The sequence below is a fragment of the Anguilla anguilla genome, chromosome 17 (assembly GCF_013347855.1).
Source record: "Anguilla anguilla isolate fAngAng1 chromosome 17, fAngAng1.pri, whole genome shotgun sequence".
NCBI classification, from domain to species: Eukaryota; Metazoa; Chordata; class Actinopteri; order Anguilliformes; family Anguillidae; genus Anguilla; species Anguilla anguilla.
The window spans coordinates 28,490,562-28,633,243 of record NC_049217.1 but is presented as its reverse complement, the minus strand read 5'-3'; the positions used below and the strand labels follow the sequence as shown (position 1 = coordinate 28,633,243).

The 142,682-nt window shown below is 46.1% G+C and overlaps 6 protein-coding genes and 2 long non-coding RNA genes across 12 annotated transcripts; 3 read left to right on the top strand and 5 right to left on the bottom strand.

The window, feature by feature from the left end:
* Positions 1–13,899: 13,899 nt before the first annotated feature.
* LOC118217362 (netrin-1-like) lies at positions 13,900–59,907 on the bottom strand. 5 transcript variants are annotated; one of them, XM_035399300.1, is made up of 7 exons: positions 59,623–59,907; positions 58,215–59,259; positions 33,323–33,511; positions 26,915–27,064; positions 24,423–24,476; positions 20,298–20,372; positions 13,900–14,231 (listed from the first exon to the last, which is right to left on the bottom strand). In XM_035399300.1, the coding sequence occupies exons 2-7, from the start codon at positions 59,227–59,229 to the stop codon at positions 13,903–13,905; spliced, it is 1,812 nt and encodes a 603-aa protein (XP_035255191.1). In that variant the 5' UTR covers positions 59,230–59,259; positions 59,623–59,907; the 3' UTR covers positions 13,900–13,902. The 5 variants fall into 5 exon arrangements, with proteins under 5 accessions (XP_035255191.1, XP_035255195.1, XP_035255194.1 ...); XM_035399304.1 differs by having other exon boundaries at positions 58,215–59,254; XM_035399303.1 differs by having other exon boundaries at positions 59,652–59,907.
* LOC118217363 lies at positions 53,630–60,085 on the top strand. Its single transcript, XR_004763165.1, has 4 exons — positions 53,630–54,015; positions 55,257–55,358; positions 58,694–58,794; positions 59,903–60,085. It is a non-coding gene; the product is annotated as an uncharacterized LOC118217363 (long non-coding RNA).
* Positions 60,086–65,849: 5,764 nt separating this feature from the next.
* Positions 65,850–72,941, top strand: scpep1 (serine carboxypeptidase 1). The gene is made up of 13 exons (XM_035396992.1): positions 65,850–66,014; positions 66,658–66,797; positions 67,214–67,303; positions 67,533–67,688; positions 67,819–67,893; positions 68,515–68,587; positions 69,059–69,096; positions 69,335–69,463; positions 70,099–70,183; positions 70,739–70,852; positions 71,194–71,331; positions 71,594–71,757; positions 72,533–72,941. Exons 1-13 carry the CDS (start codon positions 65,960–65,962, stop codon positions 72,593–72,595), a joined length of 1,320 nt encoding a protein of 439 aa, XP_035252883.1. The 5' UTR covers positions 65,850–65,959; the 3' UTR covers positions 72,596–72,941.
* A 3,050-nt stretch (positions 72,942–75,991) lies between these two features.
* Positions 75,992–118,836, top strand: LOC118216554. Its single transcript, XR_004763030.1, has 3 exons — positions 75,992–76,421; positions 83,387–83,521; positions 118,816–118,836. It is a non-coding gene; the product is annotated as an uncharacterized LOC118216554 (long non-coding RNA).
* Positions 81,346–85,881, bottom strand: LOC118216553 (meteorin-like protein). Its single transcript, XM_035397830.1, has 4 exons — positions 85,544–85,881; positions 84,450–84,847; positions 82,837–82,896; positions 81,346–81,673 (listed from the first exon to the last, which is right to left on the bottom strand). The coding sequence occupies exons 1-4, from the start codon at positions 85,636–85,638 to the stop codon at positions 81,354–81,356; spliced, it is 873 nt and encodes a 290-aa protein (XP_035253721.1). The 5' UTR covers positions 85,639–85,881; the 3' UTR covers positions 81,346–81,353.
* On the bottom strand, positions 89,490–99,967 carry dgke (diacylglycerol kinase, epsilon). Its single transcript, XM_035397825.1, has 11 exons — positions 98,974–99,967; positions 96,902–97,061; positions 94,970–95,089; positions 93,591–93,734; positions 92,846–93,003; positions 92,502–92,553; positions 92,217–92,330; positions 91,671–91,742; positions 91,393–91,520; positions 90,750–90,861; positions 89,490–90,041 (listed from the first exon to the last, which is right to left on the bottom strand). The coding sequence occupies exons 1-11, from the start codon at positions 99,423–99,425 to the stop codon at positions 89,832–89,834; spliced, it is 1,722 nt and encodes a 573-aa protein (XP_035253716.1). The 5' UTR covers positions 99,426–99,967; the 3' UTR covers positions 89,490–89,831.
* On the bottom strand, positions 105,769–108,892 carry cbx8a (chromobox homolog 8a (Pc class homolog, Drosophila)). The gene is made up of 5 exons (XM_035397827.1): positions 108,712–108,892; positions 108,539–108,582; positions 108,118–108,183; positions 107,918–107,984; positions 105,769–107,373 (listed from the first exon to the last, which is right to left on the bottom strand). The coding sequence occupies exons 1-5, from the start codon at positions 108,778–108,780 to the stop codon at positions 106,537–106,539; spliced, it is 1,083 nt and encodes a 360-aa protein (XP_035253718.1). The 5' UTR covers positions 108,781–108,892; the 3' UTR covers positions 105,769–106,536.
* A 4,532-nt stretch (positions 118,837–123,368) lies between the features above and the next one.
* LOC118216551 (E3 SUMO-protein ligase CBX4-like) lies at positions 123,369–134,641 on the bottom strand. The gene is made up of 5 exons (XM_035397826.1): positions 134,309–134,641; positions 134,117–134,160; positions 133,231–133,296; positions 126,360–126,426; positions 123,369–125,398 (listed from the first exon to the last, which is right to left on the bottom strand). Exons 1-5 carry the CDS (start codon positions 134,375–134,377, stop codon positions 123,938–123,940), a joined length of 1,707 nt encoding a protein of 568 aa, XP_035253717.1. The 5' UTR covers positions 134,378–134,641; the 3' UTR covers positions 123,369–123,937.
* Between the last annotated feature and the right edge of the window lie 8,041 nt (positions 134,642–142,682).

The window sequence follows — 142,682 nt, the reverse complement described above, 5'->3', positions numbered from 1 at the left end:
GCAGTTCGTTTGACGGCAAGAACGTCAAACACTTTCAGCGTCACCCAAAGATTACAGGAAAGCTGTGAGAATTTGGGGTGCGCTCTGTTTTGGACAAAATGGGCTCCTCGCCCTCCCTACCCCCCCACCCCATCCAACCCCCCCCCCCCCCCAAATCGGTCCACAAAAAACCGCGTGCCTGTGGAAGGTTTCCCGGACAAGCCGAGCAGCAAGCCTCCTTTAGAATATTTGGGATGGGGGGATGGAGGGGGGGGGGGACGGACTCTTAATCTTGACTCTTTACCCCAGTACGGTGTTTTTCTGGCTTGGCAGTGCCCGTGGTGAGAACAGGGTGTGAGAGAGAGGAGGGTGCTAGACCCCGGGAGGCGGGTGGGGGGGGATGTTGGGGGTTTGTGGGAGCCGAGAGGCTGCCTGGGCTGGGCCCCTCGCTCCTTGTTTGCCCAGTAAACTCAGGCCTGTTTTGCCTGGGAAATGCCCCCGGCGTCGGGCGGCCAGAACCGTGGTAACCGGCAGAAAGCTGGGGGCCCGCGGGCCTGTCAGGTTGGGGGAAACCAGATGAAGGTCAGCTGGTACAATGGTTAATTCCATTTCCTCGTCCCCATGACGCCCGGGCTGGAGGGGGGCGGGGTTTATTTGAAGATCCCAGACGTCAAGTCGCAGTGCGCATTGTCCCGGGTCATGTGTATGTCTGTCCAGTGCCAACACTCGAAGATATTAATGCATTCTGGGGCAGGGCTGGGGGGGTTTCAATGGGCCAGGCAAATTAACCCCCCCCCCCCACCCCCCTCCACTCCACCTCTGTTTTTTCTGTTTCCTTCCATTCATCCTTTCATTCCCTCTCTCTGCCTCTCTCTCTGGCTCTCTGTTGCTCTCTATCTCTCTCTGCCGGTCTCTCTCTCTCTCTCACTCATTCTCTCTATCCCTCTCTCTCTCGCTTTCTCTCTCCTGCTCTATCTCTCTGTCTTTTTCTCACTCCCTCTCCCTCTCTTCTTCTCTCACTCTCTTGCTCTCTCTCGCTCTCCCTCTCTGACTCACTGTGTGACACTTAAATGGCCTTTGTCTTTCGGACAGGAAAAGCTGAAAATTGCATCAGGCTGAAAATCTTTCAGGTGGACATTTTTTTCAGGTCCGTCTGAATTTAATGTCTTTATGTCTTTATGCAGGGCAATTGCCTCCAGCTTCAAGGTTGCAGAATATTTTGGACAGAGCTAGTGCCATGTGAAAACTGTATCAAGCGTTGACATTTTATGAATACAATAAGCACTTAACAAGAACACGGTTTATTAACTGAAAACACATAACTTACCAAACCAATTTTATAATTTTTTTAAAGACAAATATAACCCCTTGATGCAAGAGCACTTCACATTTAAATTTTAGGCGGATAGAAAGACATCACTGTACAAAACCATACACAGATTAAGAGAAACACTGACAGACAGAGAAATGAACAGACAGCTACATGCAAGCTTATAATCCCCTGAGGGGAAATATTTCATTTAATTCATAAATGAGTGGGGGGGGGGGGGTATTTACAATAGTAATAACTGTCAGTCTGCCATGACAGACAGGCAAGGCCAGAAAACAGAGCTGATGGCCACTGCGCCAGTGAGCACGATACTGACAGCTACGAAAATGCTGAAAACGCGGCGAAAGCAATAACAAGTCGCAGAAGGCCTCCCCAGAAAAACAAAAAAAAACAAAAAACAAAACAAAAAAAAAATAAAGAAACGCATTTCCTCTCGGCCAGGAATTTAAATCCAAGTGAAGTGTTCATGAGATAAAAGCAGGGGGGTGTGTGGGGGGGGGGGGGGGGGGGGGGGGAGCTCAAGCAGCACCTCTGTGCTTCTGGAGAGCTGGGGGTGGGGGGGAACAATCTGAGGCACTCCAGCGCGGTTTCACATGCCGCACAAGAGAGCGATTCTGTTTTCCCCTCGCAGTTAAGCCGAGAGCCCTGGCCTTCACACCGCCAGCCAGCCAGCCAGCCAGGAGCGGGAGAACCCAGGGAGAGAGAGAGAGGCGAGAAGTGCGTGAATGAGTGAGAGGCGGAAAAGAAAGAAAGAGGGGATAGAAAGAGGGACGTGGAGAGGGGTTAGTGTCAGAACGCGGGTGTTATTCACTGGGGGTTAATGGAATGTGTGTGTGTGGGTGTGAGTGTGTATGTGTGTGTGTGTGTGTGTGTGTGAGTATGTGAGTGTGTGAGCATGTGAGTATGTGTATGTGCGTGTGTGTGTGTGAGAGAGAGTGTGTGAGTGTGTGTGAGAGAGAGTGTGTGAGTGTGTGTGTGTGTGTATGTACGTGTATGTGTGTGTGTGTGAGTGGTGGGTTGGAGCTCTTGGACGGCATCTATAGGGGTTTTTTTTGTGAAGCAATGAGCTCTCACTCTGCTAGCTTAAATTGAGCCCATCGCATCTATTTAGACTTCATTAAGGAACTTCAGCCTTTGTTTCACAGAATCTGAAAATGTACAGAGCCCCAGTTCTCCTGTGAATGAGGGGTGAGCAGGGAGGAGGAAGAACGGGCGGGTGGTGTATGGGAGTTTTTGGGGTGTTTTTGAGGGGGGGGTGGGTGGGGGGACTGCAAGGCACAGACACGCAGGTTGTCTTTGTGCTTTGTGTCCAAACTGAAGGTGGGGACGAGTGGAGCCGAGGTGTTGCCAGGGGTCCCGGGCCCCGGGAGGAAGGGGCTGACGCCCGATCGTGCCAAGCCGCCAACAGCGTCAGTCCGCCAACCGTGCAGAGGAGCCGCCAACCGCGCAGAGGAGCGGAGAGGCCGTGTGACTGCCGGAAAGTGAGCTTCCCATCTGCATGAGGGGCATACGGGCGCCCTGCTTTGTGCCAGTCCCTGTGACCCAACAGTGACCCAACTGTGACCCGACCGTGACCCGACCGTCACCCAACCATGACCCAGCTGTGATGCAGTTGCGATGCAACAGTGACCCAACCGTGACCCAACCACGACCCAGTTGTGATGCTGTTGTGATGCAACAGTGGCCCAACCATGACCCAATCGTCACCCAACCATGACCCAACTGTGATCCAACCATGACCCAACCTTAGTCCACACTGGTGAGAAGGGTATACTGTACATTTCATCTGAAACTGTGAGGGAGTGCTTTGAGTTAATAAGAATGGTTTATTATAGAGTTTTTAACATTGTAAATCATCTTTTCTCATGTATAAACACGTTGAGCACCACATCTGAAAGTATGCTTGATAAATGTACCGTTATTCATCTTCATGATAGGGTTTATTTTAACTCACTTGTTGGTTATTAACTGTATTGTTCTAACGCGCTGCATCTGTGCCTTGTTCTGATGCAACATCCCAGCATGCACTACTGCGCTTACGTACCTCCGACACTTGTTTTCCGAAAGAGAATGTGTGGCGATGATGGACCTCAGGAGCAAGTTAAAGGGTTAAACTGCCCCTGTTTTCGACTGGGTGCCCCAGAGCAAACAAGCTATCGTGTGAGACTTTAAAAATTCAGTGTTGGGGAGAGGACCGGGAGAGCGGGGTGGGTGGGGGGGGGGGGGGTGGAGGAGGGCGCGTTTTTTGCAGATGGATGCGAGAGACTCATGGGGTGGGGGGGGGGGCGTGAGGATAAGTAGATGTTAAAAGAAAGGGGCTCGATTGCATATACTTTACGGCAGGAAAGAAAGCCTTTGAATTCGGACGGACAAAGCCCGGCTTAGACAAACCCATTTTAATGGACCTTAAGCCCGGCCCGACCCGAAATTGAAAGTCGAGGCAGTCTTTAAAAAGTTAAATGAAGTCCCTTTCACCAAGTCATTTGCCCGGCGGGAGAGGAGAAGAGGGTCCTCTGGCGGGCAGATTAGTCCGGTGGTGCAAGGGGCCCCCAAACACCAAAGGCCCCAGGACGGGTGGCCCCGAGTTCCCAGGGTTTAATCGTCCCATCTAGCCCTCCCCTATTAATCTACTTAGCCCACAGCGGGCCACTCCTGAGCCCTGAAACCCCCCACCCCCCACCCCCATACCCCCCCCCCCCCCAGGTGGCTTGCATCTCAAGTAGCTTCCCGAATTGTCTGGAGTCCTTGACAGAGGCAGGGGGTGCCCCATGAGTTAATTGTGGCATGCGATGGTAATGATTTCCATGTTCTGGGACGGGGCTAATGGGGGGCGGGGGGTTTATGGCGAAAATAACTTCCATTTTATTCCCGCTGCGAGTTTTGGAACGGACTCGTCAAATGCCAAGCTGGCCGTTATTACAAAATGGGGTTTGGTCAGGGGAAGGCCAGTGTTTCTTGTTAATCCCAGTAAATTTTGAATTTTCGGTGTGAATGAAAGTCAGTCAAGATCTACGACTGCATGGCTGTATATTTGCATTTTGTATACTGGTAGCACAGTGGAAAAAAGTGGAAGCATACACAAGTACAGCAGTAAACTTCAAAACGCTCACGTGCATCGTTTTTATGGAGGAGAATTAAAGGGCCAAATTTGACAATTCTTTGTTCACTATAATTTTCATTTTTATTTCCCTGAGCAGATGTTTATTCAATAGTGAAGCTGAGTTTAGACTGGGTTGTCCTCTGGTCATCCCTGTAAAATGAATTAACGAGACTGCTACTTCACATTAGCTTATTTTAGCTTTGCGCGCTAAAGATTATGGAAAGACTATGAAAGATGACAGGATTCCAAACTGGCTATTTATTTTTTGGCGGGGATTTGTAAATCTTAAGTTTGTCTTACGTTTGTTTTCATCCCGTTTAAACGACGTCCTCTTTTTCACCATTTCCAAATGACAGATAACATTAAACAGCTGTGCACCCTTGCTAAAGTCAAATATAGGCTACAGTGAGATGTGTTGTTTAACAAGAGATCCTGTAAATTAATTAGCATTAAGGGACGGATAACTCACGGATAAAAAAAGACAACTGCCGGATGTTGGCTCTACTTACTAGCATTAGTAGGTTTATAAAAATATCCGTTAGCCAGTTAAGTCAGATGAGTTGTTGTTAATCCCTCTAATTTTACATAGCTCCCCAAAACAAATTCCAAGCGGGGTCTCACCGTTACCCACAGGCCGCTAAAAGATTTGATTTAGTCCGAAAGAGTTCTGGGACTCTGAATTACATTTCCCTTGATGCATTGCTCTGATACGGAGTCCAATCACGGCAAATGCGGACGATCATTTAAAACCCTACCGACAAGCAGCTCGTAACGTCTATTTTGGGTATATTTCAAACAGTGATGTCTCATAAAATCGACATAACTGATAGCATATAACAGTTATGTCATTGTTGCCGCGTGAGTGCGATTGAATTCCCCCTCGTATTTTCGCACAAGGTGAGAAAATCAGTCACACCTAACAGCGCTGAGATGGGCTTAACACATTTGCGTGCAAAATGAATGTCACGGGAAATGTTTAAAATGGGTGAAGCTGCCAGAACAATGTGTGTGGAAGGAATGCCGTGTTTCAGCAGGTATGTGGAGTGAAACGACGGAAAGTACGTGACATGTTATTAACAGTATTTAGCTGTATCTCACAGAACAGTTAAAGATGAATATCGATTGAATCCAGGTTAATGTGAAAATAAAATTCAGTGATATATTCCTAAGGTTTAGAGAAAATAACATTTATTATTAGAATGGGGCCAGGAGCTTTTTTAGGAGAAAATTGTCCCGCGGCTCTGTATCGTGATTACAAACTTGTAAAAAGGTGGCTAATCGCATTAGCCTTAAACTTGACCTTTCTGCAAAGGTCAGCAGAACCCTTTGTGACAGTGGGGTTCTGAAAGTAGGAGGAGCTGGGTAGGAGGGGCGGGGCTTTATGCTTGTGCCTCCTCTTCTGGTATTCCTTTCTTTCGGGTTTTCTTTCTTTATTTTTCTTTCTTTCTTTTCTGTTGTGTTTTATGAGGAAGCAGCTGAAAGGGTGAATAGGCTTCCAGAAGCCTGGGCTATGGAGAGTAACTCACAGAACAGGGAGAGCTGAAGGTGCTGTCTGAATGAGCTGGATTCTTCATGGCAAGCGATAGAGACTGTTCACAGCTGTCACCGATACAGTGAAGACTTCATGCTGTTAAAAAGTAGGAGGACAGCAGGCCTTTAAAAAGACAAAGAATAATGGATACAATAAACATAAAACATAGTTTTCACACATATACCCACACATGGCGAGCATTTTTGGGCTGGATGGCCTGTTCTTATCATCGTGCTATGTTGTGTTATGTTACATGTACATTTGGACACTAGCATATACAGAGAAACACACAAGCCAAAACACACATGCACACAAGCGGACGTACATACACTCACAGCCACACACTCGCACCCACACACCCACACACACGCACGCGCACACATGCACACACACACACACACCCTCCACTGCCAGGAAGAAAGCCACAGGCTCCTGGACCAGGGGGTGTGCTGCTTGGTGCGTACCTCTGAAATGGCACCACTGACGCCAGGAGAGAAAAACAGATTCGGCCATTGTTCTCCTGCTTCATGTTTGCGGTCAGGAAAAACAAGTGAAGTCCGCGTTTATTGAACTGGAGCAGGATTTTGTATTTTGTTTACTGGTTTTTGTTTGTTTGCAGCCCTCCCCTCCCCTCCTCCCCCCCCCCCCCCCCCCCCCCCCCCGTAGAGGCATTTTTGGGGAATACCGGAGTCACTGGGCTCCTTGGCGCTGCTCTGGTCCGAAGTATAAAATTTAACGAGAGCGGAGTTTCACCGGGGGGCCCCCTTTTTGAAACGCGAGCCTTTTTTTTTCCAATCGATGTGTTTGCCTTGGAGGATGTTTTCAAATTTCCTCTTCCACTCCTGATGGCTTGTCACAGTTCGGGGGGGGGGGGGATTAAAAGTTATACGCAAAAAGTTTTTTTTTTTTCCTCCTTTGGCAACTCTGATGTGGGAAAAGGGACAAAATCAACAGCCACATTAATGGCCAGTAGGCTACTGTGGGAGCCCGGCCCCTCCACATCACTTGTGAGTGTCAGCCCCCTAATCCCCCCTCCCCCCACATCCCCCCCCCCCCCCAGTCCCCCTTTATTTGTTTTAGCCTTCGTCCACAGCCCTTTAATCCCCTCTGTTACTGTCTTCCTGTTTCGGGAATGCTGGTCAAAATCGTGGTGCAGCTAATTAACGTCCTGGTGGTCGGAATGTGGCCTGGTACTGGTGCTGGTGGACGGGAGACTGGGGACGGGGGACGGGGTTTGCATTTTGTGGACACATGTAGACTGTGGTGAAGACATAGGGGAAATACAGACACTCCCACACTCCTGAAACTCACAAATTTGACACTTTGTAAATAAATAGATGACAAGTGCTTTTGCAGGCTGTTCAGTCTACTGGTTAAGTCACATAGGTAGGTGAAATATGACAGTATATTAACTTGATATTGAGATATAATGCACTGATGCTTTATGAAATAATAAAAGTTATTTTCTTAGGCCGTGCGCCACAGTTATTAACACAGTTTCTCTTCCTGTCATCTTTTTATCGCCACCCTCGCTTACTGCCAACTTTAGCCCTCGGTTTTCGGCTGGCAGTATAGCGTGGAAGCGGCGTGTTTATAAACAAACGACAGTGAAGGTGTTTAGCTGGACGTGCCAAAGCTCTTGCAGTCTGTGCAGAAAGATTTATGGTTGATAATTTCACTCGGCGAGCAACATTCGCAAATATTTACGCCCTGGTTGTCGTGGCTTATTGTCCGTCTTGGACCCTCTCTGTGTTTATTGCGCAAAGTTGGCGGTGAAGACTGACGACGATGATGCGTGCGCAACTAAGTAACTTACAGTTTGGTGCAAACGGAAGTGGTTCTAATGGCTGTGATTTCCGGTACATCGATACATCTCGCTCTCGCTGGATGTTAAATCAAATTCCCCGCCCTCTCTGCAGCTTTTCTCTGAATCCCAGAACCGTGACAACCATTGACCTTTGCGATGACTCAGCTTGCTTGCTTGTTCAGAAATTCCCGGACACATCATCGCGTGCGTAGCTGGTGTTCACGTTATCAAATTCTGTTTTGTCCTCCCTCTTTGAACTCCAGCAGCGACCTCCAGCAGCCAGGTGATTGAGATCAGTTATAATATTATGCAAGTCACAGCACCATGGCAACGGAGGCAGATCAGCTGTGGGTTTCTAAGGAAGCCCTTGTCAGCCACTTGGCTTAAAGAGACAGTTGAAAAATATCTAAAAGAGATAGCTGAAAGATTTAGCAAAAAAAGCTAAAAGAAATGGTTAAAAGTGATAGCTTGGTCCTGTTGAGCTAAAGACCAAGGTTGCCTGCTAAGGGAACCAATCAGATTCATTGTAGCTTCAGGGAGCGAATTCTGGATGCACAGCGAAGTTACTGAACTCCACTCTGTTTACACCGGTCTTCTCCTTCTGCATGGTGTGGCTGATGAGAGAGCATGTACTCCATGGACAAGACAAATGGCCGACTCCTGCTTTCATTCTCAACAGGGGGGTCATGCGGAGTGTTCGTGTCTTAGGTAATACAGAACATCCCTTAGCCACAGTATCATACTTCATTAGTTAAATTCTTCATAAACATTCATAAGGTGCATCAAATTGGAATGTTTCGACGGAAAACATTGGGAGGCGGAATGTTCGACATTAGGAACATGGGGCACAGGCATCTGGTGGGTCGACAGAATCTGTGGCACCGAACGTGAGAGAGGGTGCTGTGGAGGGCTTTTCGTGCGGTAATGTACAGTGTGCGTGTGTGTGTGTGTGTAGGCGGGTAGAAGGTACTGAACCCGAAGCACCGGGTCCTGTCAAAAACACGCTTGCTAAGACGTAAAGTCTGCGCTCTGTGCGAAATGGAAGCCGCAGCAACGCCCTCACTTCCTGCGGCCTGACGGATGAAGCTACGCAGGGCTGGCCTCGGTTTGGCACCTGGGACCGCAGGGGCGCCTCCGGCGCAAAGCCAGGCTCCTTCTGGAAGCCCTGTTAGCGGCTTAGCGCTAAACTAGGCCAGCCCGTTAATCAGCGTCACCGCTTCAACTCACTTGAACCGATGTCACGCGTGTTCAATTTAACGCTGTGTATTTTTACGTTGGTGATGTCTGGCAATGGAATGTGATTGTCTCATCTTTTTTTTTTCCAGTGTGGGTTAGCTCATGCAATACCTGCATTTTTAATGGTTGTCATCAGTCCATAAGTGCAAAGCAAATTCCCTTTCCAAGGGCCATAAAGTCTTCTATTCTATTCTATTCAGCTCTAGCAGGCCATTAGGGTTCCTGATTAATATCTATTATGAATATTTTAGCCCTTTGAAGAGTAGGTTTTTTTGGAATGCTTTTTAAAAAAAAAAAAAAATTATTATTTCAAAGAGAACAAGTCCGCACCCATGTGTTTACATGAGTTTATTTATAACTGTATTTTCCGTTTAGTTCTACCAAATTGCCGTTCAGTAGTTACAGATTCCTTCTGATTTACTTTTTTTCATTCACAGCCATCTAACAACAAAAAAACAAACCAAAAGAAGACAAAAAATAACAGAAGTAGAAAAAAAAAACAAAGACACAAATATAATCCACATTGTTTCACGTAACGTTAAATATATTCATATATAATAACCACAATATATTAGTATGTATTATAGAGCAACATTGCACACTTTTTTTGCAATGGCCACAGCTTAACATAATTTAGAATTCCTAGCGTGGACAAAAACATGTACATGTACTGGCAGGTGTGCAGAGAAAATCAGATTAATAAGGAATCACCCTCACTTTTCTGGGAATACTGATTTAGAATTTACATTGTGGCTACTAGAAACTCAAATGTAGATTTAAGAATATATCTGACAAACATTTTTAAATTTACACTTAAAATCTGTATTTATTGACACAAAGAAACAAAACAATAAAATGCAGAAAGACATCAGTAAAAAGCATCTAGTTTATCTTCTCTTATTACATAAAATATGAATCTCGGAATATAAAGGATATGGATTTGAATGTCGGAAAAACCGTGATGTAGCATTTACATAAAACAATACGTTTTAAATTAAACCCCTGGGACATTTGGTTGTTCTGTTGGACCTGACTGAATAGCACTTTTTTTCTCTTTGTGTAATGTTGTCCTTTGTAGAAAGTGTGTGAAACTGATGCTCTTTCGGTCATGTGACAGTGAAACGGCTTGTGATTGGAGCAAGAGAGAGAGGTGCTGAGGAAGGAGGTATGCCTGGGGATGTGATGCTAAGCAGAAGATTTTTGCAGACTTGTGCGTGTGTTTCTCTGTCTGTCTTCATTTCTCTGTCTGTCTTCATAAGTTTGTATACCTGCCTGTGTGTGCGTGTACGTGTGTCTTGTAGTTTATGTGTTTGTGACTATGCATGCATGCGTGTTTGAAGATGTGTTTTAGGGTGAGTGTGTATGTGTCTGTGTGTAGGTAGGCATGAGTGACTGTGTGTATGTGTGAGTGACTGTGTGCGAGTGCATGTGAGTGTGCGTGAGTGTGTATGTGTGTGTGCTGAGTGTGTGACTGTACGTGTGACTGCGTATGTTAATGCGTGAGTGTGTGTATGCGTGAGTGTGTGTGTGTGTGTGCTCGTGGGTGCGTGTGTGTGCGTGAGTTTGTATGTGTGCGCTTGTGAGTGTATGTGTGCATGCCTGTGTGCGTGCGTGTGTGTGTATGTGTGTGTGTGTGACCTGCAATCCCACCTAGCCCAGCACTCTCTCTCTCAGCTCAAGTGCTCCACAGCTCACTTAGCTCACCGTACAAAAACACTTCCTATAATCACTTCTTTCTTATCTACAATACTCACAAGTCTAGTTAATAGTATCGTCTAAAATGCCCTAGTCCATATTTTAAATAAAAAATGCTAACTATATAAATATAGTCTTGGAAATACCTGCAACTCCCATTTAATGAGTACTGAAAATGCACATCAGTTATGCTATTTGATTCATTTCGCTGCTTTATAAAACTTTAAGGTTAATATGGAATTTAAGAGTAAGACTACTAAAATATATGCATATTATCGGACCAGGTGTGCTCTCCACACTTAGAAGGCAGACCATATCCCGTCTCTAATGGTTAGTTTACATCGTATCTCAAAGAGAAAGGTTTTTTTTTTTTTTCAAAGCTATTTTACAGGCACATTATTTCTCGGTTGCATATCACGGACAAGTAATTGGTTTGTGACAACAAATTCTTCAGACAAATTTTTTTTCCCCCCAAAGCTTTTAAATCTGGAAGGAGCATGTGGGCTTGCACACGTGATTGGCAGGTTTCAGAACAGCTTAATCGGAGCAAGCGAGATCACACTGATTCGAAGAAACAAAAAAAAAAAGGGACTGGGAGTGATTTTCTTTACATTAGAAGTGACACCGATTCCAGTTAAGGCAGAGGTCGCTTTGATTGCGTTCTTCTTTGTTTTTAAGTGTAGCTGACAACACAAGGCGGGAAAAATGAACTGTTTTTGCCCACACATACACAACACACTCCGGCCTCCTCTGCTGTGGAAGCTGGGCCTTTCATAACCCGACGATGGGAACTGCTGCCAAAAACCTTTTCCTTTAGCCATTTTCTGTAATATTCACTTTCAGCAAACAAACACTTTTAAGTTCAGGCTGAAATGACTGATGCTGGTTTTTACAGAAATGACAGTAGTTTGGCTGGCCTGCATTGAAGTGGTCCAAAGCAGATTGGTGTTGATTGCTGGTATCAGAGATCCCCCATAGGATTCATAGAGCTCCCCCTATGACTCATAGAGCTCCCCAAATGACTCATAGAGCTCCCCAAATGACTCATAGAGCTCCCCATATGATTCATAGAGCTCCTCATATGATTCATAGAGCTCCACCATATGACTCACAGAGCTCCCCATATGACTCATAGAGCTTTTTTGTAAAAAAAAAAAACATTAATAACAATAATACATATGAAGAAATGACAATATGGAAAGTTACTGATGATTGTTCTTTGTCAGTTTTGCAAGGTCCAAAGGGTTGAGTGTCCAGGAGATGGTGAGAGTTGCTCCCAGTGAGCAGACCAGTTGACAAATTAGTTTTCCGACAGAACGACGCAGTCTTTACAGCGAAGTAGGGTTACGGCTCTTCCGGGAAAGAAAGCAACATTTAATCTGTGATTTTGTGTACATTTATGCTCCTGCCACCTATGATGAACTTTAAAAAAAAAAAAAAGAACAATTATTCCTAAAAAACTGTTTACAGTACTGAGTGGATTTACTTGCAACAGATTTACAGAAACAAAGCACTGTACCTTAATCAAAGTCTCATTGTCCGTGGTGGGAAAAGCTGCACTGTTCCTCCAAACATTCTCCTGGTCTTAAGCTTAGCAACAGGCCGGAATGATTATGAAAACAGCAGTATCGCGAGCGTGCCGTGACAAAAACGGGCATCTTGACCGCTGTACACTCTTTGCTACAGTCTGTCAAAATGAGGCCTATAGCTTACATCATGTGGTATCAAAGGCAGTTCAATCCACACAAGCGGTGGCTTTCCATTCACCCTCAAACAGGACATTCTCAAAAATATGACCTTATAGCTTATTTTCAACTTAATACGAACATGTGAATATTGATGAAAACAGTCCATTCTGCCAGTCTAGGCTAGTCACTGAGTTATACGACCTAGAGCAGGGGTCTCAAACTCCAGTCCTGGAGGGCCTAACTCTCTGCTGGTTGTTGTGATTTCCTTTCAATTCAGCAGCCAATGAGGGCCTGGGAAACAAGGTGTGGAGAATCTTTAAGCCAATCAGTGACCTAAATTAAGCGCTTAAGTGGAGGAACACATCAATGATGAGCAGCCACAGCAGCCCTCCAGGATTTGAGTTTGACCCCTGATCTAGAGCAGTGTTTCTCAGCCCTGGTCCTACTGTTTTTGCTGGGTTTTTTTAAATCAAAGCTAATCTCTAATCCTGTCAGTTTGTGGAACCTCTTTCAATTGTCATGATTTCCAATTTATTATGAACAGCAATGTAAATGAAAGCATGAGTTGGTCTGACCTATTAAAGTTCCTGAGATATGAATATGAGACAAGACATTTATTTTTTTTTAACGGCAAACTTAGCCATGAATGGCATAATGTGGCTTTAAGAGGTTGAAACTGTCCTTCAGTAGACTAATAAAAAGTCCAATTAAGAGCAGTTAGCTCCTAATTAAGAACAATTAGCAGCTCATTGCAATGCAGGGCTTGTTACTATGGTTGGAACAGAAACCAGGGTTGAGAAACACTGGGCTAAAGCACACAGGACGATCAAGCCTGAGCTTCACACACTCTCTGCCGTCTGCTGTTCCATGACTCTTTGGGTGAAATAAAACAAAACTGAATATCAATTATTTAGAGTCAATTATATTTCTCACAGCAGTTCTATGTAAAGGCTAACTGACACATTTGTTTTTGCGTTATGAACATACCGAAACTACAACAAAAGCCTTTTTAGTGTTTACACTCTTCTGTTTACATGGTTGCATGTGAGCTGACGAATATTAGTCACACATTCTACCCGCTAAGTTGAGAAACCTTTATACATTAGATATAGAACAATTTTGAAATATGAACATGATACAGTAGCCTGTTTTTCTTCAAAAACAAACAAACCAACAAAAAACTACAACAGCATGTTCTATAGCCAGATCTGAAATATTAACCATAATGAATAAAATACAAATGACTTCATATACTTGTAATATTAGGTGCAAACTCAGCAAATCCACAAAAAAAAGGAATCTTGAAGAAATAATTGACAACAAAACTGCAAATCTCCTTCACAAAAGTTCTTTGAATAAAAAAAAAAAAAAAAAGAAGAACATTCTAATATTTCTCTCAGTGCTTCCACTCAAAGCAGCGGAACACAGTCTGTCTCTTTCCTCCGCTCTCTCCTTCCATCTCTCTCTTTCTCCCCCTCTTCTCACCTCCGTCTCTTCGTTCCACGCCCCCCATGCCCCCCGCCCCGCCCCCTCTTTTTAGGCCTTCTTGCACTTTCCCTTCTTCTCGCGCTGCTGGAACTTCCGGAGCCGGCGGGCCCACGTGTCCCGCCACTGGATGACCAGGCTGCCCTTGTGCGCCACCACGCCGCTCTGCTCCGGCGAGTCGTCCTCGTTGCCCAGCAGCAGGTACTTCCTGCCCGGCTTGATCTTGGGGCACCTGCAGGCCACGTCCTTGGCGTGGACCCACAGCAGCTGGTCGCCGCGCCGGATGCGGCTCTCGCCCTGCTTGTAGACGGAGATGACGTTCGCCGTGAACTTCCACCACTCGCCCGCCCGGTCCCCCTTCAGGATGTGCACCTGCACCGCTGTGGGCCAGCGAGAGAGAGAGAGAGAGACCTTTGACCTTTACTGCAACCAATCAGAAGATCAGCAAGGTCTATACATGCACATACTTAAAAGCTAAATAAAAACTAAATGAACTAGACAAACAAAATCAAAAAAGAAAAGAATAATTGACTATTCCAGACATCGCATGTACCCTTAAAGCAAACGCATGAACTCCCCCATCACCAACATAGATTGCATCCCCAACACACCAGGTTCTCTTCTAAAATATATTTTTAAAGTTCAGTGTTCAAGAAGGATATAACATGAGCAACTCTCAGTCCATCTTGACCTGGGATTGATGCATATTTGAAATAACTTAACTCTTTAGATGCCAGTAAAATATTGAATGCATGGCTGCAGATTCTCCAGAAGGATTTTCAACAAGACATGCTCCTGACCAAAATGTACAATTGTATATACAAGAGTCTGGAGGTAGGTCAGTGAGAGCAGAGGGTTCTTCTGTCAATAATCTGCAGTTAATTTTTGCTATTATCTAAAGGGTTAAAGCATTTAGAATAATTATTTGACCCAGGTCTAAACCAGGTTTAAATGTGGTAGAAAATGTTCCTTAGTGAAACCGAACCATTGGCAGTGGTTCACCTGCCCCCGCCCCCCCCAACCCGCTGTGAATTGTGTCAGAGGAGCAGCGTTTCAGCCAAGGTAGGTTTCGTTGGAATATAGGCCCATTTATCCCTCGCCTTAGACCGTCTCCAGAGCTGCTGACCTGCGCCATCTTTATTGCTGTCGCGTTCCTTCCCCCACTGTTGACCTTTGACCCCGAACTTATTGTTTAGGCCAACGGTTGCCATGGCGTCCTCGGTTGGTACCGGGGCTTCTGTGCACAGCCGAAAGAGCAGTCGCTGCATGTAAAACTCGCTAATGTTTGACTGCGGTCGCGGTTTCCGTAGAAACGATTGAAAAAGCGAAGACGGAGAGAAAAGGGCTCGGGGGGGATGAGGGGTAGGGGGTGGACGAAGGGGGGGGGGGGGGGGGTGTTGTCCTGCGCCAAACATTGGATTCCTTTATTTTCATTACAAACGAGAGAGAAAACGGCGAAGAGAGATTTCAAATAAAGGAACCGGCCAACAACCGGAGGGAGGAATAGCATGAGTGATTACATCTGAGGTTAAGAGCTATAAAACCTTCGGCGAGGCGAGCCATGTGAACGCGGCTCCGCAGCCCGCCGGCGGCCATTTTACGATCCGTCAGACGAGGTTTCTGCGGTCACAGGACAATAAAAATACCCCGGTCCCCCGCCAGCGGATTCCAGCGGGCAAATATTGACGCTTCCACAGAGACCATTTACACACAGTCACAGAGACCATTTACACACAGTCACAGAGACCATTTACAAACAGTCACAGAGACCATTTACACACAGTCACAGAGACCACTTACACACAGTCACAGAGACCATTTACACACAGTCACAGAGACCACTTACACACAGTCACAGAGACCACTTACACACAGTCACAGAGACCACTTACACACAGACACAGAGACCATTTACACACAGTCACAGAGACCATACACACACAGTCACAGAGACCATTTACACACAGCCACAGAGACCATTTACACACAGCCACAGAGACCATTTACACACAGCCACAGAGACCATTTACACACAGCCACAGAGACCATTTACACACAGCCACAGAGACCATTTACACACAGCCACAGAGACCATTTACACACAGACACAGAGACCACTTACACACAGCCACATAGACCATTTACACACAGTCACCAAGACCATTTAGACCATTGACACACAGTCACAGAGACCATTTAGACCATTTACACACAGACACAGAGACCATTTACATGCACACAGTCACAGAGACCATTTACACACAGCCACAGAGGCCTTACGGGCTGCAGTTCAGGTCCAAACAATAGCACAGCCTCTGCACACTTCCGAACTATCTCAGGACTCCATGAACGCCATGGAAACGTCTGGCACAATGCCTGACCCCCCAGCCCCCATCCACCCCCCACCCCCCACCCCAAATCTACTTAATTCTCAATCCTGCCAGCCAGGGAAATGATGACATTTCATCATCTTGGTAGAATTGCTATTGTTTTAGCAATATCAAAAGTAAACTACATTTTTTTACTGCCTGCCCCCGCCCCAGGGAAGGGCCAACGGGTGCTTTCTGAGGGCTGTCAATTGCGCAGATATAGGTTTGTGAAACACACAGAGAACGCCGGGTGGCTGTGGGCCCGGGGGCCGGGGGGGCCGGGGGGGGGCCGGGGTCGGAACGATGTGAGCAAATTGCCTGCAATTACAGAAGAAAAGAAGCCCAGTTGGAATCACCGCAGCCCCCCTCATAGGGCGGCCATTCATGTCGAGAGCGTCTTTGGGCCAAAGGCAACTTGTTCGCCAAAAGAAAGAGAAGTTTTCTGTGTGAGTGGGGCGGGGGGGGGGGGGGGGGGTGCGGGCGGGGGTGAGAGGGCAAGGATTGTGGTGGTATTTATATTTTTCCAGACATAGAGAACGTTCCAGAAAGATCAGGATACTCTCTGACCCCATCTTGGATGTGGCTTCCGTTGGCGGACAAAAGCGTTTGCTCTGGGAACTGGATCCAGGACCAGAGTCCGCTCTCCCGATATACACTTCCCTTTCCAAAACGCCTCCTTTGAGTACCGCTCACTCCTTTAATGCACTGAACATCAACCCCCCCCCACCCCCCACCCCCCACCCCCCGAGTCCAGAGTTAATCAGAGCTCTATTGTTGGAATAAAAAAAAGGAGCAATAATTAATTGAGGAGGTTGGGAGAGGCGGGGCTGGCCTTGATGTGAGGCTCCGCCCACGTGCCCGATACACACGCCTGATTAGGCAGAGGCAGAACCGTGGTGTAGACACGCCCACGGCGCTCAGGCGTACGCAGATGAAGGGGAACCGCCACCTGCGGCCACCCCCGCTCTGAAGTCTCGGCCACGCCCAGCTCACCAGCCCCTCCTGGTCCCCCCCCCCCCCAGTCGCCAGTCCCCAACCCGCCACATGCGTGGCTAAATTGGGTGGGAAACAGGAGGGAAAAGGGAAGGAAAAAGGAGGGAAATGAGAGGGAAAAGGGAAGGAAAAAGGAGGAAAATGAGAGGGAAAAGGAGGGAAATGAGAGGGAAAAGGAGGGAAATGAGAGGGAAAAGGGAGAGAAATGAGAGGGAAAGGGAGGGAAAAGGAGGGAAACGGGAGGGAAAAGGAGGGAATGAGAGGGAAAAGGGAGGGAACTGGCTGCGAATAGTGTGCTGAGGCCTGGAAACCTAACGGATAAAGCGCTCTGCAGCGGCGGGTGTGGTGGGGGGGGGGGCGGAAAAGACGGGAGCAAAAGGAAGCGGAGGAGCGCCAAGGCTCCCGCTGTGGCGGCTGGTGCTCGGGGGCCTGACCCGCGCGCGGCTGGGGGGGGCGGGTCATAATGGAATCGCAACGCGTGTAATTACGGCTTTCAGGGTCCTGCCCCACTGGGCGGAACGCCCTGCCTGGACCGCCCTCCGCTTCCCCCGTCGGCCACCAGCAGGTGGCGCTCTACACACCAGCACTGTGTGATACCCCCCCCCCTCCCCCCCATGTTTTGATTCGTTGTGGTGGTCTGGCCCGCTGTGGGGCATCAGGGCACAATCTCCCGCTTTCTGCTCACCGTTTCCGTAGCAACACACTGGGGGGGGGGGGGGCAAGAGAGAGAGCCCAGAGAGCAAAAAACGGAATCCAGACAGACAGTATGGGACTATGGGATAAAAAAGTGCGAAATACGTGTAAAAGAAGAACCAGGAGTGACTGCAACAGCAGGGGGACTGGACTGGTCCCAAACACAGAACCACCACCCTCCACACGTCTAACCCCCAACGAACAACACCCCCACCTCCCCTCCAAATGCCTGCCACCCCAAAAAAAAATCTCTCCCCTGTCCTACATTCTGTGACACGCCTCCTGCCGTGTGTGATGTGAACGTCTGCAGAAGCAGGAGATGAGTCGTTGCTCCACCCCCACCTGCCAACCCCTGGCCGGGGCTGCCATAGCAACAGGTCAAATATCACCGCTGTTTGAGTAAAGCAGCGCTCCATTGGGGGGAACCAACATCCGTGTTGCCCCCGTCGTTGCCATGTGACCTCATCCCCGCAACCCCATTTCACTTCCAAGTCGACCTATTTTTACACAAAATTACATTGCAGGCTGTTTCTCTTTATCCAGAGCAACTAAGAGAACTTTTAGCAATTTAACCAGTATATATATCTTTACAGCTGGAACTGAAGCTATTCCGCTTAAGTGCCTTTGTCCAAGGATACAACAGCAGTGTCCTACCTGGGAATCGAACCTGCAACCGTTACAGGTTACAAGCGCAGTACCCAGTATACTACACTGCCCCCATATTTCTCTCCTCACTGGGTAAAAAAACCCATCACCACCACAGACCAACCCAGAAAGGATCGGCTAGCTGCTAACAGATCCTTCTTGAATAAATACGCTGTAATGGGAGCTCACTGGGCCATGGAACCAACTCTCTGGGGGCTACGGGGAGGTAGGAAGTAATAGACTGTAGCGCCAGTCATGTCAAGCAGAGAAATGTGCGCGATGTGCACCCGGGGAACGCGCGGGCTTGCGCCCGTGGCCAGTGACCCATCGCAAAGCAAAACACAGGCCTGCGTGCCGAAACTCTAATTGATTTTTTTTTTTTTTTTGTACTTCCAGCAAAGATTGAATTTGAAAATTTTCTAAGAAAGGGGGCGAAAAGAGCACATTCCAGGCAATTAGAGGTACGTGACCCATGAACTGTCCAGGAAGAGCAATAAACCTGTATTCACGGAAGACTGAAGACCACTGAGAAAAAGAAAGAAAAAAAAACCTGTGTAATATTTTCATATGGGTAGCGTTTTGCTACGCTAACACTAACAACAGAGTGACCATTTCAGAATGCACATAAATTAAATCAGACAATATTTATAGGCATACTGGAAAGTATTCACTGTAAAAATAAATTTCAGACTACTGAAATTAAATCTGCTTCTTGTAGAGTAGGGACTGTGTCCAACCAAATTCTGCACTTGTACCAACGCATCATCGATAACAAATTCTAAAATAATTATTTAAAAATGACACCTTTAATGAATTTATTTAAATCTCCTGTTTAATTTTCACAGAAAGTACTGCACAATATGAGCTCTCACTCTGATGCCCTAACAATGGCAGGGATAGTATTTGTTATTATTTTGCTTCCCAAAACTTGGCTAAAGCAGCTGAGTTATGAAGTGCATTCAAAGTAGATTTGGCTGACAGGCTTAATCTTTTAATACATAACTGTTATTTCCACAGAGATGCACTTGGTGGAAGGAGCTAGCTGACAGTTTGATGTCTTAATTGCAGGCTATTCCAACCCCACTGCTGTTGTAATCCTTGTGATATATCACCAACACAATGCTGCGAAATGAGAAATTTTATCAATGGAATAAATTAAACATTTTTTCATTTATAAAATTCATTTCACAAAGATTGCTGATCTGATCTTAGCCTGTCTCGCTCTCTCTTTCTCTCTCTTTCTCTCTCTCTCTCTCTCTCTCATTTCGTGCTGCAGGGACAAAGGTTCAGACCCCGATCTCCTGATCATGGTAGGAAAGAATGCTTTGTCCAGGGATGGTTTCTGAAAAGCCTGGGGGTTGGGTTAGGGTTGGGGGGTTAGCCAGCCTTTGGTTGGGACCCTGTGGACCTGGGGTGCTAACGGCGAGGATGATGAAGGAAAGGAAGGATTGCGGAAGCACCGGCTAAAAGAGAAAATCATCCCTTGATGAGGCCTTCTGCCCTATGTCACGCCAGCCCCGCCCTTCATCCTCTTATGACGCTCGGGCGGCCTGCTGTTCCCTCCGTCCGCGCGGTCCTCCTGAGCCCCCGTCCGACGGCCACTCTTTCAGCCCGGGCTGCTTAGGCGCTTCGATTTGATTGGACGGTCTAGAGTAAGCCCTCGGCACAATAGCTCAGGAGCTGCGGGTTGAGCGGGGACGCGACAAGCGACCAATCGCGCGCTCCGGGTCAGAGGAGGCCACTCACCGTAGTCTTTCTTGCAGTATCTCTTCATGTTGATCTTCAGCTTTCCTTTGGAGGCTTTGCAGTAGGACTCACAGTCTGCAGAGAGAGAGAGAGAGAGAGATGGAGAGGAGGAGAGAGAGGGAGGGAGGGAGAGAGAGACAGAAAGAGAGGGAGTGAGAGAGAGGAGGGAGTGAAAGAGCAAGGGAGAGAGTGAGAGAGAGAAACAGAGAGCGAGGGAGAGATAGAGTGAGGGAGGGAGAGCGGGAGAGGGAGGGAGAGAGAGAGAGTGGGGAGGGGAGAGAGGTTAGCGTGCGCTATATCACTGCCTGAGGACGTGAGGTAAAAGTGAAGAGGAGTTCTCAGCCGACGCACCGCACCGCTCTAGAGCTTAAAAAAACTCCACCCTACCCGAGACCTGCCGACCTCCTTGGGCCGAATGTGACACCTAACAGGGCTTGTGTAGCGCCATCTTCTGTAGGGAGGGTGCAAACAAAAGCAATCTGCCCCCTAGACATACCCCCTCTAGTGTGGGACCTGTCGGTGTGGCTATTGTGCCACCCAGGTCTTTAAGGACTCCCAGAACACTTCCCCCCCCCCCCTCCCCCTCTCTCCCACCCCCCCATTTTAGGCCTATACAGCCACTGCTTGTCATGTCACCGCAAGCTCCTCCACCCACACCCCAACTGCAACCCCGGGCCATACAATTCTTTGGCATTTATGATGTCACAGTTTGGGGGGAAAGGGGTCAATTTGGCGTACAAAAGGAAGGTCAAGGAAGGGGAGCGAGGGCGGCGGAATTGGGGGGGGGGGGGGGGGGGGGGGCCTGGGGTGGGGAGTGAAATTAGCAGCCAATGAAAAATTTAGCGAGGCCATTCAGCGTCCGCTCTACCCCAGTCGAGTATAATAAGCTGCTCCCATTGGCCATGTCTGCGGCCTCTAAAGGCCTCCAATCAGAGAGTGGCGGCCACATCAGCGGCGGGAAAGCTCACAAATTTATGAGGAGTCACCCCCAGCCTCTAAATCTGTCCCCCGAACAGGCACCCCATGGCTCTGCATGCGGGCGAGGCCCAGCCTGTGGGGGCAGTTTATCGGTGAGCTCTGAATCAAAGCAAATCAAATCGATTTTATTTGTATAGGGCTTTTTTTTTTTTTTTTTACAGAAAACTGTCACAAAGACGCTTTACGGAGTAACAGAAACCAGCCCGGAACCCCCCAAATAGCAAGCAATGAGGCACACCTTATCCCATGGAGTAACCCCTTGTTACATGAACTTGGAGGCAAGAGAGGGAGAGGGAGAGAGAGAGAGAGAGAGAGAGACAGAGAGAGAGAAAGGTGTGATAACATTAGACGGATGAGAGGAATGGAAAGGTATGGAGAGAGGAGAGATGGAGAGTAAGGGACAGGGAGAAAGGCATGGGGAAAGAGTGAGAGATAGCGAGAGAGAGAGAGAGAAAACGAGAGAAAGGGGGAGGGGCATTTTAGGCAGTCTGAATATGAACAAAGTTCATTGTTTTGCCCAGTCCTCAATCTATGCCCGTTCTTTATTTTCCTTTATATCCCGTGTGAATGAGGTTGCCTGGGCAACGACGGAATGAGAAAAAATGTCCCCTTCCCCCCCACCCCAAAAAAAGGGGGTTTGGGGTGATTGGGGAAATGGGAAAGGGGGGAGGAGGAGGAGGAGGTACAGGCAACATTTCCAGCGAACACAGATCAGGGCTCGAAAGGGCGGAGAGGGGGAAAGGAGGGAGAAATCCAAAAGTAAATGAAAGTGACTGGTCCATATCGGCCCCGCCCGATTTCCATGTAAATGAGCAGCGAGGGAAAAGGACATTTTTGTTTTCCGACCTGAGGGGCTGGTTCCACGCCGTCACGACACCTCGCTTTGATAGCTCTCCGTCCCCCCGTCCCCTGTACCCCCAAACTGACGGACCTCCGTGACAGCAGCCCCAGCAGTGCCCGAGGGCACCCCGAAATACTCCACTGAGGGCCGTGCGGTACCCCCGTGGCGCGGACAAGCGTCTCCTTTGTGTCCGCTCCCGGGTTAAGGGAAGTGGGCTATTCGTTCACCCCAGACCACACTGGGCTTGCCCAGTTTCAGGGGATACTGTCTGGGCACCGAGCTCCAAACACTACGTACCTGCGCGCGCGTGTGTCCGTGTCCGTGTTTGTGTGTGTGTGTGTGTGTGCGCGTGTGTGTGTGCGCGTGTGTGTGTGTGTGTGTGTGTGTGTGTGTGCGTGTGCGTGTGCGTGTGTGTGTGCGTGTGCACGTGCGCGTGTGTGTTTGTATGTGTGTGTGTGCGCGCGCGTGTGTGTGTGTGTGCGTGTGTGTTTGTATGTGTGTGTGTGTGTGCGTGTTTGTGTGAGTGTACTCGTGTGTGTGTGTACGTGCGTGCATCTGTTCATGTGTGTGTGTGTGTGTTACATGCCTAAATGTGCATATGTATGTGTGTATGTGCCAATATGTAGGTGTGTGTGTGTGTACGCGCGTGTTACATGCTTAAATGTGCATATGTATGTGTGTATGTGCCAATATGTAGGTGTATGTGTGTTGGTGTGTATAACATGAGTCCTGTGCTTGCTATTTTAATCTGACATGCCTGTACAGTGTACACTACTGGATGCCAAAACATGACCGACTAGATTTGGTTCAGGGTTTTGCTATAGCGTGCTACAGAGGGGTAAAGCTTCAACTTATTTGAGGACTCTCTGGAGGGTTGTGAGATATTGTACAAAGCTAATAAAATTACTGTACACATTCCCACTAGCATAATAAACACAGCACTAGTGCGCATATAGGCCTAAGTGAAAAACATTTAAATTGTATATTTGAACAGTACATTAACTTTAATTGGCCAGTACTGGAAGCAGAGAAACAGACTACCACAAGTGTTTAAAAAGTGCACTTGACCTGCAGGAATTGCTAAAAAGTTGTAAAAAGTCGTAGTTGTTTCACACTGCAGGGCAATACTACCTGAAAACTACAGCTGCTGCTGCTGCTACTACTACAACTACTACTACTAATAATAATAATAATACTAATCCTGCTACTACTAATCCACAATTTCTGAACACTTTGAAATATGGATATCGTTTTTAACGGACGATTCCCAATTTGCGTTATTTTTATTATTCACTTTTTTTTTTTTTCGTTCTTTCACTGCGTTATTTGAAAAGCCTTCCTCCCGCGGAGTGGCGGGGGGGGGGGAGCTCGCGCTGATGACAAATTCATTTCCTTTCTCCGCACCTGCCGCACAGCTGTTCGCCTCGCGGAGCGAGCTCGTCTCGCGCTTAGCTGACTTTCCTTTGGTCGCCGTCCAGGCGCTACAGTACATTAGACCGAGCGGGTGACGGGGGGAGGCCGGATACTTCAAGCGTTCGCAATTAGTTGGCCTATAGGGTGAGATCATATTATTTTCAAATAACAATCTATGCTCAGCTGGGCTATAACGGTCTATAAATGCTGTAATGTATTTGCTAAACTGCATGCCTGGGTGGTCCGTCCAGTGTGTCTTGTATGGATAACAAGTCGGCTAATAGCAGTGCAGTTCATCTGTCTCGACCTGTCAATCTATGCAAAGACCAACACCAGGTACAATATCCTAAGTACAATACGTATATATTATTGGGGGCAAAAAAACATGCTTTTGTCCGGGTATATCCCTAGATTCAATTATTTTAACCAGGAACCAGATATAATATCCTAGAACACCCACAGTACAACATCCAGTGCTAAATCAACGCTTACAGAGTACATATGGTCCTACTCTGATCTAGAGTTGGACCACATGCACTCTGTTAGAGTTGAAGGAACACTGGACATTTTACTGTACAGGGGGATGCTCCAATTCCTCCAAAGTCATCCCTTGAATAGAGAAAATGTTATTCAATGTTTTTCAGGAGTCAGGCACTATTTAAGCAAATGATGATTGCATAAAGACTATTTTATTTGGCTAGAGATTTTGAGCCATATACTTTTTATATTTCTGTATTTGGACAAGATATCCATCTTTTAAAAGTTCTGCAAGAAGTGAATATCTTCACTTCTGCAGTGACTGCCCTTTATTTAGCCAAATCAGTCAACCCGATTTACTGTGCTGAACGTTGTGTTGCACGTTGACAGGTGAGAGTGCAGTGTTCCGTGCTCACCTGTCGGTTCCTCCGTGCTGCTCATGCTGGTTGTCGGGGGGGCAACAGGAATCTCTGCGTTCCAGGAGGAAAAATGGCAAAAGGCACAGACAGTTAAAATAAGCATCACAGCTGCATTGAAAATCACAAAGCTAAATCAAGGCTGTGAGCTGCATACATAAAGGATTAGCACTTTTGTTTGAAATTCGGTCAGTTTGGCCATAAACATGCAAGGCAAGCATTTAAAGTTTATTTAATATATGGCATTTTATGTTACCATGCTCCTGAATTTTGAGGTGTATAAGGGAAGAGAGCTAGCTCACTTAGTGGTGATGTATAAGTTTTTTTAATGCAGGTGGATAATATCTGTATCAATGAACCTTCCACACATTTTTGTAACAGCAGGTTTGCATTGGTGCAAGTGAAAAAAAATGCACCAATGCAAAAAAAAAGAGATTTGTTTGCAAGGACTTCAACTCTTTCAGTCCCCTGGTCTGCAACTGCAGTTGCGGTGGCAGGAAGTTGTCATCGAAGGAGGTGACACAAACAGGAAGCTCCTCCTGCCTCCAGAGGAGGGAACAGTAAAAATATAATAACAAAAACACCTTGTACATTGTCGGCTGAGAAACTCACAAGACAAGTGCAAGACAGCGGATTGGTCACATTAGGAAAGAAGGAAGTGAGAAAAGGCTTGTGAAGTGAAGACCAGCAGCCGGGCCATGCAAACTACAGGGGTGTGTTCAGGTTTGATTAAGCCATTAAATTGAACATTTGGTCTGGGTTTTATATTTTAAGAAGCCTATAATAAGTCATTTGGGAAATAAATATTTGAAAGGTGTGTCTGTGATTGGAAAAATATTAAATGGATTTCTCAAAATATTTAGTAAATTAATGTTACTTAGTAAGTAATTGGTACACATTTCATTTTGGTGAAATAAAATATTACAATATGGACTGTTTTATGATAATTTTTCAGGTTTTTAAGCTGGAAGGAAAGTTTTTTCCAGTCTTTGGTAACGTAAATTCTTTCCTGTGCTATTTTATAACTTTAGTTTGGTGTATTAGTGATAATTTCTGTTGGAATGAACAGGACCGAAAATATCTGTTAGGATTCAAATATGCAGTTTCTTTGTGGGGCTTGGCTCTATGGTGATCTGCACTGAAAGGTATTAAGAGTTCCTCTTTGTAACATCACAGTGCTAGTTGGCTACACTGGCGGAAGGCGGGTTTCCATTTTGTCTTAACGAGTTGACTGGATTCAATCAAAACAGTCAAATGATCTCAAGAGGTCAACTTCTATTCAATCAAAAAAAAAAAACTTACTGATCTGGTGCATACAGTCAGTACAGATTTATTGAAAGCAGCTTATTCCTTTAAATATATCTTTGGACTGCATGCTTTAAATTTAAAATAAAACTTAAAATGTCGTACAGATGCTGTAGTTGGTGTTAAAACACACAACCACGCCCTCCAGTATGGAAGCCACATATGCACCTTGATGTTGGTGCAGAACCCTACCAGTACCCCGGAGAAACGACTCCGTTTCCTGTCAAACTGAAATTGGCAGACAGGCTCTGTTGCTGCATTATTTCATATTAAGCTATTAAAGGTATAACGTGATATCTTGCACTTACAGGAGAAAAGTAAACGTTTTCAGTTGAGTCAATGAGACCACTTTCGTGTCCTGGTTTCACCCTTTGAGTTTGTTACTTTCCAGAAAAATAAAATATCAAGGAAATGTGATTCCTGTGTGTTGTACAGCCTTGATTTATCCTCTTGAATCTCGGCCAAGGCTGAACAGAAAGGTTTCAATTTTATGGCCGATCGGTTGAGCTTCCAAACACAATTTAAATGCGAAAGGCATTTGTTGAAAAATATGCCGCTTGTAATTGAAAGAAATGTCCAATGACGACGGTGAATGGCATTGTATTCATACGTTTATCATTGATATCTCTATGGAGGATGCCAGGTGCCTTTGAGATAAAGCCAGGCCACAATTCAGACCGGCGCCATTTTGGGCTCCTGCCGTTTTATCTCTCACGGGGCTGAAATCTGCGGCCTTTCGATACCGCCAACAAATAAATCCCTGACCGCTGGCCAGAGGCCGAGTCCGCTCGGCCCTTTCCCTGGGAGTCCGAACGCCAGGCCGCTGCGATTTCGAAACGATTTCGATGATCCGCGTCTCTTGTCGGTTTTAAATCGCTCGTCGGAGAAAACCAATAACGGTCAAAAATAGGGGAGAAAGGAACGGCCAGCTCCAAGATGTTTAATAATATGTAATAAGTGGGTGGCAGCTAAGGCAGTGGATAGATGGGTTTTGATGGGCTGCTGGAGCCCCTGAGCAGTGCTGAAAGTACAGCTAACGGGCTAATAGCTAAGGGCTAATAGGCTATGGGCTAACGGGCTAACGGCTATGAGCTAATGGTTAAGGGCTAATGGCTAAGGGCTGATGGGCTTATGGGCTAATGGGCTAATGGCTAATAGGGTGGGGTTGCAGCGGCTGGTGCACGTACTTATGCAGGGAGCAATGGGGGACCGGCTCTGCTGGTAGCCCTTAGCACAGCGGTTGCATGTGATGCCAGTCACGCCGTCCTTACAGGGACACTGGCCCGTGGTCTGGTTGCAGGTTTTGCCCGCAGCGCCCACGGGATGGCAGTCACAAGCTGTGAGGAACAGAGAAGAGAAGAGGTGAGAGAAAAGGAGTGCGCACACACACACATATATACACACACACACACACACACTATACACACACACACACACATATATACACACACACACACACACACACATATATACACACACTATACACACTCACACACATGCACACGCATATACACACACACACTATACACACACATACACACTCACACATATATACACACACTATACACACTCACACACATGCACACGCATATACACACACACACACACACACACTATACACACTCACACACATGCACATACGCACGCACACACACATATATACACACACTATACACACACATACACACACACACACATGCACACGCATATACACACACGCACTATTCACACTCACACACATGCACACACACTATACACACACACACACACACATATACACACACTATTCACACTCACACACACACATATATACACACACTATACACACTCACACACATGCACACACACACACACACACACATATATACACACACTATACACACTCACACACATGCACAAGAATATACACACACACACACATATATACACACAGTATTCACACTCACACACTATACACACTCACACACATACACACTATACACACATGCACACGTATATACATACACACACACACACACACTATACACACACACACGCACAAGCACACACACATGCACACACGGAAAGCACAAGCAGCACAAGTAAACAGTAACTGGTGTAGAGGTGTGGGCACAAGTAAATAGTGGTGATTTGCAGAGCGCAGGTAAACAGTAACACAGGTGCAGCAGTGACAGCACAGGTAGACAGTAACAGGTGTAGAGGTGTGCGCACAGGTAAACAGTGACACAGTGAGTGCCTTGGACAGGACAGGTGCGAAGCCGAGAGTGGAACAGGACCTGTAGCACTTCCTATCCACTGACTCTGGATCAGTCAAGCACCATGGCAAAAGCACCTCCACACAGTCAGCATAGTCTCAATCCACAGACTCTGGATCAGTCGAGCATAAACACCATGGCAGAGGGGTCTCCAGTCTCTCTACACAGTCAGTGCGTTCTCCCCAGCCAGCTGTGTCCTCCTGTCACTGTCCTCTTTTAGCATATTAGTAATTTACAGATACTGACGTTCAGCATTAAGCAACAAGGTCTACCAAACATGTTGATGCGATTGTATAAGGGGAAAAGCATTGCAGTACACTTTTAAGAGATATACATCCAGTGAGTTTCTTCCCCTTCGCGCTGAAAAAGACGGTTTTGGATGGGCGTTGGACATTTTTTTTTTTTTTCGTTTTTACATGCCCTGCGCTGATTGGTTAACTGGCCGGAAATTACACGGCGCCGTTCCCATTTTCTACCGCTCCGGAAAAGCGAAAAGCAAACGGACGTCCGTTACGTCAACAGGTGGGCTACACCAATTGAACTGCGTAAGAACGTATACTGTTGGGTACGCCGCATATGTCTGAGCCGGAGTCGTTTCTCCAAATATAAAGACATGGAGGAACTGTCCAAATGGTGAGCTTTTTAAAGTATCTAATCGCAAACTATAAGTTAGCTACCTACCGTATACTTAGCTAGAGAAGTATAAAGCCAACCTGCAGCTTTCGTCCAAGCTCTTGCTATTGTTGCCGGAACCTGGAAAGATGACAATTCCCTGATACAACACATTTAATGTGGCCGGTGTTGCTAGTTTTGTTTTAAAATCTTGCTGGCTCGTTCGCTCGTAAGTGTACTATGCAGTCGAAGATTGTAAATCATAAGAAGGTAGACGTTGCCTCATTCTTTGCAGAGGCTGACCAAGCCAGGGCGTAACTATGCAAATTACGTAATTTTAAATGATTGGCTGTTTTCACGTAAGCCGAAACTGGGGCTAATTCCGAACGGACCTTTTGCCATTGTGATGTTTGTTGTTATACAACGGCAAAAAAAAAAAAAAAAATGCGAAGTTGAACTGAGTTCACATTTTACCGACACACAAGTCTCTTCTCTATTATATCTCGCTCTTCACTAAATAAGCCTGCATTTATTTTACCTTTATTTAACCAGGTACCCCAGTACTGACATTTATTTTACCTTTATTTAACCAGGTACCCCAGTACTGACATTTATTTTACCCTTATTTAACCAGGGACCTCAGTGCTGTATTTTGCCAATACCTCCCTATTGCATATTGTTTCTACAGAGCTGAGTAAATATGCATTGGCATTCAGACTTTCAGAAAAAATCTATTGGCTCCACAAGTTGTCTCTGTCAGGCAACAGTCCAGTTCTGGTAAACCGGTTTAGGACTTCCATCTCCTGCAGGAGCTAGCTCTGTTTCGTGTCACCCGTCATGGCCTGTTTTCACCTCACAAACAGTTTATTCAGTTTAAAAGTCTGGTCTCACACGGATGGCTTGCATCCCTATTTTTGAACTGGGAGACCTGTGTCATGCACCAAATTCTTTCTCACTTGGGCCATTGCGTATACAGCCGCATCAGTTGGAAGAACTATGTATCTGTTTGCATTTGCACCTACTATTTTTATTGGGGTTTGCACGTTAAATCCAGCATGTGTTTTAATGCGGCACAGCGTGGCCCCAGAACATCGCACTAGTTACCAGCAGACCCCCTCTTTCAACAGAAATGGTACAGTCCAACTCTGAGCCTAACTCCTGTGTGTGGAATGGAACACTGGCGTCCCATAGGCCTTTAAGGTGTGAGATCACAAATATGCGATCAGAATGTTCTAAACTGAACATTCTAATGCTGATGATGTAACAGTCACTGCCGGTAAGTGAAAGCAACAGGATTCTAGAACACTGGCTTACAATTTTAGAAGAAGAAGAAAAAAAAAACCTGCTGTTGGAAGGGTTAAACAGGCTGTTCAGCTTTTAGGCACAAAGCGGGGAGCAGCAGGGCTGGACCAGGCTGTCTCTGTCAGGCTTATTAAATGAACAGTCTGGGAGTTGACGACAATAATATCAGATTTTACCCTTGATAAGTGAGGTATCTTTTTTCCTTTTTAAACCTTTGGATGCCGGCCTCTGGAGGAGACCGTTTGGCTGTGCGTCGAGCGCTCAAAACTCCTGGGAGAGGGCGTCTGGGTGTCGATAACGGGGCTAAGCTGCTCAGGCCCAACCTGAGATGTAAAGGACATTTAGCCGGAGAACTCCTCGAATAAAGCTCCCCATTAATACGAGTACGGAACACGTTTCAGAGAAGTCTGCTTTGGCCATTTTTTGTCAGGAAGATTGCGCTTTAAACGTGAGATTTTACTTGCGCTGCCAAAGATTAACCATAAAACGCGTGTTTGAAGTTCAAACCATGCTCCCCCCCCCACCACCCAGCACCAGCAGATTAATTTGTTGGTTTCTGGAAGCATTCCAGCACTGGCAAGTGTGTGCTGTGGTTGCGGTCAGCGTGTAGCAAAATCACTTTTACAAAAATTTTTTTTTTTTTAAGGGCTTTGTAAATGTAGCATTCTGTGAGTGGCTTTTTATTATTTTTTATTTTCACTTTTCATTATATGAAACTATCATTTTTTGTCTGTTACCGTGGTGTGGTTGGTTTTTTCATGTCTGTTTTAAAAAAACAAAAAAAAAACAACACTTGTTAACAGACTTATTAAAACACATACTGATACTAAAAAATAAAAACAAAAACAGCGTGGTCACTTAAAAAAGCAGTGACTTTAAACCCCCAAACCAGACTGGTGAAAGGTGCATTAGAAGTGTCTTGCTCAAGGGCAAGCTGGTAGCCTGTGGGGGGTGGGAGGGGTTTGGGGGGGGGGGGGGGCAATGCAGCGGCAACCAGAGAAAAATCACCCAGGCCACCCTGGCCACGTTTGCCCCACAGCGGATGAAGAATGAGGCTGCAAATCGCTGCAATGAATCCGCACACATTCCACACAGCCGCTGGCTATGCTGCTGCTTCTGCACAAATGGAAGGATTTTCCCGACGTTTTTGTTTCTTTTTTTGCGGGTGGTTGGGGGGGGGGGGGGGGGGTCGGGGGGCGGGGTTCATTCCAAGAATAACTGCACTGGTAATGATATTTCTGTGTTTGATTTTCACGTCCAAAAGACACACGCAGACGGCTGGTGCAGCCGGCGCAGTAAATGCGTTGAATAATGCGACGGAGCGCTGGGTTTGTCGCTCGAGGAGAGCGCGGCGATCGGGTTGGGTTACAGCGTGGTGATCGGGTTGGGTTACAGCGTGGTGATCTGGTTGGGTTACATGGCAGCGATCGGGTTGGGTTACCGTGTGGCGATCGGGTTGGGTTACAGCGTGGCGATCGGGTTGGGTTACAGCGTGGTGATCTGGTTGGGTTACATGGCAGCGATCGGGTTGGGTTACCGCGTGGCGATCGGGTTGGGTTACAGCGTGACGATCGGGTTGGGTTACCGCGTGGCGATCGGGTTGGGTTACAGCGTGACGATCGGGTTGGGTTACAGCGTGGCGATCAGGTTGGGTTACAGCGTGGCGATCGGGTTGGGTTACCGCGTGGCGATCGGGTTGGGTTACAGCGTGACGATCGGGTTGGGTTACAGCGTGGCGATCAGGTTGGGTTACAGCGTGGCGATCGGGTTGGGTTACTGAACGGCGATCGGGTTGGGTTATAGCACGGCTATCGGGTTGGGTTATAGTGTGTACAGTTGAATTATGAAAGTCAGAAGTCATTAGAAATTTTGAAGGGGCGGGGGGGGGGGGAACCCTGGAGAACGAGGGTGGGGAGGGGTGCCTGGAACATTTCGGCCTTCCCGCAGAATGGTTCATAAAGTTCTGGAAATGTGTGTGCTTAATTCATTAAACGGAGCGGGAGAGCCACTGCACAGAGAACTTCCCCCGCCTTTGTGCCCCCCCCCCTTCCCCCTTCCCCCCCCCTCCCTCATCTGTTCTGCAAATATAGTTTATAAAAATGTTTAAACTGGCATCGGAGAGGGGGTGGTGGTTCATGTCATTTGTCACCGTTCAGTAATGGCAACAGGTTCCTTATTGTAGCGCTGCTTTTGGATGGAATTGAGCAGTCCAGTAAACTTTGGATAGTGTTTGTTTGTAATTACATTTGGCTTTAAGACTCCTGGCAACCTTCAGGGGGGCGGGGGGGGGCGCTGACTGCTGGTTGGTGATCAGACGTGTTTATACTTTAATTTCGGCCTGTGTGACGCAGTTTGAAACGAGACCCGGAGATGAACGGAGGGTGAAAATGCTATTATTTTTTATTATTTTCCAAAAAGCCTGATTGCCGACTGGCTCTGATTTGTGCGGGTGAACAGTCCAGGTAAACTCGTAGCTGTGGGCGCACAGTGGCCGGCAGTGGAGGGTAATGGGTAAGAAACCTGAAGGTCGCGCAGGTTCGATTCTCGGGTATGACACTGCCGTTGTACCCTTGAGCAAGGTACTTAACCTGCATTGCTTCAGTATGTATCCAGCTGTATAAATGAATGCAATGCTAATGCTATGTAGAATGTTGTGTGAGTCGCTCTGGATAAGAGCGTCTGCTAAATGCCTGTAATGTAATGTAATGTGATGTAATGCACACAGCGTTGGAGTCCAGGGCTTTTAAAGAGTGAAAAGCCTGAAGTCAACCTGAATGCCTGTCCTCGCATGTCAAGATAGAGATGGAGTTAAGCTAGTGATGTCACTGAACGTGCTCCTCTCTGCTGGTCTTGCTTTGTAGTGCTTCAGGGAGCGATTTGGTGGGATTTTACAGTCAGCGATTCGGGTGTAGAGATCACAGGCAGTGATTTGGCATTGAGATCACAGAGATTTTAGGTGTAGAAATCACAGAGGTAGCGATAACAGCACTGATTTGGGTGGAGAGATCACAGAGAGAAATTTGGGCACAGATAGTGTTTTGAGTTCAGGTGACAGGCAGTGATTTGAATCAAAAGATCACAGACGGTGATTTTTGGTTTAGAAATCACAACACACTGATTTCAGAGGTAGCGATAACAGCACTGATTTGGGTGGAGAGATCACAGAGTGCAATTTTGGCACAGACGGTGCTCACAGATGGTGATTTGAGTGGAGGTGACAGGCAGTGATTTGGATTGAGAGATCACAGGCGACAGTGGTTTGGTTCACAGCTAGGAATTTTGGGTGCAGAATCACAGTGATTTCTGTAGCACAGACTGACAGGTTTGGGCGTAGCGCCTGCAGGCGGCGTGGGGTTGGCGGTCGGCCGGTACCCTGCAGCCGGTGCGCGGGTGGTTTGAGCGGGGCTGTTGGCGGGCGGGCCGTACCTCTGCAGGCCTTGCGGTGGGAGATGGGCTTGGTCAGGTCCCTGTAGAAGCCCTCCTTGCAGTAGTGGCAGTGGCGCCCGGCGGTGTTGTGGCGGCAGTTGAGGCAGACGCCGCCGCTCTTCCTGCCGGACAGCTTGTACAGCTCCATGTTGAAGCGGCAGCGCCGGGCGTGCAGGTTGCAGTTACACGCTGCGTGGACAGACGGGACAGACGGACACACAGACAGACAGACAGGTAAGCACAGCTGTTTAACTGCATTTGAAAATTAATTCTTTGGAGCCATCCATGCAAACATTCTATAAACCAGGATTGGTGGTTTAGGGGGGATGGGGGGAGCCTATCCCAGCATGCATTGGGGAGAGAGGCAGGAACACACCCTGGACAGGTCGCCAATCTATCACAGGGCTCACACAACATTCACTCACACACTCATGCCTAGGGGCAATTTAGACTCTCCAACCTTGAACTGCATGTCTTTGGACTGTGGGAGGAAACCGGAGCAACTGTCGGAAACCCGTGGGGACACAGGAGAACATGCAAACTCCACACAGAAAGGCCCTCAGTCCTGATTCAAACTTACTTCTTTCTAGCTGTGATGTAACAGTGCTATTCACTGCACCTGAATTTCCTGAAATTCCTTTTCTCCTAATTAGGAATGTCCAGGTGTATGGTCTCGCTGCTGCAACCTCTTCCGTGAGTTTGGGAGAGATCGCGGGCAAACTGCTTAACCTCCTTACACCCTGCAGTCCCGCCAGCTGACCCTCACAGTCAGGGTGCACTCAACGCACAGAGGGTCCAGACAGACTGCGGGGTCCTGCTTGATCTTTATGTTGAATAACCCAAAATTTTAGTTAACTTTTGAGCTGTTGTAATCATTTTCAAAACACATTCACGGGGAGGGATACAACTCGCATCGTTTCTATTTCGGACACCTTGCATAAAACCTGAGCGATTCTATTAATACCTGCCAAGATTCCAGTGAAAGCTCAGCCAGGCCCGTGGCCTGGTTCTCCCGCCTGATATCTGAAGCGGTTTGGAGACGTGAGGACAGGGTGGAGGAACGCCCGCGTCAGGGGGCACCGACTGCCCGCTATCGCCCGGGCTGTTCCCAGCACCCATCTCCCTCCCGCACACATTACACTACATTACAGGCATTTAGCAGACGCTCTTGTCCAGAGCGACTTACACAACTTTTTTTGCATTGTATCCAATTGTACAGCTGGAGATATACTGAAGCAATGCAGGTTAAGTACCTTCTTATACAGCCTACCGGGGAATCGAACCTGTGACCTTTAGGTTACAAGACCAACTCCTCACCCATTATACGACACTGCCGCCCACATTAGCCTCGTTAGCTTGCCTAATCAGTGCGCTAATTACCCCTGGCGGCGGCCTGGGTGCCAATAAGCTCCACTCAAACCGGTCCGCCTGGGACGTCCGTTTCTAAGCCTGTCGCGCATTCATTTCACTGCTCCCTGTAGGCAGCAACCGGTGATCCTCATCCACAGACCTGGACTGTCGCCATAGCATTCCGCCCATATATGCTACAAGTCCGGCAGGTGCTCCTATGCAGAATATCATGCCCATATCCCCGAAAGCCAGGTAAGAAAAATGCTGCCTGAAGCATTTCACATTAGCAGTCAGATTCCGATGTGTACAGTACTCGCACTGTGAAAAGACATCGTAAAAACGCATTGCTGCAGGAACAGAGAGTTTGGCTTGGGGAGCCACCATTACGGTTGAAATGCAGACGACAGTAGCCTGAAAGGTGTGGCACGGTGAGGTGTGAAGATTAGGCCTCTTCATCCGTGTGATGAAGGTCAAGCCACAGCCTTGACCCCCACCCCCCCCCCCCCCCCAACCTCGCTGGGGCTTTCACCATCCCCCCCCGGCACCCAGTCCACACAATACCCTGAGGAATCCGAGCCTCGCGCCCGCGACACGCCGAGTATCAGCGGAGAGCGTTCCGAGTGTTCCGGAGTGTTCCGTGGCTGGAAAAGGGGGTGGGGAAGTTCCACTCGGGGGGGGGGACAGGACGGGACGCGCACGGTCCACTGTAACTCCGCCGTGAGGCCCTTCTCCGGTTATTCTGGGAATGAGTGTGAGAGAGTGTGTGTGTGTGTCCCTGTATGTTTTGTGTGCACATGCATGTGCGTGAGAGTGTATGTCCATGTCTGTTATGCCTGTGAGTGTGAGTGTGTATGTGTGTGTGTGTGAGACAGAGAGAGAGAGTGTGAGTGTGTGTGTGTGTATTTTTAAATCGGGTCAAACAGGTTTAATCATAAAGGGCTGATTAGCCTGCTGAGTGGAGAGCCAGGCTGAGGGGCTTGTGTTCTGCTCAGGACCCTACAGTCCAGGTTAAATTAATTTCACAGCAGAACGGCCACATCTGCCCACCAGAAGCAGCGTATTTAACCGACACGCACTGCTGCCAGGCACTCATCCGTACAGTAGGTCTGACTGGTTTTCACACTGCAGGTGGCACACAGTACTACAGGGCGGCTAGCGCTAGTGCTGCTTTGTGATTGGAGGAGATCCAGTTGCGCCTCATTGGGAGGAATCGTGAGGAGTCGCCGCTGAGCTCCTGAGGGAGGCGCGGACGGGGGGTTACCGAAGGTCCTCGCCAGCTTCCACCTCTCCGCCCCAGACGTTTTTCTGAGTTTTCCCAACAATAAATACTTCAGTTACGCGTTTCGAGACCAGCTGTTGCTTTGCAGAGAGGGACAACACAAGGCCCTCGGTTCAGCCACTTGGGTTATTTATCATTTCACTCGTATCTGGAATGCTTTTGATAGTTTCAGAAAATATGAACTTTAAAAATTGGTATTTATGCAGAGCCTCCACCCCCACAGCCCCCCCCCCCACCCCCCCACCCCCTTATCTGAAGATCTAAATTGGATTTTCTCCGTGTTGTTTCACTGAAAACCATCACCTCAGCATGACGTGAACCACCTGAAAGATTAGAGAGTGTACAGGAAAGAAACGCAGTGTGGGTTGTGTGTGTCTTTGATCACGCTAACCGGAGTGGACAAAGCCAAGAAAACGACTTTTTTTTAAATTAATTTTGACAGGGGTAATGGCGTGTATGATGCCGGTTTAATACAGCACACGGTGCAGGCGGTGGCTTTAACCAGCCCAGCTGGAGGGCAGCGCACACAGCTTTGCACTGAGGCAGAAACCCGCATCGTCAACTTCAGTGCCTCAGTGTCGTCTCCTCGGTCAGCCAGTCCCCACCCAGCAAGCTCTCAGAAATCGATCCCAACGAAGGTGTACGACCGTTATTTAAACGTAATTCTCAGCCTAAAACCTCGTCAGGCATAAAGCCGTTTATTGTATATTCATAAGTGTAACACGCATCTTTTATAATTAATGTAATGTAGCCTTATGACCGTTATGAATGCAACTTCTTTAATCTTAGTCATTGTAAGCGGCAAACAGAGGGACTTATTTCATCCTTGCTTTAAATTCAGAACCTTGTGCATTGGATGAGAGTTTATTTCTATTAAACTTAAAAAAGAAAATGAGGCTTGTGAGAAAGATGGACAAGGGAGTTAGGGAACTGAGCAAACCTATCTTGAAAGTACTTCCGCAATGCTAGCTTTGGATGTGCAAGTGGCCAAGGTTAGAGAAGCTCGGAATCCTTTAGCTTACTGTGTTCTGGAACTGCTTGGAGAGAGAGAGAGAGATGGAACTGAGTGGATCTCTAACAGACAGACTCACCGAGAGATATTATCAGGCCAGTTTAACCGTTTTAACATTTCCAATTAGCGATAGCTAACTGGCTGGGATAATTGGCTTCACCAAGAATGAATGTTTCCTGTGCTAAAGCCGCGTGCCCTGCAAGAAACACAAGGTCAAAGGTCAAAGGTCAAAGCAACACTAATCCATCAATTAACCTGGACTTAACCCTTCAAGCTCTTATTCCTTAGCATATATGTGCCAATCACTTGAAAAGCATCCACTGAGACGGGGCCAGAAAGATAATTGTTAAATGTGTACATCCATCCATTATCTATACCTGCTTATCCTGAGCAGGGTCACGGGGGGTGCTGGAGTCTATCCCAGCATGCATTGGGCGAGAGGCAGGAATACACCCTGGAGAGGCCGCCAATCTATCGCAGGTGTACAGCGTGTACAATTAAATGTTAAATCCTTCCATCCTTTGTACACTACAGAGATGATCATCTTGCCAGCAGAGTGATGAATCAATGAGAGACCTCTGAAATTGTCTTTTTAATTAATACATTAACAGATCAATAGTCATTTTTCAGTGCAGTGCTCAGACACACAGACACGCACACGCAAAGGAAATGAACAGAAGGCCGTGAATTCATAATGAATAAATTAACCCGACGCGTGAGTTTGCCCACCGCCCGTAACGCTCTTAAACTAGAGCTTTTTTTGGGGGGATTTTTTTAAACAGCTGCGATGAAAAGCGCTACTGGTTTCTGTAAAAGCGTACGATGGTGGAATGTAAGCGGCAAAAGTTCCTTAAAACACCGCGAGAGAGAGGGTCCCGGGACCCGATTTTAGGCCGTAGTGGAACGTGCAGGTCCCCCCGGTGTAGTGCTGGGGAAACGGGACTGTGTGTGTGTGTGTGTGTGAGGGAGACACGTGGCTTCCACACGCACGTGTGTGTGTGTGTGTGTGTGAGGGAGTACACGTGGCTTCCACACGCACGTGTGTGTGTGTGTGTGAGGGAGACGCGTGGCTTCCACACGCACGTGTGTGTGTGTGTGAGGGAGACACGTGGCTTCCACACGCACGTGTGTGTGTGTGTGTGTGTGTGAGGGAGACGTGTGGCTTTCACACTGGCGGAAATGTTTTCTCGTGCGTATTGCATTTCTTGTTCTCTGGCCTGTGTCTCCCACCTGCCCCCTGTGTGTGTGTGTGCGCGTGCGCGTTTGTGTGTGTGTGCGTGTGGGTGTGTATGTGAGGGGGTGTGTGTGTGTGTGTCTATGAATCAGACTGCGCCACATTCCCCTGTAACAGCGCTAACCGCCCCCCCAGCAGCTAACAGCTGCCCCGTGTCCCAATTAGGGGCTTTTTGCTATGTTAGCAGCCCTGGCGCTACATTTAGCAACAACAAAGGCCTCTTAATGACCCCCCATTACCCGCGCTAACGCGGTTTTAATGGCTGCGGCGGCCCCCAACACCGTCCCGTGTGGCAGGGGGCGGGCGACCACGCCTTCCTCACACCCCCGCCCCCCGCCCCCCCCCCTTTCAGTGGTGCCGGGTCACAATACGCGGCACGTTTTTAACGAGCGGGAGTCCTGTGATCTCCGGCGGATTTATTAGACGGAGTAGTCTGTGCGTTTGTGTGGTCCAATGAGCTGTTCCCAATAAAAACTTACGAGCGGTTGCCAGGGCAACTTTGCATGAACTAAATGTTGACTCGAGGGGGGGGGGAGGGGGGGGTCGGGACGCAGCGGAGAGAAACACCCGCGGACAAAAGCCTGGCTACTTTTGTATTGGGAACTGGCGCTTGGAAAATCTCCACGGAGACTGGATTGATGATGTGGGCGGGGCCTTTTTCTGGCTCTTCCCTTCCAAAGAACTGAGTGCTAATTGGCTGAGTGACAGCACTCGTCCCCGTGGTCATTGTCACTGCCAATCAGCATTGATTTGTTGCTGAAAAGATAACAGTTTCTGGCACATCCATTCTCCCTGTAAGAAGGCTAATTTATTTTTTATTTTTTTGTAGAACTTGGATTATTCGTGCCCCAGAGCAGTTGTACAAACTCATGTTCTCTTCCGTACAAAAGTCACGTCTCATAACTCATACATGAACCTTGAACGGTTGTGGCAAATTCTGTTTCAGCTGTGATCCTGAACAAAAAAAAAACTCTACAAGGGACACAAAACACAAAGGGTAATGTATGATTGTGCAATCAATTGCTGCTGTAACTTCCCCTGAGCTCTGGTTCTGAAGCCAATGATAATATGTTCTCTTTTACAAATGATACCCAGGTCTTTACAGTGTGACCACCACCCCTGTTCTGGTCTTTTTTTTTGTTGTCATTTTGGGAAAACTACAGAAGTTGTGAGGTGACGAAAAGTACGAAAACGAAAAGACGAAAAGTATCTGGGAGGATGTGTGATGGATCTCCCAGGTAATTCAGATGATCTCATGTTATGTGACCTATTGAGGTTTGTGCCTTTCTCTAAAATTTGATGACCATTGGCTTCTTTCCCTTTTCTGGAGATCTGTGACAGACGTTCTTACACAATTGCAGCCGGGATATTAGCCGGAATACATCACGAGTTCCCAGACTTATCCAACTCAGGGCTCCCCGAAAATGACTCCCTCCCCCTGTGGCCGTGGACCCCTAACTCAATAGCAGGTCCATTTTTCACTCTTTTATCAAACCCCTAAAACAGGCTGCGATGCCAGCGGTATTTAACGTGTGGGCATGAAATAATGCCTTGAATCATCATGACATTATATCTTAGGTCTGTGTGAGACATTTATTTTTTTTAATTTGCAAGTTTTTTAAAATACTTCTCCCAATTTTTGAGCAATCGCACCAATCAGCAACATTCTTTGCAAACCAACAAACTTCCACTACTGACGCGGGACAGCAGGGAGTAACTGGCGGTACTGGTGGTAGAGGTAAGGGGTGCAGTCCGCAGGATTTTCAATGTCTCATCACCCACCAGTGACCTGCTCCGGTCGACTGCGGTACCTGCAGTCAGCCCAAGTTGCTTATGATGTATTCTCAGTTTGGTGGAGTCAATTTGTGCAGAAGCCTGGCCCTGAATGGTCATTTCACCACGGCGTGTATTTTCTGTGAGCTGGGAATAACTTGGCAGGAAGGGGTCGGGCGGAGTGAGTTGGGCGACTACAGCCGCTGAAAGTTCAGTGACACGGAGAGCGACGGGAAGTTGGTCCTCCGCCTCTAATGAGCCTCTGGGAAAAGTTGCCGCGTCCCTGCGACACACTACTCAGACCCACTACGTGTGCATGCTCAGAGATGCAGAAGCCTGCTCGCACTGCGCACGCGCTCTAACACGGGCGAGAAACCGCGCGATTGCCCCGATCGCGGTTTCACCACAAGGTTTAAATTTGAAACTTGCCGCAGGCTGGAAGCCGGAGTCCGGCGACAGGCCTATCGGCGTTCGGAATTCCTGCGTTTTCCTGGTGTCCCCAAGCTCTCCGGAATCTTCTGTTTATTTCTCAACCTGTCGAGATGGGGTTTCTGGGGGGGGGGGGGGGGGGGGTCGTGGACCAAAACAAACTTTGGGAAGCCATTAAAAGAGGTCACAGCTCTGGTTTTAACGAGGCTGAGCCAGGCCCATCCATCACAGGCCTGATTGGAATTTACTTTAACAGACACCGCTGTCTCGCTGCACTTGTTTGGCTTACGGCACTAATTTATTTTATCTCCATGGATACCGAGCGCGAACGCTCGACGGCAAACAGCTGATCTTTTTTTCTTTCGTGTCATTTCTTCTCTGCGGGGGTTCAAACGTTGACGCAATGTCGCCTTGGCCTTTTCGAACCTCGTCTATCAGCGCGATAGAGGCGTTGCGTTCGGCCGTGTCTGTTGGAAACTACTGTTTCCACGTGGGGGGGGGCAGGGGGGGTCCATGCGCGGCAGGGGCAATCCCGTAGCAGGGTTCCCAAGTGCTATTCTTACTGTATTGTTTTTTCTAATTCCGCTCTTTGTCCGCGTTTGTTATTGGGGCAGTTAGCTCATTTCCCACCGTGCCGCTGTGGAAACCCCTCATCCCCCCCCTTGTCCCCCTCCATGGAAAGCAGATATAGTATCTCAACCCTTGCTGTCCTGCGGAAACAGTGTTCACTATCTGACTAAATAAACCAGCAGAGGGCCTATGTCCCACCCCCCTCAGCCTGGGGGGGGGGGACATCCCATGCCAGGAGAGGTCTCTCACACCCCAGGTGATTTCCCACCCCCCACCCCCAGCGATGGAGCCCCACCCAGATGGTAGAAGAGTCCCCTGACCCGCTGCCCTAACCCAGCGGTAATGCCCCAGATTCCGGGCGCGTTTCGGGTGGGTTTTTCCGTTTCGGGGTGTTCCAGGTCTTCGGGAGCTGTGGCGCATGGGAAGTGCGGATGAGGCGTCAATGAACGCTTTGGAAAACATGAGAGGAATGTTTTTACGGAATGTCTCTGGATCGTTATGGAATACTGTGGGACATTGTTATGGATATCGAGCTGCGCTGCAGAGACTGGGCAGTACCCCCCCCCCCCCCAGATGGCCAGGGGTGTATTTACATTTTGGGGGGAGGACAAGGGTGTCACCCGTCCCCTAGGTCTGCACTCCTCCCTCTTCCCCCTTTCATTTATGTTTCCCCATATCCCGTAAGCAGCCTTTTCCTTATTTTTCCCCAGTATCCCATAAGTGGTCCCTTATCCTGGGAAAACCAGCATTCACCGGAGCGTTGCCCCCGCCGTGTGTAGTTCATGTCCCATTGGGGACAGGCTGTCCCCTCTGTGTGTAGTTCATGTCCCATTGGGGACAGGCTGTCCCCTCTGTGTGTAGTTCATGTCCCGTTGGAGACAGGCTGTGAAGAATCCCCCCTCCGCGGCCCCCCAAGGGAGCATTCCCCCCTCCCCCCCGCGGCCCCCCAAGGGAGTATCCCCCCCCAAAATATTCGTCTTCAGCGGCAACAACCGAGTTACCCCCCGGTCGTTAGCGCTGCGAGCCGTTTGTTTGCACTACCCTGCAGGCGTTCCCCGATAAACGGCTTTAATTGGGAAGATAGGAGGAGAATCGCTGCACGTCTCCGCGGATACACGCCACAGCTGCTGGGAATCTTAGCTCACCATTCCCGCTCGCTCGGCTCGTATCTTCACCGCTAGTCCCTCAGCGATGAAGGACCCATGGGTACAGTGCGCAGTGACACCAGGTCATTGTTTCAACGAGGAATTAAATGTTACTAAAGGTTATTCTGTCCCGTAAGGCCTCTTATTTTCGTACAAGCGTCCACAGCTCTATCTGTGGCTATTTGCAACTTGCTTCTCTGCTCCTGTGACCAATGTCTCTTTCTGACAGGAGACGTGGTTTGATTAGTGTGCAGAAGATTCAGGTTTCTCATAAGGGGGACTAATCAAGCTCTTATCAGGTCTCCGTGGGTTATATTACCCCTGAAATGCGCAACTAGGCTTCCTGTGATGTCACCATCAACATATGTTCCCTGTAATGTCACTGTCAGTACATGCATTGTGCTCCCTGTGATGTCACAATCAGAACAAATATTTCACTTGCTGTGATCTCTCTCTCTCTCTCTCTCTCTCTCTCTCTCTTTCTCTCCCCCTCCCCCCTCTCTCCCTCTCTCTCTCGGTTATCAGCCGTTTCACCCCAACAAGTACAACTCAACACCTCAAATAGATTCCTAAACATTTTTTTCTGCTTCGCATGCACTGTAAAGTGACTTCAGGTGCACTGTTATTGGTGGACCACAATTAGCAGTGTGTGCACAGTTGACAAAGCCACAGAAATTTGGTGTTAATGTGCGTTTTCTTTATTTATGTATATTTACATTTTTTTTTCGAGGGCTTGACAGATTCAGTGTATTGCAATGCAGTGGACACGTCCTGCGGTCTTTGTGCATCGCTGTACTGATGTGTGACATGCAGTACGAGCTCGCTAGCCTATAGGCCACCCACGTACTGTAACAGCTGTCCGGTCTGAGTGAGACCAGCCTCTCTCTCTCTCTCTCTCTCTCTCTCTCTCTCTCTCTCTCTCTCTCTCTCTCTCTCTCTCTCTCTCTCTCTCTCTCTCTCTCTCTCTCTCTCTCTCTCTCACTCTCCAGCTCCTCTCTCTCCCTCCTCTCTCTCTCTCTCTCCCTCCCCTCTCTCTCTCTCTCTCTCTCTCTCTCCCTCTCCCTCTCTCCCCCGATGAAGCCCGAGGCCTCGGACGATGATACTTAATTGCCAATTTGCCTCTCGTTCCAGGGGAATTAATTTGGCCTTTCGTTCACACGACTATCTGTTATTGTTCCGTTCCTTTGATTCGCCCGTGGGCCCCAGGCCACGTCGCAGCGGGGGGGGATGGGGGGGGGCGGCGGCTTTTCGCGAAGCGAAGCCCCGTGCCAAACGAGTTTTTACAAGCTGCTATCTGCCGCTCGGAGTTCAGAGACGCGTGCCGCCGTGCGGCGTACCGGCCGATGAAACGTAATAACTATCTGCGCAGCGGCGGCGGCTCTGGAATTGTGGCTAATCTGGGGGCCATCGCGCGCAATTACACACGGCCATTAATTATTCAGGCTACGGCTAACAACTGGCACTACCCCCGAGGGCACTGGATGCGCCCACGCTCCCTCTCTAGGTGGTCCTGTTGCCATGGAGGCGATTTTAGCTCGGGGAAGTTCTACCAAGGCGCGTGCGCCAACGGTCTGTGTCGGCTCTTTATTGATGTTGTAGTTGATTTTTTAAACAAAAAAAATGCTTTTCCACCCCGATACATTAACGAAAATAAATAATCCGTTACACAAATGGCAAGTTTTTTTTTCTTCGTTTATTTTTTTATGGTTGTCAGATTTTAATTAAATAGCCGGTTACACTATTGATGCGTATCTCATCCTCAACGCTTTGTCTCGCGCAACGACTGACATAAGATTCCAGTGTTGAAATGAATTCGCCTCCTCGATTACTGCACACACAACAAATGGCAGATTTAGCGTTACCGTAAACACGCTCATTAGCGGCCGGTCTCTGTATTGGTGCTGTCTACTTTTCGATCCGAAACATTTCCTCACTCCACGGTACTACGGCAGCCACAAAGAGTTACACATTTATGCGCTCGGAAGCGTTTAAGTCAGGTGGCCCCAAGTGCAGTATTGATCGTTTTATAATAACTCACCAATAATTTAAGGAACTAAAACTACTCCACCCTGATTTATTTTCGATGTGAATACATCAAACTTGTTTTTCTTTACGAGGCATTAGACCTCCACTTCAAGTGGGGTTTTCCCTCTTCTCCCTCCATTTTACACAGGGTTTTGGGGAAGGAAGGAGCTGTCGAGGAGGAGGATAAGTACCACAATGCATTTTTTCGGGCTTGACATGTCCTTACACTGTCAGAAAAAATGGGTACAGTAGGGGTCCGTTTTTGTTCTCTGAGGTACAGTGTTACCTCGCTGGGTCATATTTGTTCCTTAGAATGCACATCTAAAAGGGCAAAGGGTGCAGTCTGGGTACCTTTGAGTGTACGGACCCAGTGACAAGCCACTGTACTCCTATTGGTACAATGTTTGCACACTTTCTGATTTCATTTAGAGCTATACATCCGCGGTAAAAAAAAGTAATTTCACTGCAGAGAAAGCCAGAATTTTAAGCTTGGAACTTCTCCAGCAATTCAATTTAACTCTTGTTTTCTCAGTATAATGAACAGAAGAAAAAAAAATCTTTAGAAGATTGCATTCTGGACTATCAACCTGTCCAGCTGCTTGGGCCTTATTTGTCAGGCTAAGATTCCACAGAAGATGGGATAGAATTTCTGTATTTTTTATTATTATTTTTTTTTTGCTGGGGGTTTTTTTTAAAGACATTTTTTCCCCTGCATGATGTTTGGATATGTGATAGGATCTTTGTATGCACGTTGCCTTGAGAGCTTGTCGGTAGATGGTAGATGTTACTGATGAATAATTCAGTATGAATGGTACCTTGTAGTGTCCGGTGGGAGCTTTCATCTATGTGCACGTCGGGCCTTGTTTTTCTGAATGGGAGATGGAAACTGTTGAGGTTTAGTTTACTTTGGCAGGTGGGACCACATGGGGGTTCGCCATCCTGAGTGACCTCATGTTAACCGTAGAGGAGGAAGTCTGCAGTGTCACGCCATGTTTCCTGTGTGTGTGTGTGTGGTTGTGTGTGTGTGTGTGGTTGTATACGTGTACATGCAGATGTGCGTCTGCTGTTCTGCTGTGTCTGTTGCACACACACACACACCCTTTATTTTGCTCATCTCGCATCTCCTTAAATCGGCCTCTCGGGTGTGCAGACGTGTCACTGCACCACCAAGCCAAGTTTCAGCCATGAAAACACAGTAACAACAAAATAAATTAAGACCTCAGTCGATTCATTCGGAAGGCATGTTCCCTGCCCAAGCCACTCTGCAGACGACGAGCCGCTCTGTGTTCTAAACGTACTCCTGGAACATGCCGGAAACGGGTACGAAAAAGGGCACAAAAAGCCTTGACAATTCGATATAGCGCACGCAGGAATGAAAGCACAGGATGGAGTGTAGCACAGTGGGTAAGGAACTGGGCTTGTAACCGAAAGGTCGCAGGTTCGATTCCCGGGTAGGACACTGCCGTTGTACCCTTGAGCAAGGTACTTAACCTGCATTGCTTCAGTATGTATCCAGCTGTATAAATGGATACAATGTAAAAAATGCCATGTAAAAGTTGTGTAAGTCGCTCTGGATAAGAGCGTCTGCTAAATGCCTGTAATGTAATGTAATGAAAGCCTTCAAGGCCAGCCAAGAGAGGGTGCCATCTGACTACTGCTGCTGCTGCTGCTGCTGCTGCTGCTGCTGGTGCTTTTCCTCGCTGCCACAGAATGCTGAATCGCTTCCAGAGCTTCTAATGGATTCTGGGTTCAAAGAAGAATATTCTGCTGGCAGCCGTGAAGTTATTTAGTTCCGAGCGCCCTCCGTTGCCCCCTTGGTTTAACTGGGATGACACCTGCTACTTTATTGGAAACATGTGCTTTGTCTGGTTTAGACTGAGACTGAGGGCTACACAGTGGTTTAGATTTAGACTGAGGACTACACTGTGGTTTACACTGAGACTGAGGACTACACAGAGGTTTAGATTTAGACTGAGGACTACACAGAGGTTTAGATTTAGACTGAGGGCTACACTGTGGTTTAGATTTAGACTGAGGGCTACACAGAGGTTTAGATTTAGACTGAGGGCTACACTGTGGTTTAGATTTAGACTGAGGGCTACACAGAGGTTTAGGTTTAGACTGAGGGCTACACTGTGGTTTAGATTTAGACTGAGGGCTACACAGAGGTTTAGGTTTAGACTGAGGGCTACACTGTGGTTTAGATTTAGACTGAGGACTACACATAGGTTTAGATTTAGACTGAGGGCTACACTGTGGTTTAGATTTAGACTGAGGGCTCAATAGATCTACCCCCCGGCTTAAGAATTGTGCTAATTTGCAAATCCAGGTGACTGAAACAAAATACTGGGGAGGAATTTTACTTTGTGAACCTGGATTTTCCACCTGTGCCTCAGTGCCACCTGTCCAATGTTCTACAAACCAGCCCACTGGCAGCAAGACCAATCACCAACTGCCCTAGGGATGCACAGTAATATCTGGGTAATCAGTACTGGCCAATCATAGCTCAGAAAAAACATGTCAGTATCAGCCTATAAAGTAAGATGGCCAATAGGACTTGCCAATATGATGAGGTAACATACATGCACTGCAGAGGTGCACCACTGGTCTGTGTAAATTAATACCCAATCATAGTCATCCAAACATTTTTTTAAACTTTTTATTTATCATTTTTACCAGCCGAACCTACAAGAAAAGTTGTACAGAGACTGAGGAGCTCTCCAGGCCGCTTAAAAGTAAGCAAATTTTAATATTTTATTACAGAAATAACATTGGTACATTTTTCCTTCATAAGCTGAGGTCTGGAAGCATGCACTTCTTCCATGAATGAGGGGGATGGTTGCAGTTTTCATTTTGTGCTATAAAATGTGAAGCAGGGAGGTTATCGGCCATCCGCCAAAATGGCGGAATATCAGTTATTGATATTGGCCGCAGATTTTCCATAGTGTGCGCCCCCGCCCCCACTCCTAACAGCTGACCCTTGTGTTTGCTGCTTTGCTTCAAGCTGTGTGATATCAAGCTGCTGATTTCTTTTTTTTCCCCCCCGCTGGTTTGGAGAAACACTGGCAGGTCAGCAGCTGTGCTGACAGCAGGCCGCTAGCGATCCACTAGCGAGCCGCTAACTGGGCCCGTCAGGCCACACAACAGCAAGACGCTAGCGAGCCGCTAACTGGGCCCGTCAGGCCACACAACAGCAGGCCGCTAGCGAGCCGCTAACTGGGCCCGTCAGGCCACACAACAGCAGCCCACTAGCGAGCCACTAGCGAGCCGCTAACTGGGCCCGTCAGGCCACACAACAGCAAGACGCTAGCGAGCCGCTAACTGGGCCCGTCAGGCCACACAACAGCAGGCCGCTAGCGAGCCGCTAACTGGGCCCGTCAGGCCACACAACAGCAGCCCACTAGCGAGCCACTAGCGAGCCGCTAACTGGGCCCGTCAGGCCACACAACAGCAGCCCGCTAGCGAGGCGCTAACTGGGCCCGTCAGGCCACACAACAGCAGGCCACTAGCGAGCCGCTAACTGGGCCCATCAGGCCACACAACAGCAGGACGCTAGCGAGCCGCTAACTGGGCCCATCAGGCCACACAACAGCAGGCCGGTAGCGAGCCGCTAACTGGGCCCGTCAGGCCACACAGCAGCAGGCTGCTATCGAGCCGCTAACTGGGCCCGTCAGGCCACACAACAGCAGCCCGCTAGCGAGCCGCTAACTGGGCCCAACAGGCCACACAACAGCAGGACGCTAACGAGCCGCTAACTGGGCCCGTCAGGCCACACAACGGCAGCCCGCTAGCGATCCGGTAGCGAGCCGCTAACTGGGCCCAACAGGCCACACAACAGCAGGACGCTAACGAGCCGCTAACTGGGCCCGTCAGGCCACACAACAGCAGCCCGCTAGCGAGCCGCTAACTGGGCCCGTCAGGCCACACAACTGCAGGCCACTAGCGATCCGCTAACAAGCCGCTAATGGGGCCCATCAGGCCACACAACAGCAGGCTGCTAGCGAGCCGCTAACTGGGCCCGTCAGGCCACACAACAGCAGCCCGCTAGCGAGCCGCTAACTGGGCCCAACAGGCCACACAACTGCAGGCCACTAGCGAGCCGCTAACTGGGCCCATCAGGCCACACAACAGCAGGACGCTAGCGAGCCGCTAACTGGGCCCATCAGGCCACACAACAGCAGGCCGGTAGCGAGCCGCTAACTGGGCCCGTCAGGCCACACAGCAGCAGGCTGCTATCGAGCCGCTAACTGGGCCCGTCAGGCCACACAACAGCAGCCCGCTAGCGAGCCGCTAACTGGGCCCAACAGGCCACACAACAGCAGGACGCTAACGAGCCGCTAACTGGGCCCGTCAGGCCACACAACGGCAGCCCGCTAGCGATCCGGTAGCGAGCCGCTAACTGGGCCCAACAGGCCACACAACAGCAGGACGCTAACGAGCCGCTAACTGGGCCCGTCAGGCCACACAACAGCAGCCCGCTAGCGAGCCGCTAACTGGGCCCGTCAGGCCACACAACTGCAGGCCACTAGCGATCCGCTAACAAGCCGCTAATGGGGCCCATCAGGCCACACAACAGCAGGCTGCTAGCGAGCCGCTAACTGGGCCCGTCAGGCCACACAACAGCAGCCCGCTAGCGAGCCGCTAACTGGGCCCAACAGGCCACACAACTCTGTACGGTCCCGAGGCCCGAGCTGGAAGCCATGGGAGGAAACGAGTCCTAAACAAGCACAAAATGGAGGATTTTCCTTAAGAAATAAAAAAAGGGACCTCCTCAAAATTGCATCGCCCACAACAATTTTGAGCATTTTTTTTTCTTGTATCCCCTAAAGCTGAAACAAAGGCTTAACTCCTAAGCCCCTGCAGGTCATGTCTGCATTGAATTATGATTCTAAACATTGCCAGCAAACAAAACAATAACCACACACAAAAAAACAATCTCATGCCCAGGGGTTGGGTTTTTCTTTTTGGGTGGGGGTGGGGGGAGCAGTGGTCTGGATATACCACAAGAGTTTGGGTTTGGATGGTAAAAATTCTCCAAACAGTTTCATGACTTTTTGTCACTGAACACCCCCACCCCCGCCCAACCGCACCCCGTCTTCCCAATTACCCGTCCCATTGCGATTACACATAACTGCAAGTTCTGAGGAATCCAGAGAAGCAATGCCATGTGGGCACATTGACTACCACTACCCTTCTCAGTTTCTGTTATTGGAGCAGCTGATAGAGTTCAGTAACACAGTTTCTGGTGGTGGTTCTACTGTCTGTTATATTAATCGCACTGCTTGCCTAGCTGTCAGCTGGCACTGGCACTGGCACTGGCACTGGCACTGGCACTGGCTGCTGGCACTGCCACCGGCTCCGGACCTCTTCAGACCCCGGGGTGTTGGCATTACCTGCTGTTTATGACACACCGCCATTTTTTCCCCGTCCTCCGTGTCAGTCTGTCACACTCTTTAAACGTTCGACTTTCATTTTCTAAATGCGTAAATAAACGTATCGATGCCTTGAATGAGGCTGTTCAGATGCATCTGTTGACAGATCTCATGTACCCATGGATTTCTTGGCTTTTCCCAACGCCCCAAGGACACATCGTACTATGTGTCTGAAAGTGGCCGTTACTTAAAATAAAACCAAACATTATGCAAAAAAAAAAAAAGAATTCATAGCAAAATAAAGCTAATACAACTCAACACTGGCCAGGACGAAAGTGGCCAATGAGTGAAGAGTTTCCACATCCCGGGCTGGATTTCTTGATTGCCAAGTATGACTCGCTGTGGCATACATTTTGATACAAGTCCCACGCTGTATGTACTGAGCCCCCCCCCCCCCCCCCCATCCATGACACAGCAGTTAAGAACAAACATCATAAGCATGCCATAGCCAGCACCAAGATCATTGACCCTTTAAGGTGTGAGATCACAAATATGTGATCAGAATGTCCTAATGCCAATGTAACGATACCTACTGGTAACTGGAATGCAACAGGGTTCTAGAACACCGACTCAGAAGGTTGAAAAAAGAATTCCAAAATCCCAGCTCTTCGAAGGTTTTAAAGACAATAACGATAAAGAAGATCAAAGACTAGAAAAGAATGAACAGGAAAATGCTGCATGCGAAGCATTGTCGTTTGTTTGGACGGGGGCCTTGGTTGCAGTTGTTTAAGTGAAGGAAAAATAGGCCGTGACTTCACGTTTTAATGTATTCGCTGCAAAGTCACATGGGCCAGAATCAAACCTAAATAATCTGCAGATGGCCAGGGGACCGAGCCCAGCTGTGTCCAGCAGCATTCAGTTTGAGTTTTCTGCAGGAACAGATGTAATGGGCCCAGGCACAGATCTGTAGCGCTCATAGACTGGCCTCAGCAGGACTTTTCTGGGCAGCCTCTGACAGCAGATCCAGGCAGAGCCAGGTCTGTACCCATTCAAAAACTGACAGCTTCTCTGTGATTCAGCTTTTTACAGTCACCTTATCGGTAATGCCTCTGTTCTCAGATGGGTGTGCGATCAAGGATGGAACTCAGCTCTCTAATTTGGAGTTGAAGACAAAGGCCGTGAAACAAAGCCTACCGAAACAATCATCCACCTTTTGAACTCCTTCCAAAATGGAAGTTCTACATATGGAAATAAAAAAGTTCCAAATAATGCATGGAACAAATGAATATTTCCTTCTTTCTTTATTTTCAATTTAAACACTAAAATTGGTTTATATGAGTCCACAAGCGATGGAAAGTACACAGCAAGAGTGAAATACGCATCAGAGCTGATGTACTGCTAATCATTTTGCTGTGAATACCGTATGCAAATGCTGAAAACGTTACGTTTGAACATCAAATGGGTGGTTTCATACAGGCATTGCTGTGAGCTGTATACTTAACGTTCACTTTCTTCGCAGTCCCAGCTTGTCAAATGTAGGTTATGAACTTATGAACCATCCTATCTGCAGCATGACCGTTGTACAATTAACCCTTTAACGCGTAAGATCACAAACGTGTGGTTGGAATATTCGTAACTGAACATTCTAATGCTGATGTAACAATCACTACTGGTGACTGAAATCCATGGAGTTCTTGGAACACTGACTTGGGGGGAAAAAGAAAAACATTACAAAAAACCTACTCTTCAACGGGTTAAGATTTTGGTGGTGGACGTGTGTCTCTGGACCGAGCCTAGCGTCTCTGCTCTGCTGCGGCTGCCAAACAGTTTCCCAGGGTTTACAAAACAGCGCTGATAAGCCCGCCTGAGAAATGTCCACTGTGTGGGACGCCCCCCCCCCCCCATGCAAGGCTGCACCCCGCATGAAACCACAGACACGTTCCATTACTCCTCTTCCAACCCTTCCATCCCTCCTTCCTCTCCCTCCCTCCCTCCCTCCTCTCCTTCAGCGCGCGAGATGGTTAGCACCTGACTTTGAGGGTGAGGGAATCTGCTTCGCGACGCCTCGGGTTTGGCGAGCGGCGTGGGCGTTCGACGTTACCCAGAACCCCCTGACGACGTCTCCGGCAGTTCCAGTGACGGAGGCAAGAACATCAAATGACATAAACGTTACCGTCGGCGCAGGGCGGGGGACTGGGCCAACGCCACCGGCCTGCTTCTGTACCAGTGCTGTGCTCTGTGCGTTCAAGTATTCTGTGCCCTGTGTTCAGTATACTTTGCCCGGTGTTCAAGTTTTCACCCTGTACCTGTGCATTGTGTCCCTGTGTTCAGTGCTCTGTACCCTGTGCTCTGTGTTCTGTGTCCTGTGCACTTTAACCTGTGCTCTGTGTCCCTGTGTTCCAGTACTGTGTGTCCTGTGCTCTGTACCCTGTGCTCTGTGTCCTGTGCTCTAACCTGTATCCCTGTGTACAGTGCTCTGTGTCCTCTGCACTTTAATCTGTGCTCTGTGTCCCTGTGTTCAGTACTCTGTGTCCTGTGCTCTGTGTCCTGTACCCTGTGTCATGGTGGAACCTGGGTCTTCCCAGTGTTTAGTTGCCCTGTGAAGGGGGGGGGGGGGAATCGACCAAAATCCAGAAATATAACTGATAGCAAACACCACGTTAACTTGAACGCAGAGCCGTTTCGGGGCTAAGCTAGTTCCTTGACCCTGCATACGCGCCTCTCCTTCTCTGCTATTTCTGGAAGGGTCAGCGTTGGACTGGACGGGAGTCAGAGGGGGGCAAGCTGGGCCGTGAGTTGTGCTTCTGCTGGGAGGGAAACTTGTCGCGTCGCGGGAGAAATTACTCCTCTCTGTTTGCGGATCCCCAGCAGCTCCTCTGCCAGTCCGGGCCTCGCCGTAGCGCCGTGTTACCCGGGCCGGGGGGGGGGGGGGGGGGGGGTGGAGTCCCGAATCCAGGAAGCCGTGATTAACGGTGACGTTTTAACGCCCTCCGTGGTAATTGGCCGAATCTCGCGGACCTGGCCCCCTCCGCCTGCCCCGGAGCGAGCTCGCGGAATGCCTGCAGGCTGACACGCCATCGGTGTAGTTTTTTTAGTCACAAGTGGAAAGATTTAGTGAGCGCAATATTTTTAGGAAAAATTCGACTTTTAAAACTGTGCTCTTTAACGATGTTCGTCCGACCCTGCACCCCAGCCAGACCTCACAGGTTCTGCTACCTACTTTTCACTCCTCACCTCCTCTCCCCCACTCCACCCACTACCACCCATCTCCTACCCGGAAGTGTGTGGAGGAAAGGAGGGGAGGAGACGAGTTTGACACTGGTTCGCCAATACAGCTCTGTGCACTTTGCTCATCTCCTCCAACATCGGGACCCTGGAGGGAGGGAGGGAGGGAGGGAGGGAGGGAGGGAGGGAGGGAGGGGCGCTCGGATTGGTTTCCGGGTCACGGAGGAGGAGACGAGGTTGGTAGTGGGGGAAAGGGGGATACATTTTTCGAGAATTGGGATGCACTCTGGGTGTCCAGCCCCTCCCCCCTGTGTACCTGGCCCCCTCCCCCTTTGTGCCTGCACTTCCAGGTCACGTCTCCCATCTGTTCTGCCCCCTGGTGGTGGAATGCACTTCCAACCGCCGTCAGAATAACTGCACGTGTTCCAGCGCAGAGGAGACCCATGTCACCTTCACCCTGCACCACGGCTCCCCTGAGCCTCTTCAGCTGTCCTCTTTCTACCTTTTAGGCTTTCCTTTTGGGGTAATGCTGCAGGCACAGCTGTGTAAAGGTAGGCCAGGTGGTATGTACTCTTGTTTACAATACTAATTCTTGATTTGTTCGGTTAACTTTCCACCTACTGATAATAAACAGGTCTCTGCACTTAGTGCTGCTGAGACCAACGCTGGTGATCTGCCCTTTTATAAGGTGCTCTGGATAGGAGAATCCGCTAAATCTCTGGATAAGAGGATCTTCTAAAGCATTGCAATGTAATGTAATGGTCCTATATTTCAGTGGTAACCAGCCCTGTTCCTGGAGATCTACCATCCTGTAGGATTTCATTTCAACCCTAATTGGCCATACCCGATTCTACTAATTAGCAGCACAACAAGATCTCTAGCTGTTGAATGAGGTGTGCTTTGTTAGGGTTGGAATAACACCCTACAGGTCTGTAGATCTCTAGAAAGATGGGTGGTTATCTCTGCTCTATTTCCTCTGTGCCTTCAGTCAAAATTTGACTTAAACTTTGCGTTGCAGCCTGTCTTGAAAAACTGGGCGTCGATACCCAAGTTCCCTCAGCATGTAAACAACAGAGGAGTGTGATGCTCTTGCGCATTCCCGATTTTCTCCAGCTGTCCTCCACCCAGATACCCCGACAGCAAGGAACTCTGGGACTCATTTGCTCCGACTCCGTATCGAAGTGAGACCGGATCTTCCCGGTCAGATCCGGCCTGGAGTCGCTTGCTAACTGGTTAAACAGTGGGGCTTGGGCCACGCACCGAAGGAAGTCTGCAAGAGGTGAGTGCACATTGCCGCTCCATCTGCAGCAAAGCCACACAAGGATTCGGTGGCGATTGGCAGCAGAGAACCTCCCCAGCCCCCCCCCCCCCACCATCCCAAGACACAAAAAATGCCAAAGGGCAACCCCACACAGAAATGTCAGACGGCCCCCTTTTTCTCCCGCCTCCCCAAAAGCCCCCGCGCGCACTCGCTCTGTCTTTCATTTCCATGTCTTGTCCGACCACAACGACATCGCTGACAAAAAAAAAAAAACGAGGAAGGAATGCGCTGCGAAAAAAAAGGGCGGCCTCGCTGACAGCATGATGAATGCGACAAGCGACCGTCCTTTATCCCCGGCGGAGAAAACACACGCACTGCCGGTCCGCCCAAAGCGCCGCGCGCATTGCCCTCCAAGGGGAACGATTCACCCCCGCCGGTTCTCGGCGGAACATGACATCAGTGTCGGGACTTGTGTCTTTTCTTTCACCAGCATGCGCGCGCCATTGTCTCGCGGACAAACGCGGTGACAAGAGGGAGAGAGCGAACAGAGACCTCCGTGTTTATCGGATGAAAGAAAGCAACGTCGCCAAGACAGTTTTGCTTGTTTCGTGGACACAAAAAAAACCGAGTCTCAAAAGCGAAACAAACTGGGTTTAGTAAGAGCATCGGGGGTAAAATGAGAAGACAAGGCCATGACACAGAGTGTTATGTTGTCAGTGTGTGTTCTGTGGGATGCTTCTGACTCACAGCTTCCAGTTTTTTTTTTCTCGTCATGTGTGGGGTCCCTTCCAGAAGTCTTAAGATTAATTGGTCTAGTTTCGGGAGTCTTAAACTCTCCAAGCCTGCAAACCCCACTTGATGAGTGATTGCATTTCCTACGATCCAATCCCTAGTAAAATTATATTCTAACACTTGTTATACGGAATAATGAAACTATAATAATAATAATAATAATAATAATAACAACAGTAGCATGTAGGCTGGACCAGTCAGTAGTTTGATTTGCGTAGTTATAAGAATATATGCAGAAGGAGCATAGCATGTGTTGTTCGTTTATTAATTTATTTATTTATTCACTTGTTTGTCATGACCCACCACCGGGTGTCTCTCTTGGTGTTAATGGTATCTCTACAGTAAACTGTCCAGTGTTAGTTCAACTCTGCACCAGAGTGGGGCCAAATAATATGTGTTTGAGTTGAATTAACACTGGACATTTTACTGTGTAAATTTGTCATTTTGTGCTCTTTTATTTCCCGCAGTGACGGTCCAGGATGCAGTCTTGTCTTTGACCCAGTGTCTGCAAGATTCAGATCCAAACTCTGGGGTCCAGCTCCCAAAATGAGGGTCTAGGACCCCTGCAGGTCAGCAAGGGCCTCCCATGAGAATTAAAAAAAAATGTAAAAAATATGTTCCTCATTGTAAGATAAGTTTCATAGTTTACATCATTTTGGAATTGTATTAACAATAAAGCGCATCCACGAGTCAGTATATCCATAACAAAAGTTCAATAATTGTTTGAAACTATTCGCCGTTAATAGCTACCGTTTGGAACCTATTATAGCCAATGAAGAGGGTCAACGCTTCAACATTTTATAAGATGACGGTGCTGGTCATTTTAGAGGAACTTGAGTTTAATAGTTTGAAAACTATCCTCCTGCTCTGTAGGATAGTGCACTTATATAAAATGGGATGGTTGGATTATATTGCAACTTTCGTCTCCTCAGAAATATTTCTCTATATAACATTCTTTGAAATGTGGTCACAGCTAGTAAGGACAGACATTTCTGAACGTTTCCATCGTTCCGCGTGCATGCGTCGAACCTCCCGTGCCACCCAAATGGACAAACCCCGCGAGTGAAAAAGCTTTCAAAAACACACCGGTAAGTGTCAGGTACGCTAAAACCTGTCATGAACGTCAGTCAAATATTACATGGTTTCTGGTGCTGCAAAGAAAATACCTACATGGCCACGTCACGTTTCCCATCACTCAATTAAATTGTAATCTGCTACGAATTTTCCTATGAAAGGAGAGCTTGGATTTATTTGATGTAGTTTAAATGCGAAACCCCAAAATGTCTTAAAACAGCTTTCTGGGTGAACTCGGGGGCACCAGAGACACAATATTTATTCTTCCTCTTGGAAAGCCTCAACGGCGCAGTTACTGCCATAAATAGCAACTGCCACTGAATTAAGCATGCAATACGCACGAAGGAAAGACTGAAGCCTGGTTTTCTCGTTATTTTATGGGCCTATTCTGATTAAATTTCAACGCTTAATAACTCAAAAAATTTTACAATATGAGAAATGGAATCCGCTTGTTTTTGCTGTACATTGAAAGAAAGCGAGTGCAGAATTGTGATCATTTTAACTCTGAAAAATAAAAAATGTTCAGGGGCTCCTTCACTTATTGTTAGAGCATAAATTGCAATGGGAAAGAGTTCCCCATTGATGATTTTCTTATCGTTCAGCAAAATAAACATATTTTTCATATTACAGTAACTATAACAACACTAATAGTAGGCTTGTAGCAGTGCTATTAATACTAAGTTGTCTTCATCCTAATAATACTCATAGAAACAAGTCATTTAACATCATTAAAACCATTGTAACAAGTTTTGGTGTTTGTTTCTGTTTTCATGCAACCGTATAAGATACAGCGTTTTCCACATGGCTGACCTTGATCAATAATAATAATATATTTAGAGCAGTGCTTAAATATTGCTGACGTTATTTTAATCTACACTGGTAAAAAGCTGGCATTCTACCTCCCTTTATTTAGTAGTCGCCGCCGATTCGCAGTCGGTTAAGTGGTTGAAAGCACTACACACGTGTGATTGAATCGCCTCCATTATCATCCGTTAGGTTGCTTAAAGTAATGTTAATTTTTCACCGAATGCAATACTCTTGTTGATGACTATGTGCTTTGGAATGAATGTTGCGCGGCAATTTTTTTTGAAATACCTTATTCATACATCTTTATGTTGTCAATCACATCACAATGTTCGATTTCAATCATACATTGCTTTTTTAATTTAAAAAATCGGACTCTTTGTGACTGTATTTCAAATTCATATTCATAATTTAATCGTCTGATGTTATATGATGATATATGGCCGGGATTAACAGGTTTAATTCAAGTTATTAAATACAATAAATCTGCTTATAGTGTTCACACCGCACGTGTTTTGTATTGGGAAACAGACAGCGGGCATTAGTAATCCCGTTGTCTTTTTATATTTACAAACATATGCATTTAATAGAGGAATGCACCTGTTTTGTTTGTGCATAACCTAAGCCTATTTAAAGCCTAGTATAGCCAGTTCTGACCAATTAAATGACTTACATTCTTCAAACGCGGCTTGTTTATTCTTGGTGATGGTTCTTTTTTTAAAGCATATTTTTAAGCATTAATTATATCTGCTATAAACTGAGAGATGTTGGACCTAAGTCTACCAGCAAATGTTTTATTCATATTTATTTCATATTTTGGTCATCTTAAATAAGCCCTCCATCTGCGGACGAGATATTTGTTTCCGTATTATATTTCTTACATGGGCACATCAGTTCACCACATAAACATTTCGCGTTGTTCAACGGCAATTGCGTATGTCTCGAACATTTTGCGAAGCCCATTTTGAAGACGCACCAAAGGCACGGGCTCCGCACCAACTGCCAGTTTAAAACAAATGTTATTTTACAAAATTGTCAGAATGGAACAACTATCTCTATAGTGGTGTGTACAGAGCAGAGACTACTCATTGACAGCAATTGAGGTTATGAAGTTATTTTAATTGATTATTGTTTCTTTATTTTCATTTGTCGGTTAATTTGGCTATAGGCACTGTGAACATTTGTGAGTGACCATGAACATTTATTCAAATGAACGTTTCATGTGGAGCGTTATTACCCCCGAAGAAGTTTTGGAATTCTCTACGAAATGTTATGAAACTACCACACAGGCACATAACCACATAATGAAGGGAAATTTCTGCGTCCAACACTGAAGCAATTATACATTTAGATCATATTACTTGGAGCAAACCTGACCTCCGTCGTGCGCGGGATGTATTTGCGACGCTAGAGCTGGAAAAACCTCCTCTCTCGCGCGTGGTGTGTTTGTTTTTGTTAGAGTGGCTTGTGAGTATTTGCCAATAACTACAGCAAAGAAAATTGAAATCAGAACTGCGGTTCATACAAATAAAAGTGAACGCACTTACCGACACATTCGTTCGCTTCTCTGGCGGTTGCGCGTTGCCAAGGTCGGTCGTAATGAAACGGTTTACATCTGTCGCACTCCGGTCCGGCGGTGTTGTGCTTGCACTCGCAGACCACATTTCCGTCTCGGTCCTTCACGCACCGCGAAGCGTGGCCGTTGCACTTGCACCGGCCGCCGACCTGCAGGTCCGACACGGCGTAGTAATACGAGTCCCGGGCCAACTCCGAGTCGTCCTCGTTCTCGTCCCCGAAGGTGTGCAGTCGGCTGAAGGCCACCTTGATGTCTGTGGCCGTCACCCAGTCTTGAAGCACGGGTGAGTTGTCGAAGTCGTGCGCTGACGGTCTACCATCCAACGTGCTGAACGCGATAAGGCCCCCAGAGAGAGGATGCATGTCCGTGTGGGAATCGGTGCAGATGGCTTCTTGCTCGTTCTGCTTTGTGATCGTAGCTTTGTTTTGTTTGTTGTACATCTTTTTGCAGTGCGTTGAATAGAACTGAAAGGGCACCCATGACTTGCCGTAGTCCATCGACTTGTAGATGGCCATGGATTCCGGTCGCGGCGAGCAGAACTGAAGGCTCACGTAGGTGACTTCGAATTTTTTTCCTAAAGACAACGTCAAAGTGACGTTCTGCGGGTACTGTATGTAATTTTCTGACTGCCAGCACGTGAGGTTATGGGGGTTGTTTAGATCTGTCAGATACGCCGGCGGGTGCGACTTCTTCGGGTCTCCGGCGTCGCAGATGTGGCAGTTCCTGTTTCTCTCTTCTCCGCTCTCGGTCACGACGCAGTACCGCGCGGCCGGTTTCCCACAGGTGCTCGTCACGCGCACTTCCTTGCCGAACGCGGAGTTCACGAAATCGGGAATGCATCTTCTCGGGTTACCGGTCTCGTCATAGCACGGGTCGGGCGGAGAGGTCTGCGCCGCGAACATGCTCATCCCGTAACCACCAAATGCTCCGTGTGCCATTGAGCAGGCAGCCACCAACGTGAGCCAAGCCTCAAAAATCGTCAACATTGTAATCCTTGCTCTCCGGTGTCTCCTGCGCTGAAATATACAACCGTGAAAGGGGGACATGCTTTACATATTTTATATTTAAAAAAAAAAAAAAAACAATCTCAGTGAAGTGCATCGCATTGAATTAACAAAACAGAAGACAAGAGGACCTTAAGAAGCAACACCTGTAATTATGCTTATGTCTGAAATAATAGAGTTATCCACAATCAAACACGTGTCGATAGAGTTTTAACAATGACATACACATACAGACACTGAAATTATGCAATTATATCTGATAACAATATACCGATGCTTGTCATTATCCTTAACGTGGTTTGCAAAAGTTACACAAACCCTTGATCTTTAACACGTTATCGCCATGCGTAAAGTATGCGAATTGAAACTTCTTACGAGGTAAAGAAATCTCCAGGACACTGTACCTCGGAATAACAGCTCAGCTTGGCAGTGAGAGTACACTTTTTAAAATTATGCTGAAGCCTATAACGCTCACTCCTTCTGTTTTGCGCGAATAACGCAAGCTCGTTTTTTCGTAGTTCTTTCTTTCTTTTTAATTCTCTTGTTTCTTGGAACCTAGAGGCAAAAATTCTACAGAAGACCCGAAGTTTCTCTGTCCCGGTCTCAAACTCAGTGCCCCCCTTGTCTCTTTCTCCCTCTCTTTCTATGTGTCTAGGACTCTCACTATCTGTATTGACGAGCCAGCGGAGCCTCGACGGTGCCTGAGGTCACCTAGCGGGGTAACGTTCAGCGCGCGAAAGGAGCGAACAGCGACACCCACTGGTAGGTAACCAATGTGCAAGATGGGAGCGCGAAGCTGACGTGAGATTCCGCAAGGGACAGCGGATCTGTAATGGACCTTCTTTAACCGAATTTCTCCACGGTGAGGCCGGCTTTACATCAAGTTGATGTGTGACTTTAGTGACTTTATTCTTCCTAACAACCCTAAACACAATGCAACGATTTGTATTTTCATCCAGGAAGGTTATATTAAAAGCACACGATTTGTGTCAAAGCAGGACTTTTAATTGAACACGCGAGTGTATCATCTTAAGTGCTTACAATTAATTGCAATTATGTACGTATTATGTACGTATACAATATGCTTATCAACCATTTGATGCGTTTCATTATTATGGCTTTCCATGCGTTTTGTATGCACTGTGTGACATCTTTCAATTACGTCATGCATTGTCCAAGACTTTGCAGTCGGCTACCACACTAAGCCTCTAGCATATTTGCTAATATTAATTTTATTCGTTAAGATGCAGTGTACGCCTGTGCATGAACACCAAAATGCATTGGGATCATGTATTTTAATTTTGCATTCCATCAATAATACATTCAATAAGTCTGACCACATTGCTGAGTTATTTATTTATTTATAAAACTTTCCTAGGAAAACCACTATGAGAAACGGCTATTTAATATAGAGGAAATTATTGTATATATGTATGTAGGCCTATAAATGTCAGTGATGTACAACTGAACAGTTGCGTAATATGGGTTGTGGCATATTTTATGTGTGATGCTGCGTTTCTTTTTTAAATAGTAGGCTACTGCTAAATATACTTTAGCCACCCATGAATGTGATATGTTCTGTCAATTCCAATTTGCTGTTAATTTTCAGCCACTTAAATCGCAAATCGATGAGTTAGGCCATGTTCTACACACTTTAAATTCTTAAAATTTGAGGTAGCAAGCGTCCTTCCATGTTGTCTTTAAAGTTTTCATGGTGTCTACACATTTATATGTCTACGAATGCGTTCATTATAGTTCTTATATGTTCGACAAGACATGTCATCTTTGTTATTCAGTCTCCGTTCACTTAATATGAACAAATTACGTTTTGATTGTGAAAATAAATCCGGGTTGGAGGGTTATGTCGCTGTTTTAATGAGCGCGCGCTCGAGTCTCTTTTTAAATGGCGACTGTCCTCTCATTGCTGTCCTGTCGTAGACCATTCCTCCAGAAAGGCGAACTGGGCCTCACTTCATTAAGTGGGCCTGCTCCAACACTAGAACTATGGGCTTAATTTGTCGACCATGCCTCGCAACCCGATTTTTAAAAGCACTAAAAAAACAGCCATATAACTTGATGTTTATAACTATGTTCGTTAGACAACTTTTTTGTGTTTTGCGACGGAGGAGCCCCCCTGTTAAGGGCCCTGCAGTGTATTTGTGGGCACACCAAGCGACAGGTTGAGCCTTTTTAAATCCTTCTTTTCACCAAATCCGTCACACTCGAGGCCCCGAGAAGCGAGGCTCTATGCAAATACTCCCCCCGCTGAATGTCGCTGGAAAACAGGCGAAGTGAAAGGTCCGCCATAAATTGAATTAGATCTTGATTAATCTGTTCCAGGCCCTAGTCTCTCAGCGGGGCGTCTCTGGCACTGCGAGCCGCTCTCTGCGTCGGGCATTGGGCAGCCGGGGTGTCGACTGCCCGCGCTCTGCCCGCTCTCCCCAACCAATGTTCCCTCATTGACAGCGTCGTAATGAGGGAATTGTTAACCGTTAACCGTGAAATATCCCACCCCTCCCCTCCCCCCCAAATCCTTTTCCAATTGATTTTCACAATCCATTTAATTAGAAGAGTGAAAGGTCAGCGGTAACGATACCAATTACGCGCACCAGTTCGAATGAAAGAGCAAACCCCAGCGCGCGCGCAACGGGACAGGTTCAGATTAAGGGGTTTTTTACTAAAGTCTCGTTTTATGAAGACCAATTAAAGCCAAGGAGAATGATGTCCGTTGCGTAAAACATGTTCCAAAATTAGAGAAGTAATCCTAACCCCCCAGGTTAACAAAAAACTAAATATACCAGAACACTCTTTGTGCCATTGTAAAAAGATATATCTTGGGCCCCCTGGTGGTTGCATGATGTCATACATGGTAATGTTCAGGACTGCGATGAGGAAAATGCCCACCCCATCCAGAGCAAATAAATAAATTTACGACTGTGGGTGTGATCTGCAAACAATTAAGCGTAATGTTGTCTATATATTGTTTATTGTTATAAAGTATAATGAGAAACGGGGTCGTTTCAAGTACATGCGAGCCTCTGACGTTTCAGGTTTTTATTTACCCCTACCTAATTAAATGCATATTAGCGAAGAATGTCGACGTGAAGACAGTTGAAATGGTAAAATGTATTGCAGCCACCAGACTGTAATGTAGATTATAGGCTATTGACACTTTAAATGTTTTCTTTTGTTAATGCATATACCGGTTTATTCGTTTGTTCTGTTGAACAAAAACGAAAGATTAAAATACCATTGTAAAGTCATTGTTGACGACTTAGTAACCTCAAGCCCCGTATTAGAACCCACTGATCCGGATAGTCAGTTCAGTTTCATGTTTTCAGTTGGTCTACATACATTGCGAGAGCCAATTACAGAGTTTGTGACATTTTTGTAAAATATATATATATTTTTTTTTTTAATAAAATTTTTTGAAAATTAAGAAGTTATCAATATGTGAAAGCATTGTGTTGCGTCTTGTTGCTGTACAAACGATGTATAACACCTGAAAGTAGGCTACTTTTCAAACTGGTAAATATAAAAGTAACACAAACCAGTAGGTCTACAATAAGAGATTTAAAAGTTCTATAACGCCGGATAGGCTAAAAAAAAATAGGCCTATCTGTATAAATCTAAGATCTAGACTGATTGCCATGCAGCCAATTGAATCACGTAGCTGATGTTTGCGGGAGAATAAAATATTGTAAGAGTGTGAACTCTAAAACGACGTAGCTTTTCTAAGTTGGCCTATTAAGGCAAATTGTGTACGAACGATATATTCCTTTCTGTGTTTCTTATACCGATTTTAATTGAGTTATTTTCTTTCGTTGGTTTGAATCGATATGAAGTTGCAGAAATGTTCTGTAGTCAGTGACTGGACTGGGCCATTGATGTCAAGCGGAATGGGAAATCCGCCTTTTTATTCATTTTATAGTCATCAGTTTATAATTTCGCAAGATGGTCAGTTATTTTGGAATAGCGGCTAAAATGGCATTGTCTTGCTATCGGTAATCTTTTCGTTTCTTTCCAGTTAGAAAAAGAGATGAACGCAGGTGCGGTGCAGGTCGTGGGGGCTCCTCTGAACCAAGGCAATTAGACCGTCACTTAGGGGATTAGGGAGAGGGAACCAACAAAGATGGTGATATCCGGAATTAAATCTTCTTCTTGCGTACAGACCTACCTTTAGCAATCAGTGAGTATGCATAGGTGAATAGTACAGTTCCTCACATTAAAATGCTAAATTTCCCCCCAAAAAATTGAACAATAAAAAACGAAATATATGCGAATTTTTAACTCTCAGCTACATTATTTGTTTGGGGATTGAAATGATGTAGAGACTAAATGTTTTTAAAAATTTTAAATTTAATCTCGACGGCATTGTTAACGGGGAACTTAACATTATCACAAGAATAATTAAAGTGCTAACAGTAAAAGTGGAAATGGCCTGACTGCAATAGATTATTATTATTATTATTCTTATTATTATTATTATTATTATTATTATTCCCTTTAAAAACTTAAATATCAGCTATATTTAGAAAACGCACTCAAATCTGCTGGCTTGTTTTTAGTTATGTCCTGGTGTGGTAAAAATGCCTGGTATTTTATAGGCTACGCTTTTGTTTTCGTGTGAAAGGTTGACATTTACAAGAATGTACATTTTTATTTATTAAAAAAAAAAAACGAACAAAAAAATAAATAAAATAATACTGCTGTGTAGGGATTGGACCAACTTGCCATGGTTACTGAGCAATTTTCTAATTTTGTGTTAGGTGTTAGATTAGCACCTATATTGTATGGCAAATCCTGTAGTTATATATGTGAAAACAGTTGGTCTTCATTTTGCACAAACGTAGGCCTGCATAGCATTACATTAGTTACTATTACATTTAACAGACGCTGTTTTCGAAAGCAACTTAAATTTACAGCATCTTTTAACTGACTTACAAATTCAAATCAATCAATCAAAACTTTATTTCGGACTCAAGGTCCAAATTAATACATGCCTCCGCACATTTACATATACAATAATGTCATTAGTTTGCATTACAGTCTGGCATTGACATATCATTTTAACTGCTTCGTGGACTTCACAGTAGTGCATAGCAATAAAATATATCAGTCCATCAAATTATAAGAGTAAAGAACAGCAGTATTAATTTGGAACTCTCAAGTTAAAATCGTTCATCCGGGTTGCATAATTCTCAACTGTTTATGTGAAAACTAACACTCTAGAGCCATCTCGTGGTGGTGAAGTATATTACAGTAGACAGCTTTTCCTGTCAGACAGTTGCATGCCCAATTGTTTTTGTTAGACAGAATTAGATGATATTACATTGAATTTACTTTTAAATTTACTTTTTGAATTTACGCTAATCCAGAGTAAGTTTTAAAAATGAAGAACATCAGTGTTTCTCTTTTAATACTGAATATCTGTAAAGGCCCATTTATAAGCAATGCTTTGGACGTGCATTGTAAAATGTTAATTGTTAAATTAGATATGGTCCCAGTTGGACTCGTGAACTCTGTTAGAGTTGAATTAACACTGGACATCTTACTCTGTAGCTGAACAAAACAACTGTTCATATTGTAAATCAAATGGAAATACACAAGTAAACCATGACTCAAGTAAACCTATCCACCACTAAACCTAACCGTACACAGCTATACCCAAGAATGGTACTACAAAACACATTTAAAAATAACAAAAAGGGGATAGCCAAAGACGGTCAGTGGGTCATGGCTTAATCTGAAGAGGTAGGTTTTCTGTCTTCAGGGAAAACAGGCAAGGTCTCTGCTGTCCTGATCGCTGTAGGAAACTCAGTTCACCACCAGGGGGCCAAAGCAGACAGGAGACATAAGTGCAGGTGTTCAGCAGGATGAGGGGGGCGGTGCCCAGAGGTTGCAGAACAGAGCGTACTAGTTGACGTGTAGTGTAGGGTCCGATTATCTTTTGAAGATAAAACGGAATTGTTTTAATTCGATGTGAGTCGGTGTCAGTAACCAGTCATTATGAAAATGAATATAGAATAAGAACGTTTTTTTTTTTGCTTAATTTTATGTATGAATACGACAGCAGAGCATTCATGTCACATGATGACACTGTAAGTGTAATGGTTGTTAGAGTAGGCTGTGCTTGACGTGTTCAGCAATACTTAAGCATTTATCAAATGCAACAGAAACTGTAATGTGTTGATGTATAACTTTGTGCGTCCAGTAGGATAGTACATCGAGTTCATTTAAGAACACTCCATGTTGTACATTTATAATAATAATAATAATAATGATAATGCTTTATATTATTATTGTTGTTGTTATTACGTTGTTGTTGTTGTTGTTGACAGACAATTTCACAAAAAACAATTAGTACAAGGACTCTTAAAACGATGTGTTAGCTTACTGTAGCCTATAACACAACGCGGTATCTTTTCTCTGATATTGTCTCTTTTGTTATTAAAATACATTAAAATATTCATTTATTGATCATTACTGACAGTAAAATGTTAATCTAAGTTTGGCGAGAGGACACCACAGTTTTGTGGAGGGCACCCTCGACAATATAATGTCGTCCCAGTTGTCCCATTAGTCCCCCTAGTCGGGACTTTCCTCATACATCGATCTTCCGGTTTAATGTTGGGTCAGCTGATTGGAAAGTCATGTGACTGGATCAAGCCGTGTGCGCAGCGCGAACGATCTTGCTTATTGTTCCTGAAATATGGAGCCTTTAAACATAGTCACGGGACTGTTGCTTTTCATTGTTATCGCTCCAGGTAAGCAAACGTTTTATTGGATTTTCTAACCACGTTTAAACTGTGTGTCGACCTATGTCTCGGCGCTATAAGTTATACATTTGTCCACAATAACCCGCAAAACTGCAGTAAAGCTGGTTAGTTTCATATTTCACATCTTCGTAAATAGCGGGTGGTGGACTGCAAGCAAAATGAAACGTGCACCTGTCTGAGCTGTGTTGTGGCAGAAATATTAAAGTACCATTTGCCAGATTGTTTTGTTTTTACATATGTCAGAAACCGAAAGCAGCGGCAGCTTCAGTTATCTCTTTTTACACCTTGAATTTCAGGGCATGAAATTGAACACTGGACTTAGCAAAGTAGTTGGCGATAGAACGGAAAAGCGGGGAGGTGTATAGACTTTATTGTTAGAAGAGTTCGTACGGCTAACGTAGTCTCTGTCCAACTGGAGTTAGGGAAGTTAGTCTGCTAATAGTTGCTAGCCACGTAGCTAGTCGTTGTGTGTGTGTGAGTGAGTGATGCTAAACTGCTGAACAATATTTACCTGTCTGGAGAAAATACATTATCAGTAGTTTTCGTGGTTTGTTTTTCGGTTTAATTTTGAAGGGAGACGTGATTATTATTATTTTTTTTACAACGCAAAAATCTCGACGTCTTTCTGTAGGTTCTCCGGGCACAGTGCCAGCTGCAGAGTCATGGGGGTATGTGGATGTCCGCGAGGGGGCGCACATGTTCTGGTGGCTGTACCCCGCCAACGACGCGACGAGGAGCTACAAGGAGCTGCCACTCGTGATGTGGCTGCAGGTGAACGACCCAGGACCATTTAATGCTGACATGCTGGGGAAAAAAAAAAACATATCCCGGGCTGGTTGAAAATTAATTTCCTAACTTACTATACTTGAAAGAATAACTTGCACTGCCTAGCACACTGTGACTTTATGTATAGTCATTTATTGATTTTACAATTGTTTTCCTCTGGGTATCTCCCTACACTACCTCTCATCTTCAGATAATGGAGGATTCAGCGCTATATCGAACATAGAACGGAAATTGCCCTTTTAATTTTTTCCAGATAGATAGATTCTTAATGTCTGAATGACTTTTGTCTTGAAACATCTAGGTTGATATGTGACAAATCTATACACTGATGTGCTTGTTAAGAGTGGGTCTCTGACTGCACTTTGATGTATCCCCCCCCCCCCCCCCCCCCCCCCCCCCAGGGTGGGCCCGGAGGATCCAGCTGCGGTTTTGGGAACTTTGAGGAGATCGGACCCCTGGACAGAGATTTGGCCCCCAGAAAAACATCCTGGGTAAATTTATGCATTAAAAAAAAAAATCAGAATTTCTATGCGTTTGAGTAATTTATAGCCTGCATTTCCTGTCGTCCTTTATTGAACCAAGCTTGCCTTTTCTGCATTTAGGACCTGAGCCCGGGAGTGGAAGGGCACACATGGTTTGCGATTAGGAGGGAGTAGGATGTGACCGGTATATCGGAAAAATACTGTTTGAAAATAGCGCCTCTTTTTGTGCGCTCTTCAGGTCAACGCTGCCAGCGTGCTGTTCGTGGACAACCCCGTGGGCACGGGCTACAGCTACACGGACACGGCAGACGCGCTGACCAAGGACGTCGCCATGATCGCGGCGGACATGATGGTCCTGCTGAAAAGCTTCTTCGCGGAAAAGGCGGAATTCCAGGTACGGCAGCGCGAAACGTTGCGCTTACCGCTGGGCCGTTAGCATTATGTTCCCCGTGGCCCGTGTATACCGTTATAGCCCGCGCATGCGTGTCGCGGTTAAAACTTGCCGTTTCATCCCTTTTTTACAGAGCATTCCCTTTTACATATTCTCTGAGTCCTACGGAGGGAAAATGGCCGCGGCTATTGGGCTGGAGCTGACCAAGGTAAAGCCATATGCACCGGACACTCTGGAGGGAGTTAAAGTGACCCGGTCTAATGGGAGGCAGAAAGGACCACTTGCTTAATTTACCGTCACCTCATGGGGGCGATGTACGCATGATTCAGAAGGAAGGCGCCCCCCCCCCCCCCCCCCCCCCCGCCAAAATCTAAAAACAGAAGCGTTGCAAAGTCACATGTTTGCAAGGGTCTGACAAATGCTTCTGCTTCTATGACATGACGCTGATTGGCTCTCTACTTCCTTAAATATGTCCCTGGGGGATCTCTACCAGCAGCATTAAAAAAAAAAAAAAAAACCTAATGGCATTTCTACAAGTCAGCACTTGTACTTGGCGTGATTTTTAGAAGTAAGTCAATAGCTGTAGGCTGCTGTATACTTATTGTGACTCAGGGGTAAATTGAATTGAACTGAAAATTTTCATCTGCTTCACAAACGTTGTTTTATAAAAATCAAGGACAAAAAATAAAACCTGAAACGAAAAAAATACTGCTCAAGGTTAAAAAATATGTGAAACCTAATTATGGCTGCATGTTTGATTAGTGGATGGTGGGGAGAGGAAGCTCTGTTGGGTTGGGTGTGATTTTAATGTGCTTTGTTTTTGCACCAGGCCATTGAACAGAGGGCAGTTAAATGCAACTTTGCTGGGGTTGCCCTGGGAGACTCCTGGATTTCCCCCATGGGTCAGTGTTCACACTCAGCTCACCTGTAACGCATAACCTGTGTCCCATGCAGACCTGGGGCAAATACGTATTTGTTTTTTGATTCAAATACTTTTCTACGCTTTACTGATCTTGTCTGTTGTATTGGAACCAATGAAATACTCTCAAAAAGTGTGAAACCCCACCTTCTGGTCATGTTGGCGGGATCAATTACACCAGGCAAGATCAATAGAGCACAGAAAAGCGTTTGAAGCCGAAACAAATACGTATTTGACCCAGGTCTGGTCCCATGACTGAAACCAGCCACTCACTGCTCACCACACCAGCTGTCACCCGTAGCCCATCGGTACTGTACGTCACTCTGGATAAACGCTTCTGCCTGATGTGATGCAGTTCCCTCCTGGCACTGCGTGATGCCTGCTGTGACTGCAGACCACAGTGTGTTTTATTTATTTATTTATTTATTTTCACCCTCCACCTTTCCCTCCGCAGACTCTGTGCTCACCTGGGGTCCGTACCTGTACAGCACAGTAAGTGTTAACCCTTCACCCCCCCCCCCCCCCGCCAGCCACTCTGTGGCAGGGGGCCAAAACTCCTCAGCTGATTAAACACTTTTCGTTATTACCATAGATGTCATTTCCTGTGGCAGAGTAACAGTTGGTACACTCTGTACTGCACAGCCTAGCCTCGTGTAAAGCCTGATTGTCGGTTGAGTCCAGTTCCTGTGCGTTCCCCGCTCACCGCGGCGTCTCCGCCTGTGGTTTCCAGTCCCTGCTGGACGACCTGGGCCTGCTGGAGGTGAGCAAGGCCGCCAGGGCAGTGCAGGATGCCGTGGACCAGGGCCAGTTCCAGAAGGCCACGGAGCTGTGGTCCGTGACCGAGACCGTGGTGGAGCAGGTCAGCCCGCCGGCGGCCCGCGTACAGCACCCCTCTTTTCTTCTTCTCGTCCAGGTTTCGGGCGTTCGTTAGCTCCTGCTTGGCATCCTACTGAACCTCTGTACATCCCCACCCCCACCCCCCCACCCCTTTTATCAAAGTCATCTTATTCTGCTCTTTTTTTTTTTTGGTTTTCGGTTTGAAGTTGTTCTTGATGTTTTTTTTTTTGGTTCTTCCAAAGCTGATCGTAGTCTCTCTGTCAGTGCAAGTGAATTTCCCTGTCAAATTGAGTTTTTTGTTCAAATTGAGCTGGTCAGGTCCCTTCCATTAGTCTGAGCTGGAGTCGCTAAGCAGGCATGTATAAACCACTATCCCCACTTAACTGTCACACGCACATGGAAAAAAAAGTCAAATCTGTCAAATCTGACGACATTTGCATTTTCTTGAGCACACAGAGAGTAATTTACACAAATCACATGACAGAGGTCCTAAAAGCAGATGACATCAGATTTTTTCTGACAGCAAGTCGTCTGTCTCCGCCCCCCCCCCCCCCCCACCTGTCTGAGCTGAATCCAGTTTAGGTTATGGAACTATAGCCAGAGGTGAGCAACCTGTGCTTGTTCAAAAACTGTCTTTCCGTCTGTCTGTCTCCACAGAACACCAATGGAGTCAATTTCTATAACATCCTCACCTCAGACCCTGACGAGAGGGTCAAGCAGACGGCAGCGTCTGGATATTTGGGTAAAAGACATTTTTTCTGGAAGATTCTCTAAGGCATGTGTCAACAGGAATGTGAATACTCATTTTTTAAATCAGAGTTCAGTGCAGACCTTGACCGATTCAGTAGGTTAAGGTTATATCATGCTCTGTAGGGTGTGTCTGTAATGCTCTGTAGGGTGTGTCTGTAATGCTCTGTAGGGTGTGTGTGTAATGCTCAGTAGGGTGTGTGTGTAATGCTCAGTAGGGTGTGTGTGTGTAATGCTCAGTAGGGTGTGTGTGTAATGCTCAGTAGGGTCTGTGTGTAATGCTCAGTAGGGTGTGTGTGTAATGCTCAGTAGGGTGTGTGTGTAATGCTCAGTAGGGTGTGTGTGTAATGCTCAGTAGGGTCTGTGTGTAATGCTCAGTAGGGCGTGTGTGTAATGCTCAGTAGGGCGTGTGTAATGCTCAGTAGGGTGCGTGTGTAATGCTCAGTAGGGTGTGTGTGTAATGCTCAGTAGGGTGTGTGTGTAATGCTCAGTAGGGTGTGTGTGTAATGCTCAGTAGGGTGTGTGTGTAATGCTCAGTCTGTTTCTACAGACGCATTGAAGCGCCGTCACGTCCAGCCTCTGCACAGACCTTCCCTCAGCCAGCTGATGAACGGACCAATCCGGAAGAAGCTGGGCGTCATCCCCCAGAATGTGACCTGGGGAGGTAATCTGGTGACCGCCCACCCCACAACCCACCCCACTCCACCCTGCCCCATCCCACTCCGCCCTACCCCACCCCACTCTTCCTTGCCCCACCTCTCCCACGCCACGTCCCCCCTCGCCCTGCCCCTGTAGGACAGGCTAACCATGTGTCATTTCCTGTAGGACAGGCTAACCATGTTTAATTTCCTGTCGGACAGGCTAACCATGTGTCATTTCCTGTAGGACAGGCTAACCATGTGTAATTTCCTGTCGGACAGGCTAACCCTGTGTCATCTCCTGTAGGACAGGCTAACCCTGTGTCATCTCCTGTAGGACAGGCTAACCCTGTGTCATTTTGTGTAGGCCAGGCTGGTGACGTCTTCACAAGCATGGAAGGTGACTTCATGAAGCCCGTGGTGGACATTGTGGACCAGCTGCTGGCGGCAGGCGTCAACGTCACGGTCTACAACGGACAGCTGGACTTAATCGTGGACACCATTGGTAGTGTACATTTTGCGCTGTTAATCTTGTGCCACCAGGCAACTGAATTTGAATTTAGTAAATGTAAATTTGCATTTCGTAATTTGAAATTGTATATGACGTTTTGAAATTGAATTTGATTACAATTTCAGTGTAATCAAATTCAATCTCAAAGTTTGAATTTGTAGTTAAGGTTTTAAGACTGAATTCTGTGATTTGTGTTTGTGGCATGTGTGTGTGTGTGTGTGTGTGTGTGTGTGTGTGTGTGTGTGTGTGTGGACAGGCCAGGAGCTGTGGGTGAAGAAGCTGAATTGGCCCGGGCTCCCCGACTTCACCCAGCAGAGATGGACGGCGCTGGTGGACCCCGCGGCCCCCGACCAAACCGGCGCCTTCTTCAAGGCCTACAAGAACTTCGCCTTCTACTGGATCCTGAAGGCTGGCCATATGGTAGGACGCCTCTTACAGACCGCCTTTCAGGTTCAGGCATGCAGTTGCACCTGTCCATCGGACATGCAGCACAACACTGGGAACCGGCTTTCTAATGCGGGAACAAAGCTTGCTAATGTTCAGTTCAGTCCACTTCAAATCATGCGGTCATCTGTCTTCATGAAGGACTTGATTGCGCAGCAGTGACCCCTGCTGGTCGGTCAGGCACTCGCAAGTCCACATGTACATGCAGTGTTCTCCTCTGGCTTATGTCTGCGAAAGCCCAGCTGGTGAACTGCACCGTGATAGGAAGCGGTGGTTGGCGTTGTGTTCCTAGAGTGTGTGCACATGTTAGTCTGCATTCTCCCACAGATTTAAGGCCAGGGGTTGCAGCAATTAGTGATTTTATTATATATGTATAATGTGTGCAAGTGCGAGTGTGAGTGTATGCATGTGTGTGTGTGCGCACGTGCGTGCATGAGTGAGTGCATGTGCGTGTGCATGTGAGCGCCTTGCGCGCGTGCTTGCTGTAGAACAGTAGCACTCCCTTTGGGAGGCTGCAGGGGGCGCAGGATCTCCTAATAACTCAGCATTTAATTGGTCAATTACAGCAGCTTGATTGCACAGTAAATGCACCTCCGCTGGGTTTCCTGGGTCTGCATCGGCTGCTGATTTTTAGGCTGAAAGGAAGGAAAGGCAGCCCCCACTCTGCAGCTCTCAAAAAGTCTCAGCATGAATGTGACTGGTGTATGTAGGGGCCCCCTGCGCGTACCCATAATGCCTCTGGCTCTTTCAGATACCGTCCGATCAGGGGGCCATGGCCCTGAAAATGCTGCGGATGGTGACACAGCAGGAGTGACCCCCCCCTTCTACCCCCCCCCCCCCCCCCCCAACAACAAAGATGCCATCTGGAATGGCCTCCGAACAATTGAAGACAATCACCTCAGCTGCTCAAATCACCAAATATCACCAGATATCACCAAATATCACCAGATATCACCAAATATCACCAATATCAAGCATCTTGCAATGTGCATGGCTCTCTGTCACTCCTGTTTTATTTTATTTTAATGTGTTTTTTAATAATTAGGGATTTTAATGTTTTTTTTTAATAATAATTGAAAATTTTTATTTTTGACTATTGTTGCCATGTTTTAGCAAATCTGTCCTTGCACTATGAATAATAAAAAGGGTTTTTTTCTATATTAGTGTATGGTGTTGTGGTGTTGTTGAACTCTTCTACACAGGCAGGTGAAGTCAGTGTGGATGACTGTATATTACAGTATATGCTATTATCCAGACCGACTTACACAACATTTTACATTTATACAGTAAATCTGTATGGTAAGTTCATGAATTTATATCATTGAAATTTTAAGGAATGCTCAAACACATCTGCTTACAGCATGCACAGGTGGTCATGTAGCTCTTGTTGGAGTGCGGTCTTTGTCATAATTCATCCAAGTTTAAGTTCACATCAAACTTAACACATGCATTAAAAAAAGATTAGTCATGAAAACCATCCCTTTGTCAAAGGCACAGGAAAGTGAATTGTAAAAAAAAGTAAACTTTACATCACAATGAATTGAAAAAAAATGTAATTCATATATCTAGAGGTGAAACAGGCGTTCCTTTCTTTTACCCATACTGCCCCTCTCCCGTGTAGTAATGTTAAACAAGCCGAATTTTCTAAATGTGTCTGATTGAATCATCAATGGCAGGTGAATGCCACACATCAGCCACACTGGAAGACTGGATGTTCAGTACGAAATGTTTATGGTCACCACAAAATGAGCACCAAGAAACCGTAGTGCAAATGACTAATTTGGGCGCTGGAAAACATGACCAGCCTTTTACACAAATAAACCACAGACTGGGCCAACTATGCTAATGATGTATCTGTGCTAACTTCAGAAACGCCACCTTCTTTAAACTTCATTTAGAACTGCAGCAGAGAGTTCTCAGTGTATGTTTGAAGAACAGAATTATCGCACGCAGAGAGCCTTACGAGATTATAACGGATTGTGACATAGACCTACACTATGGGGGTAATGACATACACAAAGTTGCAGGTTATTGGGGTATTTTTTACAGATTATCACAGTATATTAAGCAGAAGAATATAAAAATGTAGGCTTTGTTTTTCACCTTGACTCTAATGTGCCAGAAATTGTTGCAATGTTTATGTCCTATGCACCACAAGGGGACCAAATTGCAGATCCAAGCATAGATTTTCACCAGGAGGAGAGTGGTCGATTTGTGCAGACATTATTTTGCTCCACTTCCTCTGCTGTTGGCAGGAAAATATATTCCTGATGTTTTCTGAAGACAAATCAGAGTAAATGGTGAATAATAAACTGTAAGGAAATAGCCAAACTGCAAATTTCTCGTGAGTCTGCTGGACGCGGCTTCCGACAACACAGTACTCCAAGGGCAAAATCCTGAATTTCAATCCAGTTACTGCTTGAAATTTGAGACTACAATTCACAGTTCATGCGTCCGTAATCCATCCCTGCCAGGTGGACTGGTCACAAATATTGCAAAATTTTCACTTTCATTTGCAAAGCCTTTAAACTTACAAATCCACGAGTTTTTACACCTTGTTGAACAAGGGAGCAGATGCGTTTAATTCCGTTTTTGTTGCCATTAAATGTGCTGGCAAATGATGAGTGGGGGAAACGGACCTATATATTCTTGATTTAGAAAAGCTTTGGAGTTGTGGCCTGACGCATACGATGTTGTGTGTTGCACTTTTTGACGTTAGCGTACGAAACGGGCCACTGCGCATTTTCAGACTGTTAGAACTTGCTCATTCAGGCTCAATTTGCGCTGGTTTCGCCGGGTCAACAAAAGCAGTGCAGAATAGCATCCGTGTGAATTCACAAGCAGGTGTGGAGACCGGCTGTGTTCTTTCCGCGCCAGGCAAATCTTCTCAGTTCATTATCCTCCTGAATTGGTTGGGCAAAAAAAAAAAACAGTCCCATCTTTTTTTCCCCTCCCTAAAATTAAATTATTTTAAAAAGAAGCGAGGATTTGGAGAGAATGGGGACGTTTTGAAAACGGGAGGCTGTTATGTATGTGGCATCTGAGCTCTTGTGTCTCTCTGGATCGTTTCTCATATTTACGCGGTGAAAGGAGAGGCTAGCCTACGTTGCGAGTCTCACGCTGTTCCACATTGTGGAGCGCGCTACACACGCACAGCAGTGTTCTACATGGGAAAGCGCTACAGGCGCCGCTTAAACCAATTACCCCCCAATGTCTGCGGACTCCCGCCGGCACTCGAGGGGTACCGGCCTCTATTGGGATTCCCGGTCCGTTTTCTGAGAACCCGCTGGCCCGAGGCCGGAGGGGGTGGGGACGGGGGGTAGAAGGGGGACGGGACGGGGGTGTTGGAACAACAGTCTATCTTCTGTCGCAGACCGTGGAAACCCTGCTGAAATTTTCTGCTAAAGACCAGCTGGGATTCTAAGATGGTTAAAGTTCTGTTTTCTTCGACACTTCTAGCTGGTCTGTGGCTGGCCAAATCTGAGCAAACTAAGCTGATTAACCTGGTAGAGTGAATAGCTGACTATATAGACTGCTCAGCTGGTTGACCAGCTAAACGTGTCGGAAACACATCTTAAACTTGGGATTTTCAGCAGAGAACACACGTTTACGCCGCATTTTGACTGTGCATTTATTTACTAACCATAACACGATAGGCTATAGGCCAAATGAAACGTGCTGCTTCAAGCATTACTTCCTTAATCCCCATCTAGCACCTACAAATGCATTTAACTTTATGTTGAACGTTTATGTATGAACTACGTCTGTTAGTTGTGACGACATGACCTCTGCTTGTTCCTTAAACATTTCTGTAGGCCTACATCTACATGCACTAGCCTATGTAAGATGCTCTGACTAATTACGGACTTCAAGTGCAACCTTAAAGTTATCACCCCCAGTGAAATAAAGTGGTGTAGAAAGTGGATTTCATTTTTAAAAATAGTCTAATAATTAACTCGTGTTGGTAATATCATTACCCATGCCCACGCCTAACTCAACTTGATTGACGTGAAAAGCCCAGAAGTGACGCAACGGAAGGAAGTCCCTGAAGTGGGATAGCTACAGCGAAACTTTGTTTTTTTAAATTATTTTTTTAAACAATTTACAACAAATAACAATGGCATGGAACGTTTAAAAACATAATTCCAAACAGCACACTGCAAATAAACAAATAAGATTATACATTAATTTAAAAAGGGTTTCCCGACAGTTCAAGTTCATTAACCAGATTGGAGAGTTTGTTGCCATTCTTCTTCATTAATTCTTAAGAGACAGAAATGATTCATACAGTTCCTCAAGAATGGTTGCGTTTTCAGGAATCTTACCTCTTGTAAAGGGAATTTCTCTTAATATAATAGGCCTAGTCGTTATAATGATACCAAACATGACACTGTCTCGAGGATATTCAGTCAAACCATAATTTTTAGGGGTTAGCCTACATCGAAGCTGAACGCGAGAAAGAGGCAACCAACAGTGAAGACGACGGCTCCGTACAAAACGAGAAAACATTATTGCCGCACAATTTTGAACCTTGGCGTCCAGGAGACCGGGAAAAGGCGAAGAGGAAGATTTACAGCGATCCGCAAGAGACGGAGATGTGGTCTGAGGAGAATTTACAGGCGAGTTGGACGAATTTGTTGGTGAGTAGGCTAATCGAGTGGCTGACACGAACGTAGGCCACATAACCGTGATGCTAGCTAACGTTGTAGCGGGCTCACACCAGCACGACAAGTGAAAGTAGGCCTACTTTACAGGCCAAGTTTAAAAAATTTTTTTTTTTTTAAAGTATCATTGTATCTGTTTTTATTTCACTGCATAGCGTTCGAAAGTATCAATCGATACGTAGCTAGGCTATCAGTAAGATCTGGCTATACGAAAAGTCAATAAAATATAATACCTTAGCTTAAACTAGCTACATTTTGAAACGGTGTCAATTAAGATACTAGGTTCGTAGGCTACCTTGCTAGTTAGCTATGCATATACTGTACGTTATTTATATAGATAGCAGGGGTGGAAAATTCAGGTTCAGAAAATAAAAGTCCTCCCCAATATTTTGTACTAGTAACTGGCACTATTCTTCAACCAGGAGGTGAAACTAATGAGTGAAGTCAGCTGGCTGAGTTCATGGGTGGAAGGAAAACATGACAGGACTTTTACTTACTGACCCCTGGACTGTAGCTGTGGTGCTGATTTTGAATGTACATTATGTTTTGTCAGGAGACAGAGATTGTATTTATCTTTTTTCCAGTTTTGGTAGTTATTTTCCCAATTTCACTAAACTGTGGAATTGCTATAACTGTTGCTTGCTGGGTAGCCCTCAACTGAAACTTATCTGCTGTTACAAGTACGAAGTGTCTCATGATATGGTGTAGCCTATATCAAAGGCAAAACTTTTTTTTGTGTCATACTGGTTGTACCATCTCCCTGAGAATTTCTTTCTTAAAATAATACTGCAGAGGTGTCCATGTCATGTAATGTAATATTTTTATTCATTCGGTGTTAAAAAAATATTTTTGAAAAAGGAAACCTGGCAAAAGGTTTTTATTGGTGTGGAGATGCTTTGATTCAAACTACTGCATTGCAGAATTTAAATGCGCGTGTTGAACAGAGCTGGTTAAAATGGACTCCTTTTTATTGCCACCTGACCTACATGGGTTTTTTATTTTGACCAATTTAACTCTGCACTGCTTCATTGTAAATAATGACCGCTCAATTTCCCTGGATTCTGCAGATAGGATGCGGATTGGCTATTTTAGATAGGAATGTTTCTTGGCGGTACGGTCGCTAGTTTCATCCTTCATCCTTGGTAGCTTCTTTGAGCTCTAAAACCTGTCGGAATATGCCAGATATCATCAAAAAAATAGTAGGCCTCATTATTGGCCACAGCTCACGGTTATGTGCGGTTAAAGCATTCTGACACAGAATGCTTTGTGGTTTGGTGCTACTTTAAAGCTGAATTCCAGCTAAAATAACCACCTTAAGGATTCGTAGTCTCTGTGTCATAAATCATAATTGTGTGTCCGGTTAGCCTAGCAGAGGCAGAGGAGGAATTCTCTGCAAAAAACAAAATGACTGGAAGATGCAGTAGAAATAAATGTGGCGGTTGTTCGGTTAACTTATTTCTTCTTCATCAGCACAGAGAAAGGGATGAGGAACAATGGTTCCATGGCAAGGTCCTTTTTTTGGGGGGGGGAGGGGAGGGGGGTGGGCTGTACCCGCCCCTAAAGATTCATGAGCGCCCTTGCGCTCGCTCACTGACAGTGATCATTATGTCGGCCGAGCGGTTGTCACGGTGGGGCCATTGTCCGCCGCCCATTCATCCCGGAGTCATTTACACTTTCATTGGCGGCTATTTAGTCCCAATAAAAAGTTCAAGACAGCAATTTGTGAATCCTGCTCAGCCGAGTGGAAGTGTGGAGCGGGGGAGAGAAAAGGAGTCGCTTTAAAAGTCAATTAAGGCTGCGCTTCGCTGAAGGGAGTCCCCAGCCGACGACCCCCCCCCCCCCCCAAAAAAAAGTCTGGGCCCCAAGCCGCCCGCCCCACATCTGCCGCCACCTTTTTCCCAGGACCGCAGACCCAAAAAACCGCCCCGCCCACAAAGAATGGCCCGATTTGGGCCACCCCCCCCCCCTCCACCCGACCCCTCCTCCTGGGCCTTTTCTCCCCTCGGAGGGGCATTTGTATATCATTTTACGGTACAGCTCTTCCATTGGCGGTCAGACGCCCTCCCGCCCGCCATAATGGACGGAGTCTTGTGGGGGGAACGGGCGGGACCCACGTCCGCACCGCGCGGGTGTTCTGAAAAGGGTTTTTCTGGCAGGGGGCGAGAAACGGTGCTATTATTATACGCCTTGTGCTGATTAGGCCGCAAAGTGCCCATTAAAACCTCTTTCAGGGCAGATATATCAAAAGGGACAAAAGAGCCTCACAGTTTATATCCCGCGTGTCTTTTAGCAGTCCCGATGTCCGCCCCAGGCCTTTAGCACGTTTGTTAGCCTCGTTTATTTTGGGGTTTTTTTTGTTTGCTCCCTGTAGCTCGCGGTTAGGCTACGTGTGGGCGGCCATTTTGAGGTTTGTGGTCTGGTGCTGCTTTAACGCAGAATTCCGGCTAAAAAAAATAAATAAAAAAAAAGAACCGTACTGTTTGGTGTTAAGGATTCGTAGTCTCTGTGGCGTGAGCGTGTTTGGATGATTACAAAAAACCCTGCTTAGTTCTGGACGCACTTTCCTCCCCTTTTACCTTAACTAATGTGTGGTGAGCGTTCTGGCGCAAAAATGGCGGCCGTGCATCACCCAGGTGGGGGCTACACATTGCTGGTAGGTGAGGTGAGTTCCCCTTCACTGTAAAGCACTTTGAGCATTCGGGAAAAGTGCTGTATAAATGCAATGATTCATTCATTCATTCATTCATTCATTCATTAATGTCAACAGGCCTCAATGCTAACATTTTTTCCAAGGAGCATATGTGCTCCTAAATTTAGGAGCTTTTTTTCCATCTGGTGCATCTCAGCGAACTCAAAAAAAAATAAAAACATTTTTACAATGTTGCTGCAATGTAGTGGCAATGTTAGAACCTTGACAAAATATTCCAGCAACGCTGCGAGAACATTCTGCATCGGCTGGGGTTGAAGGCGGGCAGAGACAGCGTTGCGCTGGTGTCAATCACAGGGGAGGAGAGAGAGAGCAGTTTTACTGAGCTACAGGCTCTAAAGCAGCTCTCCGTCTCTCTTAATTCACCACCTGTCTGTAAAACCGACAGTCACGCTCCGTGTGCGGCACTCAGCTCCACTCCTGCCATTCAGGCAGCTCATTTCATACACCGCTTTTCATAAACTAATAATCATACTCACTTCACTTCAAATACAGGGCGGCAGTGTAGTATAATGGCCGAGGAGTTGGTCTTGTAACCTAAAAAAAAAGTTGCAGGTTCGATTCCCCGGTAGGACACTGCCGTTGTACCCTTGAGCACAGTACTTAACCTGCATTGCTCCAGTATATATCCAGCTGTATAAATGGATGCAATGTAAGTCGCTCTTGATAAGAGCGTCTGCTAAATGACTGTAATGTAATGTAACTTCATAGCCAGTTTTGTGAGGAACATACTTTGCCTTTTATATCGTGTGGTATCTAGCTGAGAATTCTCAGCACAAAATATTGAATGTTTTTGTGGCTAAAATCTGAAACACATATTTCACAAAAAGAGAAAATATCTGTCCTTGTGTAGTAGCACTGATATAAACACAAACTCAAAAACGAAGACAAATAATCACCCATTATTTCATTTATGTGAACAGAAGGATGACAGATACAAAAGAAATTTAAAAAGTGCTGCATTTTCCTCAAGCATTTCTGAGCTGAATGAAAATTACAACTTTTCATTGTGCTATCATGCATACCCTGTATTTAACCAAAATGTTTAATATAAATTCACTAAAAAATTTAATTTGGCCGTGCTCTGTACAACATACGCAATGGAAAACATTGAGCCTGATTCCTAAAACATGTATGATGACGTGATCGTAAACTGTGTAAGAACGTTTCCAAGAACATTTTGGCATTCATAATTTTTTTCTATCCTGTATTTCTTCATGATGAATGCTGGCTGTTTGTAAGTTTTATGTGCAATCCTGTTCATTAGAATAAGGATTGCACATAAAACTTACAAACAGGCAGCATTCATCATCTCATACTCCTGGGATATGCACGGAAACAAAGGTCTGCACATGCGTCATGAATCCCATATTGGTGTTTCGATTGAAAAGTTTTAAGAACAAAAGTAAGAATAATTGGATACAAGTTTTGTGAATGAGGCCCATTGACACTTATACATTCAGTCTTTTCATTTTCATTTCATTTCTTGTCTATGGTTAAAAAAATTAATCACTAAAAAACACTAAGCCTAAAAAATGTAGGTGTCTATTCCATATACCCTCTGTATGTTTTTTCAAATTTAAGCAATTAATTTGAAAAAACTTAGCTTCAAAAATTCATTGTTTTTGGGCTTTTTACAACATATTTAATATCCACACAAATGTGAAAGAGAAATAAAAAGGGGCTGTACTTAAATTCTTCAGTCAAAATTGATGGCAAAGATTATCTCAGAAAGATCTTAGTCGCAAGCTTAAGAATTCTGAACACTCAGGACAGAATACATGAAATTATATATTTTAAAAACGTCCTACAACCATGTCTTTTCAGTAAGTCCAGTATCTTCCCTGAAACACCTGACAGTGTAAACTAGTCCCTAGCCCCCCCCTGCTCTCCCGCGCAGCAGCGCCACCTGTAGGCTGTGCTGAAGGTCCGCACCTTCACAGCTGGCCCAGAATGCAGCAGCTTTGGTAGCGCCAGGAGCTCTTTCAGCTCTCTGGGTTGCAGTGGGAGGAGCTTAAGAAGTAGGCGGGGCCTCTCCCGGCTCTGCAGCGTACGAAGCCACCGGCCACATGCGTCAGCAGCAGCGCCTGTCACGGCGGACGAGGACGAGACGTTGCCATGGGGACGCGGGGCTGCGTTGCCGTTGGCGACAGGGCGGGGCGGCGTTGCCGTTGGCGACGGGGCGGGGCGGGGAGCCCGGCTCAGTCCAGGGGGAACTCGCAGGGGTTGCGCCGGTCCCGCCGGGCCGCTCGGTACACGGACAGGAAGTCCTTGTACCGCGGGGCGCACCCCAGCCAGGCTTCGCCGAAATGCTCCGTGCCCGTGAACAGGAAGTCGCCGGGCCCCGCCCTGGCCTGGCACTGCAGCAGCGTCCGGATGGGCCCCCGCCAGGCCCCCGCGGCCCCCGCCCCATGCTCGAACACCCCGCTGCGCTGCCGATACACCCTCCCCGCGGAAACGTACACCAGCGACGTCTGCCGCTCGGAATCGTGGGACACGTTCCTGATGAAGCCTCGAACCACTGGGAGGACAGGGCAAGGAACATCAGTTCATTTGCTTTTTTGTTTTTATTTTAAACAATCACAATTTTTTTAATTATTTAAGAAATCGTTTATTCTAGTTCTGCCCTTCTGTTAACAGGTCTTCTACAATCACAGTACTCACATAAATGTTATTTACAGCATGTTTTGTCAAACTAACTTAATTTAAAAAGCAGCAGAGATGGTGAGATGTTGTCGTCTGCAATCTTAATGCGAGACACTCAAAATGGAATGCTTGGCTTATGAACGTCTTCAGGTGTGATGAACTGTGTAACGGCCAATCAGAGTGAGATGTTTTTGTTACTATGTTACTTTGTGCTTTGAACCATTGTGTCCTCCTCTGTGTGCCCACTTCCAGCATTGGGGGGGGGGGAGAACAGACTTTGCACCCTAACTCCCAGCCCCCCCCCCCCCCATAAGCAGTTACACTTTCATTAGCCAGCGATGCTGTCCCGTCTGAAAGCCTGTGGGGCTGTTTTTTGGGGGGGGGATTAAGGGTGCTGCAGTAAGGCCCTAAATGGAGCTGCTTCAAAGGACCCATTGCTTCTGGTCTGTTGCCGTCTTTAGCCTGTGTGCGCCCCCATTGTTAAGGAGGGGACCCCACATCTGTCAGGCCCCTATGCTGGCAGGACGGGGCGGGACTTCGCCCCTCTGCGGCAGGATGGGGTGGGGATCGGCCCTCTGGGACGGGGACGAGGCAGCAAATGTGGCAAACTGTTCTTGCGAAGGAGTTGTATTTTTACCAAACTATCTGTTAGTGAAATGCAAATTATATTATATATGTGAATTGTGATATTTAAAAAGAATGTCTTTACTCAAGCAACTTCTCCAATGGGTGAGAGTACCTCAAAAAAAAGACTGAAGCATTCAACATGCAGTTGCATGTATAGGCTATAGCTTAATTTAATAGAATCAAACAGGGTCTGTATACTTTCTAGTATGTGTTGAACTATGTACGTGTAGCTATGAGCACAGTGCGCACTTGTGGGAGGAAGTGCAGAGAGGGACGGAGTGAGCGTTCTGTGAGCGTTCTGTGAGCGTTCTGTGAGCGCTCTGTGAGCGTTCTGTGGGCGTATTGTGAGCGTTCTGTGAGCGTTCTGTGAGCGTTTTGTGAGGCGGTGTGGGTCTGAGGGGTGGAACGTACCGAAGTCACTGCTGCAGACGGCCAGGAGAAGCTCCATGTCATTACAGGGCCGGCACAGGGCTGGGGGGGGGGGCGGAGAAAGAGAGAGAGGGGGAGACAGGGATAAATAGGGAGGGGGGAAGAGAGGGAGACAGGGATAAATAGGGAGGGGGAGAGAGGGAGAGAGGGAGAGGGAGGGAGGGGGAGAGGAGATAGGGAGAGGACAAGGGAGGGAGGGAGACAGGGATAAAGAGGGAGGGGGGAGAGAGGGAGAGAGGGAGAGGGAGGGGAGGAGAGAGGGAAAGGGCAAGGGAGGGGAGAGAGGAGAGAGGGAGAGGACAAGGGAGGGAGGGAGACAAGGATAAAGAGGGAGGGGGGAGAGAGGGAAAGAGAAATCAGAATCACAGTGTGTGTGGTTTGGAGCAGGTGTACATGTCTGCATGTGCGTTTTCTTATGTGTGCACGTATGCATGTGTGCGCACATATGTGTGTTTGTGCATGCACATATGCATTCTGGGTACCCCACCCCTAGGTGAAACAATTTTTTTTCCCCCCCTCGATTAATGCACAGGCACTACGACCTGAGAGTGAAGAACAGACCCAGCCGTGTTAGGAGGAGAAGCGGACCGCACGCACCCCGCCATCGCTGAGAATGAGGACAGACCCTGTACCACACAGCGAGCGCTGGACTCGGGCCGAGACTGAGGTGAGTGGGGGGGGGGGGGGAGGGCGGAGGAGGAATGCGTCATGTGACCTGCCCTGCGACCTTATCAGTCACTGCACCCAGCAATCCTATCAGCAGGTCTGACCCCCATTTTGGACATGGTCATCGTACAAACCCCAGTGACATGCCCTCCCCCCCCCCCCCCCAGGGTGTCCCTGTGCCCATCGGTTAATGGCTGCTGTTGTCTCCTGACACTTCTGGGGTCGTTCTGATAAAGAGGAATCGGCCCAGCGGCCGTCGCCTGTTCCTTTGACCAACGCATGACATCATTGCACCTGCTCTGGACAGACAAACGCACACGGGCTCTGCGGAATTTTGGGAATGCTTGGAATGCCTTTGCTCTTTTCTCCCCCCCCCCTCTGCTGCCATGCCCCACCGAGACCCCAGCAACCCCCACCCCCCTCCTCTGTTGCCATGCACCCCAGATCCCAGCATCCCCCCCCCCCCCCCCAAAAAAAAACCCTTCCCATGCACTCCTTCACACCCTGCTCATACCATACAGTGCTCTGCTCATGCCAGATACGGATAGTGCAGACTCTGTTTGTCCCTCTGCTGGGCTGCAGTTTTCCAGTCATCTTACTCTAAATTTGGGGTCATACCCCACCCCCCCAGCATAAAGTGGTGGGGTCTTCTGTACTTAACAGTGGTCTGACTGGACCGTCCTGTGTCAGGTCTAAAAGTTTGAGAATATGTATTTGTTGAGCACAGTATCGCAAAGTACTGTGTTGTTAATTTCACCTCATGAAAGCAGCTCATTCAAAAGTAGGTGAGTGAAAATTATTGGCTATAGGTTCTCCTTGAGATATTCCATGAAAGAGCCCTTCAGGCAAACTCATGGGTATCAATCGGCGTAATTGTTTGTAATTAATCATTTAATTAATCGGCGCGCGCATCTGCCATGGTATCTTACCTTGTAGAACGGTGTCGCGAAAGTCAGGCGACGTGCTCTGGTTTCCCAGCAGCTCGTAGCGGAAGCCCACTGTGCGCCGGCTGATGTCCCTTTGGGGGCTGGCCTGGAGGAATATGGCCGGCGTCTGCCGCCCCTCGGTGCGAAAGCAGTGCACCTGCTCGGGCCGCCCGCCCTCCGTCATCAACAGGTTGAGCTCTCCCGCGCGCTCGATGTACACACTGGCGCCGCGGAAGCTGCGGAACGGCTTGATGCAGATGGTTGTGTGTCGCGTGGAGGACAGGTTGGGCTCCAGGACGACCCGCAACGCCTGGCTTGGGTAGACCCATTCCACGGCACCCTCGGTGCAACGGAGCCGCACCTGCTGCACTGTCCGCGAGTGGGGCTCCCGCACGAGCCCACTGAGAGAGAAGACACGGGGAATTCGAAATGTGAACATACAGCGGCTACGTATATCTCAACAGTACAATAATGGGCGCGCGCAGGTGTGTTTAATTCTGTGCTTTTGTTGTTAAGCGCATAATTCTGCATAAGTGACTGCACACGCGAGATCATCAGTGTGTAGTCTGGGTTTTTATGAGGCAGTAAGCAGACGACAAATACGGCAACAGCCATTCATGGTAACAATATTTAATTAATCTGCCAGAATGTCCTTGTCGTTAAAGTGTAGTTTTTAGTTTCCTCTTCACTATAGTTTCAGTTTAATTAAAATTAATTAAATCGACATTGGTTAGCGCGAAATAGAGCTAAATTACGGCCAGTCAACCTCATAAGCAGTTTCAAAAGTTCTAGCCGATGCTAACGTTTAAATAATTTTGTTGTTCAGGAGACGTATTCGGACGAAATTGAGACGCTGTGATACAATACAACCTTTAGTCTGTACAAGATCTAGTGTAATATTTCAATTGCTTTATGTATCAAATGAAAAGGACGCGTGGAATGAGCTCTATACCATACATGGTTTAAAAGACATTGGGATGATCTAATGAATATTCCCATTCACACAATGAAACGAGCCCCCTTTTAGAAAATGGGTTAGGCACTAATTTACACCATTTTTCATTTGAGGAGTAGCCTAATATCAATTTCAATCTCACCTTCCTCGCCAGTTGCACAAATCCGCTGCACAAGTCGCCGTCCAGACGAGAAGCAGGCTGCTCAGTCTCACGTAATCGCTCGACGTCGGCGACATTGTTACTGCCACTGCTGGTGATGCACCTGCAGACTAAATTTCACTTGGTGACAAAACATAACCGACGGGACGGATGACCGAATCTATATTTCCCTTGGTAGTTTGCACGTGCCTTAACGGCGAAAGGGTGCCACACACTGGGAGCCTGTGATCCCAGACGCCGGGCTGCACGCGCATTAAACTGCGGAACTTGATTATAATCGTATTCAACCCCTTTGACTCAGCCAATGACTTCTCGAGAGTTACCGCTGTCCCGCTTTGAGGAGGAGTGTGTGTGAGAGCGAGAGAGAGAGAGGGAGAGAGCGAGAAAGGAAGAGGGATAGAGAGAGAGAGAGAGAGAGAGAGTGAGCGAGCTCAGTCTCAAAAACATGTCACAGTGCCAGCCGAGAGAGAGAGATTTAAAATGTAGCCTTCACTTGAATTTATTATATTTTTATTATACATTTATATTTAAACTGTTTGTAAGATCTGTGTCAATTTGAAGACCGATTATGGCGACGACAACCTTATTTAATCTAAAATAGTCTGTATGAAATACACTTACGCTAAATTAAAAGTATGTGCACATTTATAACGTGCACATTTGAAAACTGGTATATAGGCTAATAACTGCTACAGCAGCATTCAGATTTGTAGATTTGTAACTGAATGGAGGCTGTAACTGAAATATATAGCGTACAAAAGGTAAGCCTATATTCTGGCCCCAGAGCGTTGTTGTTTTGAGGTACGGCTAAAAAGACGATAAAGCTCTTTTGTATGGGTCCAAATCGGCTTTCACAGACGTAATGATATCATCAAATCATTGTAATCTAAAGTGATGTCGAAGTTGATGGATGGCAAGTGAATGGGGGGCTCAGTCGACCTCCCCATTGTTTAGTTTCACCGGTTGACCGAGTGCCAGAACTTTCACGGCTGAACTTCCTAGAGTTGCCCTTGAAATTGCTTTTGTATATGCATTACCTATTTTCCATATTTGAGTGCATACAATATTGGCATTTTGTAACTGGGGGGGGGGGGGGGGGGGGGATTTGGAGGTGGAGTGTTACTCACAAAAGTACACCGTGTAATTCAGATTTTGCGGCCGAAGAAATGACGATTATGCCGTCGCTCCTGGAGCACTATACACTGGGCCTGGCCGCGCGCCATTCTGCCTCACGAGACTATGAAAAGACAATCCGGCCCCACGGCCCTGGCCATCTGTTACCTTTAGGTGGAAGGCAGAGTCGCACATTGTCCACATCTGCACCCTGTGGAAGGAGCACGGCCAAACTGTCGGCGTTAAATCAACTCTGGTAGCGTGTATTTTATTGATAGACTACACGTGATCCCAGCTGGACTCCGATTCGGCCAAGAGTTTAATTAGCACAGATCATTTTACCGCGAGGGCCTACATATGTACCCTCCACTGCATTTGGAGTGAATTATAATTTGGGTCATCTATTGCCTAAAACGAATAGGCTACATCGGCATAGCGTCGAAGTCTCTAATTTCCCGAGAAAACGTGTTGCGTGTGAAAATTACCACAAGGCACTTCAATAAATTTTAAGATCTTTATTTTTGAGTCACAAAACCAAAAATTATAGCATGTAAACCATCTCGATATCGATTTTCCGCAAAATATGTTGAAAACGTACTGTGTATAGGCAATAATTTACACAATCTGAAAATATTTCTTATATACAATTAAATGTATTGGCTTATTTCCAAAAACCATGCTTGTGTTACATTCAATTGGCTAACATCTCCATTGCTTAATGGAATATATTAATTTCGTTTTCGAATTCGCCCACGTATTTTCCTCCCATATACATTTTATGAATACCATCAGTTTATGATGCGTTAAACTCTGAAATTTAGAGTGGACAGTTGAATGTTAGTTGCAGTTACCCCTGAAGTGAAGTAACCTGATGTAGAATGGCAGGACATCATGGAAGCGGAGGGACGCAATTAATAACGTGGAATGTGTAGGCTAGGCTACCAGTTTATTTCCCTGCGATGTTCGTCTCTACACAAATGTTTTGCGTGTTTTTCCGTTCATGTAAATTCAGGAAAATGATAACATCACATCATGCAAGACGTCAACATCTTGGAAAGGACTAGACTACTCTTTTCATATAAAAAAAGAGCATAGCCACCTCAGCAGAAATTCTTTTCAGCAGTTGTATTAATTTAAGACAACCAGCCAATATCTCAAAATTGGTTAGATGTTTCAGTTGCGCATGCGTCGCAATTAAAAATGATCAAATTACTTGCGACGTTGCCATTGCTAAAGAAGCTCCTTAAAGCCAATTAGGCATAATTTGTTCATTAACAGTGAAAAACGGTTGTCCGTCGTCAAGTCGGTCACAAGAACAAATTCCAATCTAACCATCCATCAGTCCGCCAAAATAGTGAATTGAGAACAAGGTTCAACAAGAGCTTTAAATTATGACAAATGGCAATATCACAATGGGATCAGGCGAGGACGAGTGTAACGAGAAGAAAGTGTACAAATATTCTGAGATACGGTCACTTAAAGTTCACAAATATTTTAGGCAGACAAAACAATTAGTTGGCAACATCAACTGTGAAGGTTCCACTACAAAAGTTAAAGCGTGAGGATCGAACTTCGGTCCCATATGCGATTTACAGTGATAAGCGAGTGTCACTTCAACTCAAATTGCTTACTAAGACCAACCATTCGCTCCAGCTTTTTATTTGTGATCCGGGGGGTCGTTCCAAATAACAGCCGTTTGGAGCAAAAGGCGAGCTACAGTAATTTGCTCTCATTTTGCTTACTGTCCATTTTAAATATTGATATGGCCACGATTTCCTACGTCCGTCCACAGTCTTGTGCGTTACCATTTTGGCTGTGATCGACCGTGTAAACTGTTCTCTTGAAAACCGAGAACGAAAGACGAGACTTCCGGGGATTAACACTGTTTCTGTGTGAAATGTTTAGTCCATAAATAAGGAAATGCAAGACCTTGCCAGTGCATTCGCCAAAGGAATTCGGTAAACACAACACTATGAGCAGCGACCAACCATTAACTAAGAGATACATGTATCAAAAAACAAAACAAAGACTAATATCCAGTGTTATTGGGTCTACAAGTAGGTGCGCGTGCCATATTGTAACATTCAGCAATTTGCGAATTTTGCCATGATGTGCATCATACAAAACATGTATAGATGAAGTGCATTAATTTCTACAGAGCAGAAAATCCAGTGATTGTTACGCTCGGTCCAGATGTTCAAGGGAGAAGTCCCGTAATAAGCTGCAATATGATGCACTGCATGTTATGCATAAAATAATTCCACGAGTTTCACAAAGCAGCCCCCCCACCCCCCTAGTGGAAAACTGTTACATATAATATACGAATTCATATTAATTACAGCACGCATACATGTGTGTGCTTCCCACTGCAGACTTGGGGCTGGACCGCACATTCCATTTCATAATTCTAACCTTAGGGTGGAAGGATTTTATGCATATTTTAAAACATGCCAAGCCAGATTGTTGATGGCCTCTCTCCTTTAAAAGACCAAATGCTCACAATTCCTTAAACTGAGTTCAAGTGCTGTTTCTGTTCATAACGGTTCTAAGGATTCTGGCAAAACATCAAAATTAACTCGCCAAACTGTCTGCGACGGAAAAATAAACTAACAGTTATTTTTTTATATTGATTTTAGGGATTGTTGATCGAATCAAGGCCAGTGTTTCACGACCCGTATTTCCACAGTGCTGGCTGAGTTCGCCCCCTACTGGCCGTGATGTGCAACAGGCAACAGACATCCCTCTTGGCACCACGTGCCTCACAGGTGCAGTGCAGATGGCACTTTAACAGATTCCTCCCCTCCCCCCCCCCCCCCCCCCCCCCCAAAGCGAACAAATGTTATCAGACACAGTTAAAGAATAATCAAAAATAACTGAACCATTAGGACTCTAGTAAAATTCCTGCAGATTACTGACAACTTTAAAAGACTAAATTGTCAGGGATGTGGTGAAGCATTTTCAAATTTTACAGGCATGTAAAGAGTAGAAAGTATTTTAAAATAGCAATTTGACACAGGTCTGGCTATGAGCAGTAAGGGGGCGGAGTATATTTGGAAGGGGGCAGAGTGTTTGTGGAAGGGGGCGGGAGTGTGGTTTGGTAGAGGTAATGTTGGCTTTATATGCAGGATACGACTGGGAGTGGCCTGGGGGTGGTACTCTAGGGGGCGCTGTTGCTGTTTGGCACTGGTTGTTTGAGCGCGGCGTCGGTGTCGGAGCTGCTGGAGTCGTCGTCGTCGTCGTCGGTCTGCTCCGCGCTGTGGTACAGCATCAGCGTCTGCGTCTTGTGGGTGATGGTGATGGTGCAGGGTCCCTGGGCCCACGGCTCCCCGTCCACCTGCATGGGCATGCGTGAGCTCTTCAGCACCATCTGCAGGCAGAGAGCGGTACAGCACAAACATGCCCATTAGGATTATGATTGGTACTAGTGTTATAATGAACAATTATGGAACTATAATTAAACATTTAAGAAATAATAATGCATATTATGATTACTCCTTCTTCTTCTCATTATTATTATTGCTTCTATTAAGTGGAACTGAAGTTACCTTTTGATATGATGAACAGGATAGTTATTGGGGGGGGGGGTTGGTTGCTATTGGATCTTTTAGAGACTGCAGTGAGTCAGAACCTCCGTTAGTGTCTCAATGGAAGGACAGGACCTTTGTTACAGGGCAGTACCCTTATTCCCTGCAGTGGGGCCCTGGATATCACAGGGTTCTTAGGGTTCCCCCTGGTGGCTGTGCTGTGTACCACATGTACTAACCAAGCCCAGCTCTGCTCGGCTCAGCCTAGGCTGCTTGAGAGTCGAATAACTGTGCAAAAGGAACCCTTCATGGTGTGAGGTCACAAATATGTGATTATATGTGATGTTCTTAACTGAGCATTCTAATGCTGATGTAACAATCACTGCTGGTAATTGAAAGCAGACTGAGTTCTAGAACACTGAAAAACATTACAAAAAAAACCTACTCTTCAGGGTTTAGATTAAATCTCAGGATAAAAATAAATGAAAAAAAACTGTAGTGGTGTAACGGTGGGATTGGCAGTTGCGCAGACAGAACCACACAAAACCCACCCGGACTGTGTGGGCCTGGCCCAGGCGCACGGGGTTGGCCAGCTTCACTTGGATCTGTGCGCAGTGGAAGGACCCAAACACCCCGAGCACCTCCAGCAGCCCATCGTCCAGCCTGCAAGGGAACACAGACACAACACCTGATCAGCTCCTCCAATCACAGCGCAGAATACATCCTGGTCTCTGTCAGGGATATTCCAACAGGGATAGGCATTACATTTCAGTTTTTTCGCATAGAAATCAGAGATGAGCCCTCCACCAATCAAAGCACACTGGAAAAAAAAACCAGACAAGGGCAAAGATAATTAGGGTATCCTTCTGGCTATACTGCCAAGATACCACAAGGGATTTCCGAAGAATAGCTAGAAAGTACCCACCAATCACCACTGGCTGATTGATTTGTACTCAGTGATTGGTGGAGTTCCACTCTGGTTTCTATGCATAAAGTTTCTTCAGATGTTCCAGTCTTGATATTTCTCTGTTGAGAGGATTCTTACAGCATTTCTAATGCGACATTCAAGCGCTTTCCACTGATTTTTTTATTTAAGGACAGCTGCAGTAAGTTTAAAGTCAGTATAAAAGGTCAAAATGAATTGTATTCATAAGTGAAACCTGGAGAAAGGGAGCCTGTTTCTGGGTCACCCACCTGGTAGGGGGGCACGGCTCGTCCCCCATGCCGTCCCACAGCCGGCACCCCCCGCCCCAGTAGCGTATGTTACACACGATGATGCCCTCCAGACTGGGCAGGGGAACCCTCTCCCCGTCCAGCTCCAGCTGTGAACAAACCGCCACGGTTATGGTTATGTTTATTATTATTATTATTATTATTATTATTATTAATATTAATAATCATATTATATGAGACTTATATTCTGGTAGAGGCGGAGCAGATTGGAAAAAGTGCAGTACAAATAGGCCCTGTACCTCAATCCTCTTGTCCAGGTCTTTACATTCTTGGACCAAGCAGTCTTTGGTGCCGTAGAAGAAATACACAGCCTAGAACGCAACAGAAATGAACACGTGTGGCAGTCCAAACCAGTGAAATCTGCAGTTTGCAGTGATGTCATGACATTAATCAGCTGTTTGGGAAACTGCAGCAGACACCGGGCTGCAGAGATCGCTTGTGCCACAGAAGGCTTTACATTTTTACCAGCTAATGGCCGTTCTCCCTTCTTTGTCTGCGCATACTGTTGCAGAAATGCCTCATATATGCTCACTCAGGCTTTAGTGTTTGCAGAGGGGGAAAGTCCAGGGGGTCAGAGAGTAAAAGTCCCGCCGTGCGTTTCCTCCACCCATGAACTCTGCCAGCTGATTTTTGCTAATTATTCACTAGAAATTGTGCAAAAAACTAGCAAATCCAGGTGATTGGAACAAAATACCGGGGTGGACTTCTACTCTCTGAACCCGGATTTATTTGTTTTCGCACCCCTGAACCCCTGAGCCCGAGCCCCCGTTTGTAACGTTATTGACCTTGTTAATGATCCGGCTGGAGAAGAGCGAGGGTGTTTTCTCGCGGTGGGCGTGGAAGTTCAGCGCCATCAGGGCGTCCGGACCCACGGAGAAATAGTTGTTCATGGACAGGACCTGTGAACACAAGGTGCGGGGTTAAAAAATAAAAAATCGAGCATTTCACATGTCCATCAAGAATTACGCATCATATACTTAATGTACATCATGATATATATTAAATTCATTAAAATGTTATTTATGATGATGAACATGGGGACTGGTGTTTTCTCCGCTGTAGTCGCTCACCTTTGGTTTGCGAAAGTTGTAATACCCTTTAGAGGCGATCTGCACTTTCCACCTGGAAATGGAGATAGTTTGTTGTGTTGATACTGCAGAGAACCGATCAGCAGCTCTTTTTTTTACATGAATGCCAGATTTGAATAGAAACGGTTCTAAAGGACCGATCGCTTCCGTTCTGAAATTAGATAGAGGCGCTACCCTGTCCTTACTAATGGTAATACAGGGCCTAGCCAGGCATCTACATTGGGCTACTTCTGTGGAGGTGTCACAGTGTAGTACACCCACTTCAATAGTGTTTACGTAAGCCCCTCCCCCCCCTGCTCACTGATTGGACGTGGAGGGTCACTAACCTGTCCATCTTGACTACCTCTGCGTCCATGATGTTCCGCAGCACCTGCTCGACGGGGATCTCCCCGGCGTACCCCGCCCCCCAGCCCAGCGTGTTCGACAGGTCATTTCCTGTTCCCAGCGGCAGGATGGTCACCTGTGGGGCGAACTGCTCCTGGCCCTGCAAACACACACACACACACACACGCACACGCACACGCACAGACACAGACACACACACACACACACACACACAGAGTAAGACTGAAAAACAGAACATCCTCCAGACCAAACATAGGCCACTCCTGGGCTAGGTTACCTAAACGCCCCCTCCCCCTCCCCCCAACTGCGTACCAACCTCCTCCCCCCCACAGCGTGCCAACATCACCCCCCCCCCCCTACTGAGGGCTGTAAGCTGCTTAGTTTTTAATTTTAGAAATAATCTAAAACCTGCCAGCTCCACGGGCTTAAGAGAACGGTGATGGGGGGGGGGTTAGGCTAATGGGGGCAGGCAGTCACCCATGTTAACTTACCAAACAAGCGCGCGCATGACGTTATTTAATTTAGGCCTAGGTGTGAAATGCAGTTACTGGGAGTTTGCGCCGCTGGCATGCGACAGGGTCAGCTTTCCCCTGCTGAGCCTGATGCATTATGGGTAACGTGCTGAGTAGGGCGAGGAACTCTGGGCGAGACACAGGGATGAAAGCAGCAAGGCGGAGCGAGCGGTGTGCTCCCGGGAGTGTTGTGTTCACTGTGGGCGTGGCTTACCTTCAGCTTCATGGCGTCGATGGCGTCCAGCACCCAGCCGACCGTGCCGTCGCCTCCGCAGACGAGCACGCGCACGCTGCCCGCGGGCAGCAGCACGCACAGCTGCAGGGCCTTGGCCGGGGGCAGCTCTGATAGGTCAAACACCTGGGACACAGCACACACAGCTCAGTGTGAACTCAACTCAGACCTACGTTTCCCAGGGTGCAATTTTCCTCATTAATCAGGAAGTACTGCTCTTCACACCCTAAATGTCTGAGGCTACTAGTCTTTTTGTATTTTTGGAAGTAACACTGATGTTTCTTCACTGCTATTCATTGCTCTGGATAAGAGCATCTGCCAAATGACTAATGTAATCTCTGGCTTTATTGCTTGGCATTCTCTCCTACCTTCAGCTGTCAAACAGTGTGTGCGTAATTCACACAGTGTGCTTGTAACATAATCAAGCCCTCAGGAAGATTTAAGAAACATCACATCCCTGTTTTTTTTACTGTCGTATAAAAACATCACATCCCTGTTTTTCACTGTAGTATACACTGTTTCTCACGACTGGATCGTTCTAAGTAATGTGGGCTTGCAGCTCAGGTTCATAGGCAAACAGTGGCACTCACTGTGACTGTGAGAAACCACGGATACGACCCCGTCTCTTTACACTCCAGTGGAGCGTTCTGCAAAACACCTCACGCCATCGTGTGGGAGCTCTAAATAAAGAACCTTTGCTCCAGATTGAAGACTGCGTGAGTCACTGGTCTGTGTGCAGCTGTGACTCAGCTTAATGGAGCAGCACCACAGAGCTTAATACCACAGAGCTGACACAAGCAGAGCGGGGGGGGGGGGGGGGAGAGGAGCGGAACCAAACGTGTGCCAAGAATCGGGATGGCTGACGCTCGACAGCAACAACAGCTCAGAGGTTCTCTCAGGACAAGGGCCTCTGCTCTGATAATAAGGGCCTCTGCTCTATGAGGGTTAGGGCCTCTGCTCCCTGAGGGTAAGGGCCTCTGCTCTCTGAGGGTAAGGGCCTCTGATCTCTGAGGGTAAGGGCCTCTGCTCTCTGAGGATCAGGGCCTCTGCTCTCTGAGGGTCAGGGCCTCTGCTCTCTGAGGGTCAGGGCCTCTGCTCTATGAGGGTCAGGGCCTCTGCTCTCTGAGGGTAAGGGCCTCTGCTCTCTGAGGATCAGGGCCTCTGCTCTCTGAGGATCAGGGCCTCTGCTCTCTGAGGGTTAGGGCCTCTGATCTCTGGGGGTAAGGGCCTCTGCTCTCTGAGGGTAAGGGCCTCTGCTCTCTGAGGGTAAGGGCCTCTGCTCTCTGAGGGTAAGGGCCTCTGTTCTCTGAGGGTTAGGGCCTCTGCTCTATGGGGGGGGGTGGGATGGGGGGGGCACTGACCTGGACCGGGTTGAGGACGGTGCGGAACTCCCTCAGCAGGGCCTCCCCCATGTTGTTCCCGCTGCGCGTGTTGGCCAGGACGAGGACGGGGGTCCAGCCGCTCCCGCACATTTCCGCCAGCTGCAGAACAAAAGCGGGAAAATGATCACCGTGACAACGCGCTGCCATCGCAGGTTTTAACTCACAAGACACACCTCCAAACACGTATCACACAGAACAACAGCCATGCCACGTTAAACAGTCATTTTCTTCCTTTTAGATTTAAAAAAATATATACAAAACCCCAATCTAAGTCCAAGTGGATAAAAAACGGTGTAAATGCCAGTCCTTTCCAAACATAAAATGCCCACCTCTGCAATAACACAGACTTCAGGGAAGCTGATATTCGATTCACAAATTAATTTATGTAAAATCCAGGCAGCTCTGAATAAAGATGATCTTCCTGAAACTCAGTCACCTCTCAGCCCATATTTCATAAAGTAAAAAAGCGTGGTTATGCAATGATGAGAGTCACCTTTCTACAAAATGTAACTTTCGCGCCGGTTTAAAAAAACTGCCAATAACAAACCGTCAGCATACCCTCCGGGTCTGCCATATCCTCCAGCACAGACCAGCAGCTCTCATGTTTCAGTTTTGGTTTTGGTTTTAGGGAAATTCCGTTTCACGATATGCATGCGTCTGTCCAGTTACACAGTGTGCTTGAGGGGGAGGGGTGGGTGCAAGGTTAGTGCACAGGGGGTAGCATTAGGGGATGGGCTCATTAGAAGGGGGTACTGGGCAGTGGTGCAAGGTTAGTGCACAGGGGGTAGCATTAGGGGGTGGGCTCATTGGAAGGGGCAGTAGGCAGTAATGGGGCGCAGTATCAGGTAGCAGTATCGGGGTGCAGTATCAGGGAGCAGTAACAGGGCGCAGTATCGGGGAGCAGTAGCAGGGCGCAGTATCGGGGAGCAGTAACAGGGCACAGTATCGGGGAGCAGTATTGGGGCGCAGTAACAGGTAGCAGTATCGGGGCGCAGTGTCGGGGAGCAGTAACGGCGCAGTATCGGGAGCAGTAACAGGGCGCAGTATCGGGGAGCAGTATCAGGGCGCAGTATCGGGGAGCAGTATCAGGGCGCAGTATCGGTGAACAGTAACGGCACAGTATCGGGGAGCAGTGTCGGGGAGAAGTGTCGGGGAGCAGTAACAGGGTGCAGTATCGGGGAGCAGTATCAGGGCGCAGTATCGGGGAGCAGTAACAGGGCGTAGTATCGGTGAGCAGTAACAGCACAGTATCGGGGAGCAGTATTGGGGCGCAGTAACAGGTAGCAGTATCGGGCGCAGTATCGGGGAGCAGTAACGGCGCAGTATCGGGGAGCAGTAACAGGGCGCAGTATCGGGGAGCAGTGTCGGGGAGAAGTGTCGGGGAGCAGTAACAGGGTGCAGTATCGGGGAGCAGTATCAGGGCGCAGTATCGGGGAGCAGTAACAGGGCGTAGTATCGGTGAGCAGTAACAGCACAGTATCGGGGAGCAGTATTGGGGCGCAGTAACAGGTAGCAGTATCGGGGCGCAGTATCGGGGAGCAGTAACGGCGCAGTATCGGGGAGCAGTAACAGGGCGCAGTATCGGGGAGCAGTAACAGGGCGCAGTATCGGGGAGCAGTAACAGGGCGCAGTATCGGGGAGCAGTAACAGGGCGCAGTATCGGTGAACAGTAACGGCACAGTATCGGGGAGCAGTGTCGGGGCGCAGTAACAGGTAGCAGTATCGGGGAGCAGTAACAGGGCGCAGTATCGGTGAGCAGTAACGGCACAGTATCGGGGAGAAGTGTCAGGGAGCAGTAACAGGGCGCAGTATCGGGGAGCAGTATCAGGGCGCAGTATTGGGGCGCAGTAACAGGCCACAGTTTCGGGGCGCAGTAACGGGCCACAGTTTCGGGGCGCAGCACCCCCTCACCTTGCTGTGCTCCTCGCTCTGGCCGCGGCGCAGCTTGTTGACGCGGTGCAGGTAATGCGGCGGAACGATGAGGCTGCGGAACTCTCCCAGGTCACAGCGGCTGCCGTCCTGCAGCCCCGCCCTGCAGTCCTCGTGCACGGTGATCTGGCACCACACGCACCTGCCGGAGAGCCGACAGACAGCTGTCAATCAATCAATCAATCACACGCACCTGCCAGAGAGCCGACAGACAGCTGTCAATCAATCAATCAATCAATCAATCAATCACACGCACCTGCCGGAGAGCCGACAGACAGCTGTCAATCAATCAATCAATCACACGCACCTGCCAGAGAGCCGACAGACAGCTGTCAATCAATCAATCAGTCACTCACACGCGCCTGCCAGAGAGCCGTCATACCATCATACAACTGTCAATCAATCAATCAATCAGTCAGTAAATCACTGACATACACCTGCCTGCCAGAGAGCCAACATACAACTGTCAATCAATCAATCAATCAATCAATCACTGACATACACCTGCCTGCCAGAGAGCCAACATACAACAGTCAATCAATCAATCAATCAATCAATCACTGACATACCTGCCTGCCAGAGAGCCAACATACAACTGTCAATCAATCAATCAATCAATCAATCACTGACATACACCTGCCTGCCAGAGAGCCAACATACAACTGTCAATCAATCAATCAATCAATCAATCACTGACATACACCTGCCTGCCAGAGAGCCAACATACAACTGTCAATCAATCAATCAATCAATCAATCACTGACATACACCTGCCTGCCAGAGAGCCAACATACAACTGTCAATCAATCAATCAATCAATCAATCACTGACATACACCTGCCTGCCAGAGAGCCAACATACAACTGTCAATCAATCAATCAATCAATCAATCACTGACATACACCTGCCTGCCAGAGAGCCAACATACAACTGTCAATCAATCACTTGCTCACTCGCACCTGCCAAAGAGCCGACGTACAGCTGTCAATCAATCACTTGCTCACTCACACACACACGCATGTGCCTGCCAAAGAGCCCACGCACTCATACAGCTGTCAATCACTCACACACACACCCTGGTGCACCGTTACACCAACGTCCAACAGCGCACACACCCATCTTACACACACCTGTCAAAAAGCAGCTGCACCATCATACCACCATCTTATACGTACAGACACACACACGTACACACACGCAAGCACGCTCATTTTACACCATGCTCCTGCTAAAGAACTGGCTCTCCATCATACAGCCATCCCACACAAACACACACACACACACACACACAAACACAATTTACACCACGCACACGCTACACCAGCTCCTCTCGTGCTAGACGTTAACAAGAACCCTCTCGGCCAAAGCAGGGCCAGTGAACATTTTCTGTGGAGTGTACTTTATTGCCCTCAGGGCTATGTACAGACACTCGCAACAGGTAAAACACTGGTAGTCTTATTAGTTTGGCAGTCATATATAGTCAATAACATTGTCTGCGTTCCAGGTTATAGCGTGCCAGACTCATTGCCTAAACAACGCCAAATATCCTGGAATAGAAAAATACTCCCAGAGACCTTTGCGGCACAGCACAGCCATGAAAGATTAAATCAAGCGCACAGAAATTAAGCGTTTTCCTGTTCGCTCTGTAAAATTAATGCATATTAATTTTGTTTGATTTTCTAGTAAAATTCGAGGGAACAACCTGTAATGTGCGGTTTCTCCGAATCGATTGGCTCCGCCGACTGATCACAGCTGGAGATTTAACGCCGGCATCCAAAAGGCCTACTTAACGTTAATCCAACTCAGCTGTAAACCCCACCATCCCGGGCTGGCTATTGGTTGATATCAAAACAGCAAGTAGATAATGTGAAACGGCACTTGTGCGACGGTTGGAGAGGCAAGATTAAAGTATAATTTAAGGTACGGTTATGCTAACAAGAAGACTTGACAGTTTAAAAAGGACTGTAACGCTGCCGTGAACCAACGATAACGATAACAAGTCAACTGGATCAACTTAACAACGGAAGAGTCCACACAGGTGTGTTTGTTTTTACCTGTAGTCGCACAGCTTGGGCTGAGTGCCACACTGTTGTTTGCATACCGCACAGTAGCTGCAGAGTGGAACGTTTCCGCGCGCCCAGCGATGCGCCAGGCTTCCATCCGCCTGGGCCGGAGCCATGATTTCCTTACACGGCAGGCTGCGGTCGGCCCGGCGCAGGCACTGCTCGTCGGCACACACCCCGCAGCAGTCGCAGAAAGCGCCCTGTATAATGTGCTGCGAGCAGACGCAGCAGTAGGTGGGCTTGTTGAAAAGGTCGGTGTAGTGCCACCCGTGCTTGCTTCTGCGAAAGATGTCCTTTATGAGCATTTTCCGTTTGGAGCGCTGCACGCTGCACCACAGCGTGATAATCACGGGTACCGCTACGGCCAAAGCGGTCCAGGCCAGGAGTGTCCATTCATCTCGGGAGTCCACGGCGGACTCGCCGTTTACTTCGTCCGCTTCCATCTACCTCAAAGTGCTTCAGACAGACAGTGTGGTGACAGGCTAATGCATACAATAGACTATATTTCAAAACGTGCACGCCCTCTCCGAGCTTCTTCGGAGACTGATGTTACCGTCACACTATCTCCTTTCCGCATGACTCTTATGTCACTAAATATGTAGTTCTACGGACAGTGAAAAATCCATAAAACGGATGTTGTTTTTCGCGATTGTCACTGCAGAAAACCAAGGTGTTGAGTCAAAAGCATTTCAATATAGCCTTCGCCGAGCTGCCTCTCTTGTGTCGACTACTGCGCATATTAAATTCGCCGCATGTTTAACACGATAACTACACGTTCTTGAAAAAGACCACAGACAAAAATAATCTGCCATAATCTCAATAGACAATCGACAGAAGCCCATCTCATCGATGGATGACGGCGAACCCTGCACTGCTCACGCCTAGGCGAACACACTAATGCACTGAGTTAACAGACCAATAGACGGAAACGGAAATCGTGACGTATTGGTTTTCCTTTCCTGCAGCGGCGCTTCATGCAAGCAGTGCTCCGGATGTCAAAAGAGAACGAGCTATGAGCGCGAGCCTGTAAACCTGGGCCGGCATTACTGCTGTTCTGAGAATTCTGAATGTATGCAGTCGCCAGGGGCAACACTGAAAAACGTTAAATTGACTCAAGCTGCTAATATGTTGTCTGTATTTCCGTTGGCTGCATCGTGCACACATATTTAACGCGGAATACTCTTCAGCTAACTAGCCTGTAGACTACATGTGAATATGTCTGTGTGTATAAATGTAGGCTATCAAAATGAGTTGACCGAAATCTCTCAAATCCCCAGTGCTATACAATTTTACTAATAAAGTAGGCCTACACCGTCAGTAGAGAGACCTATCTTAAGTTTTATGTTATGTGTGAATGTTTGCCTGTTTGATCCTCATGAATAAGGATATTATAAAATATGTTGTAAAATTCTATCTGTTGCTATTTGATGAATGAAACGTGAGGGGACACACTATTAAATGCTAAATAACGGACTCATTCCAGGCTTGGAACATATCTATGGGAAAAGTCCAAAAAGTGAGGAAAGGGCGACACCCAGTGGAGATATTTACGTATTACAATCTTATTTATTTGTTTAAAAAAATAATTCAAAAGACAGAGCGCAGTACGTAAGAGGTTGGTGGAACGTTAAGTGTGAATGTTATTAAAATGCTTAGTTTAGCTGAAATTACAAAATACAAAAACAATACTGGACTTCGATTAGATTTAGATTTATTTATTTAATTCATGTGATTTGTCTTGTCTCTGCCTTTTACTTGAATGTAGGCTACGCCTGATTTGTAATTAAAAGCATAGCGTACGACAATGCTCAACAAGTAAATGCATAAAATATTAGGGGGTGAAACGGCGGTGGAGAAAATTACGTGTCGAAATGATTAATAGGTTTTATCTGCGTGCAGAGGTAAGCTACTAAGTGGCGTTTTTCTCCAGCAAAACAAAAACCACAACCACTCGAACCACGGGAACGTCTTAAATTGAGTCACAGACCCTGAATCACTCTACGTTTTGCAGTTGAACTGGTGGGAAGTCATGTCTACGGCCGTCATGTCTACGGCCTCTTCCACAGTTTATAATAGACGTATCCCATCCGCACTTTCGCAAAGGTTACGCGACGTTTTCGGTCTCTTCGAGCTGGGTGGTAGCCTACATCACAGGGCTAAAGGGAACGAAGGGATGTAGGGTCATTGTTTCATTTGAAACAACCGGTGAATTCTTGCTTTCCTGCGTTAGGCTGCTGATGAAGTATTAAACATCGTTTGAAATTAACAGTTCAAAATATGTATATGAGGGAACGTGCGTTTCCATTTGACCCAGAGCCTGGTCACAAAGTGTACTGAAGACGACAGAGACCAGCTGTTGACAGTCATAAATATTATTTAAAAATCAAAATTTCGCTTGGTGTTCCGCCTGCCGTAAATAAATAAATAAATAAAAACCTCTGCTTTGCCAGCGGGTCTGTGTTTACGCAGCCAGGTCGATTTCCAGACCCCGTTTGGGTCACGTGGTCTCGGAGCCCAGTTCCCCGGGGAGAGCGAACGGTGAATGGGAACTTTGTTACTCTACAAAAAAAGAGCTTCTCGTGGCATTGTGCTCGGATGGAATTCTTCTGAGAGTGGGGACCCTCAGAGAGAAAAACAAACCGCAAAACAACAGCAGCTCCGCCACAAATCCAGTCCAAGTAACGCTGGTGAACAGGAGAGGGCATCTTGCACTTTGTGTGTACTTTTCTGGGATAACGAAACGATCCACTAGTACAATTTACAGAATGAACCTTTTCACTTACTTTCTAACTAAATTTCAGAATGTGATTTGGACCATTTTTGATTTTAATTCCAATCTTTATATGTAATGTGTAAAAAGCTAAATCAGAGCCAGTAATGCACATCTGTTAGATGTTTGCTGATAGAAAATTTTCCAAATATTGGAGACATCCAGACATGCAAGTCCAACTGTATTGGAACTGAACTTTGATCTTGTACAACTACTAATACTGCAGTGTAGCAGGATGGATATATTGTATTCTGACTTCTGGCATGCGTAATATGCCCTTGATTCATAATGCTGAAAATTTTCGGTTGTTTTGCTGTTATGTAAGTAACTTACTGCCTGCCAATGATCAATTTGGCTGGTGTAAAAATTAAGGGGGGGGGGGGGGGGGTGATGTGAGCCAACTTGAAGGAGGAGGGAAATCATCCAGAAGATAAGGAGGAGTTCAGCAGGGAGGTGGTCAATGGGAGGATGTCAGGGGAGGTGAAGGTGGAGAGGGAGGGAAGGAGCAGGGGGTGGGAGAAGGAGTAGAGGTAGCTTCAAGTAGTCCTGAAGGAGCTGCGGATGTCTGCAACTTTCTCATTAAAGTTGAAGAAGAGAGAAGATGGAGGTGGTGGATAGGTGGAGGGAAGAGAAGGTAGAGAACAGCTTGTGAGATTTATAGATTTATAGGTTTTGAATTTTTGGTTGAGAACAGTTGACCTTTGCAGAGGTGACAGCAAATGAAAAAGGCAGGGAGAAGGGACTGGTAAATGGACAAATCGGTGTGCGGAACCCAGGATTTGCGCCCATTTTGTTTCTGCTGCCTGTCAAACAGACAGATGTTGTCAGACAGATGTTCGTGCAGGTCTGGAAACGGCAGGACAGAGAGAGTCAAAGAAACAAACAGCAGTAGTAGACAACCCCCCCCCCCCCAAAAAAAAAACAGTAAAAGCAGAGTATACATGCTAGTGGTCAGAAAAAGCAGACACTTGGCCTGCTCTAGAAGAAATCCTGCAGCTCCTGCACACCTGATGTGAATGCACTCAGGTGCTCCTTGTACTGTATAAAGATGTAGGGTTCCCCGGTGTCTTGGCCAAATTCCCAATCTGGCTCTCTCAAACTTAAACTTGCCACCTAATCATCCCCTGACTTAATTGGCTAAAAATGGTTCTCTCCCTCTCCACCTTAGCTAATGTGTGGTGAGTGTTCTCGTGCAAAATGGCTGCCGTGCATCACCCAGGTGGGTGCTCTCCCATTGGTCGTGGGTGAGTTGAGTTCCCACTCATCACTGTAAAGCCCTTTGAGCAAATTTGAAAAGTGCTATATAAATGCAATGATTCATTCATTCATTCATTCATTCATTAACATCTCCAGCGCACCTATTGTCTGTGATCCTAAGACAAAGTTTGGGCCTAAATATATTTAACCTTGGATTGTGGCTGGTTTATCTGCAGAAAAGCTGTTTTTTTCCTACTTACAGCTAGGTAGTTTTGCACCACCTGCAAGAACTAATGCCTGGCAGTATACGATGGCACTCTCTTTCTAAACAAAGTCAACATTTATCCTTAACTTTTTTTTTTCCCTGAATAAAGGCTCCTGAGGCATGTCCATTTCGGTGATTGCCGAGTTAACCACACCGTCGGTGAGGATGAACAGTTCCATTTCATTGTGAAGCGTTATGGACAGATGTTAATTGAATTCAGTCCTGTTTGCCAAAAGTGGATTCCCTACTCGTTCTGCATGCAGTAAACATTTCACATTACAAAAAGGATCCGGTTATTATACAAGCAATGCGTCGCCCTACAAACAGAAGCAGTCGACGTGCTTTCATCTAAAAGAGCGTTTCTCGTTTAAGTTAATGTGGTCTATGCACATTTTCTCCGTAAATTAATGTAAACGTATTGAAAGTACTTTTAACAATTATACAATAATATTTCTTTCCAAACTAAAATGAGGTAGCAGTAGCCTATGTGATCCTCAGTTGTCATTTTTATTAAATTCTCAGGTTAGACGGCCGACCTCTAAATCTCAGTTTCTGAAATGCTATCGCATTAGGCACACTTTGTCGATTATTTCATTGATGGAGAGCAAGACGCATTAAATAAATCTAACTCCATTGAGCTTGAAGCAAAAAATGTACGGCATTTTTTTTGTGCTACATTTTAAATCCAAAATCTCGGTAGAAACCCTTCGGATTCATTTCTGGCAGCCAAGGTTTCTACACAATGTGACAAAACAGTAGCCTACAGCGTAGCCTACCTCGTATCCTCAGACAACAACGTCTGTTTTGCAAATATCATTTCAAGTGTATTTTCCTTTTGTGTCTCAAACTTGTAATTACATGTAACTTGCGCTGGCCGCGATGAGCCGAAATAAATGATCTCGTATAACTTGTTCATTCTTAACACTGACGTTATATAGGCTATTCATATAGCCTAATACATTTTTTAAATTCGTGCAATAAGTAGGCTACATTACAACAATTATGACGCAAGCGTCAATGTTGCGTGAATGGTATAAAGAGCAGGGCAGTAGGCCTACATTTGAAATAATGAAAGTGCGACTCTTCCACGTCAACAATAAATGCTGACTTCGTTAAGTGAACGTACTTAATTTACAAATTGTGTGTAGGATGTTTCTGGTAAAAAAAATACACCCATCGTCTCCATCGCTTAGTACAACATAGCCTTCATACCTTTATTATATTTTGTATGTTGGATGGATTACCCCGATTTCATTCCCCATTTATTGTTTTATATATGTGAAATTCTCATAGATATTTCTATTGTCCATCGATCAGCCGGTGGTACACTCATCTTGTATCAAGCTAGGTTGATTGAATCAGGGTTGCGTTTGTCTTTTCACTTTCAAATACGTCAAACATAAACCACTATTTGCATTTTACAAGCGCTGAGCACCATTTATGAAAATCCCTGGGAAAAACCCGTAAATATTTATGCCTGCGATTCGCCAACTCGGTCTTCGGGCATAAGTTATATCAGCCTTGATCAGTGCCAGTTTTTTTAATTGAATTCAAACGAGTATTGAAAAAGTTGTTTCCATGGTTTCGTCTTTACTGACTGGAAGATAGACAAACTTTTTTCCGTTACAGGTTTTCCAGCGCTGGGCGTACAGTATTTACAGCATTTCGCACTCCCCTTTATAATTATATCTACCTAACAATTAAGCAACCAACCGATCAATAAAGCAATAAGAAACTGTAACGGAGCTTGTTGCAAAAAATGGTTGCATCTTTCAGATGCATGATCTAAATGACTTGGCCTCTAGATAAGGTAGCCTATGCATTTGTTTATAGCATAGGCCTATATCTTTTTCTGACAATCATATAATATGATTGGTATAAGCCAGGTGTCCATTTTTCCATTCGGAGTATAGGCTACGTGCTATTTCTCCGGAAACTGAGCCTTGCAAAAGAACATATAGACCCAGCTTCGGAGAATATGATGAATACCGCCATCATTTCAGGATCAATCAATTGATCTTCAAAGAAGGGTCGTCTTGGATAGTTAAACGTTTGCTTGATAAAAACTGCGCTACGTGGAGCCGCAGTCATAGGCAGCTATGCCATTTGGATAAGATTCAGTGGCCCCGATTCATAAACCGTTTTTTCTTGATGACTCAACTGGTAGGCTAATCAGTAATTTAATTCGTATATTTTTTTAAAATTAATAATTGGCCAAAACGGGTTTGTTTTGCCGTCTTAATCTCGGTGAGACTTTCTCGCATTGATGAGATTAACACATCAAGACGGAACTGTTTATTTAAACTCCTGAAGTTCTTGACACAATCCGAGTGGGGATTCAGCGGGCCCTTCAGATCTGCAGAAACACGTATCGCTGAATAATCTTTTCTCTTTGAGTAGCCTATGGAGGTAAAACGGTACAGTGTAATGCAATTATTTAATTGTGGCAATCAACAACCCATTATATCACAAATCACTTACTGTTTTTCCTCTGCTACAAGGGCATCACAAGGATCAAGGATGTTTCCTGGAAGCGTACACTGAATTCTCAATAGGCAATTGCGTAATATTGTTTTAATAAAAACCTTCTCCATTACATGGATGTCAAGGGAAATCAAGGCAAGGATTATACGGAAATAAAGACAAGAAAGAATGAATGATGTTAGACAAGGTCACAGTAAGCCTTTTCCTTTTGTGTAACCTCATATGTTATTGTTTCCCTTAAAACAAGAGTAATGCCAATAGCCTAAAATGACTACTTACTCTGCATCTTCTATAAATGAAATATGCAGACCTAAAATATGAAGAGGGATTGGTTTTCAAAGAACTATTAAAAAGGTGTGTGGCTCAGCCAACATAATTTCAATGAATTCGAACTAATGTTCGAATTGGTTTCACAGAATCAAAATATCTGTGAAATGAAATCAGCTTCCTCACCTGTAGTTTATTTAAACAAAGTAGACAAAAGTTACTTTCTGCTACTTAAGCACACCAAAAGTACTACAGCTGAAAAGCAACTTCATCTTTAAGCACAAACGTTTCATACAGGTAAAATAATTTGGTACGTGCAATCTTTTACGAAAAATAGTTATTCGTGGCATACATTGCCTATGGACATGGTTTAATTTGGTCATTAAATACAAGTTATACATTTATTACACACATGTTCACATGATATTTAAATGTACAGTTGAATAGAAAATTAATTTCAGAAGTTAAATGATTAAGTTAGGATGTACTCTTTTTTTAAACTGAGAAACAAAATCAATATGAGTTCTTTAAAAACGGAAGGAACAAAAAAAAAAAAACGAAAATGAAACGATCATCTTTTATCTTTAAAGAATCCCTTATCCGTGCTGCTCTCCTTGATGGTCACAGTGAGAAAGTTTGATGTCACATCCGTCACAACAACCTTCTCAATGTTGTTCAGACACGGGGTCCAGGAGTCATCAGAGGGCTCCGCAAATATCCTGGCGACTGGAATTTTGGCACGAATTTCGGGCTTTTCCCTTTGTGAAGAGCTGTCGGATCCATGAAATGCGCTTTTTGAAAGGTGCAGTTTGGGCTGAGCCAGTATGCCACCTGAGCCCTCTTTAGTCCTGCCATGGGGGAAGTCCAAGCCTTTTCGGCTGGGCCCACTAGCACAGCCATAGTTTATCGTACCTCCACTGGGTGCATATCCTAGCTGCTTTTTGACATAATTAGAATCCGAGTGGTGCCTCTGAGGCAGTTGTATAACACTCAACTTTGAGTTTTCAGCCTCGGGAAGACCGTGTTTAGCAAATTTGGATGGCCCAAAGTTAACCTGGGCGTCTGACCTACTCGTCTTGCCGGGTTCGTGGGCTGGGCAGATATTAGAACTGTCTTTGAAACGTAGCTTCGGCTTCGGTCCCCTCTTCTTGGGCGCCGAGACGAATCCTTCTGAGATCTGCCGTGGCGTTCCCATCGATCGCTGGCCTCGCTCCGGCTCCGGAGGTCTGACCCGCACGCTCTCCCCTCTGTTGATACTACTCGGCGGAAAAATAGTGGGTACTATGGTCCTTAACCCTTCGCGAGCTCGCGGTGTAACGACCGGTTCCGGGACGGGATATGAAACCCGAATACCCCTGGTCATATCGCTCCTGAATTCGTACGTTTTGGCTTTCGCTTTAGCTTGAGCCTATGAGAAATTAACAACAAATGATTATCAGCCAAGTAGCCTAGCTAAACATAAATAATAATGATTTCACAACATGCTAGCTACAGCTGGGCAAATTAGACTTTAGTCTAAATGTCGGAAAGGGTTAAATGAACTAGTCTGAGTCGGTAATTAACTCATCAGTACAGTCCTGGTCTATCATTAATATTTATAGTAGCTATACACCACGATAGCCCAGCTGCGTGTAACTGTTGTAGGGTCTATTTGCCAGCTTGGAGTTCAGTTACACAGTCACAGTCATTACACCGGCATAGCCAAATAGGGCTATTCAAGGCCTAACGGTAAAAGTTATTCGCAGTTTTTGCGACAAAAATAATAAAATTCCAACTGTGGGTCTTTCCCCCAGATACTAGGCACGAAGTGAATAATCGCCAGATATCTTACAGTTTGTTCAACATATACTTCTTGCCCAGCTAGCTAAAGTCAGAAAAATCCAATCTGAGATTAATTTTGCTAGAGTAACGATTTCGCGATGTGACATGATATAAACAATTAGCTATCTTACCTTTAATATGAAAGTCTCCGGTTTCGGTCCCCTCTTTTTGGGCCCAAACAACTCCCTCTCACGCTCTCTGTAAATAGGACACTGGCGTTTGTACATGCATCTCGGTCTGTGCGTGTGTGGCTGGAAGTCCACGGCTAGCTACCGTTTACATTTACTCTAACGTTACCGACTACTAATGGCCTCCGCAGTAGCTTCCTTACCTTTCTTCAAAAGCAGCGAAAAGACGGGCGTCCAGGATGTTTTCCTCTGGTTCCCAGGTGCTATACCTATGCAAAACACGAGAAGAGGGCTGTCACAATCTAGCTACCAAGAAAAATGCACTGCAACGGCATTTTCGGCAAGCACATAGGAATACATTAGGAGCTAGCTGGGTAGCTAACTGTTTCATTAGCCAGTGGGTAGCCTATATTTTTTGATGGCAGCTATAGCCAACGAGCTAAACTGCTAGTTAGCTAGCCAGCTAGCGAGCTTTAAAATTGCGTCGAGCCAGCAAGCTGGATAGCCATCGTGATACAAGTGCAAAGCGAACTGATGCTGCGGAACGATCACATAATAACCAAATATAACATTCGTAATGTTAGTTAACAGCTAGCTAGTTAGCCAGTTGATACGCCAACTCACTTCTGAGACCAGCCCTTCCACTTCACCAGGTATTCCATTCGACCCTGCAAATGTGATTTAAAAAGGGGGGAGAAAATACTTTTTTAGCAAGACAGGAATGTCATGATGTTGACGTGCAAACACGCTGTTTGCATTATAATAGAATGTGCTGTGAATTACGATGGTTATCATACTCTCCGTATCCGCCGTTTGATGATGGATTCTGCTGCGAACACCCTTTCCCCGACAGCCGACAGCTCCATGTTTACTTCTATCTCGCTTATATTTTCTCTCTCCACGTTCGCCTGCTTAATTCCAGACAACCCATAATACTCATACCAGAGAATACGTCATCACGTTTTAATGCGTTGCTAAGGGGGTGCTGTCGGTGGAGCCGTTTATATGGAGCACATTGGCTCAGCTGTTGCTACGTGTATGGAGTTGCAAAGTGTAGGAGGGGAGGTTTTAGATTTTAATCAAGAGGAAGCGATGGCTGTTCACAAAATATATCATAATTGAGTAGGCTATAGTGTAGACTATGTTCTGTAGGCCTACTCTGTAGCATTTTAACAAGTTAATGTGAGGTTGGTTTGGCTTTTTTCATTATTAGTGTAATCTAATATTCTCCAGCATTCAATAATGTTTATTTACACTGTAGGCTACCTATTCTGTTTGTTCTTTTTCAGCAACGTAGCCTACGTTAGCCTAAATAAAGCTAGGCCTTCTAATTAAAAGTAGCCTACATTGGACTATAGGAAATAATGTTAGTAAATGGAGTTAAGCTGCTAAACAGAGTATTTGACATTCAAAATAATTATAACATTCAAAAATAATTGGTGACTTTCCAATTTGTAAATAATTCCGGTCCAGTAGCAAAACTGTATGAGACAACTTGGTTGTCTTCAAATTGGAGGTAATAACGATGAAAGGTATATTGCCATTTGTCGCTGCAATGAAATCAACAGTTTCATCATAATGTTGGAATTGGTGAAGAACGGTGGGCTATACTTAAAACTTCCGATTAATGGCCGATACTTGGTCATGAACTTTTTAAATATCCCAGTAGGCTATTTGTTTTAAGCGAAATGCAAGCTTGCCAGATTGCTTTGTTCTGTGAACGTACTAGAACACCGTTTGAAACGCAATTAATTGCATCCCTGCTACGAACTTGCCAACGCTGTTAAAGAAAATTGTCTTAAATTATTGGCGTGTCATAGCCTATGTGGAAAATACTAGAAATTTAATCCATAATTGGCATACCTTCATTTCTGACTTGGAAAAGTTGGAATTATGTTTGACGTCAGTCTACGGAATCGCGTTGCATTTGGTGCTACTGTATTCGACGTGACAAGGAATAAATAATTCAATTTTATGGATGTTAAATGTAAAATTTTGCTGCAATCTACCGAATGCCACAGTAGGCCTAAATGCGATCATTAATTCAGTCTAATGAAGTCTATAAGATAATTTGAAAAAGGTTTTTAAAATAAATTTATTTATTTATTTATTTATTTATTTATTTATTTATTTATTTATTTATTTAGCATGTTCCGCGTAGGCCTAGACGTTTCACAAAAGTGCAACTTCAGTATGAATTTAGAATCTACATCTAATCAAATAACCGCGTAAAAACATAAACAAACAAAACCGAAAAGAGATTTCTTGGACAGATTTCTATGAACAATTTATTTATTTACATATGCAGATGAACAGCGAGCCTTAAATAGCTGGCACTCGAAGACCAATAAATAAATAAATAAATAATCACGTTCCATTATCGAGCTCATGAATCACAGGCGCTTATTTGACACACTGCAATCATATGACAACTTATTAGAGCCAGAAAACATGGCCGTTACTGAATTATGACAGGCATAATGGCCTATATTTATTTTCAGATGCATGAAGACAAAAATAAAAAAATAGCCCAACCCCTTTGCTGTTGTCAACGCTTTATTCAGGAATTTAGGCTGCATTTGAATAAAAACATTTTAACGTGGATTGTATAATAATAATAATAATAATAATAATAATAATAATCCAGACTTATTCGTACAGAAATGTAATTTGTCATATAAAACATGCAGGTTCCAAATGGGTATTCATTTGTCTTAAAATTGATAATGAGATGCTTTTAACAGGCTAAATACATTATGGGTTCCGAAAACTGATTAATTTATAAGTCTGTTCGGGGATTTACAATGAAATCGATTTGGATTTTTTCACAAAAAGTCAGTACCGACAGCATATTAAATTGTGTAATAAAATAGCTTATTTCCTTCGTTTGTTTTTGTACAGTCTATGAACATCATTTTAATTTCTTTTGTAGATTATATTAATGTGAATGCGTGGAGAACTGTGTGTGTGTGTGCGCGCGCGCGCGCGCGCGTGTGTGACAGAGTGCGTCTGTGCATTCACGAGGGTAGTGATTAGTGATCATCTCAAGAAATAAACACAGTTATGAAGTAGTTCTATTGAATTAATAATACGTGGCAGGAACTTAAAACTACACCGATAACTGAAGTCTTCTGCTCTTACCTCGCATGTTGCTCAGTGCATGTCATAACGTTCTGAGGAGACTAGATGTTTCAATTACTCAGAATGTATTTAGTAATAGATAACACTAGATATAAACCCAAATCGATTAAATGATGGTTCTTTTCGGGTGTATCTCCGCATCATTTGATATGGGCTGTGTTGGTAATTATATTGATTGTAATCAAGCTTGAACTAGCTTATGAAGATTGTACTAAGCCAAAATAGCACTATCCTATTTCTCATATGGCCTTCCGATGTAGGCTATTGACGTGTATTGTCCACGCTCATAAAAAAAGTATGAAAAAGTGCCTGTAAAGGTAGAAACCATTAAAATTGTACATGTAGCCAGCAGTACATAACTCTTTGGAATTTTTGTTCTTATAAAAGCTATGTATTAATACTCAAATCGAACATTACTGTACTGTCGGAGTACATTTGGAAAATTTGATACCTAAAGAACAAAAATGTACCTCCTTTGTACCTTTATTTCTGAAAGTGTTGTCGTCGTCGTTATGATAATTGTTATTAATTGGTCCATAGGCCTGCATACATACGTTTTTACTTTTTACAAGAAAATGTCAACCCTTTTGCTGTCATTCTCTGTGTACATATATTTTAGACGTTCGTGCAAAATAGTCTTTACCATTATGATAAGTTATGTTTCCATTATGTTATGCCATTCGCGTTTTATTGGTGAATGCTTTCGGACGTTAAATGCCAGAAAAGTGTCAGTTGTATTAAGTGTCTAGTGTTCATTTTTATATCACATTCATGTTATTAATATGAAATTAGTTTCACTGATTGGCTACAGTGCCGAGAGAGAGAAAGAGAGAGAGCGAGAGAGCAGTTGTAGCTCCACGCAGCGTCGCCATTAGCCTAATACATGTGCTCTATGTGGAAATTTCATGCCGAAATTAAAAACCTGCACAAAAGGCAGTATGATTTCTGTGCTTATGTAGCGAAGCTATCGGCATAATTTTCTTCAGGCACAATTCAGTTTAGCAATTGATCTCACTGTGAAGCCTACCTCTATAATGTACTCTGACGTGTGTGACGCATATGCGAGTGATGCTGACGGTATAAGGTGGAAAAAGAACAGAATGCATTTCGACTGAAACGATACGGGACAGCTCGGCTATAGGCTACAGTATGTGGCAAATATCACGATACAGAAGGACCTCTTATAAGGCCACTACGGTCGGAGAAAGCGGACAAACATTAAACCATTTGTGTGTGTATTTTGTTTTAATTCAGTCGCTAGGCTTTAGCGTAGCCTACACCGTTCTGTGCTACCAGACAGAAACGTCTAGGCTACAGCCTATGAAAATCCACGGAAAGACGGCCTGCAGTGAGACAAAGGCACGCACGAACCAGTGTGCTCATAATCAAAAACACAAGAAGCAGCCTAATTTATGATGTTCGGTTATCATTCTAATCCGTCTGTACAGACATTTCGATATGAAAGAGGCTCGTTTTTGTAGTCTATGTCGATCGGGCAGCGTACTGAAACCGTACACGAACATCCTTATATGGTGCAGTGGGTGATTCGTCTACTTGTGACTGCAGTGCGGCAATGGCGACAACCGTAAATGGGTGCAGCCGAGTTGTTAGAATATTATTGGTTCGATGGTTTCTGGTCAACCTCCTTCGCCGTGAGTTCGAGTGTCAGAAACTACGCGGTGTGCTTTATTTGAAGAACAACGCCTATAGCGAATAAAAAATTCTTAAATCTCCAAATAGGCTGCATTTATGACGTTATTCACTACTTCAAAATGACATCCTTGTGCTGTCGGGAGATTTAGTAACGTTGTGTTAATAATCAGGTGCATAGCTATTTTCTCACCCCTTATAACATATTGTTTTTTCCTCACCTAACACTAAAATCGACAGAACTACAGAGTGCTGCCTCTGTGATAAAAAAAAAGACATCTCTACAGAGAGTGAAAGCTGTGATCTGTACCGAGATTTGTGGTTCAGGTGAGGTTTACATAGGCTAGGTCTATATACTATATATGGCCTATTTTAACGTTTTAGGTGCTCAAACCACTACCCTAACTATTTTAGAACCACCTATGCAATCTAGCTATATGTCAGCATAACAGCATAACAGTCAAATTTGAAAAATACATTAATGTAATGGTATCTGCCTGTGGTAAAATTGTAAAGGAATATATGGTATTATGTTCCATTTAGAAATTAAGATATGGTCATGCGTCCAAATACATTTTTAAAATCTGGTTTAGCCTACACATTCTGTACCGTAATTATAAAGGGCCAAAGTGATCTGAAAGGATTATGTAGGCTGTGCATCTATTGTAGATCTATTGCTTAACATACTATAAGGACCGTCACATTTAATTTTCTTTCAAAGATTTAAAACATTTTTTATTATAGGCCTGTCTGAAGAATGTGCAATAATGGTATCATTGTGACGTCAGTCTTGAGGCCACGACACGCATGCAACATTTGGAGGCAATGCAGATGGGCAATTTTGCCCACAGATATGAATGACAAAGACTGTTTTATCCACCGTACTTTAATTTCCTGGAGCCCAAAATGTTCCACTCACCGACTTATGTCCTGTTTTCGTATTCTCCTTGCAGGCAATATTGTCCATCTAAATTGCCTAGAACATTGCCGGTGTATCATGGCCTTTTAAGCATGAAACACTAGGCTATAACTAGTCTACTGTAGCAAGACTGGCTCCTATTGTAGCTTAGAGTACTCTATATGGTGATTCTAAAATCTAAAGTGCATATTGTGTGTGTGTGACTATGTCTGTCAGTGCATCAATTTGGCATCTCGTTACGCTTCGTAGCTCCTGCAGTGTGGTTGCTGCATGGTGTAATATGTTTGTCATAATATGCATATTTATATACGGCAACATAGGACACACAATTGGTTCAATGTGGAACTTTTCTCAGGAAATGATTTTGTCGCCTGTCACGAAAATACCCTAAAATGGAAACAGGACGACATTAAAGTCACTGTAGGCCTACAATTTTTTCTGTCATGTTTAGTAGTCACAAATGTCTCACTCTGGATCAGCCAACGATATAACACTGGACTGTAATCACGTCAAGGTCAGATCTTTGAGCTAAGTGCTTGATTGGAAGCTCATCTCTGCCGTTTTAGTTAAACTATACTTAGGTTTTTTTCTAGTCAGCCGCATTATACTACAGCTCGTTAAAATGGAAATCTGAAAATAACATTTCCATGTTTTTTTTCTTTTTGAACTGTTTATGGTGTCAATTTATAATCATTTTAGGTGCCCTTCTTTTTTACGATAGGTTATTGATTCCCTCGCACAGCGTTCTTTTCAATTTTGAAAAAAATATGCAGACCCGTGAGCAAGAAGAGGAACGTTTTTTTTCCGGGAAAGGTTGTCCGCTGCACTATTTGACAATTTAACTATATGTAGGCTGAGTGACTACGTAGCCTACCAGTTCTGTGCGTGATGTGGCCTATATGCGAACCGGCAAGTGGCTAAATTGTAACCTATATTTTATTCAATTGTAGCCTATTATCGGAGGCCAACGTTTTTGCGTTACTGTTTATACTCAAACATAGATTTATGTTAAGATATCTGTTTTCGTGAGAGTTGTTTCATGTATATAAACCCTGAATTGGACAAATAAAAAAAAAAACTGATAATAGCCTATCCTAAAAGAAAAACATCGGCAATAATACTGCACCCCAATTTTAGACGTCGAACTGACGTCTTTGATTTGACAGGTTTGTCAATGTGTTTGGCTACACAGCGCTGTTCGTCGATTGATGTGTTATAGTAGAACAATGGCGGGAGTGCGCCTGACAGTCTGCTCTTCGACTACAAGAGAAGCCATATTCGCCATATTCTCTGTTTTGCAGCGAACGTATCGTAAGTAGGCTACATAGACCCAGAGGCCTGAGGATAAAGGAAATGTCGGCTACGCCTTCGTGAAGTCGCTGTGGTCGGGCGTCATAAAACGCCACAGCTTTCAGCATTGCACCAAAAGAAAGCTTCATCTAATCATTGTAGACATGAGCCAGATTTCTTTTTTTTTCTTGTGGGGTAAAGTCCGCCATTTTAGTTAATAATTATTTTGGCCAATAAAGCAATTGCGTAGCCTAAATTGCATTGGATTCAATTCATTCTTTGCACTTCATTGCGGCGGGGTGGCTGATTTGTGACAGTATCCGGCTATTTGCATCGGCAGTGGAAGCCTGTCTCATGGAGTCGAATCGGTGTCGCCAACGTCATGAGATTGCTCGTTTAAATGGAATGAGGAAAGATGTAGTATCATGTAGCGCTACATACACAGGTCGCACGCCGATTCTTGGTTATATATCACCAATTCGGCACACGCATTGAATGAATGCACCCTACTCACAGTGGCATTCCAACATTCCATTACCCAAGAGCTACCCACACTCTCCACCTGTAGAACGAAAGTGCACATTGCAATCCTTAAAATAACCGGAGGATGCGATAAAATAATACTTATTTTAAAACGTATTTTTTGGAAATGCGTAGTAACCTACAGACCTAGGCTACTAAAATATACTTTTATGGGCAGAAAACATGTTGGACGAACTGTCAGATATCTAATAATATAATACATATGTAGGCTAGATAATGTGGCATAGCGATTTAACTACCAGCGCACCTTTCGGCGTACAGGTTTGAAATCGAGATAGGCGTTTACTTATTAGCAATGACAGAACTCTAAATGAACTGAAAGCAACTCAGGTGTGTTTAGTTGTAGCCTACTTATGACCAGCTACATTTCTATGCCAGCCTCAAACTGCTCAACGGTTATAGCCTTACGTCGCTTGCTGCGTTCACAGCTCGACCAGTATGACCAAATAATCTTTGCTGTCATGCCAAATCACAAATTTTAGTTGTCTCTAAGTTTATGTGTTTGGTTATATGTGGTATTTCATTCTACACATTTTTCAACCCGTTTGTGAATGTCCTTTCAACAGTTTCCAAATGCATTTTAACGTTCTTACATTGAAACAATTATTTTAAAATAGGAAAGTTGTTACTAAGTTTTTTTTTTTTGTTTTTTTTTTTTCAGTTTTGATGCATTGTAGCTATATAGTTGTTTTGATAATGTGGTAAATGCACCACTCCCTCCAGCTACGCACTGCAGTTGCGTAAGCAATTAACGCAAATTAACAAACAGGAAACTGGTTTTGGAGCAACAAGTGCAATAAAACATTTTCAAAAAGGAAATTCAATACCATTTCCCCACAAATCGTTGTTTTAATAATCTAAGCAAATTAACACGTTTTTTTTAAAAGCATTATCTAGCAAAAATAAATAAATAGGCTACATTTTTCTCAACCCAAAGACACTTTACAATACACATAATTAAAACAAGATGACACAAAACAGAAAGTACAAGTACAGCAGTAAGACGATACAGCAGTAGAGTATGGGGAAGGAAGACAGCGAGTGAGAGATGCAAGATGGCAGGGTGAGAAAGATAGGCGTGTGTGAGGAGGGGAGTGTCCAGGGAGATATGGGGGGGATTTTAATTAAATTTGAATAGATGGGGTTTGAGACAGGAAGTGAAAAGGGGGAATGAGTCTGAGTTCTGGACAGATGGGGGAAGTTCCAGCCTCCAGATTTACCTTAATTTTAGTTTTCTGACAGCTCCATAAACTACGCTGGGTCACTCCTGTACTCGACAGCTCCATAAACTACGCTGGGTCAGTCACTCCTGCACTTGACAGCTCCATAAACTACGCTGGGTCAGTCACTCCTGTATTTGAGCAGTGTGGAAGACTTTAGGATACACTTGCAGTCTGTGGCTGCAGCTGGTGCTCATGCAGATGTCGGATCAGGATGCGATTGAGTTCACTGAATGACGGAGAGCAGACGTTTGCGCAAAACTCTGAAATGCATCGACCCTCGTTGCGCACCCCGGATTTTATGTGACTGCTTCAGGGGTACACAAGGCGCTGCTGATCCGTTTCTGGATTTCGTTCCAACTTCTGCCCTAAAATCATTAAGTAGCCCAACCATTGTTTTTTTTTTTTTAATTAAAAAAAAAAAATTTTTTTTTAGCTCATCTCACATTTGAAAATGACACAAGATGCAGACTCTCCCACATACCCATGGTGAAAATGTTTTTGCTGCGGTCCGTTATAAGAGCATGCCAGAATCAATGTGTGTACAGCTGTTCATAAAATAAAGCCAGGATAAGTGTTTGGAACAGAGACCTGCGTGCACTCAAAGTTTCTACGGATTGGAGTTACGTACCCCTGGGCTGCCCTGGCCGTTTACACAAAATCCAGTCCCGTCCCAGATAGATCCCGTGCTCGCTCAGTTATGTGCTGTATGACAAATAATTTCTTCAGAAGGTCGTTAGATTAAAAAGTAAATGAATTGGTTAAAATGAAATCAGATGAATTGGACAGGCTAAACGTGCAATCACACGGTAACTGAGGGGAAATGATTTGTGGCTACATGAGCTGAACCTGCAGTGGCTTAAAATAAGTTTTAATTTGCAAATTATGGAAGTACTAAAATACACGTCAACCACATTAACTGACAGAGGGCCTGGCTCTACTTAATCCCAGCATGCCCTGGGTGGTTTGAGGACTGGGTTGGGGAAGCCCAGGTCTAAGGCCACAAAACCGTTGTTAGACCTGGAGTTTCATTTCTCCCCATTGAGTTTGTTCTTGCCCACGTTTGAGGGCTTTTTGGGGAGTTTTGTTCACCTCAGGCTTGGTCTTTGCCAAATTTCCTATTTCCTCTTTTTCTGTAAAAAAAAAGTTTTTGTGACAGTGTCTCTGTAAAGAAGTGGTACACAAATTAAATGGAATTCAACTGAATTTTTTACTCTCTGAAGTGCTGAAGCCCCAAGTTCTGTACTGCAAGAAATACCAGCAGTGTGGTCCTTATGGGTTGGAATCTGACACAGTTGCTGCCCTCTGCTGGTTGTGTTTGGTCAAGGATCTCCAGCCCTGGTCCATGTGATGTGCTGGTTTTTGTTGTTCCTCAGCATTTGATTGTCCATTACAGAACACTTGTTTGATCAGTTAAAGCAGCTGATTACACCGTGAACAGAGCTCACCTGGATTTGTGGGCCTTGGCTGCTGATGTTTGGGAGAAGACAGAAGCCAGCTGGCCTTGTGACTCTCTAGGACTAGGCCCCCCCCCCCCCCCATCAACACACGTCCTCTGTTTTGTGTTGCGGCGTGTGATGCAGTGTAATTATGTAGTCATAGGCATTCCCCTTCACCCTAAAGGGTACATTTGGCTCTTTCATAAGAAAAAATTAATTAATGCGGTTATGGTGATGGAGTTCAGACTGAGCTAATTGTTTACTTACTTCTTAAAAATGCTGTGTCTGAACTATGCTATGAAGCACTTTGGGCTGCAAATTCATTGTGTGAAAGGTGCTAAACAAATAAAGTAAATTATTATTGTTATTGTTGTTATTACTTTGCGCAGTTCTGATATTTGAGTCATATAAGCATGCTTGTTTCGGGTTGGTTTGAGGGACCGCTAGACGGTTCTCTGAAATAGATTTGACCTTCATCGTTCTGCGCACATCCTCTGCCTTTCTGTAAACCCCTGTTGTGGCAAACACCGTTATGCAAATCCCCTGGAACTCCAGATTCAATGCGCCAGTATTACTGAAGATGGCTTTTCCCTGTTAGTCATCTGGAAGGGGTGTTGGTTTAGGGGCCCACGCCTCTGTTTTCCTTTTGGGGTTTGGGTTTTTCCTGGTCTTCAGCACCCTTTCTGCGTGCTCCTTTAGGGGATGCAGAGCGACAGAGAAGAGCGCCTGCAAGTGAACCTTCCTCTAAAGAGGACCGGCGGTGCATCTGACCTTGGGCACTGACCTGAAGGTCATGGTTGCCCTGCAACAGCGGCAGTTCCAGGGTGAGTGCTCACTTTTCCCTGTTATTCCCTGTTATTCCCTGTTATTCCTCAGTGTTTTCCTTTGATTTTCCTCACATGACGTACAGCACATGCACACTAGGTTCCCAGTTCGCACAAGACATTACTGAAACTTTCTGCTACTCTGCCGTAAGGGTTTTGGCGAATAAAAACATTGGCAATATGTATTTGTTTTTGCAACCCCAAAAAAATCACATCTTTTGCGACATTTTCACAACATTCCATAACCTAAGAGCTGTATTGAAGTCCTTATATGGGCTGGCCTTTCCCCTTTTTTAACATGTGGGCTACGACGTAAATGGGATGGGTCTCAAGAGTTGCTGTACCTCTCTGGGTACCCTGGAAGCATACTATTCCCCATGTGCCATGCTGATGTATCTATATTTATCATATTTATCAATTGTTAGGAATTGATTGAAACTTCAGATGTCGTACCGTAGGGTTGTTTCATAATTTAGCAGAAATCTGTCAGCTGTGCCTTCTTCGCACCAGACGGGAACCATTGGCTGACGAAATGATCTGTGTTTTCACTGTAACTGATGAACGTTATTGTGGTGGCTGTCATACAGGTGCATGGCTCAGTTTGCCCTGTTTGAGTCCTGTTATGTTGCTGATGCTGGCATTTAATTATCAGAGGGCTCTGGAACTCTTCATTGTCAGAGATTATCACTCACTCACTCACTCACTCACACACCCATTCCTTCACAATTCACAATATATCATCAAAAATATTTCACATTCATTCCTCACTAGACATCTCTGAACATTAAAAACTATTCAACAATCAGCGAACCCTCATTGAGCTCCCCTCTGAGATTACTCATATAGGATGAAACTGGTGACACATTCAGCTGAGTCTGGAGACCGCCATTAGTTTCCCACAAAAACACCAGAAATCCCCATAACTATTCAATACTCACACAAGTCCTTTGAGGTATTTAGCAAATGAGCACTTGTCACCTCCAATGGAATTTAAATTTGCACAGCGTCACCATCTGTTTTTCATGATACATAATTTCAGAGCAAAGCTCTGTAAATTCGCTTTTTTTTTTTTTAACCCCTTTCTCATGTTCAGCCGGGAAATCATGTGTTGAGGGGCGGGGTCTTCAAAGTGCTAAAAATTCCAGCTTAAACCAGCCTGATTTGGTCAAGCTGATTTAAGCTGTGTGTTCCGACACTTGTAGCCGGGTTAACCAGCTGTTCACCAGCTGACCAGCCCATACAGTCAGCTAGTCCACCATTTGACCCCCAGCTTACTCTACCGGCCTAACCAGCTTTGAACAGCTTTCTCCAGGTATAGAGCAGCTTTGATCAGTCACAGACCAGCTATGATCAGCTAGAAGTGTCGGAAAGACTCATCTCGAACCATCTTTAACCAGCTTAGAATCCCAGCTGGTTTTAGCTGGAGTTTTCAGCAGGTGATGGGACGGTGGGGGTGGGGGTGGGGGTGGTCCCCGGGGAATTTTCCATAGGGTGTACCTCGATTCCTGATACATCACTGCTGCACACAGCCTCGCCCCCCCCCCCCCCCTCCCCCCTCAAACACCTGTCATTTCTGCCCAGTCATCACTGATCCTGGAGCCTGGTGTTTTCATGCAGTGGCTGAGCGATTATGGGATGGCAGCAGGAGGCTCTGGCGCATTAATGTGACTGCGTAATGTGAGATCACTCCGCCTCCGGGGTCAGCGGTAAACGCATCGCTCGTCTTGCGCACTGGCGCTTGCCTCCGAGACGGACGGTAGATTGTTCTGATGTGAACCGTTTCGCGTGTTTCTAATAAAAGAACGGGGTGTGATATGAACGTGTGTTTCCCTGGAAACCACTTAATGAAGTGGTCTGTGCAAACGCACGACAGCGTAGTTCCTTTCAGCAGTGAAATCGTTCTAATGGCTGTTATTTCCGTTGTCATTTCTCTGAACTAGTACATCTGTAATATGAAAAGTGATTGTAGACTAAAAAAGACAGAAGCTACACAATGCAATTTCAAATTATTTGAAAAAAAAGTGTGATCGTGTCGATATGTGTATTTATTATGTATGTACGTATGTATGAATGCATGCCTGCATGTATGTACTGTATGTATGTATGCATGTACGTACTGTACATATGTACTGTATGTGCATGACACAGGGATTTGGTGCTTGAATTAGAGTTGTGTGCAGTTCAGTTCTGCCAGACTGCAGCCCAGCCCTGTGGGACAGAAAGTGAATTCAGCCCTGTTACTCTTCTCAAACCCCTGTCTGTGTGTGCAGTGAATTCAGCCCTGTTACTCTTCTCAAACCCCTGTCTGTGTGCAGTGAATTCAGCCCTGTTACTCTGCTCAAACCCCTGTCTGTGTGTGCAGTGAATTCAGCCTGTTACTCTGCTTAAACCCGTCTGTGTGTGCAGTGAATTCAGCCCTGTTACTCTGCTCAAACCCCTGTCTGTGTGCAGTGAATTCAGCCCTGTTACTCTGCTCAAACCCCTGTCTGTGTGTGCAGTGAATTCAGCCTGTTACTCTGCATAAACCCCTGTCTGTGTGCAGTGCAGTCAGCCCTGTTACTCTGCTCAAACCCCTGTCTGTGTGTGCAGTGAATTCAGCCCTGTTACTCTGTTTAAACCCCTGTCTGTGTGTGCAGTGAATTCAGCCTGTTACTCTGCTTAAACCCCTGTCTGTGTGCAGTGAATTCAGCCCTGTTACTCTGCTCAAACCCCTGTCTGTGTGCAGTGCAGTCAGTCCGCTCACATGGTTCGCAAAGGCAGTCTAGTGAAAATGGGCGGATTGAAACAGGGTTGATTCGGTGGTTTCAAAGAGGCGCAGCTGCAAATTAGGCTAACGCTAACTGCTAACACCCAACGTGCGTCAGTTTTTCTTAGCGGAACAGAGCTTTGGGAATCGCTGTTCTGGCGCCTAACCGACCCCAAACCTAGGCTGGCAGTCTGTGCTCTGTCCATGCATTTGTCTTCCTTTGTCCCTTCCAGTGTCGTCCTTTCATTTAATAGCAGGATATGATTTTTATTTTTATTTTTTAATTGAACCAGATGGACACGTCTCTTAAATTTCATTGCCTGGGACTGCAAAAGTGTCAAAAGGTTGGATTAAATGTAACATGCCTCACAGTGACCCACAATGCATTGCGGTACACTGTCAAAAACAAAACTTAATTTCCAGACATGCTTATTATTGTCATAATTTATTCTTTGTTGGAAAACATACTTCAAAGAATGTCATCCTCCCTCAGTCTTTGAAGAACAAAGTGCAAAAAAATAAAAAGGAAAGCTTGAAATGAAACGGGAAGAGACTAGAAAATCTTCTGAATTATACAGCAGTAACAAACAGATCACCCTGTTGCAGTGCATTTTCTAAACAGGCTTGCTTCATCACTAGAAATTTCTTCCCGGCACCAACGGACTGAATTCTCAGTTGTGAGCTAACTTCAGCAGAATGAAACTCAGTGAAACCAGGAGGTGCCAGGCACAGAACCTCCCTTGCAGTGATAGTCCTTGCAGTAGGTTTAACAAAGGATTGCTCTGCCATGCAATGAAGGGGCCTTTCTGAAACCAGGCCACGTGTACACACACATGCACACAAGCACACGCACACTTTTTTATGATGGGACGTCCTCACTTGATTGCATTGGGGTAGATGTTCATCCATACATATCTTTTGAATGACACTGGTAGTCTTCAACCCCAAGGATGGTAAAAACAACACAGGTCTTTATAAAGAATTTTTAAAAATTACAAAATTCCCTCATGAGAAAGAGGCTATCCAGGGAGGGAAATGCCAGTTCAGTGTGCACTTTTGGGGTCTGGCCAACACATACAATCTACCATGAATCTACTTTTGTCAATAAATGGAGAATTGTAATGATCTACATCATATTTTATAGTTCACCACAGTCCACCTACCCACCAGAAAATAAAAAAATAGTGCAATTTACACTGTGGTTCCCTTCATATTGGCTCTACAGTATATCGTCAGCATCCAAAAAGCTCCACTGTTACCTGTTATTTTTGGGTCTGATGCATAAATAGACTGTTTTGATTATGCTTGGCACTGCCATGGTTCTGTGACTTGGTTTATTCAAAACCTAATGTCATTAAAATTCATCAAATGTAAAGTAGTAATCAGCCATCTCTCTTTTCCCAAAGGTTTGTCTTTTTGGAGATTATTATTATTATTATTATTATTATTATAATTTTTTGGAGATTCTAGGACGCTGACGGTATGCAATGCGTTTGTGTCACATGGTCTAACAGCTACGCGTACATTACACTAGGCATGGCTCAACCTAATACACCTGCATCTAGCTGCTTATCCTCCTCCCCTAATTATTGATCCCCCCCTCCCCCTCCTTCCACCCCCCTCCCCCCCCCCCCCTCCACAGGAACAGTGAGGTGACACAATAACATCTACAACAGCTCTTCTTTGATTTCACATCGTTTATAAAGCAAGAAAGTGTAAACGACCGCCATAGAAAATTCTCCACAAATCAGGAAAATGGGGCACGTCCGCATCGTAGGGTAGCAGAGCTTTTTCGGCTCATCGGGGTCCTGAAGTAGTAACCCCACACATCTCCTCCGTTCCGTCATGCTGAGCGATCAGAAGTGAGCGATCAGAAGTGAAATGTAGTTTGTTTGAAGGGTACAAAAAAAATCTCCAAAGGTCACGTTTTCCCCCCACTCTCTCTAGGCATTAGGGTTCCGGTATGTCCTCCCAGCCAATCACAGCCGAGGCTGTTCCGTCACACAGAGCAGGAATTTTAAGCGGGGCAAAGTTAATCCATTGAATGGAAAATCTCTGTGTGGGGGGAATAACCACGGTGGTGCTTGTTGCTTAGGTACAGTTGCCGTACATAAAAAAAAAAACAAAAAAAAAACATCAGGAACAATTACATTGTTCTTCATGATAAATTCTACAGTTTCTTCATGTTATATACAGCTTTTAAGGTAGTCGTTACATGTACAAATCCCCCCATGGCGTCCGTGAGTCTCCGTCAAACGGAGACGTATTCCTTGAAGGTGACGGTGAGGCAGTTCGTGGTGACGTCGGTGATGATGATGTTCCCCAGGAAGGGGCTGAAAGTGCAAAGTGGTTCCTCTCTCTGTGCTGGAGCCCCTCCCCCCGACCCTGACCCCGACCCCGACCCCGACCCCTCTCCCCGTGGGCCCGGGCTCTCTGGGACCGCGGTCGCTGTTGTGGGCGGAGTCACGGTCGTGGTTGCGGGCGGGGTGGCGGTCGCGGTCGCGGTCGCATTGGCCTTAGGCTTCGCACAGCTCAGGTCAATAGGCTCGTCGGGGTCGGAGTCCAGACCCAGGCTGTTGCCGAGGTGGCTGCCGTGGCCGAGCAACTGGAGGTCCATGGGTTTGTCCTGGGGCAGTGAGCGCATGGGGCAGGGGGCTAAGAAACCCCTCGGGGCGGGGAACCTTTTGCGCCCCGCCCAGCCCCCTTCCTCCTCCTCCTCCTCCTCATCTGGCGCCGCCGGCGAGCCGCGCTTGCGGGAGTGGGCGTGGCCGTGGGCGGGGCCGTGGGCGGGGCCGAAGGCGGGGTGGGGCGTCCTCTGGTCCAGCCGGGACAGGGCGAGGCCGTCGAAGCGCCAGGGGGCCAGGTCGGGCCGGGTGGTGAGCGGGAGGGGGCGGTCCTGCGGCGGCTGGGCCAGGCTCATGGCCTCCTCCGTCTTGTTCTGCTCCGGAACGCTGGGCTCCTCCTTCGGCGACCTCCCCAGCTCCATGGGGGGCTGCCCGCGGGGCTGCCCCGATTCGGGGGCTCCCGACACCCCCTCGCCGTCCCCTTCCCTGGCACAGGGCTTCTGGGCGTGGGCTTCTGTAGTCCTTTCCGGAGAGTTCCGCAGCCCCGCCCCCGCCGGCTCCGCCTTCTTGGCCTTGGCGGCCGGGGCTCCGCCCTCCATGTACTTGCTCATGACGATGACGATGCGTCCGTTCTTGTTCTTGTTCTTGATGATCTTCATCTTGCCGCTGAGGCTGCTGGGAAGGGCCGCCGTCTGCGGGGCCGCTGTGCCGGAGCTGAGCGCTGGCTCCGCCCCCTCGGGGCGGGGCAGCTGCTTCTCGGACCCCAGGGCGGAGGGGACGTCCCTCGCTTTGCCCGGGCTCCCCGTCTCCGCAGGGGGCGGAGCCGGGCCGTGACGGGCAGGCTCGTGACCTCTGACCTCCCTGGCTCGGTGATACTGCACGTCGTACATCTTGGGGTCGGGCTGGTAGTGGTGGTGCTTCTTGCTGTTCAGCTGGTAGAAGTACCTCTTCTTGCCGCCGGCCAGCAGGTCGGCCGGGCTCTCTCCGCCCCTGGGCTGGTACTGGTGGTGCTTCTTGCTGTTGAGCTGGTAGTGCTGCGGCTGGCATCGGTGCACCACCACCGGGTCCAGTCTGGGCGGGCCGTCCTCATCTGGGGGAGCCTCCGGAAAGCCAGAGAGGGCACTGGATCTCCGCGCAAAAGAGGGAACCTGGAACACATTACAGCATATTAGGGTATATTGCAGCATATTACAATATATTACAGCATATTACAGTATATTACAGAATATCACAGTTTTACATGACATTACAGCATATTGCAGTATATTAGAGTATATAACAGTATATTACAGCATATTACAGTATTTCAGTGCATTACTGTATATTACAGCATATTACAGTAGCCTATTACAGTGCATTACAGTATATTACATCGTATTATTCAGTAGACGCTCTCATCCAGAGCAACTTGCATGAGTGGCGTCCAGCTGATTGAATATGAGCAGCAGTTCCGCGCGGGGTTCACGTAAGTGCAGTGCGGGTACGCAGGCACGACTAAAACGCCCGACCGTTTACTCGCGTCTATTTTTAGGCGCGCTTTTCTTAGCGACGGTAAATTTTGCCGCCCTTTTAATCGTTTTGCCGTGCGCACCTGCTAGGGAGTGACACTTACGTCAGCCGCTGAGTTGGCAGACGGTACTGACAACACCCCCGAACCGGTCTGCGGTCTGTATGTGAGCGTCAGTGGGTGTCGATAAACTGTGGCTACCCTAGAGACGCAAGAGAACATTTGAATACCTGCGGATACACCTGACAATTAACTATGACGACAGCAAAGAAACGAAACTGCCTGGTGCAGACAGTTTTATTATGCTGATTTGTTGTCCCACAATTGAAAGAGTTGCTTAGCAAACCCGTCCCAGCAGTGGAATGTGCTGTGCTTGCAGATTTAATAGGAAATAAACCAGGAAAAAATTTTTTTTTTTTTTTTTTAAACACGGCAAAAACACCTGCCCCTGGCCCGCCCGTGGTAGAGTGGCGTCAGCTGAGGTTGGTCCGGTTCGGTTCGGTTCGGTTCGGTTCGGTTCGATGCGCCGTCGAAACGCACCTGAAGATTCATTTCTGCTCGGAGATTCTCTGCATTTAAATGCTTCTGGGGGCGGAGCTTACCTGGACTAACGGCTGTTTGGGCTTGGGTCCCCGTTTGCGATACCCCATCAGCTGCTCCTGTCTCTCCCTGAGGAGTCAACAGAACCACAAAAAAAGTTAATACATTTAAGCAAAAGGTAATACAGGGTATGTATGGTGTCCAATTTCAGTCATTTCAGAACATTATGTGTCCACTTCTTCATGCATTCGTTAATACAGTTAGCACTCACACATTGGTTAATAGTCAACACTCAATTAATGTATATCGAATACAATTTAAAGTCCATTTTAATTTCACATTTGAATCCTATTTGACTTTATCTGATGGGTTTTACAACATCCGCACTGTACGTAAGCGTTGTCTGATTAACACATTTTTATTTGAAATTCCTTCCTGCGGATTTTACATTATAGGTTCTTAGCAGACGCTCTTATCCAGAGCGACTTACAACAAGTGCATTACAAAACTCAGAGACAAGTGCTTTACAACATTCCTGCAAGAGAGCTACAATAGGTATAACTTTGCTTAGGTATAAGTGTGAATTGTACACCCTATTTTTTTTTTTTTTTTTTTAGAAAAAAAATGTTAGAGGGTAGTGGGGGGTAATGAGGTGAGATGTAGCTTGAAGAGGTGAGTCTTCAGTCTACGTTTGAAGACGGCCAGGGTCTCTGCTGTTCTGACTTGCACAGGAAGGTCATTCCACCACCGTGGGGCTAGAACAGACAGGAGGCGTGACCGGGTGCTGGTGCGAGCCGGGGCAGGGACCAGGCGACATGTGGCAGCAGAACGGAGAGGTCTAGCTGGGGTGTAGGGTCTGATGAGTTGACGTAGATAGGGAGGGGCTGACCCCCTGGCTGCTTTGAAGGCAAGCACTAATGTTTTAAATTTGATGCGAGCCATCACGGGGAGCCAGTGGAGGGTGGTGAGCAGGGGGGTAACGTGGGAATGTCTGGGGAGGTTGAAGACCAGACGCGCTGCTGCGTTCTGGATGAGTTGCAGGGGTCTGATAGATGATGCTGGGAGGCCAGCAAGCAGGGAGTTACAGTAGTCCAGGCGGGACAGGACCACTGCCTGGACGAGGAGTTGGGTCGAGTAAGTTGTGAGAAACCGATTTTAAATCGGGCTGTGAGCTTTGCTATCGTGGGAAGTCTAAGCTCTGAATGCTCGCGAGTAAAATAAATCAACAGACGTTCTAAAAACAGCATCGCCTTCTGTAGGTATTGAACACGGAACGTTTGAGTGTTCCTTCGCGTGTTAATGAACCAGTCTGACACGTCTGTGTTTTAAGTGTGGTAATTAGGACCAGAAATTACAGGGAATCAGTCGATTCAGTGACTTTCAGCGCAAGCGCGAAGTGCAAATATGAAGTTAATTCACACATTGCGATTGCACCGTGTCCAGGAAATGCTCGATGAACCTTTTTTTTTTTTCGAAAGCACTATTTACACTGTTCTGACAATTACCATTGTTTTTTTTTGTTATTTTAATAAGCAATCGCGGAATAATGAGCAATTACATTACATTACATTACAGGCATTTGGCAGACGCTCTTATCCAGAGCGACGTACAACAAAGTGTATAACCATAACCAGGAACAAGTATGACGAAACCCCTAGAGAGAAGTACCGGTCCAAGTACAGGGAACAACCGCATAGTTCAACCTGGACCCTGGTGGTTAAACTGATTAACACTAACAACGAGAACGGTAACAACGCAATCTATGGAAAAATAAAAATAAATAAAAATACAAGTAGTCGTTAAGACTGGCGCATCAACTAAGTCACCTATTAAACAGCTGCCTAGTTACAACCCTAAGTTTAGTCATTTACAGGGGGGGAAGGGATGGGGGGCAATCACCTTCACATTCAGACTGACACTTCCAAAGACACAGCTGATACAGTGTATCACTTCCACAACGCGCCTCACTCACTACGGCTGTCTGAGGCCTATACCCACAGCTCCCATCTCCCCTTTAATGAACTCACTCCACACGCCCACCTACAGTACACGGGATTCAATTAACGCAGGCGGATTCCATTCCATCAAACCCCCCCCCCCCCCCGTCTTCCCCCTCCCCCAACCTACTACCTCCCCCCCCCACCCCCCCCCCAATCCTCTTGCTTTTGGTCAAATCCTAATTAGAGTTTTTTTTTTTTTTTTTTTTTTTTTTTTTACACAGCTCCGTATTTAAAGCCAATCAGGCTCCCAGGAGAGCCAAGCCGTCAGCTTAAAAAAAAAAAAAAGAGAAAATAATCCCCCACATGGGAATAGATGGCCGCAGAATAGAAATTGCATTTGGGGGGGGGGGGCGGTGGGGGGTTACCGCGAATGGCAAAGCCCTCCACAGAGGCTATCTCCGGGCCCGGGGTGGGTGGCGGCGGCGGGAGGGGGACTCGCTGGCGACACGTGGTGAAGTCAAGCGTTCTGCTTCGGGAAGGCGAGTTCAGACCGGGGGTGGGGGGGGGGAGGGGCAGGACGCTCCCCTCTTCAGCAGGATTGGGTAATTACGTCCTCCCGCATCACGGCCTTTTACCCCCCCCCCCCCATCCCCCACTCAGGGAGGGGGACTCAATTATCTGGGAGATGGAATGTCTCCACCTTTTAATGAAGCGCCAGGAGGACTTTCAGCCGGGAGCGTCAGAAACAGGCGCACGTTCTGACGCTGCCTGCAGGACCGGCACCACCCCCCCGACGCTGCCTGCAGGACCGGTGCCCCTCCCTCCCCCTCCCCACTGTGTCGGATTAGGGAACGCTGAGCCGGGGAGTCCATGCCCTTTTACCTGTGCAGGCACGGCCTTCGCAGACGTCAGGGCATGCGAGTGAATAACCAACGCCAGCGCTGACGGTGTCGCGGAACGTTGCAACGGGAGGGGCTGCGGCCGGTCGTCATGGTTACCACGATGCAAACGCCACCTCATCGTTCCAGTTTGCCTTCTCTTTGCGTTTCAACATTTGGGAAACCGCCAGGTCATTTTTTAACGGTTCGGAAAACGTGGCATCTCAATGGGCCCTAGTCACGATACGTGCGTACGATCACATTTGATCGTAAACTGCGCGTAAGAACGTTTCCACGAACATTTCGACATTTGTCAATTTTTTCTTATCTGTACTTATCCATGACTGTTTCCTTATGCTAATCGCATGAACCGGATTGTGCATGAAATTTACAAACATCACAGTGGAGGTACAATTTGGCTCTTCTAACAGCCAATTTCCCAAATGTACCCTGAATGTACAATAATGGTCTACTCGGGTACCAATAAGTACCTTCTAGAAGCAAAAAACTGAATACAACTGAATTGTGTATCGCTGGCTAGGGATATAGACTCATTTACCCAGAAGGCCCCACCCCAGTGACCAGCGTCTGCACCTTCTCAGGCCCTTTTCTGCAGATTTTTTCTGGGAGTGTGTGCGGATTGGGGTTTGCTGTAGTGCCGCAGTGCTGGAGCGTGTCTGCACGCCGCTACTGTGCTAAAGCCAGTTCCGAGGAACAGGACTGTCATCCGCTGACTTCCGACTGCAGCAGCGGCTTGTGGCACTGAAACGGGGCGGCAGTGTAGCACAGTGGGTAAGGAGTAAGGGGGCGGCAGTGTAGCACAGTTGGTAAGGAACTGGGCTTGTAACCGAAAGGTCGCAGGTTCGATTCCCGAGTAGGACACTGCCGTTGTACCCTTGAGCAAGGTACTTAACCGAAATTGCTTCAGTATATATCCAGCTGTATAAATGGATACAATGTAAAATGCTATGTAAAAGTTGTGTAAGTCGTTCTGGATAAGAGCATCTGCTAAATGCCTGTAATGTAATGTAATGAAACATACAGAAGCAGCGTGCAAATTCCTAAACGCAAACTATTTGCAAATTATCATTTTGGCATGCGCTGTCATATTGGCTCACCATAAAACAAATTTCTTACCGGTTTGTGTATTTGTTTCGTCTTACGCAACACGCTTTGAAATTCTGAAGGCGTGCCCTGCAGTACACACCCATCTGGCCCCCGAAAGTGTTTTCAAAACCAAATAATGAAAGGGCAGCACTTTCAGACGGCCTGCATTACGACTGCCTTAGACCGCAGAGGCACGGGGTGGCAGCTGGTTTGTTTCCGTTTTATGATTCACCTCGATGACATGCAAACGCAAAGGGGAGGAGCCGAACCCCGTGGCTGTGTGCTGGTAGTCACGGTAACAAAACCCGAACGCCTGAGCGACGCGTGAACCTGGAAAACACTGTCGCGCGATTGTCCTATCGCTATGGAAATATTGACGGACGCTTATGAAAATCGCCCCTCCCTCGCACAGGCTCTTAGCTGCGCCGTGCTGATGAGCCAATCCGTAGGGGCTGAGTGTCATTTAAAAAAAAAAAAAAAAAAGGCAGTTACATTACGACAATGTCAGGGGTCCCAAATAGAAAATTTCTGCAGCATATAAATAGCCAGTAAATGAGCAAAAAAGCGATTGTTCTCACAGGAAGTAATGGAAACAAAATGGCCATGAATATTTATCGGAGCACACTTTGGTGACGCTGATAGCTCCCGTCTAGGAAACCTGCTTCGCTATCTACCCTCGAGTGTCAACAAATTGGCAAGTCGGTAAATATTTACAGATTTCTGAAGACTGGTCAAACTTGTCAATCACATCTTTAATGTTGAACTATGCGGTTGTTCCCTGTACTTGGACCGGTACTTCTCTCTAGGGTTTTCGTCATACTTGTTCCTGGTTATGGTTATACACTTTGTTGTACGTCGCTCTGGATAAGAGCGTCTGCCAAATGCCTGTAATGTAATGTAATGTAATGTAATAGAGTGAGATTACAAATGCCAGAAGATACTCAGACGCACAACGTTAGCTTTTTCCTCCATAGAGTGTGTTTCACCTCTGTAATCTCCACATCATTGTCAAATTGGTTGTCCGCAACGTTGTCCTTATAAATACAGAGGCGAAAATGGGATTCAGAGGTCCATGGATCCGTTTTTATGTGGCGTGCAGTTCAGATGTTGGTTGGCAGGGGGCGCTGTACCAGAATGTTACCTCCACTGAAACTAATGGCTTCCATCGCTCTTGCACAACTGTGTAGTGTTGAACGGTATGTTAATTATGTCCTGGACGGACTCTTCTGTAGGACTATCTGGACATTACTGAGCAGATCTCTCTCCCCACAGACCACAGACAGACATTACAATCTGTAACCGGCCTTGAAACTAAACAAATGAAACATAAAGCCATCCAGTTACACTTTTGTCCCTGTCAAATTGTTCAGGTTAATTGGGACATTGGGACACTTCAGCTCTCCGATGGTCCATCCAACTGAGGCCCATCTCTCAGTGAAGTGATGTGCCCTGCTAGCACAGTTTAAACCTGGATGATCCTATTGGCTGTGGACCCAACGGACATCACTGGTCATTGGCCAGCAGTATTGCCCGGAGAGGGAGGGCCTTAATCAGTGGAGCCTCTGGGTCTCATCCTGCACCAGCGAATCCTCGGGTTTGTTGCCCCGCGATCTCTACCAGGGCCCAGCGAATGACCCGCAAAGCGAAAAGAACCCGTTCAGAGGTCGTGTGCACCTTCCCCCGACTGAGTTGGGAGGGCAGCGCAGTCATTGGACGGCTCCGCTATGACTGTGACTTGTCATTCCCCGATTGGACGGCGAAAAATAGGAAGCAAATGGGACGCTTTCTAAGTCAGCCGGGTTCGACGGAACACGCCCGCGTCATCAAGCGCGAGGAATGAAAATTCAAATGAACGCAACGTTAGCGGAGCACGTTAGCTGTCACCGGAAATATTTCGCTTCTGCTCACTCCTTGTCCAATGGAAACAACGGCACATTTGCTTACTTGGACCCCCTTAAAGGGTTTTAAGTAAGACTGGGATGATTTCTGTACCCAAATACAAAGTAAAATTTACTGGTGGCAAGAATACTGGTGTCGTAGGTCATCTCCATGTCACAGTGGCAAAGCGTTTGATAGTATTGCAGTTTGTACATTAGTGTCAATACCGGTGGTTGATTTCTGCAATTGATTTCCAATGCAAAAATAGATACAAATATTCATGGCTGCCCAACTTGTTTTATCCAGCTGGGTAGTTAGTTAAATAACTGGAGTATCCAGTCAAACATCAGCATTCACTGAAGAAGATTAGCATGTACTGTAACCAAAAACTGAATCCAACTTTCAAGTGGAAAATTTTGCTTTAGACCAATTTATTTGCATGTGACATCTGTTCTTTGATGCCGGTGTACATATGGACATGTCATTTTTGACTAGTTCTATGGATCACAGCCCTAGCTGTTCAGATTTTTCCCACAAAACGCCACAATTTTGTGTGACACGGGGCACTTGATTCATTACGATTTTTTGTTCCATTTTGGAACACTGATATTCCCTTTACTGACACAAATCACCATCGTATGCCTAACGCAAGAGTAACGTACACCCGAACTTAAAAGAAAACTCCAGTGTTAAGTTTGTTATGTGTATTATAACATGGTGATGAAGTAAGCTTTTGTTGTCTGAAAGATAAAGGTGAATGTAGTGGAATAGCTAGTGTATCTCCCCCTCTTTGATTTGTGGAGCACTCACTTTTAAATATGTGCATGGTATTGTTTGGCCTGCAGACTCAAACATTTTTCCCCAAATTGTTCCGACATCCTTAGACAGGAGAGCCGTGCAATCTTGAAAACACTGTCAAATGAATAGCATGTTTTTAATGCAGCACACAGGCCTGCAGATGTGTGCTACCGTGTGCTACCGTGCAGTCACTTGTTTACACTACTGGTGCATCTCGCCGGCATGAAGTCCACACAAGGCCGCTGAGAGGAGCAGCAGCGCGAGCCTGGCAGCCCCGCCTCCCTTGGCATGCCCATATAAGGCAAGCCTCACGTCGAGGCTGTCTTTCTCACCTGTTTTGGAAAGCAATCAGCAGTCGCGGGTCAAGGATGTTTTCTTCTGGTTCCCACGTGTTGTATCTACCGAGGGAGAGGAGGGCATTTAGAGAGAGAGAGAAAAAAGCACGCTTTTCAATTTAGAATCTTTCTTCTTAATTTGTTGTTGTACTATGCGTATAAGAATGATTTGTCGTACACATACTAATATATAACGTGAACTTTGGTCGCTTCTGGCGGTATGATACTACCAGTTTTGTCAACAATTATGCAAAGACGGAACCTTTTCAGGGAATGTCCTCAAATATATTGTGGGATCTGCAATATTATTGTCGGATAAATACTCTCTGCATGCGATAGCGAGGCCGTTTTACACGTTTTAACAGTTTTTCCTGGAGTGTTTTCCTTATTTCCAGTACTTAGTATCAGAAAATGTTTTAGCCTACGCTTTTCAATGATGCTCTATATAGCCTAATGCACCCTCCTTTCAACGGCCAATAGGCTACACAGAAATATGCTACGCATTCCATATTAAAATAACCTTTCAGAGCACTAAAAAATGAGTTTTTAATATTCCTATCATCTTCAATTTAATATAATGTATGGGTGGCATTTATACCCCTCCTCCCAACCGCCCCCATCCCTTTTACGTATAGGAACGGGCAGACCAGAAAACATAATTAAAACGGGATTAGATCGCCATGTATTATCCTTTTACTCGCATAAATTAGTGATGGCATCCGCCGCCACCGCGAACCGTCTCTCTCTCTCGCGCGCGCACGCACATTTCAGATTTTACAAAACCACAAACTGGCAGCAGAACTCCGAGTGCGGGTGTAGTCGCTAAACGCACATTTTTTTGCACGATGCGTTAAAAGAGCAAAACAACTAAACGCAGACTTACTTGGGAGACCATCCTGTCCACTTCACCAGGTATTCTATCCTACCCTGTGGAGAAAAGATGGAAAGCAGGGGTTTAACGAGACGTTCGGCATTACGGAACGAGTCGTTTCCCCATAACATTAGCCCTAGTAGTCAGCCGTAACCACCGATAATCTTGACGGGAATTTGTCCGTGCGGACGGGTTATAGCCTACCTTTCGAATGCGTTTCTTTTCAATGCTCTCCACCGCAAATACGTGTTCTCCTGCGGCAGGTAGCTCCATTCTCGCTCGGATAAGGCTGAATCCGAACGAGCGGTTGTAAATGGGGTTGAAAATCCACGGATTCGAAGCTATTGCTCGATGCGTTATTCAGCTGCCAGTTCGTCTCGTTTGAAGCAAAAATATGTTCCCTCCCTCCGCTCTCTCTCTCTCTCCCTCCCCTTTCTCTCTCTCCCTCCTTTCCCTCTTTCTGTCCTCCCAGTTCACTCTCGCAAGCTTTACTGTTCGTTGGCAATACGCAGCGAGATGTGCACGCCGGAGACGCTGCAATAGACGGTTCATGCAATAGCCTGGGCCGTGACGTCAGAGACTAGAGGGGGAGGTTAAGGGTTGTTAGACGGCTTTATTTCTGGACATAGCGCGAAATTGAACGCCAAGAGGGACTTTTGTAAACTGCAGTAAAACATTTTTTTCCCCAAATGTGCATGCCATATAACAGTCTTTTCATGGACAATATTCCGTTCTTAAATGTACCAGTGCATCCCCATTAAAATATAGATGGCGACCAAAAAGGGATTACTGTGAGGGGTATCTCGAGAGAGAAAGGGGGAGAGGATAATTTTCTATTTAAAGCCATTTATTTTTTGGTGATTTTAATATCACAAAACACAATTTTAAACATAAAATTCTGAGATCATTTAAAATCGCTTTATTGATGCATTACATTCAAAGTCAGAATTTGGAAATGTGTTCCAGTTGTTCTTCATATCTGCATTGTTATTAATTTAATTTCCACAGTGAAATTAGATGAGACAAAAGTCAATCTCAAAAGAAATTGTGCCTTGGTTAAAAATAGCTGAACACAGACCCAGTTTTCTGTTACATTGCATGTACATTGCATTGTAGGCTATGTGGATTTCCCCCGTTAGAACTAAAGAGCGGGTTCCATTTCAGATGGAGGCGAGCAACTCAGGTTTTATTTTTAAAGATTGACATTATGCATTATATAAGACTTAACGGGCGCGATTGTGCACCGACTGCGCCATTTTCACATGAAAAATATGTGATATTTTGTGGTTTGTTAACACATTTGGGCAGGTATACGGAGCGTCCTTAGCGATATTCAAAGCAAACCGAGTTGCCTAGAAAATGCAGCTTTTACGCAGATGTAAACTTATTTAAGACTCCATCGTGAACATTTAATTCAGTGTAATTTAGCCTTTGTTTCCATTTTAGTTCAGTGGCAATAATAAAATACAGTAAAAAAAGAAACACGAAGGGCACAAATGGGAACATGGATAATTAAGTGCCTCCATTCCAGTCGAATTTTATCATAATGTTCAACTCTCACAATGACACAGAGACGGTTTAGCTATAACAGGCTACTGTAACTACTGAAACCCCCCAGCCGCCTCGACATTGTGGTCATCGAGTTCATATTAATAACTTATTTAATCACCACGCCACTGTTCCTTATCCCGATGCCCGCGGCTGGGTTCCGTTCACCATATTTGGCGCGTTGCTGAGTTGTCGTCTTATTCAATTTATTACACCGATCACAGTGAGCTTTATTTTACGACTAACATCACTGTCTCCCAAATGGATTGAAACCGGGAAGTGGGTTATTGGTTTATTTCGGCTACCACGGTAATCGAGCGTGGAGGGGAAACTGGACTGCGGCATATTCTCCATCGTTTCATCCACTCAATATTGAACAGAGTCCTGTGATGAAGCGATTTTTTTGTGCCTGGCGCTTTTGCCAACTCCCGTGTGATCTGGAGAAAATAAATGTGCATCGCGTGATATCCCTCGTTGCAAAAAGATATGTAGGTCACAGTCACACATCGATCTGTAAACATGGCATTTCCTCAGCGGCGAACGCCGTCAGAACTGTGACCCTATACCAGCCAGTTTGTTTTTAAGAGAGGCGTGTTTCCCTGGTTTCATGGTGGCAGCAAACGAAAGGTATATAGGCTACTTAACTTACAAACGTGAGCCCAGCGGGTTACTGTTTTTTATATATATTTTTTTAATCTGTTACGGCTCTATCGATTTACAGCTAGAGAAGCATTTCGTTTTGAACCCCTTCCTCCATGTTGTCTGCCTGCCCTGATCGGGCGCGTTTATGCATACGATACACATAATGAGAAATTAAGGATTCCAATCAAGGAGCCTTTAAAATGAACCACCACAAGGGTTAAAGTCAACTCTGCATACAGGCGGCGACAACAGTCAGCTTATTGCGCGCGTGCACGACACAGCGCTGCCTTTCCATATATGGTAATGGTCTGAAACGGGGGAGCGAAATATCAAGTGGGCTTTATTAGCGGCTGATTTGCATCGATTTAATAGGCTACATAATCAGTATGTCCTGACACAGCAGGAAATTGGCAGATTTGAATGTTTATTTCTCATGCTCGACGTGCCAAGGGAAAATACGACCAAGTGCCACAACAGGGCATTTAATAGAAGGTTGTTTGCGAAGGTGGCCGTGTATTTAATCATTCTCTTCAACATCAAGTCTCACAAAAAAGTGTTTATAAATAGCTGATAAAAGGCGGATTATCCATTTTGCTGCTTATTTTCAGCGTGCGATTGTTTTGTCATACTGTGCGATGGTATCGGGAGTAAATTGCATTTAGTGCAATTGTGAGCCATTTTTACTATGCCCTTGGTTCGCGCTTGAGCTGAACTGCGCGAACTTGAAAAAGCATTCAGATAAGGTTCCGTGGAATGCAGAGCACGTGCGTCTTTTATCACGCCCTGCACCGAAACGGGCGAACTTTTCATTTGCAGCTCGCGCGATAAAGCGTCAATATAGATCTACGAACCATGAATCTAGTAACAGCCATAAATGGCCGCCTTCTAATGCACTAGAATAAAAATATGGCATTTATTTATAGTCACAGGTGTAGGAGACCAATAAATAATGTTCCTTTCCGTTTGAAATTATGTAGGCTTTTTTTTATTAAAGGTGGGAGTGAAACGGTAATCCTGACTATCAACAATTCCCCAGAGACGAATAGCAAAATTAACGTGATTAACCTCGTGGAGTCGCCTCACACTGTTGTCCTACATCAAATATTAGTGTACAGATAAAATTATTCTACTCGTAATGATAGGTTTTATTCACCCACAGATCTAGTCGTTGCTTTTCGTTTTTTAACGTTTTCTATTTGCAATTGCCTTCACGCCCTGGGCCACGGGTAGCCTGACGAAGGGTCAGTGTGCGTCCTTTTACCCGAAGCGTTTGGTTTTCCTTGTCGGATTAAGGCCGATTCACATTTCTGTGACACATTTTGGGTTCGCATTTTGTCAGGTCACTCCCATCTTTCGACATCCACATAAAGACTGCATTTCGCATGGCTATTACGACTGCGTCACCGCGAAACTTAAATTAAAAAAAATTAAATTAAATAAAATAATAATAATAATAATAAATTTAAAAAGAGAATAAAAGTTCATAGCAAGATTATTTCAGCGGCACGTGAGTTTAAATAATGAGATGATAAAGCGGGGACAAACTGCATTATTGATATTATTGCGTGGCTAATCTTTGTCATCTGTGTCAGAACTTAATCAAATTAACCACAGCTGCCCCATACTGGAATTTCCCGTTATTTACAAACACCTTCATCCATCTTTATCAGTGGAATGAGAAGAAATGCACAGCCCCGTCTCTGTTTCGGAAACATTTGCGCAACGTGGCTATTTAATCTGAGTCACATTGATTAAATAGCGCTCAAGGTAAATAAGGGTGCAATCCACTCATATTTGACGCTTAACCCGTATGGTTCATGGTCGATCTCTTTGCTCAAAGGTAGCTGTAATGACGAGTTGCAATGTCGATTTTAAGAATGCTTGCGGCTTAAAATGAATCGCAGTACCATATTCATATAAGATTAATAATTTAGTTTAAAAATGCAAAGGAGAGTGTTTTTACGCGGGACATAGCGCTCACTTTGTACTTGTTTGCGTAAGGAATTGGACATTCAGCCATGCAGTTTGTAGATTCGATTCTGTAGGGAGACACTGGCGTACCGTTCGCTGAGTGGTGCACGGGTAGCGTGGAAGATGTTAAGGACAGTCCAGGGTAGAATGAACGACGGAGAACAGTTTCATTTAACAATTTAATTAATATATTTAAAACAGACCTTGAAAGGGGATATTATGTGGTGTTTGCAATGTGCCCCCGACGAAACAGTGGTCCTTATACAAATTTTTTGACATTCTGCAGAAAGCTGGCATTTTGCATCAAGGTTAAATCAGAACTGTAAGATCTAGGCTACCAGAGTTAAATTCTCAGGGTAAACCTGCCCTCTAATTCTGGAGGGAAAAAAAACTTCGATGCTTGCACCTCCTGCTGTTACCACAAGCAGATCATACATCAATGAATAAATAATCCGTTAAAACGTTATCAGTATGTCAGCTAAGAACAATAAATGTATATTATGGTGGTAAAAAATGGTGGTGTTTGCAATTGAATAATTGTACTCATATGAGTGACTAGGCTACCCCCATACAAGTTGCTTTTTTGGTTCCATCATCAGAATACAAGTCGATGGGTATTTTTAAAAGTCTGAACAGGGAATAATAACGCGCGGCGACATTTTGGTGCGTGCGTCAGAGCTCAGCAATTGCGTTGTTTCCTGATCATCGGCACCGCTGTCGGTCACGACAAGCGAAGCTCGTGTCGCTGCAAAGTCCAGTGAAATTGCTGGAAACTGCTGCCGCTGACTCACCGGTGTCCGGGAAGCACGGTTTCATTAGCTTAATTACATAGGCTACTACGTCAGTGGCGACCAGGTAAAGGCTGTGACGCGATTACCAAACGAACGGATGTTTCCGCGAGTTAAAGCATTCGGTGTATATCTTAATTAGTGCGCACACTGACGCGTGCTTAGTCCAGTGGGCTAAAACAGCGGCCGATCGATATTGCCTGAGCCGTTATAGGTCAATTAGTGCCGCTGTCATTGCGACATCAAGTCAGGACAGGACGTTCAGTCTCGCCACGAGCTCCATGTAGCCTCGTGTAATTTTAGGCTCGTGCTGCTACAGGTTTTCACAATCAACGAATTATACATTTCGATCACGTTTTAAGGAATGTTAAACATTGTACGTGTGCCCAGAAACACGAATGTATTTTCAGATGTCGGCGTGAATGGAGGTGCATTTTTGCTCTTCTGAATGATTTTGAACTGCCGTATCCAGGAGACGGTCAGGTACTTAATGTCGGTGGGATCAAAGTGAACGAGTCCTGAGGATGCATCATATGCTTCCCTGCTTCCCTGGGTGCCTGGGCAGCCAGAATTCTCAATCCGATTGTTGCTAAAGGATGATTAGCAAGAGGTTAGCCGGGCAGGCACATTCACAGTGCAGGATCTAGTAGAAATCCGCCACTTCAGAACGCACAACAGTCTTATTTTATTTGGCGGGCAAAATAAATTGGCTTGAAGCAATGCAGCATCAGTCCCCGTGCTAAGACCCAAGATGCGTACATAAGCCTACATAGCTCAGGAGGTAAGGGTGGTTGTCTGGCAGTCGGAGGGTTGCCGGTTCGATTCCCCGCCCTGGGCGTGTCGAAGTGTCCCTGAGCAAGACACCTAACCCTTAATTGCTCCCAGCGAGCCGATTGGTACCTTGCATGGCAGCCTTTCACCGTTGGTGTGTGAATGGGTGAATGAGAGGCATCAATTGCAAAGCGCTTTGGATGAAAGCGCTATATAAATGCAGTCCATTTACCGTTTACCAGATGGATTTGGAAAGGCCACAAACACTGGCATCGGTTCCTGTTAATGACAGTTGTAGCACAACACGTTTGGTCGTTATGGCAGCGCTAAGGGTACAGTTTGTGGATGATGTAAATACGGCTGACTGATGATGAATATGGCGGCTGCGCTCGTGTGGGCAAATTTTATTGGCTGTAGTCTGAGTGAAAGGGCTCTTCCTGTGTCAGTGTTTCGAGTTGGATTGGCAGGGGTCAGGTGGGTGGGTGGGGGGGTGGGTTGGGGGGTGTTCAGTGTCCAGAGCTCCTTTGAGGTGTAACTCGCCCCCAGTCCTTGGAGCGGGACGGGGTGGGGCAGGACGGGACGGGACGGGGGGGCAGGGGGGGGGGATCGATACCCACTGCCATCCTCTGGGGGGACAGAGTGCGGTTCTGCAGGTTGTGTTAGCCAGCCTGTCGATACAGTATTGAGCTCCCTATCTGTAGTCTCAACCAGCGCTGCAGAGCTACGCCCCTGCTGCTCCCCCAACCCGCACACACCCTTACACAGGCATGCATGCGCACACACACACACTCACACACTCACACACACACACACCCTTACACAGGCATGCATGTGCACGCACTTACACACACACACACACACACACACACACACACTCACACCCTTACACAGGCATGCATGCGCACACACTCTCACACACACACACACACTCACACACACACACAGGCATGCACACACCCTTACACAGGCATGTATGCGCACACACTCACACACACACACCCTTACACAGGCATGCATGCGCACGCACTTACACACACACACTCACACACCCTTACACAGGCATGCATGCGTACACACTCACACACACACACACCCTTACACAGGCATGCATGCGCACACACTCACACACACACACACCCTTACACAGGCATGCATGCGCACACACTCACACACACACACACAGGCATGCATGCGCACACACTCACACACACCTACATGCACCCTTACACAGGCATGCATGCGCACGCACTTACACACTCACACACACACACAGGCATGCATGCGCACACACTCACACACACACACTCATTCATACGCACACCTTCACACACACACACACACACACATGCATTCATGCACACACACTCACAAACACACACACACACACGCACATACACATACATGCATTCATACACACACCTACACACATGCACACACGCAAACACATGCATGCGCACAAACTCGAACACAAACATACATTCATACACACATACACACACACACACGCAAACACATGCATGCGCACAAACTCAAACACAAACATACATTCATACACACACGCACGGACACACACACACACACACACACACATTCATAGACACACCTATACACACTAGCAAGCTGTATACACACGCCTCTTTACCCAGCAACACCCCCCCCCACACACACACACACATACACACGCACTCATTGCTATGCATCTACCCTAAAATGGCGGAAATATGTGTGTGGTGTTCTCTCTGAGGCCTAAATTTGAGACGGGTGGCAGCCCTTCCTGAGCTGAAACCCCCTGCCCTGCACACTAGGGCTGGGCAATATATCGATATTATATCGATATCGTGATATACAAAATCCCAGACGATATGTAGTCTCATATCGTAATATCGTGATATGGCATACGTGTTGTCTTTTCCCGGTTTTAAAGGCAGCATTACAGTGAAGTGATGTAATTTTCTGAACTTACCTGACTGTTCTATTATTTGCCTTTACCCACTTAGTTATTACATAGGCATTACTGATGATTATTTATCAAAAATCTCATTGTGTAATTTTGTGAAAGTACCTATAGTCATCCCCACAATAATCATCACAATATCGATATCGAGGTATTTGGTCAAAAACATCGTGATATTTGATTTTGCCCATGGCGCCCGGCCCTACTAACCCTACTACCATGAGTTCACTGTCACCGCCATGTATACTACGTCTCCCAGAAGCCCCTGCTCCTGAGGGTGGGCCCGTCGCCCCTGTGTGATGCAGATCAGGAGTGACACACTCAAGCGCCTGACTCCGCTCTCCGCAGCCCTGTCCCAGGGGAGCGTTTATTTGCCCCTTTTAATTGAATTTCAATTTATAATATGAGCGCTTTGGGGAGGGGGGGCGGGGGGTGTAGGCGTTTTTTGTATCAACGCTCCGTGAAAAGGGGGGGGGGGGGTGGGAGGAACCCGCCGAGCTCGTGTTTTCGGGCCGCCAGGCTAATTTGTGCGGCTGGGGCGGGGAGCGCCCACACTCCCGATTAATCTGCCCTTTTAAAAATCCCGTCAGCAACCTCACCCGACCGACATCCGCCGGGGAAAATAATGAGATAGAAGGCTGAGAATAAAGGTGGGGGGGGGGGGATGGGGGGGGGGGGGGGGGGGGGGGGATGGGGGGGGCGGGGGGGGACAGTGGTGGAGCGGGGGAGGAAGATAACACGATTTTTTAAAAAAACTAAATGGGAGAAACCCTGTTGCTAGCAGTGGTTCCATTTCAGGCGTCCGTTGCTGTACAGGCTTCCATCATGAGGCTTTGGACTCCAGTGAGATCTTCTGAACGAATAAATTATGCACAGCAACTAGGTGAAAATGTTTTAGACTGCT

Excerpts from the sequence above, each read along its gene's own strand:
- LOC118216551 (XM_035397826.1), bottom strand. The coding sequence starts at position 134,377 with ATGGAGCTACCTGCCGCAGGAGAACACGTATTTGCGGTGGAGAGCATT. Across the intron at positions 134,161-134,308 it reads AAAAGAAACGCATTCGAAAG|GGTAGGATAGAATACCTGGT; the intron begins GTAGGCTATAAC and ends TTTTCTCCACAG. Across the intron at positions 125,399-126,359 it reads CCAAACAGCCGTTAGTCCAG|GTTCCCTCTTTTGCGCGGAG; the intron begins GTAAGCTCCGCC and ends AATGTGTTCCAG.
- dgke (XM_035397825.1), bottom strand. The coding sequence starts at position 99,425 with ATGGAAGCGGACGAAGTAAACGGCGAGTCCGCCGTGGACTCCCGAGAT. Across the intron at positions 91,743-92,216 it reads CCAGCCGGATCATTAACAAG|GCTGTGTATTTCTTCTACGG; the intron begins GTCAATAACGTT and ends GTTGCGTTCTAG. Across the intron at positions 90,862-91,392 it reads GAGCCGTGCCCCCCTACCAG|GCTGGACGATGGGCTGCTGG; the intron begins GTGGGTGACCCA and ends GTTCCCTTGCAG.
- cbx8a (XM_035397827.1), bottom strand. The coding sequence starts at position 108,780 with ATGGAGCTGTCGGCTGTCGGGGAAAGGGTGTTCGCAGCAGAATCCATC. Across the intron at positions 108,184-108,538 it reads TGGAAGGGCTGGTCTCAGAA|GTATAGCACCTGGGAACCAG; the intron begins GTGAGTTGGCGT and ends TGTTTTGCATAG. Across the intron at positions 107,374-107,917 it reads CGGAGACTTTCATATTAAAG|GCTCAAGCTAAAGCGAAAGC; the intron begins GTAAGATAGCTA and ends AATTTCTCATAG.
- LOC118217362 (XM_035399300.1), bottom strand. The coding sequence starts at position 59,229 with ATGTTGACGATTTTTGAGGCTTGGCTCACGTTGGTGGCTGCCTGCTCA. Across the intron at positions 27,065-33,322 it reads CCACCGCAAGGCCTGCAGAG|CTTGTGACTGCCATCCCGTG; the intron begins GTACGGCCCGCC and ends TGTTCCTCACAG. Across the intron at positions 24,477-26,914 it reads CCCCATTGCTCCCTGCATAA|AGATTCCTGTTGCCCCCCCG; the intron begins GTACGTGCACCA and ends CCTGGAACGCAG.
- scpep1 (XM_035396992.1), top strand. The coding sequence starts at position 65,960 with ATGGAGCCTTTAAACATAGTCACGGGACTGTTGCTTTTCATTGTTATC. Across the intron at positions 68,588-69,058 it reads CTCCTGGATTTCCCCCATGG|ACTCTGTGCTCACCTGGGGT; the intron begins GTCAGTGTTCAC and ends TTCCCTCCGCAG. Across the intron at positions 71,332-71,593 it reads CTTAATCGTGGACACCATTG|GCCAGGAGCTGTGGGTGAAG; the intron begins GTAGTGTACATT and ends GTGTGTGGACAG.
- LOC118216553 (XM_035397830.1), bottom strand. The coding sequence starts at position 85,638 with ATGTCGCCGACGTCGAGCGATTACGTGAGACTGAGCAGCCTGCTTCTC. Across the intron at positions 84,848-85,543 it reads TTGTGCAACTGGCGAGGAAG|TGGGCTCGTGCGGGAGCCCC; the intron begins GTGAGATTGAAA and ends CTTCTCTCTCAG. Across the intron at positions 81,674-82,836 it reads CGTCTGCAGCAGTGACTTCG|TGGTTCGAGGCTTCATCAGG; the intron begins GTACGTTCCACC and ends CTGTCCTCCCAG.